The following is a 144,179-nucleotide window of genomic DNA, read 5'->3' as shown; positions in this document are numbered from 1 at the left end:
AATGAACACCTCCAACATTTGCTTTTAAGGAATCATTTTTAAAAGAAGAGGGGAAGTTGCTCTTCTAAAAACTGTATATGCCAAGCAGATATATACCATAGAATTGGTGGCTACTAGGTATATTTGTAGTATGCAGATAGGCAAGGCGTTCTGATCTTTGGGATGAACCACACTTGATGGTAAACAAAATGGTGGATTTAGATGTTCACTCCAGAGGTGGGTTTCAGCAGGTTCTGACCAGTTCCAGAGAACCGGTAGCAGAAATTTTGAGTAGTTCGGAGAACCGGTAGTAAAAATTCTGACTGGCCCCACCCCCATCTATTCTCTGTCTCCCAAGTCCCAGCTGATTGGGAGGAAATGGGGGTTTTGCAGTAACCTTCCCTGGAGTGGGGTGGGAATGGGGATTTTACAGTATCCTTCCCTTGCCACGCCCACCAAGCCACACCCACAGAACCGGTAGTAAAAAAAATTGAAACCCACCGCTGGTTCACTCATTTTTATCTCCTAATTCAGAAGTGGCCAGTATTGCCATTATGGACTGATTTAACCAGGTTTTGCACCAGAGCTGGCTTTTGGCCCTTTCCATTTCCCTCACGGCTTGGGCCTTAAGCTGGCAAAGTTCCCTGCAGATTCAGTCTTCGCTTTTCACTGCCCTTGTCTCTCTTGTTTTAATGAGTGTCCCAGCATGTGCACCCTGTAGTTGTGAACAGCCCTGTCTCTTGTTACTCCTCTCCACCTGCTTAACCAGAATGGCTACGCAGCCTTGTTCATGCTGAGGATTATAGGACAGAGATGGCTCCTCCTTGAGACTTCCTTCCTCAGGGTGGACTTGGTGGCCCAGAAAACACGGACTGACTTGTTGTTCCATCACATCAAGGAAAGCAAGCTGGGTTGGGGGCATTTGTCCAGGTTTTGCAGAACATTTCTGGGGAGCTGCCCCTCACCATTCTGTCCTGTTGTTTCTATCCTCATCCTTATCAGGAAAAGACAGGGGACAGCATGCATGTTTTTCCTCCCCTGGGTGAAGCACAGATAGTCCTCGACTTCCAACCATTCATTTAGTGACCATTCAAAGTTACAATGGCACTGAAAAAAGCGACTTATGAACATTTTTCTGGGGTGGCGCAGGGGTTATGAATACAGTATTGCAGGCTACTTCTGCTAACTGCCAGCTGCCTGCAATTTGGCAGTTCAAGTCTCACTGGCTCAAGGTTAACTCAGCCTTCCACCCTGTTCTGACCCAGCTCCTCAAACACGACAAACCCCCTGAAGTGAACTCAAATATTCCTTTATTAGGAGTCCCAGCAGCCCCAGCAAAAAGTTTCTCTCTCACCGCAGGCTAACAAGTCCGTCTGGCCAGAAGATGAACAGTTGTCTGCCACATCTATTCATCTCCGCCCCCTGCTTTTTATCCCCAGAGCTAGGGTAGGGCTTTGATAGCAGCGGTGGCTCTTCCTTCCCAAGGATCAGCCCATGGATTTCCACTGCTCTCCTCTCCTCTGCCTTCTGTGCATCTGCACGTCAGACACTGGACCCAGCTGTTCCTCCTCTTCCTCATAAGCCACCTCCAGACCTGGGGGCTATTGACTCTCCATCTGATAGCTGATGGATGGCCCAGGCTCTGCCTCTGTCTCTGTCTCTCTCTCTCTGCCAGCTCAATTCCCTCTTCCCCCTCAGAGCTCTCAGGTTGCCTTGATGCTGACCCTGACTCCCAGGCCGATTCCTCCTCTGATTCAGCTGTTGGAGAGGCTGGCGGCCGGCAGGCCACAACACACCCTTCTGAGGTTGGTAAAATGAAGACCCAGATTGTTGGGGGAAATAGGCTGACTCCGTAAGCCCCTTAGAGAGGGCTGTAAAGCATTGTGAAGGGGTATATAAGTCTAAATGCTATTGCTATTTTTCACACTCATGACCGTTGCAGCATCCCCATGGTCACGTGATTTACATTCAGATGCTTGACAACTGATTCACATTTACAACTGTTGCAATGTCTCCCAGGGTCATGTGATCAACTTTTGCAAACTTCTGACAATCAAAGTCAATGGGGAAACCAGATTCACTTGACCCCCCTTGTTACTAGTTTAACAACTGCAGTGATTCACTTAACAAATGTGGCAAGAAAAGTCGTAAAATGGAACAAACTCACTTAACAAATGTTTCACTTAGCAACATAAATTTTGGCCTTAGTTGTGGTCGTAGCTCGAGGACTACCTGTATTAGGCAATAATGGTCTCCTTAATCTCCCAGAGGAGGCAGAGCAAGAACTGGCAGTGGGAAGGCGGGAGGGCTTTCAGGTTATCATTTCAGGACATTATGGGTAGTCCTCGACTTATAACAGTTCATTTACCGACCGTTCAAAATTACAGTGGCACTGAAAAAATTAACTTTTGACCATTTTTCACAGTTACAACCGTTGCAACATCCCCATGATCATGGGATCAAAATTCAGATGCTGGTTCATACTTATGACTGTTGCTGTGTCCCAGGGTCATGTGATCCCCTTTCATGACCTTCTGACAAGCAAAGTCAACAGGGAAGCCAGATTCACTGAACAACCGGATTACTAACTTATCAACCGCAGCGGTTCACTTAACAACAGAAATGTTGGGCTCAATTGTGGTTGTAAGTCCAGGACTCCCTCTACATCCTCCCAGCCATTAAGGATTGCCAGGACTCCCTCTACATCCTCCCAGCCATTAATGACATAGAGATAGAATGACAATTGTTAGCTGTCCCACCCTCTATAACTTTGCCACATCAAGAGTGGGTTTTCTACCAAGACTGAGCTGAACTGGGCATTTGGGACATAGTCTGAGTCTTGGCTCTAATCTCAGGAAAGTTCTGGAAAATAAATAAAATCTGTGTCCCAGGCTTGAATCACTTTCTGTTTCTCCTAGGTCCATGATGGCGAACCTATGGCACGCGTTGCCAAAGTGGCACATGAAGCCATGTCGCCTGGCACACGCAGCCTTGCCATTTTGTGTTCCAGGTTTCTGGCGTGCATGCGCATGCAACAGTCAGCTGTCCACAGGCGCAGCAGTGCCGAAAACTGGTGTATGCATACACACCATCCAGCTGATTGTTGGGTGCGCATGTGTGCCAGAACCAGGAAGTTTGACTTTTCTGGAGTGTGATCCCTTCGCATGCGCGGCAATGCCAAAAATCAGACTGCGCATGCATGCCGGCCAGCAGATTGTCAGGCACGCATGTGCCCTAGAACCTGGAAGTTTGGCTTTTCCGGAGCATGGCTCTGATGAGTGTGCACACGCGGATGTGACATTTTTGTGCGACCTTTTCAGCACTCGGTACCAAAAAGGTTCACCATCTTTGTCCTAGGTTTTGATCGTGAGTTCTTGAGATGTATAGTTGGTCCTAGGAAGTCTCTCTCTGTACTATCATTCAGGACTCGCTATATCTCCTTCATTGTTATTTTCAGGTTTCTTTTCAGCTGGAGGAAGGTTCCATTAAAAAACAACAACAAAGCAGTATTGCAATCCCAGCTTTACCTACCCTACCCGTGAGCCTTTGGTTGCCAGCTGTGTTTGAAAGTCTAGATCCCTACCACCACCACCATGGGTCATCTCACCAGACTTTCCACTTGGAAGGAATCATTCGCCTCTCCATGCCAGCAAAAGCTGCTGCTGTTGTGGTGGCGCCATGCCTGCAAATCAAATAATTCTGCTGTTGGGCAAAGGAATACCATTCATCCATCATGGGATGTCAGCCAGCTGTTGTGTTGGCAAAAAAATGGGGTGGGGGAGAGAAGGAGATGACAGATTCTATGAAACAAACTGAGCTGGAATGCAAATGAAAAAGGCAGGGGGAGTTGGAAAAAGAGAAGAAGATGCCCCCGAAAATGCAAAAAGCCACTGTACTATAAGAATTGATTGCAACAAATCTAAGCTGCTGGGCTTAGCCAGCCTGCTGGTTCATTTAGCTTGGACTCCAGAATTGTGGCAGAATCGGGTGCTTCTGAGAAATGATTAGGAGAAACAGAAGCTGTTTACCATTAGTGGCTTGTTCCCAGTGTCCTACATGTTGGTGTCCATCTAGCCTAATGGCCACTCACATACGACAGTATTCTGTTATTCTTTTGAATTTAACTTAATTTAATTTTGAATTTATGGCGCCATGGTGGCACAGTGGTTAGAATATAGTATTGCAGGCTAATTCTGCCGATTTCCAGCCGTTTGATTCTGATCGGCTCAAGGTTGACTCAACCCTCCATCCTTCCAAGGTCAGTAAAATGAGGACCCAGATTGTTGGGGGCAATAGGCTGACCCTGTAAACTGCTTAGAGGGCCTGTAAAGCACTGCGAAGCGGTATATAAGTCTAAGTGCTATTGCTGTTGCTATTAACTGCTGTATTGTAGTGGGTATGAGTGCCATGAAATTTACTCAGCAGCCTTAAGCATATTGGTATTTTATCTAATGGAGGTCAAATTAAAACATTGATCTCATGGACCTTATTTATCACCATGGTTTTGGCAGCCGTTCTCTGATGGGCCAAAAGCATGCAGTGTGGATAAATATATGCACACATTTGTTGTTGTGAAATTTGATCCAGTTTTTAATTTGCGGTTGTGGGGGTGTTTGTGGAGTTTTGGAATCTTTGTAACCAAATTTCAGAGTCAATATTTTCTGATAGTGTATTCTTTTTTCCTAATCCACACCCTTCTAAGTTTATTGAACTGTTTGAAAAATCAAGGTTGGATCGCAACACAACTGAGGAACATTACTTTGGGAAAACTAGCCTGGAATGAGTCAGAGCATTGCAACCTCCCATTGAGATACTAATATAATATGTCACATACTTTAAATCAGATTTCTCCAATTTGATGTCCTTCAGGTGTATTAGACTTCCTATAACCCTCATTCCACATACCTGTTGGCCACAAGGTTATGGATGATGGTTGATTATATTCTATGCATTTGGAAAGGGCCATGATGGAAGGCAGCTCTTCCATAGATTTCTATATGACTTGCACTCAGCATGATTCAGGCAGGGTGTATCATATAGATAACTGAAGAATCACATAGTGCGCATGAACTAATATAACCTCCTTTGTTTACTTTTTGATAGGTTGTATGCGCCGAGGGCCATGTAACCAAGACTTTGAACTATCTTGAGATGAGTCCTTCAAGTGTCTTGAAGACTGGACCATACGGTAGCTCTTTTAAACCCCACTCACTCAGCCCTGGCCGGATATTTTCCAATGAGCCATCCAAAGCCAAGCTGGACCCTTTTGGTGGTGCAATGAGCCCGTGGGACTGGACCAAGAATCAGACAGCCATGGAACACTTCAATCAGCGAGCCAAAAGGAAGCCCTCAATGAAGGCCGGTCGTACCAAGAAGATCTTTGGATGGGGGGACTTTTATTTCAACATCAAGACCTTGAAGTTTAGCCTCCTTGTGACAGGCAAGATTGTGGATCACATTAATGGTACCTTCAGTGTCTATTTCCGACACAACTCCTCCAGCCTGGGCAACGTCTCCGTGAGCATTGTGCCACCCACCAAAGTTGTAGAATTTGACGTGTTGGTGCCTCCTATCCCCACCCAACATCTCCATCCCCAGCAGTCCACCTTAGCTGAACCGAAGGAATCCAAGACCTTCAATTGTCACGTGGAGTATGAGAAGACCAACCGGGCACGCAAGAATAAGCCCTGCCTGTATGATCCATCCAAGATCTGTTTCACTGAGCATACACAGAGCCACGCAGCCTGGCTCTGTGCTAAACCGTTCAAGGTCATCTGCATTTTCATCTCATTCTTCAGCATTGATTACAAGCTGGTTCAGAAAGTGTGTCCGGACTATAACTTCCAGAATGAGAATCCCTATTTTGGCTGATGGGTGGACTGGGCCTTTGAGGGATGGGGATGTGGGGATGAAATAAGTTGTGATTTTTATCAAGCAGAGAGTCAGAACTTTGGATGACTGGGGAAGAAAAATACGAACTCCCTACCATGCTTGACAGGACAAAAACAGCTGGTTTGGTTTAGGAACTGGATGTTGTTCCATCAGACATTCCACTTCCAGTAGCCAGTGAATTTCCCAGGATATTAGGAAGATGAAGAGTGACCAGAAGGACAATATTGTTTTCACAACTCATTCATCCCCTTTCTGATGCCATTTGTGAGCATCTCATGGGGATTCCCTGCAAGATGAAGAAATAGCTTGCTGTGGCTGTATCTCTTTTGTGCATACATAACCCCTGCTGCTTTGGTAGGGTTCTTACACTGACTACACATCCCTCAGGATCATACCTCCCAGATGGAATGTGAAGATTCGGGTAGCAGTGACAGATATCTCTCTTCCTCAGGCTAAGTCAGACATCATCCAGCTGAGTTCTCCTTGGAATTCCCATATGGCCTAATTGAGGGTGGGGAAATATAATATTAACCAAGTGCGCTCATTCAGGTCTCATCGGATAACATAGAAGAGCAAATGTCAGCAGGGTTGAGGGACACTTGTCCAGGGTGGGAAATCCAGCTGCATGAGCTTTCCTGTTCCAATAAGAAGAGATGAAACGTGGAGGTAGCATCATATGAAATATGGGAATCTCTATCAAGTGGAATTAAAGAGGATACTTGAGATGTGAGTGAGATCATAGCATATGGCATATGCCTGAGCAGAGCAGGAAAAATAGGAAATATGTAAGATAGTATGTTGATGCAGTCAGGACAGTATTGATTGTGTATGTATGTGAGAGAGAGACAGACAGAGGGGGGTGGAGAGGGAGAAAGAGAGAAAGTAGAATCATGACATCCAAGTCGTGTGTAAGACAGTGATTGAAATTAATCAAAAATAAGTATATCTGTGCAAAACCTAGAGCATGTATGTATAGAAATTTGTGTCCCATTAGGCACCTACTTGTCACCTTAGCGACATGTTACCCACAAGATCATCTTGTATGAGTAGATAAGGAGAAACATACAGTATGGGTTGAATTAGGTCTGCACATTTGCAGTGATTGATTCACTTCACTAGATCCTTGATCACAGATTAAAAATTGATTGGCAGGCCCAAGATTGAAAGGCACCCCATGGTGTAACCGGGACAAGTGTAGCAAGTTTTTTCTTCCACTGGATTGGTCGTCTCTCCAATTTTCCTCCTAAATGAACTGGCTTTGGATTTAATTTAGCCGAATAACAGAGTTGGAAGGGACCTTGGAGGTCTTCTAGTCCAACCCCCTGCTCAGGCAGGAAACCCTATAACATTTTAGTCAAATGGTTGTCCTATCTCACAACTTTTGGAGTTTAATTGTTCCACTATGGAACAATTGGATTTTCCTTATGGCAGGCAGAGTCCAGTGCAGGTAGGATTGGAAATGCTTACCTTTAAGTGACAGCTGTCTTTTAAATGTAGATTCTCCACCACGTAAGAGATTGGAGCTTGCTCAGGCTCAAAGGCATTTTGGCTCTGGTGGGCTGCTATATAGTTAGAGGTGCTCTGTGTATTACGGAGGCAATAAAGAGGCTTTTCAGAGCAACAAATAATTATATTTGCTTGTTAAATTGCAACCGTCCTCTTGTTTAATAGAAACCCAGGACATCCCTTCAGCCATTTTCAATAAGCGCAAATAATATTTTTTACAATTGGAGCAATGTTTCACTCAGCAATTTAGTAATTCCCAAGATGGAGGTTGGTACTGACTATATCCTTAGTACCAATGTTCCTGATTCCAGTTTTCACTTGGTCTTAAGGGATGGAAAGGCTATTTTCTTAGAAAACATTCAACAGGTTTGGGTGGTTGTGTTATATAAAGCAGGTCATTGGGTTAAGCCAGAATATGATTTATTTTGTTTGGACATACCATATTCTGTAAACTTACAGACTAAGCTTCGTTAATTTAGGTTTAGTTTATGCTTAGTTTATCATGCAAGCCTTACCAGAAAGTGATTGCTCTCCCCAATTCTTGACAAAAAAGACCAAAAGAAATAAAAAATAAAACCATTAGTTAGCCCCCTTCTGTTTCTTCCCTTGCTCAACACCCGACTGAAAGGAGCTTTATTTTTCTTGGAAGAGGTATTGTAAAAGCAATTTATTATATTTCTGCTCTGTTACTTTGTGGCATAGAATGTTACAGAGGCTTTAAAAAAATATATGGGAGACTTTTTTGGATTATCTGGTATTCGAGCAGCTGGATGACTAGATGATATTCTGGCTATTCCAGTTCTTTGATGTTGAATTTTCTTTGTATTTCATATTGCTTATCAGCTGCTTTTCTTGCAACGATTACAAAAACCAGTTCTGGAGGTGTGTAAAGGCCAGATTTGTAAATCAACAGAGAAAGGATAAGTTTGTGTTCTGACAACATTATCTTCTGCTCTACTAAAAAAACATACCATTATTTTTAAAAGAATAAATACGGAACATCACATGTTTTCTGAACAGGAAGAGTAGGTGAGAAATCACATGCTTGATTTCTCACCTACTGCGCTGCTACATCAAATATTTCTTGCCTTTATAAATCTAGCTCATCAAAGAGAAGAGATATACTTAGCCTTTTCCTGACATCTAATCTGAATGCAGAATTTGGATTGGTTCATTTAGTTAGAAGTAGAATAATATCCAAGCATTGAATTATTTCCCCAAATTCAAAAATAAGTGCAGTCCCAGGACTACATGATATTCCTAAATGTGTAGTTCAGCTATAGGAGTTCAAACACTAGAAATTACTTGCTGTTCAAATGTCCAGATCAAACCTAGGAGTCTGACCTGGTTTCTTGGAGGTTGACTTGAGTTTTAACTTGCACCTTTAGCAAAGGCAGTTTTGGCCTAGAAAAAATTACCTTGCCTTCACCTAAACCAGGTGTCAGCAACCCGTGGCTCCGGAGCCACATGCGGTTCTTTGGCCCCTCTGCTGTGGCTCCCTGTCCCATCACTGGCTGGCCCCACCCCTCACCCTCCCCTTCCAGTCACTCCTGGCTTAGCCTTGGAAATCTGAGAGATACAGAGAAAGGGGAGATGGGGGGAGAGAGATACAGAGAGAGGGGGGAGACGGGAAGATAGAGGGGGGGGGGAGAGAGAGACATAGAGAGATGGGGGGGGAGAGAAAGAGAGAAAACGGTTTTGTGGTTCCCGCTGTTTTTTAACAACCGGTTCTTTGCCCTAATGACTGATTGAGTAGGCGTGGCTAGGGGAGTCATGTGACTGGGTGGGAGTGAGTGACATGGAGTTGTCCACACCCACCCAGGTTTTGTGGCTCCCGGTATTTTTTTTTTTCCATGGGAAACGGGTCCAAATGGCTCTGAGTGTTTAAGGTTGCAGACCCCTGACCTAAACATACATATTTATTTCCACAAATGAAGCATTTGTGATACAACAGTGGTTAGGCAAGTTTTATCTATCATGTCAGGTTCAGAAATGAGGAATTACAAACTCATGACAGGTGTCTAATCTGCAGACGATGTAACGTCCCGTTTAGGACTGATATCTTGGAAAGCTTTGTGAGTGATGTTTACAAATAAAGATGCAAAGAAAATGCATACATTAGAAATCATGGAATCAAATGTTTATCCCAAATGTTTATCTCAGTGGTGAATCATCAAACCTACATTGGTTTTAGTGCACAATTATACTGCTAGCGATATCAAAGTTAAAACAAAATTGCAAACAGCCAAAACTGTGAAAGATTGTCTCTCAGCTATTATATGTGGTGTGTCATACACACTGCCATGAAAGGCAACTACCCTTATCTGAGAGAATCGTGCAGGTGGTTGTGTCCATCACTGACTGCAATAGCGTTTGACATTAAACAAGCAGGATTAGGCAATTTTATGGATGAATCTGCCTAATTCCACCTAAGGTTTCCCAGTCATTTTATATAAAGGACACAATTTCCTTTTACTGTATCTGAATTCCAAATGCAGGCATAGTTCATTCGCTGAATGTATTCCAAGAATGCAGATACATCTTTTAGATTTCAGACTTTATGGGGTAACCATTGCAAATCATTCAAAATAGTCCTGTTATTTTTATTTCTCAAAGTTGTATGCCACCCATCTTGCCAAGGGCAACTCTAGGCCGGTTACAGACTGAATAAAATGTACTATAAAACAGTAAAACAATAAAATCATAAGTTTAAAATTAAGTTAAAAGAGTCCTGTTATGTTAGGTTAGAATGCTGATTAGATTAGCAGGCTAATTCTGCCGACTTGCCAGCAGTTCGATCCTGTCCTTCTGAGGTTGGTAAAATGAACACCCAGATGTCGAAAGCAATATGCTGATCTGTAAACCTCTAGGAGAGGGCTGTAAAGCATTGTGGGGCAGTATATAAGTCTAAGTGCTATTGCTATTAGGCAATCCATGATATTGGGTACTAAGAAACTATAAATGATGACTCTCCAATGCAGATTGGACCTAAGCAGCCATCTGGCTACACTAGAACGTGTCATATCATCATATAACCTCACCAAGGGGAGCAGACAAAATTGATATTGGTTCTCTAAAGGGCCCTGTTAAGGCTCCTAAGTCCAGAAAGATGCTCAGTGATGAGGAATGCTGATGGTGCACCAAGAATATAGCTATGACCCCTTTAAACAAAGACAAGAACTGGATCTAGGACTGCATGAATACATCTCTCTCATTGAGCTATGGCACAAACTGTGGCTCCTAACGCTGTTTTCACCTTGAAAGAACCATAAGCCCTTAGTCGGCAAGGTAGCCAAACTTGGAAACAGGTCAGCAGTGACTAATACAGCATATATCACTGACCTACAAATAAAATCAAATATACTTGAGCTGAGGTGGCGCAGTGGTTAGAGTGCAGCACTGCAGGCTACTTTAGCTGACTGCTAGCTGCAGTTCGGCAGTTCAAATGTAGAATTTTATTTTTTTTTGGCCAAATGTGATTGACACGCAAGGAATTTGTCTTGGTGCATATGCTCTCAGTGTACACAAAAGAAAAGATCATCCAGAATTCTAACACTTAATGATAGTCATAGGGTACAAATAAGCAATCAGGAACCAATCAGTATCAATATTGATTGGTTCCTGATTGGCTGAGTCGTTCCTGATTGGCTGATGGAAGGCTGAGTCGACCGGCTCAGGGTCGACTCAGCATTCCATCCTTCCGAGGTCGGTAAAATGAGGACCCAGATTGTTGCGGGCCATAGGCCGACTCTTAAACCGCTTAGAGAGGGTTGTAAAAGCACTATGAAGCGGTATATAAGTCTAAGTGCTATTGTTATTGCTACTTGCAAACACTTTAAGGAAGGAAACACAAGACAGAGGAAAGAGCTAAACTGACAGTTGGTGGTCAAATCAGAACAGCAGCGATGCAATATTGTCTGTGCACTGGGACATGTACAGAAACAAAACCTTTTCTTGGTTGGCCTGCTCCATTCTTGCCTTATTTCTACATCTGGTCTCTTCCTGTCTGCCTCAGCTGATGGCATAAGAAGCATCATTACATAAGCTTTTGCTCTTGAGCTCCCATTACATTGCCTTTAACATCCATTTCATGCCTCAGATCATACCGAGCATCGTATGGTGTGCTGCGAGTCTAAATCCTCTTAAGTGATTATTCCAATTGCATCTGTCTGGTTGCTACAACACTCATTTGCGAGACTATTGTGAGCGTGTATTGACGGGTATACACAGGGGCAAGGATGCTTAGTTAAATGGAACTGCTGGGTGAAGTGCACCAGAGAATGTTAAGGATGCCTCAAACAAAACAAAAAACCTTTTTGTGACAGATTTGGCACCCGTCTTAGGGAAGTTGCAAGAGGCTTGTCCATGGGTAGAGAATATGGGTCTTTTTGCTGGGAGGACAAATCAAGAACTGGATATGGAAACAAGCCACAACCTCTTCTGCCTGGGATTAGCAGGAATTCTGTGCCTATAGTACAAATGAGATCAGATTATGAGGAAGCAAGAGGGAACTGTCATTGACTCTTCTGGATTCCCTTCCCATTCCATCTTTTGGGACTGTCAGTCGTTTTTCGTTGTCATTCTATCTATAAGAGTGTCTGCAGTCCGCAGGCAAGGAACTGGATGGAAGTTGCTGAACCGGGAAAGCTACCAAGGGGCCAAGTTTAAGCTTTACCAAGGATGGTCACACACCTTCTGCAAAGTATCTCTCATTCCCTTGCCTTGACTGTGCCCTTTGCCTGGTTGGGGGACTTCCTCATATTTTTATATATTTAAGTTAAATAAAAAGAGAATAAATGGAAGCTACGGTGTACTGTTTTTATGGGCGTACAAAAGAGGCAAGCTGGAGTACAGCTAAGCTGGAAGCGGGAAGCTACCTCACATCAGTTTAGAGGATGAGTCTCTCAAGCTTAAGATGGCTGTCCCTGCCTGAGATAGAACCAGTGGTGGGTTGGTCCCGGTTCGGTCCGGTTCTATAGAACCGGTAGTAAAACCGGCCGGAGGCTCTGCCCACCTGCCAAAACGTCATCACGGGTGATTTGCGCAGAAGTGCACGAGCAAAGCAAGCGTGCACGCGCTCCCGTTGTGAACCGGTAGTAAAGATAAGTAGAACCCACCCCTGGATAGAACCACAGGGCCTTCTGTGGACAAGTGATATGCTTTGGCTCTGAGTTCTTTACCCTTTAATAAAGCTCACATTTCAGATATTAACATGCCGTATTGTACCGCCTCAGGCAGGAGTGAGCTGACTACTCTCACATGCTTTTTACTAGCACTTTAGTGATTTACCTTGAAACACTTCAAAGTAACATTTTGTGTGCATAAAGCGGGGTGTGTGTGGAATTTAAGATCTTTCAGTAGTCCAGATGTATGCAGTTAATGGATCAGAAGTGTTTATACAGGGTAGTCCTTGACTTACGACGGTTCACTTAGTGACAATTCAAAGTTACAGCGGCACTGAAAAAAAGTGGCGTATGACCGTTTTTCCACAGTTACAACCTTTGAATCATCCCCATGATCATGTGATCAAAATTCAGACGCTTAGCAACTGATTGGTTCTTAGGACCGTTGCTGTGTCCCAAAGTCATATGATCCTCTTTTGTGACCTTCTAACAAAGTCAAGGGGGGAAGCCAGATTCTTTTAATAACTGGATTACTAACTTATCAACTTCAGTGATTAACAACTGTGGCAAGAAAGGTGGTAACACGGGGCAAAACTCACTTATCGAATGTCTTGCTTAGCAACAGAAATGTTGGGCTCAATTGCGCTCGTAGGTTGAGGACTACCTGTTATTAATGGTTTTCCTGCCTTAAAAGTAGTCCTTTTACTTGAAATCTTTAATTACTCCTTTTTATTATTATTTGAAATATACTACACGTTAAAGTCTTTACAACATTACAGTAAGGCATTCAGATCAAATTAGCAAAGGTAAAAACACAACTTTTTTTTTAAAAAAAGCCTACAAATCAATTAAGTATCAGGCTGACTAATTGGATTACAAAGTGACTTATGTTTTGAACAAGAAGTGCAAGAGACGGGTTCCCAAACCTTCACATAAGCTCTAGCTTTGCCATTCATATAATTTATCAAAAGTGTCCCAAATTTCTTTAAATAGGTCCTTATTTCCATTCGTACTTCAACAATTAATTGCATATGTTAATTTTTTTTTCCAAGAAGAGATATGAACCAGATTTTATTATACCAGATTGCTAATGCAACTCTTTGAACTTTTCCCTCCAGAATCTAGCTATAGATAACAAGCATCTAATCAGTTTTGTGTTCCAAGGGTGGCATTAAAGCTTTTTTTATTGTTATTGGGGAGACCTTTTCATAGATCATGAGGTAATGACTTACCATCTTCAGTATATGAATGAAGGGAAACTTGATTTCAAACAGTAATGGTGGCGCAGTGGTTAAAATGCAGTATTGCAGGCAAACTGCCTACCGCCTGGAGTTCAATCCTGATGGCCTGACAGGGTTCAAGCCTGACAGGGATATGGTTGACTCAGCTTTCCATCCTTCCGAGGTCGCTAAAATGAGCACTCAGATTGTTGGGGAAAATATGAAAATAAGGCTGACATTGTAAACCACCCAGAGTGTGCTATAAAATGCTATGGGGTGCTACATAAGTCTTGAGTGCTATTGCTTTTTAACTACTGTTAAAGATATTCTTCAAGGCTTAAGCATATCAGAGACTTTGCGTCCATTGCTCTCTCTCACTACAAACTACCTCACTAGATTGTGCTTCCTTGGGTTCCTGAAGGAAAAATTGCATATCAATCAAACAGATTTGAAGGTTAAAAGTATATTGAGACATTCCCCTGGTCTAAGTAATTCAAAGGGGACTTCTGCCAATTCTCATTTCCTCACCAGCCATATTCAGAAAAGCTTCTCTTCTATCTCTCAAATACCCTGATGCTTCCTTCTCCCTCAATTTCCTGAGATAAGCAGTGGTGACTATCCTGTCAGTGGCAGAAGGCAGAGAATAACAACAGGGTCTTCTCACTTACACACCCGTGCCTGAAATGACACGCTTGAAAGGAGTCGAAAGCACAGAGAACCAATCTGTTTCCATGAACCAGGACTTTATCAAAACCCTCAGATGCTGGCTTCAAGGTGCATCACAAAGAGCTCTTTCCATCCTGCTCTTCAAGGAAAAAAAGGCAGGACTTTAGCTGGGAGATATGGGCAAAAGCTTCTAAGTCGCTCTCTTCAAAGGGCTGTCAGCACCTGGCTGCCAAAAACAGGGCAAAGGTCTCATGGCCTTCAAGATGAAAGCAGTGAGCTCCAGAGTGGGACCTGTGAAGCTTTGGATAGATTGTTGCTATTTAGTGAGCTTTACAGAGCCGAGTTTCACAGCTTGTGCAAAAAAAACCATTCCAAATCTTAAGAGGTAAGAGGACGGTAGAGCCAGTTTGATGTGATGGTTAAAGGGCTAGAGATTGAGAGTTCTAGTCCCACTTTAGGCATGAAGTCATCACCCACAACTTCCGGAGGCAAGTCATTCCAGAGAGAGAGAGAGAGAGAGAGAGAGAGTATATCTCTATTGTAAATATATCTATATCTATCTATACTAGTCTCTCTCTCTCTCTCTCTCTCTCTCTCTCTCTCTCTCTCTCTCTCTCTCTCTCTCCATCCGTCCATCCATCCTATCTCTCTCTCTCTCTCTTTGGAACGGCTTGCCTCCAGATGCTGTGGGTGCTCCAACACTGGAAGTTTTTAATGAGAGATTGGACAACTATTTGTCTGAAATAGGGTTTCCGGCCAGTGGTGGGATTCAAGTAATTTAACAACTGGTTCTCTGCCCTAATGATTTCTTCCAACAATCAGTTTGCCAAACTGCCCAGAAAGTTAACAACCGGTTCTCCCGAAGTGGTGCGAACTGGCTGAATCCCATCACTGCTTTCGGCCTGAGCACAGGTTGTACTAGAAGATCTCCAAGGTCCCCTTCAATTCTGTTAATCCACTTCCAAAATCTTGCCAAGAAAACTGCAGGGACTAACCCAGGCAGTTGCCAGACGTATGACTTAACGGGACACACAGACCCAGACACACAAAAAGGATATCTGGAAGTTTCAGTTATATTGCTCCTTGCCCTATATCCATGATGGCGAACCTATCGCACGCATGCCACAGGTGGCACACGGAGCCATATCTGTGGGCACGCGACCGTTGCCCTAGCTCAGCTCTAGCGCGCATGCGTGCACCAGCCAATTGATTTTCGGGCCTTCTGGGTCCACCGGAAGTCAAGAAACGGGCTGTTTCTGCCTCCAGAGGGCCTTTTGGAGCCTGGGGAGGGCAAAAAACAGGCCTACCGGGCCCACTAGGCCATCACATGCCAAAAGCAAGGAGAGCATGGGTGTGTGTGTCATATGCACATTGAATTATGGGTATGGGCATGCGTGTGTGCGACCCCCCCCATGCTCCTCACGCTTTTGGCACGCAACGGCAAAATGGTTAGCCATCACTGCCCTACATTATAGATCTGGTGAGTGACATGGGTTTCCTATTCATCCACACAGCAATTGACACACTACTTCAGTATAGAACTATGTATTTTGGGTGCTCTGGGAGAGACAAGAGGGAGAATTGACTGAGGAGATTTCTGAAATATATTTGTGGAGAACGAATACGTCCCATCCACTCCTGCCCCCAGTTTAATATTTGTAGTACATGGATTATCTCCTAAAAGCTAGATATTTAAATCATAGGGTGAATACAGCAAAACCAATAAGCAAGGTCGCTGCTTATTGCTCTGAAATCTTTCAGTGTGGTGAAAAGTTTGCATTCATGGGATGTCATCACAGAGTAACTCAGATATTTCTGTCTGTTCCAAGAACCGCACCATTGTCCAGCTTTCCCATCCCACCCCTGTCAAACCAATTTCGTTAGTCCAATCTTCTGTTCCCCCTCTAGGCAGCAGAACAAAGCAAGCCGCTGTTGTTAAAAAAAATGTTTCTATCTATGGTAGCTTCTCTTTATATTAAACAGAGTTTATCTATTGCCAGAAAAGAATTTGCATACATTCTGGTTACAGGTCACTGATGTATTTGTTGCAGGTCTAAATAAAAGAAGATACAAATATGTATGCAGAATCTGCAACGTTACTTTGAATCCATGATTCTAGATTTCTGTCTCTTGATGGCTAGAAACCAGGAGACCATGAGTTCTAGTTCTACCTTAGGCATGAAGCTAGCTGGGTGACCTTGGAAAAATTCCTTTCTCTCAGCTCCAGAAAGGAAGCAATGGCAAAACAGTTTTCAAATCATGCCAAGACAATTGACTCAAAGGGAAGAGAGAGAGGAGGAGGGAGGGAGAGGGAGAGAGGGAGGGAGGGAGAAAGAAAGAGATCTAGTTCTTTCTTAGGCATGGGATAACTTTAGCGCTCACAATCTCTCTCTCTCTCTCTCTCTCTCTCTCTCTCCACCCTCCTAGACTGGGAAGTTAAAAAATTGTCTGCCTACCAAAATGCATTGGACCAGCATCATAGATCATCCCATATAACCTTCAAGGAAAGTGCCTTCGTTCTGCAGTGGATTGATTCATACTGATAACAACAACTTTATGGTTGCTGTCATTGTTGTTATTGTTATTATCTTAATTTTGAGTCCAGCCTGGAAACTTCCCGATGTATTGCACTTCAATCCTCACAATTCCCATCTCTGTTGACTGAAAAATCATTATGAATGAATGGTTAGGAAAAGTTAGGCTACTTTCCTTAACTCAACATAGTCCGACAGATGTCACTATATAAACCTGGCCCTTTTGGATTACAGCTTGGTATCACTGACCATATTTGTCTGTGTTTCCTATCCATAAATGTGGAACCAATTGGGTATCATTTCCAAATTAGATTGTTTCATTTTGCTTTAAAATGCAGTTTAGATCAGGGGTCTCCAACCTTGGCAACTTTAAGCCAGGCTGACTTCAACTCCCAGAAAGAAAATTCTGAGAGTTGAAGTCCTCCAGGCTTAAAGTTGCCAAGGCTGGAGACCCGTGATTAAGATTATTAGAGCTACACCAATCTTACCACGTCTTCTGGGCTTATGAATTACTTTTGAGGGAGCAAATGTCATGTAGTCCATCTTCTGCAGCTCTAAGTAGAGGCATTAAATTCAAACAAAACCACATGGTGGTTTTTGTGATGGTCATGGTTATTCTTGTTCTTACCATTATCAGTGCAACTTTTCCTTACTCTTTCCATGGAGGCGCATGAAATTACAATTTGAGAAATTTACTGAATACATTGTAGAGCAGGAGTGTCAAACTCAAGGCCCGGGGGCCAGATTTGGCCTGTGGGGTGCTTAGAGCTGGCCCACAGGGTCACCCTGGAAACAGCAAAGGACCAGTCTGCAGTGCCTCTGCCAGTGAAAACGGAGCTCGGGAGGGCCATGTGCTGCCCTCCCAAGTTCCATTTTTGTTCGCAGAGGGTTGCAGGAGGCCGTCGCAGCTGAAAACGGAGCCGCAAGCCCGTTTTCGCTGGCAGAGCGCTCTGGCCACCACAGGCACCTCTGACATGAGTGACATCAAGCCAGCCACGCCCACCCTGGCCACGCCCATCCCAGTCCCCTGAGGTCAAACAACCTTGATGCGGCCCTCGGTGAAATTGAGTTTGACACCCTGTTGTAGCGGTTCACCCAATAACTGAGCTGGGAGGGACCCTATTGAAGGGAAGATAACTCTCCGTCTTGGAGTATTGGCAATTAAAGAGGGATATTCTCTACTCAGAAAGGGGATTGTGTTAAAATATTCCCAACAGGAGCAGAGGGCCTTGCCTTGCCTTTGCTTTTTTACTACTTCGAGTGTTTCAGTAGAAAAAGTTTATGCATCCATAAATAAAAATAAAATTCCATGGGCTCTACTGTTGTTCTTTGACACTGAATTAACTTGTGTTTTAAATAGTAACCTTGAACAGCCTGCTAGATCGACCTGCTACCTTGCTGAGACTGCAGGAAGTCCCTCTCTCGGCTTAAGATATCCAGCTACACTTCACACTGAGGAACAAAGCTCTGCTCAGCACACCTCAAGGCATTAATTCCTCAAATCATTTACACTTTTTTCTTCTTAATGGAAAAGAAAATGGAAAGGAAAAAAATGGTTAGTGGAAAAGTACCTTCTGCAGACACCTTGGTGGAAAGGCCCACAGGAAAAGGAGGTTATATAAAGCACACTTTCATGGAATGGATACTGCATCGTGTGAATGAATACAGTAGAGAAACCTATGAATGAGATCTCATGCCAGCAGTCAGGTGACCCATGTAGATTAAATTGTAGTTCCACTCGTGTAAAGACAGGTTCGATTCAACAGCATCCTCAGTAGAGGGAGGATTCACATAATTTACCTATCGGTTCATCCAGCACCAAAAAAATGTGAGAGCATGTGCGCTCACTTCACTCGCACCCGGCCTTCCATGCCTAAATAGGACAGCATAGAGCCAGATTTCCACTACCAGTTCTCCCGAACCGATCCCAACTGGCTGAATACCACCCTCTGATCCTCAGACCACACAGATAATCCTTGAGATGGAATTAACCTTCTTTCGGAACCACCACTTAATGTGAGAACTGAACCACTGCCAAATAGTATCCCCGTATCTCTCTCTGCATCGAATCTCAGTCAGTTAGCCCTCATTTAGCTCATTACCCTGTCCAGTGTCCTGGTTTAATATCCAGACTGTCTCATCTGAGTAGAGATCAAAAGGGGAGATATATCTGGATGTGATTTGCTCAGTGGTGAGTTTTGGGCCCTACTGCTGCTAATCGGGATAATCAGATATTTCATTTTGGAGGTTAATAAGTATGATGGAGGAAATATAACTCTGAGGAGTCTCATAGCACAATTGCCATGGGTCAGAGCAATAAGACCACTAACAACATCTTCTCCATTTGGCTAGCAGAGAAGAAAAATCTCTCATGAGGTGACAGAAATATGTGAAAGGCCCAGCAGATCAGTCACAATATACTTGTAAGGGTACCATGATCTTTCTCTCTGGGCCAGATTGAAAGATATTCTTTACCACCTGGAAAAGTTCCACAGGATACCTCAGAGGTAGATTTAAAAAAAAAACACCCTTCTTTGCTGCCCTTGCTGCCACAGAAAAAGCTTACCAATGAGTTTTTACTTCTATTGAATCAGATTCCACATGTTTTTAATCCAGTGTTCTGGTATCACCCCATTTGCTTCCTTGTCCACAACTCGGAATACAGATAGTCCTTGATTTACAATGGTTCATTTAGTGACCATTCAAAGTTACAACAAAAAAAGTGACTTATGACCGTTTTTCACAGTTACGAACTTTGTAGCATCCCTATGACCATGTGATCATAATTCAGATGCTTGGAAACAGGCTCATATTTATGACCACTGCTGTGTCCCAAGGTCATGTGATCCCCTTTTTTGTGACCTTCTGACAAGCACAGTCAATGGGGAAGCCGGATTCACTGAACAACAGGGTAACTAATTTATCAACTGCAATGATTCACTTAACAACTGTAGCAAAAAAAGTGGTAAAGTGGGGCAAAAGTCGTTTAGCAGATGTCTCACTTAACAGAAATTTTATTTATTATTATTTATTTATTTGATCATATTTATATACCGCCCTATCTCCCGAAGGACTCAGGGCAGTTTACAGGCACGTTAAAAACACATAAATACAATATAAAAGCAATTAAAAAACTTATTCTAAAAGCCCAATAATTAAAAATATAGAAATAAAACCCAATTTAAAACCCATAAATTTAAAATCTAACTCAGTCCTGCGCAATTAAATAAGTATGTTTTAAGCCCGCGGCGGAAGGTCCGAAGGTCCGGAAGCTGACGAAGTCCGGGGGGGTAGTTCGTTCCAGAGGGTGGGAGCCCCCACAGAGAAGGCCCTTCCCCTGGGCGTCGCCAGACGACACTGTCTGGCCGACGGTACCCTGAGGAGTCCCTCTCTGTGAGAGCGCACAGGTCGGTGAGAGGTATTCGGTAGCAGTAGGCGGTCCCGTAAATAACCCGGCCCTATGCCATGGAGCGCTTTAAAGGTGGTCACCAGAACCTTGAAGCGCACCCGGAAGGCCACAGGTAGCCAGGGCACAATTATGGTCATAATCAAGATACAGGGGCTCGGCAAGAAAGGAAAGGAAGCTTAAGGCATAATTATATTCTATGGGTGGTAGAGAAGGGTAATGAGTGGTTCTCTATCTATCCCAAATGGCCAATACAAAATATGACCATATTCGATTGGTGCAGGGATGAACAGGAAGCCTGGAGAGGGAAATGGATTATGGGTATCTGTGAGTTATGGTGACATTTCCTTCCTGCCTATTAAGTCTTTATGGATGCTGCAACTAATTCTCTAAACGATATTATTGGGTCAGGCTAACCTTTCCCCACCACGATTTAGCTCCACATGCCAGATCAGCCTCATCATCAGCAATGAAATCATAGAGAAGATTTAATTTTGAATTGACCTGCCATTCAGTCTCAGCAAAAACCACACTTGATAGCAAACTGGCCAATGCGGCCAGGAATTAGTTACATAGTGATGGGCAATCTGTGGGTCTGTATGTGACTTGTAGTAAACTAAGGGTATGTTGCTGAAATGTTCTTTGGTTTTCTTCAAAATTATGGGTGGAAATGAGAGTGGGAGACCTCAAGGAGGCAAATCAGGGTGAAATGCTCCCGGATCGGATCAGATTGCGTGATCTGGTAGTGATTGTGGCCACCTGCCCGGATGTCATTACTTCCTGGTAATGTGTTTTTGACCTTCTGTGCATGCACAAAAGGTTTTGCGCAAGCAAAGAAGGTCTGTGCGTGCGTGTGATGCGCGAGTGAGCAAAGCGAGCACACACACATAGTGCGTACACTTCCGAACCGGTAAGGAAGGTAAGTAGATTTCACCCCTGAGGCAAAACAACAATTCTACACTTTTACAAGGTCCCCCAAAGAGCACAAAACCATGGCACCAAAATTTCAGCTACTTTTAAAAGATGGACTTGCGAGCCTAGAGATTCTTTATTTCAAACCCTGTTCAAACCCCTCACAACAGGCCAAATCAATGCTCTGCCCCTTCTTATGATGTTAACAAAATTCCACCCATGTCTCTTGAAGCCCTTGAACTGATCGGAGGAGTCAATTGCTGCTCAGTTATAGGGAAGATGCAAGAGGGATGAGGTGAAAATGCTTCTGGGAGCAAAAAGGACGAAGCTAGTAGCTATAGGAAACTACCATCAGATTTCATGATCAGTCGGGAGGGAATGCTGCCAGGTGAAGCTTCCCAGCTCCTCAGTATGGGGGACAGCGAGCTCTGATCAGAGAGGTGACCTTGAAAGGCGGTTCCTGGTACTGGTACTGAAGGGAAATGCTTCCCTTCCCCCACTGTTTGACAAGATTTTTCTCCCCTGCAATTAAGGTGGGAGGATGAATAACAGACTCGGCTCATTTAGCAATAACACAAGCAATGAACAACAGCAGTGCTGAAAAGCAGCCACACACCACGGGCGGGTTTCAAAACCCGTCGCTACTGGTTCACTCGTGGGCGTGCACATGCTCGTGCGCACGCGTGATGCTTCTGCACATGCACAGAAGCGTCCAGGTGGGTGGGCGGAGCCTCCTGCTGCCGCTACCGGTTCTCCCAATCTGGGGCGAACCAGTAGCAATCCACCACTGTCGCACACACAAGGTCCTGCTTCTGGAAACACCTGTTTGGTTGTCCCAAAGGTGCTTTTTCAAGAGGCAACTGGACTTTCTGGTTGTTTTTTTTTGAAGACATTTCACTTCTCAACCAAAGAACGTTCTTCAGTTCTGCCTGCATGGTGGGGAATGGAAGGATTTATATTCCTTTCAGACAGTTGGTCATTTGCATTGTTTTCAGAGTTGTTGAGGCCACTCAGGGTCACCTGAGTAGTGCAAATGGGTGTGGGGCCTTCTTGGAACTGTTGAAAGGGCTGAGAATCTCCATAGACACCTGTTTGATTCCATGAATGTGAAGCAGCCTGGCCATGTCCTTTGAAGAGAGAGGGAAGAGAATGGGTGAATCTTCACATGCTCCTGAACAACTGTTGACAATTAAAGATCAGCAACATCTGGAAGGATCCATATATTTCCCCCCCCCCAAAAAAAGTACTTCCTGATTCAAAACACAAGAATTACATGTTCTAAATAAGCACTATTTTCTCTGGAATCTACTTGTATATATACATTTTTATTTGGAATGGGTTGCTTGGATGCAATTTGCATACAACTCACAGAGTTGCCATCTCCTGTCTTCCAACTTTGCTTATTCCTCAGATGGAAGAATTAAGTTTCTAAGTGGTTCTTAACCACACAGGATGTTGGGAATGCCAGGTTGTGTACATAAAGGTCCACAAAGGAGGTGGGGGTGGGTGGGAAATGCCACCGTATGTACCCTGATGACATTTGCGCAATGACAGTGGAATGCATAGGACATCTCAAACGCATGTGGCATTATGTGGGGTTTATTACAGACATCTGTGGCTCATAGCACACAATGTGAAATTAACTTGCATGTGCCAATATTTTGAGCTGGGAGAGAACCCTAGGAACACAAAAGTGGATTGTTATTTATTTTTCTGAAAATGTGTTGACAAAGCTCCTGAGTGCCGGGCAGAGTCTGACTTTAATTGAGGACAGCTTGCCCATTATAGCATGAAACTGTATGCTGACTCTCATTCTGTGAGCAAGCCCTAAGCATTTTTTCCCCAGCTTTCCCTTAAAAAAGAAGAAAGAAAGAAAGAATTGGCTACTGCTGCTGTTGCTGCTTCAGCAGCCACAGTTTTCCACCCAAACTAACCTGAATCCTCTTGTTTTTCTCTGTCAAATCAGTGAATCAGCATTAAATCAAATTATGAGTTTCCAAGAGCTATTACTGATGGGAAGCATAACTGTGCAGCAAATTAACTATACATGGAATGCACTGGGAGGCGAAGGGGACACCGCTGGAAACCTCTCCTGGTATGCCCATCAGCCTGGAACAAACAAACCACTCACATTCAAATTCTCACTAGTGACAAATAGAATTTACTACCCCCGCCCCTGTGGACTCCCCTTCCTTTCCTCTTCCTTCTCTCTCTCTCTCTCTTTCTATGCTCATCTGCTCCTATATAGTGTGATTCTTGCCAGATGACACGTCACGTGCAATTTATCTCCCTGCTTCCCACTGCGAAATCTTTATTTCCCGAGCCCAGATGTTTGGTTTTTCTTCTGTTATTTTAATTAGATTCTGTTCGGCTACTGCTTTCACAAAGTATCATTATTGCTTCGAGAACACAGTAAAAAAGAGTGCCAGACATTAGCAGGAGAAAAGGAAGAGGGTCCTAGCGAATAGAAAAAAAGGATATTGGAGAAAAAGAAAGGCAATTAGAGTTTTTAGTGATTGATAATGGCCAAATGGGGAAAAGATAAAATGAACCTTGTGGCCAGAGCCATGTGTTGCTAAACAGGAGATGCAAGATCTTAACTGTTTCGCTAAGGGCTCCCAGTGGCATTGACATCAACCTGCCTCAACATGGTGCCCCCAGATGTGCTGGGATTGTGGCTTCTCATATTTCTCCTGGCAATTTCCTAGATAGGTGACTGATCTATATGGAAAAAGGGCAGAGGAGAGAGAATTGTGGTTTACTGGACGAGGCAAATCTTAACCATCAGACCATCATGAAGCAATTTCACTGTTATGAAGAAACAGCCCCATTCCTCTTTCTTGAAAGACTGAGTTGTATATAAAAACCCGAATGCCAGTCAAGGAGGCAACCTCCATAATGTTTCCTGTCCAGCATTCTGAATTGTACTAAGTAGCTACATCTAGCCAACGTTTAAATGTCCATGATGTTTCTGGACAAGCATCATTCTGGGAAATGTGAAGCTTGGCTCAAGCCAACTGTTGGGTTAGATAATTGTACCAAAATCACCTCTCCTTCTAGCATCCATTGCATGTGACTTCTTCAAGCCTAAACTCAAGAGAAAAGTTAATTCTACTTTTGCTAGAATTTTCTATCTGGTCTAGAGCAGGGCCCCCCCAGTCTGTGGACCAGCACCAGTCTATGGTATGCCAGCAACCAGCCCTGTGATGACCCGGGGCAAGTCATAGAGGCAACACAGTCAGCTGATAGGTCAGATCGCCCCTTTATTGCTCCAACTTTCCCCCAGGGGGCCTCTGGTGGCTCAATAGACTAATGCAGTCTGTTATTAACACAGCTGCTTGCAATTACTGCAAGTTCAAATCCCACCAGGCCCAAGGTTGACTCAGCCTTCCATCCTTTATAAGGTAGGTAAAATGAGGACCCAGATTGTTGGGGGCAATAAAAGTTGATTTTGTATATAATATACAAATGGATGAAGACTACTGCTTAACACAGTGTAAGCCGCCCTGAGTCTTCGGAGAAGGGCGGGATATAAATTCAAATAAATAAATAAATAAAAAATGCTCCCATATTATGGCAAGTCCCAGAGCAAAGTGATCACACATACACCTTCAGCAGCCTCTGGCTGCAAGTAGTCCAGCAAAATGCTGTGAGCACAATGGCTGCAAAGTAAGAAATCCAGCAGGGCAAGGGAATACGTCAATAAGTCCAGGAAGCAAAGGAACAAGGCAATGGTTTCAGGAAGCAAAGGAACAAGGCAATTTATCCAGGAAGCAAGAAATAAAGCAAGAAATCCAGGAAACTCCAAACGTCGGCAATGGTACACAAACCTCCATGAATTCCCCACAGCGTCTCCTTAAGTCTCAGGTGTGCCTTGTGAAGAGAGGCAGAGCGCTCTCTTCCCAAGTCATCAGGTTGACCTGCGCTGTTCCTGCCTCCTCTCCACTCTCCGTGCTCGGGGATCAGAAGAGGGCGGTTCTTGCTCATTGCCTGAGCTCCTTTGCTCCTCATTTCCACTGCCTGCCCTCTGTTGGCCGTCCTGGCCCCGTTCCTCCCTGCTAGCAAGCCGTCCCACTCCTGAGGGGCTCTGGCCTGCCTTGTCCCCACATTCCTCCAAAACCAATGAAGCCGCTCCCTTGGTCTCCTTCAGCTCCAGCTCATCTTCCTCCACAGATTCAGGCTCTGACAGGGACATGACAGGCCCGTGCAAGCAAGTGACGCCCCATCCGCAGGATACAGCCAGCACACAAAACCATGTCCTCTCTGGTCTGTGAAAAAAACTTTCTCCAAAGAACCGGTCCCTGGTGCCCAAAAGGTTGGGGACCACTGGTCTAGAGTACTTTTGCACAGAAACAGAGTATCAAGAATGGACAATGCTGCCAAATCTAACTGCTCCAAAATGCAAACCATGGATGGGCACCAATAGTTGCAACCCATCAGTCTCAAAGGCCAGACTGCAGTAATGTTTCTGAGGGCTCAAGGAAATAAATAGAAAGAATCTTTTTCACCATAACCCGAGTTTCAACTTCCTGAACTGTTGTTGGCCTTGTCTCACTCTGGGCCTTGGATTGAAATGCAGCCATTTCAGGATAGGGCAAGCATAATTAGTTATTGATAATCTCCATTAAGTGTAGGCATGTCCATTGGAAAGCAGAGAAGATGAGTACAAAGGAGAAAGCGATAGCCCGAGTTTGGGCACAAGCCAGAGGGCTGTTGGAATTAAAGCCACAATTCTTGCAAGGAATGATCTTTAGTGGCTGGGATATGCTTGTGCAGTAACTACATCATAAAGCACCTTTCATCCTGAACAAGAGGCCCCAGGGCACCTTAGCGTGGATCAAGCAGTGCAGGAACATAAGAGCTGCCAGACAGCGTAAGGCCAATGATCCATCTAGCCAGGCATTTGGTCTCTGCAAAGTGAAACAAAGGAGGCTGGGAAGAAAAAGTCTGAGCTGCAGCAAGATGACCAACCACACTGGTTTTACGCCAAATCCAGATGCATTTGAAAATGTAATGGGTACACCTGTAAGGGTTTCAGGCCAGGGGGAAAGTACCTAGCTTTGAGGCCAAGAGAGGTACAGCCAGGGGTGAAATGCTACCAGTTCGCTCCAGTTCAGGAGAAACGATAGTGATAAAAACTATTGGTTTGGGCGAAACGGTAGTAAAAAACAGCTACCTGTTCAGTCAAAATGGTAGTTAGATACCGGTTTAGTTGAACCCACAGTTTAAAAAGCTACCGGTTCGGGCAAAAAAAAAAAAGCTAAACAAAAAAGTTTTAAAAAGCTACTGGTTCCTCTGAACCGGTATTTCTGATGATCAGCTGTGCTGTGGGGTTTAGCTTTGCTAGAAAGCAGGAAATCCTGCTTTCTAGTGAAGCTAAATCGGGCGGCAGAGCTGATCCCCCTCCTCACTGTTCTACTTACCTTTCCAAGCCTCCTTTTGGCCCGTACTGTGCATGTACACGCGCATGCAGCGTGCATTTGATGTGCACTGTGCATGCGCACACAGCATGCATTTGGCATGCAGCGCATTTGGTGCGCATGCATAGCCAGCAAACAGGTAGCAAACCGCTTCGGATTTCACCACTGGGTACAGCTTCAGACTGCAAGATCACATTCATCCTTCAAAAGTCTGGTCTATGGCTCTCACAGACCGCTAAGTATCCGTTTACTAAACTGTAACTTTTCATATGACAGAAAGAGACAATGATTAGATACATGGGTGGAAGTAATCAGGTTATGTATATTTCATTTTCATTCAATTTTAACAGAAATGAAATTAAATCAGTTTTAGCCATCATCTGGCTCCAGCCACTACTTTGAAGAGTTTAGTCTTCAGCTTCTTCAAAAAGCAACTCTAACCATATGAAATGAATGATCTGTGACAGGGCTTCAGCAAAGCTGCCTGGGGAATTCTGGGAGTTGAAGTCCGTCAGGCTTAAAGTTGCCAAGGTTGGAGACCCCCTTGATCTTTGATGCTTCACTGATGATGCTCGTGATAACACTGTCAGAGGCTAGAATAAATTCCTATTGGTTGCTGTGGGCCACCGCCCACCCAATTTACAAACTGGCTATCCATTGGCTTGGCCTTGGGGAATAATTTCCTTGCTAGCTCCTCAGCAATTTGAAAGGTAGCTAAAACTTCTATTCAGGGCATCTGCCCACATTCACTGATATCAGCACCATCACATGTTGGGGATTGATGCTTACTTCCTTGCCAGTACATAATACAGAGTGGGAAGAAAAAATGCAGCCAGAGGGAATCCATTAACTTTATAGACAGCCCCATTGACCAATCCCATCAATGAAGCAAAATAGAATTTGTCTATTGGGTAACACAAATACTTTTCTATCCTCTTAAGGGCTGCAGGAATATAGCCATGAAAAAGAGCACAGTAGAAGACTTCCAGCTAGCCTAAGATTAAAGAGGCCAATATCTATTGATCACAGATGAGATGATGGTAGTATCCTAGGGTTGCAAAGCAATCAACACCCCCCTCCCCTTTCTTTATGAGCAGCTTGATCTAGCAAAATCAACAGGTGAAGCTTTCCACAGCAGAAAAAGACAATATTATCGCTGCCTAAGATCTGCAGGGCAAGCTGTGCTCTTAAAGGCACAACCACCCGAGAGCTTTCACTATGTCTTCATTTTTATAGTGCCTGATTGTGCCCATTCCCTTCTTTTATGATGAAGTTCCTATTGGGCTTTCCCAGTAGCAAGAAGTGCCACATGTGGCATTTAATTACCTCTCTGCTGAGTGTTGCTGTGCTCTTGCCACAGGATTAAGCATACAACATAGTCGCCACTTAACAGCAATAATTAATGCATAATGCAGATGTATTACAGGGCAGCAGGAAACCTCATCCTCCTGTATGCTGCTTGCCTATTGGCCTTAGCCTTGCAGAAACAGATAAATAATGGCTTGGGAGGCAGGCTATATCAGGAGGAGAATAAATGTACACCTAAGATGCCCTGTCATCTAATTCTCTGGTTTTAGTTGATTAAAAACATTTGATTTTTAGGTAGCCTGCAACCCATTCATCTGTTAGTGACCAAAATGCAGCTGAATCTTGCTGCTAACCCTGGAATAATGTTCTTAATTTTAATTGCGAGCAAATAAATTTGCTTTATTCAGTCTGTTTTTATCTGCAAGCGGTGCTTTGTTCAGTGAATGTTTGCAGCTGTAATGATAAGCCTACCTTATTTATCATCATGATGGTTCTATAGTAGAGATGCAAGCACAAAGAGAAGAGCTTATATGGTATCCAGTCCCGCTTACCTTTCTCCCCCCAGGATTTGCTTTAAAAAAGAGACATGGTTAACTTGGGGCTGGCTAGATATTATATTCTTAACCCCTTTTTTGTTCTCAGGCAAGTATTTGTGGAAGTTCCTTGTAGTCACTTCGAATCGCCTTGGTCTACGCTGCCCTCATGGCAAAGGTCACCCATTGAGTAAGATATAGCAGCTTTACCCCTGTTTCTTGAGTACTGGAGTCACACAATACACAAGAAAGAAAAAAAACACCATATCATGGCTTATTGTGCTGGGTGAACTAGGGCTCTGAAGGAAAGCCATAACTATTATTAGGATCAAGAATCCTTTGAAAATGATTCAGAAAACATGCTTCAGACCGCTGTAATTTGTCAAGGCAACCATCTTTGTTCAGGTCTCCAACCCAAGCCGTTGTTTTTTTAATCAGCTGCTACAAAAAGCCAGTTCTTTAAAATCAAAGAACTCTTCAACCAGCCACACCTTTCTGCACAATGGCCATATTTTTTTTTTTTAAAAAGCGGGGAGCGTGTTGTGGGGAAAAAGACAGGCTGCAGTAATGTAAGGTGAAGCATTTTACTTCTAATCGTTTTCGAAATATATCTCACGGAAGTTTTGCTGAATTTTCTCTCTTGTCTTGATGCTTTGATTGGTCCGATTCTTCCCACCTACCCCCAGTTTGGCATAAAAGCAATACCTTCTTTTTTAACATTTAGTTAAATGGATGCCCTGGGCTGTGCCCATCTTTTCTGTTTACCCACAATGCCTTTGGACTGCTTTGAGGCCTTATAGGAGTATTGAGGAAAAATGATGTCCGAGACCAAAAATAATGTAGAAGGCACTCGGTGTACACTGTGCCAGTCTAATTTTATTTTTATATGAAGTCATGCAATACCATCAACTTCTAGAGATCTTCCAATACATAAAATATTAGACTCTCTACCTCTTACCAGGCTCAAATCTAGGAAACCAATTTGGAATAACCTACCACAGTCTTACAAACTAAATGAAGAATGGAGATTAAGATGGGCAAACTACTTCCATGAATGCAGCTGCGCAAACATGGAGCTACCTGAATAGAATCAGGACAGGACATGCCAGAATTAAGGCAAAGCTCTTTATGTGGGGAATGGCCGAGAGCCTTCAGTGTAGGGGTGAAATCCAGCAGGTTCTGACAGGCTCTGAAGAACCAGCAACAGAAATTTTGAGTCGTTTGGCGAACCAGCAAATAACACCTCTGGCTGGCCCCAGAGTGGGGTGGGAATGGGGATTTTGCAATATCCTTCCCTCAGGAGTGGGGTACGAATGGAGATTTTGCAGTATCCTTCCCCTGCCCCGCCCACAGAACCGGTAGTAAAAAAATTTGGATTTCACCACTGCTTCAGTGTAAGTATCTCACCACAGCCACAGCAGAAGCAGTTTGATAGTTAGAGTCTTTAGATATCAAAATATAACATCTCATCATCGTTTTAGCCATTGTCAATCCCCTGCAGGATGAAGGTGTCTTCTGCATGCTTCTAACCCATATGGTCCTGAGCTTTCTTTTGTCAATTAGGCCTGTAATACTTTCTGATGTTGTCGATCCGTCTTGTTTTAGGTCTCTTTCATGGACACTTTTTGTCAAGTGGGATCCATTCTGTAACTGCCTTGGTCCACCTGCCATCAGTTCTTTCTTGTTATGGGACCAGCCCATTTCCATTTCAATTCTTTTACTCTCTTGATGATATCGTATATCATCCTCCATTCATTGTTCTCTAATCCATGTGCAGGTCCTTTTATCTTGTCTTTTAATGCCAGGCATGTATCTTTCCATGACTCTTTGCGCCACTCGTAGCTTTTGTATCGATTGTGAGCTTAGTGTCCATATTTCACTGGCCTATGTTAAGCAGGTAGCACACACTGATCGAAAACTTTTCACGCATAGGGGGAGGTTGTTCTCGAAAATTATGCTTAGCTTGCCAAATATGTGTATGTGTGTGTGTGTGTGCGTGTGTGCTGATGCTTTATTTAAACTAAATTTGTATACCAATGATTCCATGACCTCTGTAGAAGCCATACCCTAAAGAATGAATGAATGAATGAATAAATGCAAATCCGCCAGATAAGCAAATGTTAGTTAGATTCCACAATCCCTTTTATTCCATCTATCAGTTACACTTTATATTCATCACTTGTTTTTCCCCCCCTTTAATCTTTGTTTACCTATCAATCTAGTAATCTATAATTAATTTTTGAAACCACATCAAGAGTTGCTGGGATAAATTCAAGGGAAGAAGAAATCAAGTCAAAATATGGAATTGAGCATGCGACCTACCTGCAGACAGCGATAGATTTATAGTGAACATGCTAACCAATCCATCTTATCATAAATTTTCCCCTCCTTGGATTTTCTCCAAAATCAAAGCAAACATCTGAACAATTCAAGGGAATAGCTCTGATTCAATCAAAACCCACCCCTCTAAGGGAAGCAAAACAATCATTATAGCTCATGAAATCAGAGCAGCAGCATTACTGGTACCCTCTATCTCAAACAGGAGTCACCCTGTGTGACTTGGGGGAGCCATATATATTTGTTTCATAAATAAAAATAAAATAAAATCACCACATGGTAAGAAAACACCAGGATAAGAAAAGAGAAAAATTGTTTCCAGGGTTGTTGCTTGGGTTTGGCTTGGCTCAGTAGGGCACAATATTAAAACTGAGGAATGAGCCAGTTCAGCAACTTATCAGCATGCTTTATTGGGCAGCTGAGTGATTTCAAATATGCCACAAACTAACGTGTGACAGAAATGTTGCAGCGCTCCAGAATTATTTTGACTTTGCAAAATTTCTTAGCTATTGCTCAGTGGGGGACTTAAAACTTGCTTGGATCCAGGGGTGAAATGCTACTGGTTCGCTCCAGTTCGGTTGAACCCGTAGCAGCGGCAGCACGAGGCTCCACCCACCCACCTGGATGTTGTTACTTTCGTTATTTCCTGGTTTTAATAGGAGGTAATCTGTTTTTGACCCTCTGCGCATGTACAGAAGGCTTTGCACATGCGCGGAGGATCTAAAATCTGACACAAAGATGGCATGTGCACTTCTGAACTGGTAGGGAAGGTAAGTAGATTTCACCCCTGCTCTGGTCCATAGACAAAACACAAAAAGACTGAGCAAAGGACACAATTGGGGGAGGGAGGGGCTGCTTCACTTTAAGGAGGAGAGTCACAGCAAGGGTCAAAGATCTGTTTTTGAATTTGCATTCTAGTAAGGAACTGCTCAGCTTGGTAGTAAATTATGCAAAAGTAGGATAGGGTAGAAGATCGAGATGATCAAACTATGTAAGATGGGGAAGACAATTTGAATTATGAAAGGTTCTGAAAAAAAGCCTTCTGGACAAATGAGATTCCATTGAGGGTATACTGTATACTGTACGAATCAAAAAGAGGGCTGTGAAAACATCTACAGACCCCTCACATCCTGGACATAAATTGTTTCAACTTCTACCCTCAAAACGATGCTATAGGGCATTGCACACCGAACAACCAGACACAAGGACAGTTTTTCCCCGAACGCCATCACTCTGCTAAACAACTAATTTCCACAACACTGTCAAATTATTACTAAGACTGTATTATTATTATTATTCTCATCTTTGTATCTCTACGGTTTATATTGTTTTATTTGTTCCTAGTATGATTTGATTGCTTATTTAATAACATATGTCTATCACTAACCTATTCTATTCTATTCTATTCTGAGCTGAGATGGCACAGTGGTTAGAGTGCAGTACTGCAGGCTACTTCAGCTGACTGCTAGTTGCAGTTCAGCAGTTCTATTCTATTCTATTCTATTCTATTCTATTCTATTCTATTCTATTCTATTCTATTCTATTCTGAGGCAGCAAAGGAAGGACTTCTTCAAGCAATGTTTAGGATAAAGTGTGATGATAGGAATTTCTATTGTAGATGGTTTTAAAATGGGATTGCAGAAGTTCACATAGACTCAGATGGCACTAAATTTACATGATATAATTTTGTCATGATCAATTTTGTTTGATTTTGCTTACCTTGATGTATAAACCCAATCATTGTAGCTTGTAAACCATGCTTTATGGTTTAGTGTACTGTATGAATCCAGATACTTATAGCTTATTCCATGACCCAAAAGGTAGCAGAAAACACGAATGAGATGTCGGTGGATAATGCTCCTGTACGCTGTTTGCTTTCTGCCTCCAGAAACAATTCAAAAAGGCAGTTGTCCTAATCTCCTGTTGTAAAGACATAGCAAGTGGCAACTTGACTGACTTCAGAAACTAAGTGGGGTTGGACCTAGTGAATATGTGGATGGGGCCATCTAGGATGGCCAGGTGGTTGATTAGATGGGGACTTCAGAAAAACATTCTAAAAGAAGGCAATGGCAAGTTACTTCTGGAACATGGAGGAAAGCATAACTACAGTTACCAGGAGCTGGGCCCAACACAAGGGCACCTTTCCTTTTCCCTTTCTTTTTGTGGGCTACACTAGAACGTTTTAGTTGTTCACTATAAGATGTAGGATGTCTAAGTGGATCCTTGAATGATCTAGCTAGCTATCTGGCCATTCTGTACAGGACCATATACATTTTGCAGTATATCATCATCTTTCAGCAAAGCCAAACTGACTTGGAATATCTTGGGAGTTAATAACATTGATTGCCCATTCTTGGTGTACAGTAGTAGAACTTTCCCCTTTTTGGTTGTTGCTATCCTTATTTTTATTTATTTTTCATCTTTTTGAACTGCCCATCTCCATCGAGAGCATCATCTTCATCAGGAAATAGGCAATGTTGAATCCTGTGTTGTATGGCTCTCACTTCACTCTTTTCTGTTGGTTCCTTGGTACTCCTGGCCTTTGTTTTATCCAGGTGCCAAGCAAGAATATTCTTCCTACAGAATATTTTTTCCTATTCAGGTAGAATGACACCACCTGGTTTAATAAGGGAGTTTCCCTCCCCACTGAGCAGGACAGAATTCCCTTTATATATTCCTCTCTTTTATGGGGCTACAATGAGCAGTATCCTAACTTACAACTCTTTTGTTTACATGAGCATTGTAGCTGGATATTCTTAGATAGAAAAAGCTTATTAATACATTCTGTTTTGAAAACTGGAATAAATAATATGGAAGTGAGCCTATTCATGCAATGAATTTTTTTTCTTATTTAATTGCTTTACATATGCACACACACACACACACAAACAGAAGTAATGAAATCTAAGGAAATCCTTATGATGTGATTCTGTAAAGTGTTAGCGGTCAACTATTGCCCATTTTACAGGTGGCAATATCCAGAGGACCACTAGATGGTAGCAAGAGGATACAACCCATATTTCTTTGCAGCCCATGCCTGTAGTTCGGGATTATCAACATTGGGCAGGAAAGCCCTTTCCACATTTTATGGAATCTCAGTATGATGGCTTCCAATTGATCTTCAATATTCCACATAGAAACCCCCAAAGCATGTCATAAAGTTTAGCGAGAGAGAGAGGTCCAATAGTTTGGTCTTTCCCTTCATTAGACAATCTTCATTGGTTAGACAATTTTAAAGAAAGCAATGGTTTTTCAAGCCTGTCTCATATTTCCACTCTGGTAATTAATGATCATTGTCTCCTCTTTTCCATCTACCTTTAACAGAAAGATACTGTATTCGTTTTTTTAAAAATGAAGGCTGCACTTTTTTTTGTTGGTAATGGGCAACATTTGGTTATATCTTCTAGGTTTCCCAGTATGCTATCTAAAAATGTGTGTAAGCGATTTAAACACCACTGTTGTACCACTTCCCACTTTTTTTAACCAGGATTTTTAATCCTCTCACTCATAGAGAAATTCTTAGAAATTCAAAAGAGCACATGCTTTTTTGTAAGCCAGCATCTATTACAGATATTGTTTCTAATACAGATTCTAATTTTTTGGTTGCCTAATCGCCCATGAAGTTGGCGGAGATGCAACAGTGGAACTGCGCCTGTTGAAGTTTGACTTATTTTGCAGCTGTATAAAGTGCAGGAGAAAATTTTCATTTTTCAAATTTTCACATTTTCAAATGCTCAGTCTTACATATTGGAAAAAAGAACCTAAACACTAAGTACAAGCTTGATGGACATTACCTTACTGGTGACCCCCACCCTGTTAAAGATCTTGGAGTTTTCATATCAAATGATCTAAGTGCCAAAGCCCACTGTAACTACATCACAAAAAAGGCCTTAAGAGTTGTAAACCTAATCTTGCATAGCTTCTTCTCCAAAAACACTACACTACTAACCAGAGCATATAAAACATTTGCTAGACCAATTCTTGAATACAGCTCGACTGTTTGGAACCCATACCACATTTCTGACATCAATACAATTGAACGTATCCAAAAATATTTTACAAGAAGAGTACTCCACTCATCCGAATACAACAAAATATCTTATGCCAGCAGACTTGAAATCCTGGGTTTATAAAATTTAGAACTACGCCGCCTTTGACATGACCTGAGTTTAACTCATAGAATCATCTATTACAATTATTATTAATAATTAATAATTATTAAGGGGCGTGCATAAGTGCACAAAAGTGCCTACCATTCCTGTCCTATTGTTCCCTTCATCATATCAAATTGATATAGTTGATGCATATTTTTATATATATATGTATATTTTCTTCAAAATATGTTGTTTTATCTATGACAATTGTTTGTGTATACTGTTGTGACAAAAATAAATAAATAAAAAACAATAACAATGTCCTTCCTGTCAAAGACTACTTCAGCTTCAATTGATTATTTTCTTATTTATTTATTTATTTGATTATTTACTTATGATTTATATTGATATATTGACCATCAATTGTGTTGTAAATGTTGTACCTTGATGAACGTATCTTTTCTTTTATGTACACTGAGAGCATATGCACCAAGACAAATTCCTTGTGTGTCCAATCACACTTGGCCAATAAAAATTCTATTCTATTCTATTCTAAAATTGCAACAATACACGAGCACACAATAGATTTAAGCTTAATGTTAACCGCTCCAATCTTGATTGCAGAAAATAAGACTTCAGTAACAGAGTTGATAATGCTTGGAATACACTACCTGACTCTGTGGTCTCTTCCCAAAATCCCCAAAGCTTCAACCAAAAACTATCTACCATTGACCTCACCCCATTTCTAAGAGGTCTGTAAGGGGCGTGCATAAGAGCACAAACGTGCCTACCGTTCCTGCCCTATTGTTTTCCTTCGTTATATTAAATTACTATAATTATTTCATACTCATATATATGCTTATATATTGTATAATTATTTCATGCTTATGCTTATATATACTGTGTGACAAAAATAAATAAATAAAAATAAATAAGAACACTATACAGCTTGTGTGGTGGAGTGGGAATACATTAATGAATTAAACAGGCAATCATACAATGTCGTGGAAAAGCAGCCATCTTTCTAATTTTCTCTCTGGATAAACGGGAGGTGTTTTCACCCAAATTCAACCATGAAAGTCGAATGCAACAACCCCATTACGGGTCTTAAGGTTATATTAAGAACAGGTCCTTCGGTATTACGTCACCGACACTTGCTTTCGCTTTCAAAGAGACAGGTTGAAAGAAAATTCCTTCCTTCCACACCAGCGATTGCCGCAGATGCCCATCCTGAAGTCACCGCTTGCCAGACGTCAGATAATAAGTGCAAGCAGAAGGCGCATCGAAAGTAAAAACTACATCTCCCATAGTGCCTTTTGCACCCGGTAGTAGCTGGCAGTGGCGAAGGAAGAGCCACGCGTTTCCCTTTTTTTTCTTCCTTTTTTTCTTTTCACCAGCTCAGCGATTTTCTTTGGTCTTTGGACTCACTTAAACGTTAGCAACAGCTTGTACAGCAGTTTGCACTTTCCTCGTCTTAGGCTGTCATGCTGTCTTTTCCTTTTAGACACTTTGCCAAGGTAAGATGCGGTTCGAATGAGATGGGGGGGCTCTTGCGGAGGACAAGAGACCAAGTTGCTTTGCCCACTTGAAGTGGGAGCAGAGATGCGGAGAAAGAGGGGCAGTTGCTTCATTGGTAACTTCTGAGAAGCGCTTTTGAGCCGGCGGTCTTTGATGTTTGGGGCCTCTTGGGATGGAGAGCGGATGACTTGAATTGCAAAGAATCGGGGATCTGACCTCAATGATCATTTTCCCGCCCCCCGAGCCGCATGTAGGGTGGTGGGTTATTTAAAAAGGCCTAAGCTGTTTTCTCCACGCTCGGTTCAGTTTTTCTACTTCTCTGAACAGCAAAAAGTTTCGCTGCTCCAGGAAAAATCCATCTCCTCCTCCTTCCCCCTCCCGCCCGACTTCATTTTATATCTTTTGTTTTGAACGGGACTGTTAAGTGTGCAAGTTTAGAAATCGGAGTTTCTTGGGTAAGGAGTTTATATGCCCGCCTGGGGCTTATAGCAGGGATCTGATAGCGGCACAGATCGTTGCCATTCTGCTACTCAATTATTATTTAATTCTGGCTAATAGCTCTTGGAAGCGGCACAGAGCAAAGCGAAGAGTTATCTTGACGTTCAGGACTGAGACACTATTATCAGCCGAAACCTCTCCAAGCAGTCACGCTTTGCTGGTTTTTATGGGCTAATTTTTTGTAACATCTCTTTTCTTTCACATACTGTCCTATCTGACATTGCAGCTTTGAAGAGAGGAATTACAGAATGGGTTAGAGCCTCCGGCCGGCAGGAAGAAAAGAACAGGGATAGATCAGAGACAAAACTTAACTTTTTGCAGCTATTCTGTGACCTGGCTAAAGGTCTCTTGGCAGTAACTCTGTTGTACCCTGGAACCGTCAATAAAATGACCCGCCCCTGGAAAATTGTTCTCTGATTTGTAGACTGTTGATTAGATAATGTCATTAAAAGTCTCTTTTTAAAAAAAAAAAAACCCACCACAACAAAAAAAGATTAAAGGTTGTGTGGCAAATCTATCCTTGCAACCTGTCAAATATTTCCTTCCTTTAAAAAGAAATTTTATTTTTTCCCCCCTGGCAAACAGTGTTGGAATATTTCACCCTTAAAGCCAAACTTGGTGCATTCTTAAGTTTTGCAACTTTGCTGATGCAACTTATACAATGCCGTTGCATCATCTGGAGAGGAGATGAGGGTTGGTTGATAATCCCTTTAATAAAGAAAATGAAAGCCATTTCCTGCCCCTCCCTCAAGGTGCCTGTCATTTGTGGTAACAGCCTTACTTTGAAATGAAGTTTAGTGGCGGGGATAAGGGAACCAGTCCAGCTTCCTAGGCACATATGCATCTAGCAGTTCTTCTCTGTCTGGATTTACCAGCTCAGCAGCATAAACAGAGGCCTCTGCTGTTCTACTTAGAAGAGGCCTACTTGCCCATCTGCAGCACAGAGCCATCTCCATCTTACCAGACCTTGAAATTGACTGTCCCGCTCGCCCCTCTAGCTTTGTCCTTTGAGTTCTCACTTCGTTGCTCATTCATTGAGTCAAGTGGCTCCAAATATCATTCCTTTTCTGAGTTCCATTTGGGTAAGATGCTCTAAGGAATGTAAATGCCATTCTGCAAATTCACTGAGACAACTTGGAGGGAAGCTGACTAGCTTCAGCAATTTTGGGTTGCATGCTTGCCAGTATATGGCACCATGTTCCTTAATGTTAGCAAAAGTAATATTTTGCCTGCATTGGCCCCCTTTCCCCCCAATCTTCAAAAACTACCATTGGCTCAATAGGTGTCTGATGACAGAAACTTGCAATTTAAATTTCTTGCTATCCATGTGACTTGTGTGATGATCGTCTAGTTCTGACATGAACATAATTGCTACTGGTCACTGCTGCAAGAGCCAGCATGGCAGAAAAGAGAGTTGGTTTGAAGATCTATGCTGGGTCATTGTAATTTACTGGGTAATCTAGTCTTTACACCATTTTCCTCCAACCTCACAGCCTCCAGAAGCAATGGGCTCTTAATAAAGGAGAATATTTGTAGCTCAGGGTTGAAATGAGGGGTCAGTAGTACTTGGTACTCTCTGAGCTTGTTTTCTTGCAGATGTTTCAATATCCAAATTAGGGTAATAGGCAGTGGTGAAATCCAATTTTTTACTACTGGTTCTGTGGCCATGGCTTGGTGGGCATGGCATGGTAGGCATGGCAGGGAAAGGATACTGCAAAATCTCCATTCCCACCCCACTCTGGGGCCTGCCAGAGGTAGTATTTGCCAGTTCTCCAAACTACTCAAAATTTCCAGTACTGGTTCTCCAGAACCAGTCAGAACCTGCTGGATTTCATTCCTGGTAATAGGGTAATACCTAGTTTGGATAATGAAACATCTGCAAGAAAACAAGCAAGCTCAGAGAGCATCAAGGATCCCGCAATGGGCTCTGTTGACAATGCTCTTTGTGTTATTGGGAGTTGCGATATTAATATACTGTATCTGGAGAATTCCAAGCAGTAGAAATCCATGTAGGCAGTAATTCCCATACTTGAATGCCCTAGATGCTTTTGGAATATAATTCCCATCATTCTTTGCCATTGCTTATGCTGATAGTAGAGCAGGAACATCTGAGGACCCAAGAGTGGAGATTACTGCCAAGTCTGGTTTGGCAGTAACTTTCATGTGATCTTAATTACATGAAGGAAGAATTGAACTGTACCCTAAACCTTGCAAAGACATCTTTGAGGGATGTGGCCCTTCCCTCACTGGTCTCGAAAAAGGGAAATTGCTTTAAACATATGGGGTTTCTTCAGGGATAGAGGAATTTTTATATAGGAGCAGTCTTTCCCCCAATAGAAGGACAAGCATTGGCTCTTAAGATTGCAATCAATCATCTGGAGATACTTCACTGAACTTAAAACTAGCCCTATTGATCAGACCTGGGCCCATTTTAGTCCAGCGTTTTGTTTCTCACAGTTGTCAGTCAGATGTCTCTGAGAGGCTCACATGCAGGATATTCCCCTCTTTTGTCATAATTCCCTTGCAACTCTCTTTGAAGGCACAGCATCAGGCATATAATTATGAGTGATGATTTGGGAAACAGAATTCTCTGTTTCCAGAATGCTCTTCTCCTGGCTATGAAGCAATATTTTACTGCTTTGGAAGACTTATCTCTCTGCTGAGTTGTTCCCTGTCCACAATGATTCTGTTTCTTCTGTCAGATAATAGGCTCAAGGTCCCATTCTGAGATGAACTAAGAAGAATGGGACCAGTAGGAAGTACTGGTAGGCCTTCCACTGTGGAATCTGATGTCCTTGGAAATATGCTTGGGTCCCTCAATCCTGGTTTATAGGAAGTCTCCAAAAATTTCTTTTTTAAATAAGACTTTTTTTGTCTTGGTGCCTGGTGAGGGGAGAGGAAAATCATCTTATTTAAGCCAGACATTTTTCCTCAGACTTTTCCTAATTTCATGCTTTCTTTCCTTATTCAGATTGTTGACCTCAGTACCTTCCAAGTTTGGACTCCCAAATGAAATTTAACTATCATTTAAATTATACCGTAATTGGTGGCGCAGTGGTTAGAATGCAGTACTGCGGCTACTGCTGCTGACTGCTGGCTGCCAGCAGTTTGGCAGTTTCAATCTCACCAGGCTCAAGGTTGACTCAGCCTTCCATCCTTCCGAGGTTGGTAAAACGAGGACCCAGATTGTTGGGGACAATAGGTTGACTCTGTAAGCCGCTTAGAGAAGGCTGTAAAGCACTGTGAAGCAGTATATGTCTAAGTGCTATTGCTATGGATATAAACATTGGTCCTATGGGATGGAACTATTTGGCATTCTTATCCCACAACACCTGGAGCTGTAAAGTTCTCCGTCCTAGGTGGCTATTTTGAATATGTATTAATGGGGTTTCCAGTAAAGGATTTTGCCTCCTGTAGATAACAATTGAAGAATCAATTGTTTTTTTGACTGGGATGGCTTATGCTGGCTCTTTTGTGATCCTGTCTGCTCTTTTACCTTTTCAGCCCCTACAAAGATGCTGCCAGGCAAGGGGGAGTCTGCGAGCCCAACACAGCAAGGCAGCTGCAGCTTCTTCCAAGGAGGCCTCAGGCTGGACTGGGCAGGAGAGCTTGGCAGAGAGTGACCCTGAGATGTGGGATTTGGTACAGCAGGAAAAAGATCGCCAGTGCCGGGGTCTAGAACTCATTGCCTCAGAGGTGAGTGAGAGAAGGATCTTCTTCCTCAGCCTTGGGTTGAAGATGAATTAGATGCATTTTACTTTGGATCTTTCCAATGAGGGAATGTTGTCATCTTCCTTAATACCTAAAAACATAGTACAGGTAATCCTCGACTTACAGCAGTTCATTAAGTGACCATTGGAAGTTACAACGGCACTGAAAAAGTGAGTTAGGACCGTTTTTCACACTTAGGACCATTGCGGCATCCCCATGGTCACGTGATTTACATTCGGTTGCTTGACCACTGACTCACATTTATGACGGTTGCAGTGTCCCAGAGTCATGCGATCCGCTTTTTGCGACCTTCTGACCAGCAAAGTCAATGGGGAAACCAGATTCACTTAACAACCCGGTTACTAATTTTAAGAACTGCAGTGATTCACTTAACAGCTGTGGCAAGAAAAGTCTTAAAATGGGGCAGAACTCTGTTATCAAATTTCTCACTTAGCAAGCTAAATTTTGGGCTCAATTGTGGTCGTAAGATGAGGACTACCTGTATTCAGCAGAGGCTTAGTCACTTTACTTCATAATGACAAATGCACCCAGATCTTTTAAGAGTACAAATTAAGAAGTTTCAGTTGCATTTTTATTGTGTCCCTCACACTTCCTGGTACAGTAGCAAATCAGATCTTTCTTGAAAACCAACAATCTGCAAAGGTGATAGATTTCCATCCTTTCATGGAAGTGTTATTCCCTCTGCAATGGATGTATTATCGCAGAGCACGGCTAATACTCATCAGTAGACTGGCCTGATGTCTGTTCATTTGTCTCAATCCAGTACATTTTTTTAGAATATGGATTGAAAGTCTCTAGTTCAACTCTTTGCAGCTCCCTAGATAAACTTATTGGGATTGCTGTTCTGTTGTTGACTTAGGTTCTCTATTTGCAAAATAGTGTATCTTAAAAAATTGTTGCAAGAATTATACAGTCTGTAATGTCTTTCGTATCTTTTCTTGTAATATTAATGGACGGAGAAAGGATTATAATTACCTTTAACCAAAAACCAGCAATATATTTTTCATACTGCCTAACCAAAATTTAAGAACTCCAAAATATTATTTCTCTCCCGATTTGGAGTTCTCCTCTTTTACTATAGGGTTTCCTGCCTAAGCAGAAAATTGGACTAGAACAGAGGTCTCCAACCTTGGCAACTTTAAGACTTGTGGACTTCAACTCCCAGAATTCCTCAACCAGCAAAGCTGGCTGAGGAATTCTGGGAGTTGAAGTCCACAAGTCTTAAAGTTGCCAAGGTTGGAGACCCCTGGACTAGAAGACCTTCAGCTTCCCTTCCAACTCTGTTATTCCAACTCTGTTACTCTATTCTATTCTACTAGATATTCACCCTCACCTGCTATTGCTTGCTTCCAAAGTGGCCATTACAGCACTGGCTCCACTTGGAAGAGTCAAAGAAGGAGCAGCTTGATCTTCCCATTGTGTTTATCTAAATTAATCTGTCACTCCATAAAATATGGCATTTTTCGTCTTTAGCATAAGAGAGTCAGAAATGTCATTGAGGTTCATTTTCTTTTTTTCCCTATCTAGCATTTCCTTTTTTCTCTTTCCTCAATTTCAGAATTTCTGTAGCCGGGCTGCCTTGGAGGCTCTGGGATCGTGTCTCAACAACAAGTATTCAGAGGGCTATCCAGGCAAGAGGTAGTGTACTTTATTATGGGACAAAAAAAGACTGGGCAGGCATGTGAGTAGATTAAAAAAGAGATTGCCTGAGTTTATCCTCAGCAGTTTGCCTTAGAATAGGAAAATAGGGTAGTCTTTGACTTACAACAGTTTTAGTGACTGCTCGAAGTTACAACAGCACTGAAAAAACAGCACTGACTTACGATTATTTTTCACATGACCGTTGCAGCATCCCCATGATCACATGATCAAAATTCAGATGCTTGGCAACTGACTCATTTTTATGCCAGTGGCAGTAACCTGGGGTCATGTGATCCCTTTTTGCGACTTCTGACAAGCACAGTCAATGGAGAAGCCGGATTTATTTAACAGTCATGTCACTAATTTAACAACTGCAGTGATTCACTTAACAATGATGGTAAGAAAGGTTTAAAATAGGGCAAAACTCACTTAACAAATATCTTTGTTTAGCAACAGAAATTTTGGGCTCAATTGCAGTTGTAAGTCAAGGACTACCTATATGGCCTTAAAAAAATTGTTAGGTTCCAATATGTCCACCAGTCCTAATCACTAGTCCAGTGATGGTGATCCTTTTCGGCACTGAGGGCCGAAAAGGTCGCGTGGAAATGTTGTGTGTGCAGCCACACAACTCGTCGGAGCTGCGGTCTGGGAAAGCCAGACTTCCAGATTCTAGCGCGCATGCGGCCCAAGATCAGTTAGCCGGCGTGCATGCGCAGGCCAGTTTTTGGCACTGCTGTGCCCATGAAGGTATCATGCTCCAGAAAAGCCAAACTTCCTGATTCTGATGCACATGCACACCCAACAATCAGCTGGCTGGCATGCATGCGCACAACGGTTTCCGGCACTGCCGCGCATGCGAAGGACAGCTGATTATTGCGCTTGCGTGTGCACCAGAAACCTGGAAGACAAACGGGCAAGGCCATGCGTGCCAGGCGATATGGCTTTGTGTATCACTTTGGGCACGTGTGCCATAGGTTCGCCATCATGGCACTAGTCAAACAACATTTGAAGGAGCATGATCCCTCCATTCCAGGCCTACAGCATCTTAAGCACTACACCAGTCTGCCTGCCACAAAGTGATATGTATTTACTATATACACCGATACAGATATATGTACTGAGATATCCATTACTCTGTCAGGAGGAGGAAGCCCTATTTTCTATTCTCTTGGATTATCTGGGAGTGAAGGCTAAGGGAGAATGTAGATCCTATTGAATCCTTCCCACATGCCTGGTGTTTGCCAGCCACATGAAATGACTTGCCTTCAGAAGAGGCCTCAGACATTTTAGTAAGGTCCATTTTGGGCCAGAAACAGTTATATTTTGGCTCTGAGACTGACATCTGATCCCAATGGTGGAGATAAGAAACATGTTATAGCTATATTTTGGAAACTGGGGTGGTGGGGAAATTGTTGTATGGACATTTATTATGGACAAGGTGCAGAGACTTACATGGAGAGAAGGGGTGGCCAGAATGCTTCGATAGGGAATGGTTGCCAAGGTAATGTTCTTCATACACTGTGGTGGCATGAAGGAGACAGATAAAATTTTCTTCTAGTTTTTCTCTCTTTCAGAAATTAGAGTGGCATTATGGGTTTTTCTGTTACTAACATTTCCTTTGTGGCTATTGATATCCTGATGCAGGTATTATGGTGGTTCTGAGGTGGTGGACCGCATTGAATTACTCTGTGAACGCCGGGCTCTTGAAGCTTTTGACCTGGATCCTGAACGCTGGGGGGTGAACGTCCAGCCTTATTCCGGATCCCCGGCCAATTTTGCTACCTACACAGCCTTGCTGCAGCCGCACGAACGTCTTATGGGCCTGGATTTACCCGACGGGGGCCAGTATGTGTGTGGATTGGGGAATAAAACTTGGGGAGGAAAGCCTTGTGAGATGTCCCAGTCTAGTAGCATATCAGAAGGGGTGAAAAGGGAGGATTGGGCTGCCACAGTTGGGATAGCTGAGGGGAAAGAGAGGAGGATGGTGCACAAGAATAACTGGGAGGATCTGAAGGGTTTGCTGATCCACAAGAAGAAGGAGCTGAAGAAGCTGGAAGAGGCAGGGAGAAGACCCAGAATGACTCATAAGTGGAATTTTTAAAGTACCCTATTTTGACCAGCAATATATAAAACTCATAGAATAAGGCTTACCTCCGTATTATCTGATTTAGACATAACCATGTTTTCTTTAGTTTTGACCTACAGAAGTTTCTGTCATCTCTGGATGACAACATGGATGATGTCTGTGTTGGATGATGTTGAAGAGCATCTGCCTCTTCGCTTTCTGGGAACTGCTATCCCTTGTGTCTCCCCATAATCTACACCTCTCTCCCCATGCTGCCAGTCTCCCCCATGGTGGCCTTGCGGGGGAAGTGCCTGGCTAATTTGTAATCCCTTTAGACATAAATATTTGTTCCCTTAGCTTCTTGGCTTGAGTTGGGCGATGATTGAGGCTTAAGCTTTGTCTTGACAGAATGTCTTCCTTCTTCTTGACAGCCTGACTCATGGGTACATGTCTGATGTCAAGCGTATCTCAGCCACGTCCATCTTCTTTGAATCCATGCCTTACAAACTCAATGTGAGTAAATTGGAGTTCAAAATATTTGCACAGCCCTGATTTCCTTCACTGCTTCTGACAGTAGGAAAGAAAGTGCAGATTTAGAATGGTGTGCTAAAGAGTTCCTGATCAAAACTTAGTGAATGCATGCAGAAGATGGGAATGATGATCAAACTGTAAAAATCTGGATTTTTATGCTAATCTCAGTGACAACCAAACAGAGCAGTCTAGCTTCTGTGCTGCCAGTAAGTGTGTGAGCCGTGTTTTCTGAAATCAGAATTATGACTGAATAGGTTTTCCAGTAGTTCAGAGGATGGTGGGAAAAGTTTAATCTACACATGGACTGGCTGTCCCTGCAGCTGACAGAAATTAGAATAAATTACACCCATTAGTAAAGTATGCAGATTCAGTTGTGAAGGAAGGAAAAAGTGGACACATACCCTTAAGTTACAGAAATCGGATTTCATGAGCACCAACTTTATTCATTCATATATGCCCACAATTCAGTATTGTATCACCCCTTCACCAGTGGTGAAATTAAAATTGTTACCACCGGTTCTATGGGCATGGCTTGGTGGTGGTGGTGGTGGTTTAATGTGACTGGGTGGGTTTGGCCAACTTTTTTTTTTTTTTTTACTTTTAAAAGCATTTTTTCTACAACCTCTTCGGCCGAAGAGGTTGTAAAAAAATGCTTTTAAAAGGCTCCTCTGACGATCCCATCTGAGTTGTTTGATCGTCAGAAGCTTTTCTTTTCTTTTAAAAGCATTTTTTTTGCCTTTAAAATAATAATAATAATAATAATAATAATAATAATAATAATAATAATAATAATAATAATAATAATAATAATAATAATAATAATAATAATAATAATATTTTAATTTGTATACCGCCCTTCTCCCGAAGGACTCAGGGTGGTGAACAGGCAGATAAAATACAAATACACACAATAATTAAAAAACATCCCTTAAAAAACTAATTTAATAATTTAATATGCCTCCGACAATCAGGCAACTCAGCTGGGATCGTCAGAGGAGCCTTTTAAAAGCATTTTTTAACAACCTCTTCCACCAAAGAGGTTGTAGAAAAAAATGCTTTTAAAAGCCTCCTCTGACGATCCCAGCTGAGTTGCCTGATCGTCAGAGGCTTTTTTTTAAACTTTTAAAAGCATTTTTTCGGCCAAAGAAAAAATGCTTTTAAAAGTAAAAAAAACAACAACCCTCTGATGATCGTGCAGCTCAGCTGGGCATGGGGGGCAGGCAGGGATTTTTGCTACTGGTTCTCCGAACCACCTGCCACCATCACTACCGGATTGGGCGATCCGGTCCGAATCAGGAGCATTTCACCCCTGCCGTTCACCCTTAGTAGCTTTGATGTCTCTCTCTTCTGGTTATGCTGTGCCCAAAGATCATTCTTCTGAATAAAGCAGATCTTTTTACACTTGGATGGCTTCATCCAACTTTGAGTGGTTCTTAACTTTTGCAAAAACGCAGAATAACCTTCCCAACTTAGAGCCCTGGGTTGAATTATATTTTGTTTTAAGTTTTTAAGTTTATGTTTTAAATTTCTATTCTGTCTGAAGTAATCATTGTTATGCTTGGGGTGGTTGAATCTAACCTTGATGCCTACTGTCAGCTTTTATTTTGTTTTTAATTAAAATGTAGAATCACTTTCTCTCCTAGCGCCCTTTATTACATCTTCATGTGTGTGCTAAATGTTAAATGTATGACCTTGCAACTTTCAAGGTGGTTTATAGAATTTTGACCCTGTTGACTGGAATCTGCCAGACTTTGGGACTTGCAGTCCTATGTGTCTGGATGATGTCTGGTTGAGGAAGGCTAATTCACAGGATCTGTTGTGGTCTGCCAGCAGCCTGCAAAGCTGGCAACGGACTCGGACAGTGATGAGGCCGAGGAAGAGCGTGGGCCAGACCTGGAGGCTGGGGAAGGCCTGGATGAGGGCTCTGCGTCGGAGGCTGAGGTGGGGCTAGAGCCATCAGGGAGTGAGGCACGGACTCCAGAGCCTCCAGAGACTGAGAGTAGTGAGGCAGAGGAACAGGAGGAGCCTGTTCTTAATGCACGCATGAGAAGAGCTGCCAGAAGGCAAGAGCAGCTCAAGCAAAAAGGACGACTCGGGAATAGGGCCAAGAGATGATTGGCCCCTCCCATAAGGCTTAAAAGAGACCAGTGACGGTGTTTGGACTCTTTGCCAGAAAACAATGTTAATAGCTTTGTCTTGTTGCCTTTGTTTCATATCGATGTCTTCTGAATTTTTGCCAAGAAAGGCCTTTGGCAGTTTGCCTGATTGGACCAAGGTTGGTGATAGGACTGAGGAATTGTGTTGGGAGGAATTTGCTTTAATTTAGTTGGACTACACTGAGAATGAAGTAATTCTCAGCTGTTCGAATAAAGTTTGTTTGTTTTTACACTGAGTTTCCTACTACCTACTTGGGCCTGGGTCACAACAGTTTCCGATCTGTCATTCCCACACTCTGTTGCTTGTTTTCTACCATCAAGGTATACAAACAGGCTTAAGGCTGAGAATCCTTACTGCCAGCACTGAATGAGAAAGGAGAACGTTAGGATATATTTATGTAAATCTGCTACAGGAGTCCAATAAAATTATTTGTTTAAAAGGGATTTCTTTCCCTTTTTGTTCCAGCCTGATTCTCTGTGGATGACCTTGTTTGGATTCTCTTGCAGTTTTTTTTTAAAAAACATTTTTAGAAAATCAGGAAACTGATCGTTGGTGGTGTCAACCAGCTATGAATATAGTGACTGGGAAGTGATGGCTAATAACATCTCTACTTCAATATCCTGGCTGGATTTAATGCAAGCTTAGATGATGATGAGATGCTGTATTTCCTGTAGGTTGATCTGCACAAGTATTTGTACTAATTTTGCCAACTTTTGGAGGAGGACAATACAGGTAGTCCTTGATTTACAACAGTTCATTTAGTGACTGTCCAAAGTTACAACAGCAGTGGGAAAAAACCGTCCCAAAGGTGTTTTTTTCAAGAGGCAACTAGACTTTCTGAAAATCCAGTTGCCACTTGAAAGAAACACCTTTGGGACAACTATGACGTGGATGACTGAGAATCTTCATAGACATTTAGCAGTGAAAAAAGTGATGTATGACTGTTTTTCACACTTCTGACGGTTGCAGCATCCCCATGGTCATGTGGTCAAAATTCAGATGCTTGGAAATTGGTCATATTTATGTTGGTTGCAGTGTCCTGGGGTCACGTGATCACCTTTTGTGACCTTTTGACTAGCAAAGAATAGAATAGAATTTTATTGGCCAAGTGTGATTGGACACACAAGGAATTTGTCTTGGTGCATATGCTCTCAGTGTACATAAAAGAAAAGATACGTTCATCAAGGTACAACATTTACAACACAATTGATGATCAATATATCAATATAAATCATAAGGATTGCCAGCAACAAGTTATAGTCATACAGTCATAAGTGGAAAGAGATTGGTGATGGGAACTATGAAACGATTAATAGTAGTGCAGATTCAGTAAATAGTCTGACAGTGTTGAGGGAATTATTTGTTTAGCAGAGTGATGGCCTTCGGGAAAAAACTGTTCTTGTGTCTAGTTGTTCTGGTGTGCAGTGCTCTATAGCGTCGTTTGAGGTAGGAGTTGAAACAGTTTATGTCCAGGATGCGAGGGATCTGCAAATATTTTCACGGCCCTCTTCTTGATTAGTGCAGTATACAGGTCCTCAATGGAAGGCAGGTTGGTAGCAATTATTTTTTCTGCAGTTCTAATTATCCTCTGAAGTCTGTGTTTTTCTTGTTGGGTTGCAGAACCGAACCAGACAGTTATAGAGGTGCAAATGACAGACTCAATAATTCCTCTGTAGAATTGGATCAGCAGCTCCTTGGGCAGTTTGAGCTTACTGAGTTGGCGCAGAAAGAACATTCTTTGTTGTCCTTTTTTAATGATGTTTTTGATGTTAGCTGTCCATTTGAGATCTTGCGATATGATAGAACCCAGAAATTTGAAGGTTTCTGACTAGCAAAGTCAATGGGGAAGCCAGGTTTATTAACAACCACGTTACTAACTTGACAACTGCAATGATTCATTTAACAAGCGTGGCAAGAAAACTCATGGAGCAAAACTCACTTAACAAATGTTTCACTTACCAACATAAATTTTGGGCTGAATTTTGGTTGTAAATTGAGGACCACCTGTATTGATTTGTTTCTCTGTCCACTGTTCAGCCCAAAACAGGACTCATTGATTATGACCAGCTTGAGTTAACTGCCCGACTGTTCCGCCCACGTCTCATCATCGCTGGCACCAGCGCTTATTCCCGTCTCATTGACTATGCCCGCATCAAGAAGGTATGTCTTAGTGGATTGGGAGGACAAAGGTTAAACTGAATGAACGGCAAAGTGGCGTCAGCTTACCTGTTCTCATCTATCCCTTTTTGTCAGGTGTGTGAAGAGGTGAAGGCCTACCTGCTTGCTGACATGGCCCATATCAGTGGTTTGGTGGCAGCCAAAGTCATCCCGTCACCCTTTGACTTTGCTGATGTGGTGACTAGCACCACTCACAAGACTCTGCGAGGGGCAAGGTAAAAGCGTGATGTAGACGGGCATGTGCCATTCTTGGGCAGCAAATATATGTCCTTCAGCCAGAGATGAAGGATTTGGGGAACTATACAGTAATCTAACAATATGTAAGGAGCCATGGTATCCCCCTTTTTTTGCAGTCGTACCAAGGACTATGGCTTCAAGACAGGTTATATATTTTATATTCAAAAATCCTGTGTCAGAAACATTTCTAGATAATATTGGGCTATTGTTGTCAGAATCTGTAGAGAACAGCTGACATCTATATATATATAGTGTTGACCTATAGTAGAGAATATTTGTAGCTCAGGGTCAAATTGTGGGGTACTTGGTGCTCTCTGTGTTTGGTTGTTTTCTTGCAGATGTTTCATTATCCAAACTAGCTAACATCAGTGCTAGTATCCTAGGACCCCTGGGTGCTCCCTGCAGTGTTGGGGCAGATATATCAAAAGTCTTGATGCAATACGCAATACATTTTTCTTCATTTGATCTACTTTGTTTCTTCTAGGTTAATCGATTCTGTGGTTTCTCTGTCATTCCCAATACAGAAAATATGAGTTACTCGGGAGTAATAGGAAGCAGGGTGTTGCCTGCACATAATCTGTTGAGGAAGCAGACTAAGTTTTATCAGATTCAAGTCATTAGCATTGCAGGAGTAGCCAGCTGGGGCTTCTGGTAAACTTAGTCCAAAGTTAATTAGCAGAGATTATCTTTGGAGTTCAATACAAAGTCAGAAAAGGATGGTGCATTGCTGATTAGCCAATAAGTGAAATTGCAAGTCGAAAAAAGTACAACTTTTTTTTTAATATTGCCTGTCTCTGTCACTTTTTGGATGTGTATATGAAATTTTGGAATGGTAACAATACAGAATTTTTGCTTTATTTATTTATTAAATTTGTTTGCTGCCCATCTCGCCGCGAGGTGATTCTGAACCCATAGCTCTTGAGATTTCTGTTTAGCTTCTTTACGTCCATTAACATTTTTTAATTGATTTTTATTTATAAAAAAAGTGTAAAATACCAAGTAAATAGGAAAGCAGTAGGGAGGAAAAGGGGAAGGAGAGGTGAGGAGAGGAAAGAAAAAAAAAGAAAAATAAGTATTGACTTCTGACTCTCTCAGTTATAGTAAAATAAGGCTTTTTTTTAAATTTGCATTTATATCCCGCCCTTCTCCGAAGACTCAGGGCGGCTTACACTATGTCAAGCAATAGTCTTCATCCATTTGTATATTATATACAAAGTCAACTTATTGCCCCCAACAATCTGGGTCCTCATTTTACCTACCTTATAAAGGATGGAAGGCTGAGTCAACCTTGGGCCTGGTGGGACTAGAACCTGCAGTAATTGCAAGCAGCTGTGTTAATAACAGACTGTCTTAGCAGTCTGAGCCACCAGATTTACATCAAATCACAACTTTTTCCTTTTCCTAATAATATGAACAAGCCATTGGGGCCGGAATAGCTCAGGCTGTAAGGAGCCTGTTATTAGAACACAGTAGCCTGCAATTACTGCAGGTTCAAGCCCGGCCCAAGGTTGACTCAGCCTTCCATCCTTTATAAGGTAGGTAAAATGAGGACCCAGATTGTGGGGGGGGCAATAAGTTGACTTTGTAAATATACAAATAGAATGAGACTATTGCCTTATACACTGTAAGCCGCCCTGAGTCTTCAGAGAAGGGCGGGATATAAATGTAAAAAAAAAAAAAAATTTCTATAAAGATCTATCAGTGTAATCGGTAAAACCCAAAGTCAGAGTTTCATTCTTCTCCACATCAAGCACGAAGTTCAGAAGCGGTCTCCATGTGGAAACAAAAGATATTATGTTCTTTTCTTTAATCAAAATGGTCATTTAGGCCAATTACATCCATTTCTGCAACCATTTGTCCATAGTGGGAATTGAAGTGTCCTTCCATTTTTCTGCATACAATAGCCTTGCTGCTGTCAACATATAGTAACAAAGTTCCAAATTTTTTCTCTAGTTCTTTTTCAATTGAACCCAAGAGGAAAAGTTCTGGTTTGATTTCTGTTTAGCTTCTTTGATGACTTCTGAGATTTCACTTGTTACAAAAACAAAAAAATTACTGTACATTTTTATTTACCGACGGAATCAAATGGAGGTGAATTTGCTTCCTGTTGCTATAATCACCGCTGTTGTCTTTGCTTCTGTAGAATTACTGCAAACACGGTCTTGATGAAGAACATTATATGGATGGAGAATTTTTTTTATGACTGCAAAAGGGAATATGTTCAGCCTTGCACCTTGTGGGGCAATATTTGAGGGGCTTTGCAATAAGCATCTAGCCAAGAGACTTCTGTTTTGATGCTTCCGTCTTCGTATTGCACACAGGTCAGGGCTGATTTTCTATCGTAAGGGTGTCCGTTCTGTGGACAAGAAGAGTGGCCAGGAGACCCTTTACAATCTGGAGGACAAAATCAACTTTGCAGTCTTCCCCTCTTTGCAAGGCGGCCCCCACAACCATGCCATTGCTGCAGTGGCAGTGGCACTGAAACAGGTAGGAAAGAAGGGGGTCTGTTTTCTTTGGGGTTTGGGTGATCTTGAGTGGATTTTAGCACAGTTACTGGTACTGACATGAAATATTGATGTTCAAACCAGTTTTAAGATTGGTAGTCAAGGCTTTGGTTTATGGATTCTTCTCAAGTGGGCAGTAGCATCATCTTATCTCTCTTCAGTTCTGTTTCTGAAATTTAATCACCTCAGCCAAGTTCAGTGGTGAAATCTGAACCGGTTTACTACCGGTTCGCTGGCTGCTAATGCACGTGCACGTGCAGTGCGCACCATGCACCAAACGTGAGGTGCATGCGTGCACAGTGCACGCCAAAAGGAGGCATGGGGTAAGTAGAACAGCTTAATAGGTTGTATAAAAATGCTTTTAAAAGTGAAAAAAAAAAGGCTCTGACAATTGCACGGCTCAGCTGTGATCATCAGAGCCTTTTTTTTACCTTTTAAAAGCATTTTTTTACAACCTATTCTTACCATTCAGGCAGGAAAAGCGAGTGAGCTAGAAAGAAGTGGCAAGTGGGTGACTGGGCGATTGGGTGGGCATGGGCGGGGGGCGGGCGGGGCAAGGATTTTTGCTACCAGTTCTCCAAATCACTCTCTGCCAACACTACAGGATTGGGCGATACGGTCCGAACCGGGAGCATTTCACCCCTGGCCAAATTGGATGTTCTACCCTCTGCACATCCCTTTCCAACAGTGTTATGACCCTGTGAAGATGGCTCTGTAGAGTTATGTGCTCCTTTGTTACTCTTGCTATAGCAGAGGGCCAGATCAGGGTTGTGTTTGCCATGGGGGCCCGTGGCCTGGGGGGGCATGGCCTGCTCAATGTCACTCGTGTCAGGGACGCCTACAGAGGCCCAAGTGCTCTGCCAGTGAAAACAGGGCCTCTGCCATTTTTGCTGGGAGAGGTACCTCAGGCCAGTCCTTCGCTGTTTCCAAGGCAGCCCTGCAGGCCGGATCCAGCCTACGGGCCTTGAGTTTGACATCCCTGCTCTATAGGGAATTAAGGACAATATATATTTATCCCATATAAAAAAACCCTAACCTGGCAAACAGCACAATGTGTATCTGTCACTGTTTTTATCTGAGCAAGACCCTGACGTTTCTTTCCAGGTTGCCCAATTTTGCGCTCCCATTCATTGCATCCATCCTACCTGTGGTTGAAATTCAGCAGATATGTTGTGATTGCCACTGCTATTTATGCTACAATTACTATTACAACAGTGTGTTTTATGTACTTTTGTTGCAATATTTTTCAAAGTCTTATTAAGAATTACAGGTCGATGTATTTATGTTGTGCTTTCTGGCCCATAGGCCACAATAAAAGATTTTGATTTGATTTGACATGGAATGAGCAGTACTTCTAAAGCAGGGGTGTCCAAACTTGGCAACTTTAAGACTTGTGGACTTCAACTCCCAGAATTCCTCAGCCAGCTTTGCTGGTTCAGGAATTCTGGGAGTTGAAGTCCACAAGTCTTAAAGTTGCCAAGTTTGGACACCCCTGTTCTAAAGCTTTGGACATCTATCAGCCTTTAGAAAAGGGAAGCTTCCAACAAGCAACTGAGAATAATTTTGCTGAGAGCAGCTAACCTGCCTTGGCCCTTTGTGTTTACAGTCTGATCTGCTGAGATGCCAGAACAACATTTGTTCTTCAACCATTCCAAAATATGGCCAACTAGGTTGTTTCTATGCCACATTCTCTATTTTGCTTGTATCACCCAATCTAGTTGTAAATCCAGAGTTAATCTTAAGGACAATACTAGAGGATTTATGTTGGCAAATGAAGGCAAATATGCGTGCCCCAAGATAATGTTGCAGCATCCAATCTGAGTTGGTCACAAAGGTTTATTCTTCAGGCTCGGGTTGGAGCCCATCCTCAGGAAACTTCTCTCTCTCTCTCTCTCCAAAATGGGTCATTCTAAGGATGGGCTCCAGCAGGAGTCTGAAAGCTTGGAAGAATGAACTTTTAGTCCCAGGGACTGACTTAGATTGGATTTATGTTGGAGCCAACAAACATGAAGTCGTCATGGTGGATTAAATCCCGGAGAGTCAATTTAGAACTGAGTTTATCGCATTTTTGCTGTCAAGAAGATCGCCTTCCTTATTTGATTCAGCATGGTGGCTCTAATACTTCTGGGGGAAACTAAGATTTACATTCCGCAACTTGGTGTCCTCCAAGTTCATTGGATTAGAGTTCCATGCTGGGTGGAAATTCTGGGAACTAGGGAAGCCTGGACCAAACTTTGAGTAATCCAGAGGATGGGAGTCTATGGAGATTCTCAGTCATCCAGGTCATGGTTGTCCCAAAGGTGCTTTTTCAAGAGGCAACTGGACTTTCTGGGTCTTCTCATCCAAGAAGCTTCTTCAGCTTTGAAGAAGGATGGGAGGTTTTGGAATTAACATAGCAATGCATTTGAGCTGTGCAATATTTTGGATTTAAAAGAAAAAAAGTTGCTTAAGAACGAAGAATGCAGAGACATTCAGGTAGCATCTGTTGGCCACTCCTTAAAGCATCATCACCTTTTCCCAGGATTGTGCAGCTGTTCTCTGCAGCTGCAGAACAATTCTGGGAAAAGATGCATTTGATTCAAGGAGTTGCTGACAGATGCTACATGCATGCCTACATGCACTGTGAGATTGGGAAATTGCCTACATGCACTGTGATCTTGCATTACGCATATAACATCCGAGTAATTTAACGTTTACCAGTAATACATTTGTTGACTTTTTTAAAAAAAACAACACAGTTCAATGCAGTTTAAGAGATTCTGTGCAACACAGCCTTAGTTATTTGGATATATTAGTTTGGCTGGGTAGATAAATAGGTTCTATTAATACATCACACTAAGCCATGCTTGTTTTAAGCATGCTCAATTGAACAAGCTGTAAACGGGGCAGAATTAGTCTTGCAGACAGGCAAAATAATCCCGGCTTCTTGGTCTAACTTTTAAAGCTGCTCTTGTCTTAAAACTTTGAATTGCTGAGGGAGAGTATTCACCAGATACGCTTAAAAACCATGTGTCCCTATTTTCACATAATAGTATAGTTTTAATAGCAATAGCAATAGATTTACAATATATACTGCTTCATAGTGCTTTATAGCCCTCTCTGAGCGGTTTACAACATATTGCCCCCAACAATCTGGGATCTCATTTTACCGACCTTGGAAGGATGGAAGGTTGAATCAACCTTGAACCAGTCAGGTTCAAACTCCAGACTGTGGGCAGAGTTAGCCTGCCATACTCTAACCACTGTGCCACCACAGCAGGGGTGGGTTCTACTTACCTTTACGTTCGCAATGGGAGTGCGGGCACTTCTGCGCATGCGTAGATCGACCATAGTGACATCCGGGTGGTTGGGCAGAGCCTCCCGCTGGTTTTATTACCGGTTTGCAAGAACCGGACCGAACTGGGGGCAACCCACCACTGCACCATGACCCCTCTTTTAATCAGTAAGCCATGAACAAATCATGGTTTCTAACAAAGATTTATTGCCCTAAAAGGTGATTGATTCTGAACGGCCTTAGCATAATGTGGGAACCCAACTATAAAGTTGTCCTTTAAATCTTTATGATGGGACATCAAGAGTCCTATGATGTCCTATAATGTTGTAAGTTACATTGTAGAAAAAGTAATGCTGATTCTTCCCAATCATGCATCCCTTTCCACTTTAGGCCAGTTCACCCATGTTCCAAGAGTATTGTCAGCAAGTACTGAAGAACTCTAAGGCCATGGCAGAGGCGTTGCTACAACGAGGATACAACCTTGTTTCAGGTATAGTGAAGATGTGACACATAGGAGCAGCTTTTTCTGAGCTGAGCTGTTGGCCACACTAGGTGAAAATGGTGTACAGGTAGTGCTCGACTTACAGCAGTTCACTCAGTGACTGTTCGAAGTTACAACAGACCCTTTTTCAGACTTAGGACCATTGCAGCATCCCCATGATCACGTGATTTACATTCAGATGCTTGACAACTGGTTCACATCTCTGACAGTTGCAGTGTCCCCCAGGGTCATGTGATTATCTTTTGCCATGTTCCGACAAGCCAAGTCAATGGGGAAGCCAGATTCACTTAACATCCAGGTTACTCATTTAACAATTGCAATGATTCACTTTAACAACTGCGGCAAGAAAGGTCGTACAATGGGGCAAAACTCACTTAGCAAATGTCTTGATAGCAACGTAAATTTTGGGCTCAATTGTGGTCATAAGTCGAGAACTACCTGTATATAGTGCAGATGTGAAGGTCTGTAGGTATTGCCCGACAGATGCTTGGTAACGTAGTAAGTCCTTTGAAAGAATGTGAACAATATTGCGATAGGAGGGAGAGCACATTCAGGTGGTCGACTCAGCCAAGAACTATATAATATTTTCAAACAAGATAAAATCCCTATTATGTTGAGGTAAACAACATAACATGAAATTTGTTGTGCCAGGGGAGGCATTTGCTTAATATCGCTGTATATGTAGTTTTCAGGGCTATGTGCCTTGTAATGGGGTAATTCTTAGTGGGTACAATGGAGGTCACTATTGTCCCCAGGTGAATCAGAGATGTAGCAAAAATATTGCCCATTAAAGTAAAAAAAAAATGCTTTTCTAAGAGTTTTTTGTCTCATCTTTTCCTGGTAAAAATTGCTTTCTCTTATGCCATAATAATCTCAGAAAAATCAGATTAGAGATATATATATTGTTTAGCAGTTTGGTCTATTGCTTATAAAAAGGAATAAAAGTAGGTTCAAGAGAGAGATGAAAATGAACTTCTCAAAGTAGTCATGTAAACCCGTACACGGGGGCATGACCTCTTATATTATCTATATCTCTGCTCTGAGAGCTCAAGGGAAGGTGGATTCTATATCCTGTTCTGAGACCTTGAAGGAGATTATAGTTACCCCATGGAAATCATTGACACAGGATTTGTTGGCTTGGAGTTTGGGTTAGTAATGTGAAAGAGTTCATTTACTTCATGAAGGAGATATCTGCCATATCTTAGCTGGGATCAGGAGATTCTGACTTGGACAGAAAAAGCTGAACAAGAGGCACTTTTGCATTGAAAATCAGCAGGGCCATTGTATTTGGAGGTTAATCAAAATAACTTTTAAATGGACCTCTAATTATAGAGGTGTAGAGCAGTCTGCACTTGCTGATAAGAATTATGGGAGTTATCCATTACATCCAGAGCAGCGTTCCCCAACCTTTCTGGGTTGGCGGCCTGGCCTGGCCTGGCGGGAGGAGAAAGAGGGGATGGTTCTGTGTGAGGGACAGATGCGCACGCACACACCTAGCTTCATTTGTATCATTGGTGAGTGGGGCTGTGAACACTAGTATTGGCGGTCATGCCGGCCTGCCACTCATGCGGCCTGGTTGCAAATAGGCCACAGCCTCTGATCTAGAGGCTACCCTACCAGATTGGGCAAAACTAGAAGAGAAGAGAAGAGAAGAGAAGAGAAGAGAAGAGAAGAGAAGAGAAGAGAAGAGAAGAGAAGAGAAGAGAAGAGAAGAGAAGAGAAGAGAAGAGAATTTTATTGGCCAAGTGTGAAGGGACAGAAAAGGAATTTGTTTTGGTGCATATGCTCTCAGTGTACATAAAAGAAAAGATACATTCAAGAACTATAAGGTAGAACACTTAATGATAGTCATTGGGAACAAATAAGCAATCAAATCATATTAGGAAACAGTCAATATAAACCGTAAGGATACCAGCAACAAGGTTACAGTCATACAGTCATAAGTGGGAGGAGATGGGTGATAGGAACGATGAGAAGATTAATAGTATTGCAGACTTAGTAAATAGCTTGACAGTATTGAGGGAATTATTTGTTTAGCAGAGTGATGGCGTTCAGGAAAAAACTGTTCTTGTGTCTAGTTGTTCTGGTGTGCAGTGCTCTATAGCGTCGTTTTGAGGGGAGGAGTTGAAACCATTTATGTACAGAATGTGAGAGCCTGTAAATATTTTCACAGCCCTCTTTTTGACCTGTGCAATGGGAGGCAGGTTGGTAGTAATAGTTTTTTTTGCAGTTCTAATTATCCTCTGAAGTCTGTGTCTGTCTTGTTGGGTTGCAGAACCAAACTAGACAGTTATGGAGGATTGCTGGGGATTGGTTAAATTGCCTGGAGAAAACTTAACTCTTCTCACTCTTTCGGACTAGGTGGGACAGATAACCACCTAGTACTAGTGGATCTGCGCCCAAAAGGTATTGATGGAGCCCGGGCTGAAAGAGTACTGGAGCTAGTGTCCATCACTGCTAACAAGAACACCTGTCCCGGAGACAAGAGTGCTTTGACACCTGGAGGCTTGCGACTTGGTAAGAGCAAGGAATTTTTTAAAAAATAGATTATGTGTGGTTTCAGAGCTGTGGATGATGAGTCTTAAAATGATGATTATGCACCATGGCAACCCTAATTTCAGATGCATTAAAAAAATGCTTTTCCCTATGGTCAACTAGTTTAGAAAATCAGGAATGGGTGCATATTTCATTAATACAGAATGGACTACATCCAAGGTTACAGAAACATTGTTCAGCAAATACAGTGACATTTTTTGGGGGGGTGTCTTATTTTGGGCATCCTCAATCTACTCTTTAGCACTTTAAGCTATTTTGGGAAGATCCATGGGGTTGGAAGAAGAATCCATTCAACACTTACTATTCCTTCAGCGGCTGAACGTATTTAAATGCAATCCTTGCAAACACCGATGTTGCAGGATTCAGAATTACCTGCTGCTGAGCATTTCTTAGACATATTTTACATTAATCTCCATCCCTTACCTTGCTTTAGAAGAGCTTGTATATACAGATGGGAAGGGGAATTTGTAAACTGAAATTACACCCCTGTATATATGGGAACTTTTCTTGTCTTCTTTATACAGTACAGCACGGGTGTCAAACTCGCGACGTCACATTGTTGTCACGTGACATTTTGCAACATTTTTCCCCATTCGCGGAGCTGGGGTGGGCGTGGCCTGCTCCTGATGCATCTGGCCCGTGGGACGCCAGTTTGATACCCTTGCACCACACTAAAGCCTTATCCGCTCAGGGTTTCACAGCAAAGGTGGGTTTCAGCAGGTTCTGACCAGTTCTGGAGAACCTGTAGTGGAAATTTTAAGTAGTTCGGAGAACCAGTAGTAAAAATTCTAACTGGCTCCGCCCCCATCTATTCTCTGCCTCCCGAGTCCCAGCTGATTGGGAGGAAATGGGGATTTTGCAGTATCCTTCCCCTGCCACACCCACCAAGCCACACCCACAGAACCAGTAATAAAAAAATTTGAAACCCACCACTGTTTCACATTTATTCATTCATTTGTTTGTTTGTTTGTTTGTTTGTTTATATGTGTGTTTGTTTGTAAATTTGGTCTTTAGATGTTAAAAGCAACACTTCTTGAAATTATTTTGACTCTTTCCACAGGAGCACCTGCGCTTACTTCCCGACGGTTCCAGGAAGCTGATTTCCAAAAGGTGGTCGAGTTTATTGACCAAGGAATCCAGATTGGATTGGATGTCAAGCAGAAGACCTGTAAGTCAGTGTGTTATGAAAAGCCAGAATCTGCTGGTACTTATTGGCCAGGGTTTTTTTTTCCAGTCAGCAAGTTGAAGTAGAAGTTGCATTGGCTGAAAATGTGGATGAACTGCTTGGTTATGTTTGATGGATTTGTTACATTCTTTGCTATATTTTAATTGTGGTTCAACTGAGACTCGCGTGGTAACAAGCGTCCTCTGAATGCTGCCTACCATCTTGTTATTGATTTTGCTATGTAATTTCAACGTACATTCAAATTTTCCCAGCTAAAAATGAAAGTGGATTAATGTGCTAACACCTAGTAGTCTAGATTTCTTTAGTTTGCTCTCTGGTCTGGAAGAGAGGGAAAGCAAATACATCATACCAGAGGGGATATGAAAACCCAGTAAGCTATAAGGCAACCTTCGTCAACATGATGTCCTCCAGATGTGCTGGATAAACTCCCATATTCACCAGTCAGGGCAGGGGAAAACTGCCTTAGGGATTAATTACAATTATAAAAGAGAAATAGGAAGTATTTGGGAGCGTTTGTGGACCAGAGGGTTTTCTCCTGTGGCTCGTATTTTTCCATGTGTTGACAACCTCCAGTTTATTTACCCTCTTCTCTTTGTTCTTCCCAACCATAGCCAAACTGCAAGACTTCAAATCCTTTTTGCTTTCTGATCCAGAAACAAAGCAGAGGTTGTCAGATCTTCGGCAGCGTGTTGAAACCTTTGCCCGTGCCTTCCCCATGCCTGGCTTTGACAAACGTTGAGATCTGGTTCAACTGAAGACTGGCTAACCATTTACACCTAGATGGCCAACAAGCTAGACATGAAGAGTCCCCGAAGCCTTGTCTCTCAGAGCTTTATCTAGTAGAGCCCCTCTTCAGAGCGGTGATCTCCTTGGCCATTTTTTCCTCTCTATTCCTTATCCCCGTTTGATAATGACTCGGAACAACTTACTTTGTGTAAAGGAACTTGGCTCTGATTCACAATACATATATTACGTTATGCAGAATGACTTGTAAGAATTAAAGTGATCCACCTCTTTCTATGAATGAAGACATTTGAACCCTTTGTGAACACTGCTGCTGCTTTGGTCATCTCTGCCCGCAGGTGCCTTCTGTATGTAATGTGTATCATGCAAATATTTTCGTGCATGTAAATGCACAGCCAAAGATGTGAATGTGGATGTTACCCTTGTTCATCATAATAATGTTTCTATAGAGCAACAGAAGTAGGCAGCATCAGGCCTTTGTAACAATAGATCACCTCATACATATCGCATCACATCAAAGGCCTTTGCAAGCATATTGATTTAGATCCGGCATATGAACATGTAAGAAACCAGACCATTTGAATGACCAATCAACAAGAGAACCAGTCAACTGCTCAGAATTTAAATATAGCTCCAAACGAACAACCCATCATGCGACCAACTGACCACACCTGCACACAAGACTAAACTAAATATATAAACTAAATAGGAATAGGACCAAAAAATCCCACTGATGATGTTTCCTAGTTTGGTAATGAAACATTCGGGAACTAAATGGAAACAAACCTGGAGAGCAAACCACTGCCAAAATCTAAAACCCTAGCAACAAGTATTTTCTATTATTTCGTATCAAAGGCCTTTCTAATTAAATATCCTGATTCCCCATAGTTTCCAATTAGATCCTGCTGACTTTCCACAAGGAAGAGGTAAAGGGCAAACACCCTCTCCATTGTTGTCTTCCAGCCACAGGCATCACAAATGTGTGACTTCTGATTTTGGTAACAGTGTGGAGCCATTGTGACTAGTAAACACTAAGAGGAAACACTCTATGCAAACACCTTTGCACTTCTCTGGCTTAGTAAAAGCAGGTGGCCGCCTATGGTAACCTATTTCTATTGTGGTTTTTTAAAATAGATGTATCATGATTTAATAGTAAAAGTTTATCACAGAACAAGCTGATAGTCTGCACTATCTGTTTAAATGGGGACAATCATCTTGCTACTATTCCCTACATTCCGGCAAGTTTGGCCTGCATTATTCACAGGGGCTCTTTTCCAGTGTAAAACTTCAGCTAACAAAACCCCAAATAAGTGGATCTATGGGACTCAGGAGTTAGGTTTGGAGCCTTTGATCATCACCTTCCTCCCCTAGACCTCATCAGGTCAATGCATCTATACTTCCTCCTCCTCCTCCCTCCCCCCCATCTCCTCTCATGATAGATTGTGCGGTAGCATCAAAAGGAGGTCCCAAGCGCCATGTGGATGAGAAGCCAATTTGAGCCACAAGTTGAGAAGCAGCGTTACTCAGCAGAGGAGTTCCTCAGAAAAAGACAGCTAGCTACCATGAGGAAGTCTTGTGGAGCTTTGGAAGTGGACTAATCTGCTCAGCATTTTCACAACCAGGCAAAAAGGATGATTAAAAACAAAGAGATCCATAACCTAAACAAATGCAAATGTGCAGTTGTGGGCAGTGATGAAATGTAAAATTTGTTACTACCGGTTCTGTGGGCATGGCTTGGTGGTGGATAATGTGACTGGGTGGGTGTGGCCAACTTTTTTTTTTTTACTTTTAAAAGCATTTTTTCTACAACCTCTTCGGCTGAAGATGCTTTTAAAAGGCTCTGGCGATCCCAGCTGTTACCTGATCGTCAAGAAACTTTTGTTTTCTTTTAAAAGCATTTTTTTTGCCTTTAAAGGAAAAAAAAGCCTCTGACTATCAGGCAACTCAGCAGAGGCTTTTTTTTTTAACTTTTAAAAGCATTTTTTCGGCGGAAGAAAAAGTAAAAAAAAAAAACCTCTGATGATGGTGCGGCTCAGCTGGGTATGAGGGGGGCTAGGGATTTTTGCTACTGGTTCTCCAAACCACCCGCCGCCATCAGCGATCCGGTCCAAACTGGGAGCATTTCACCCCTGGTTGTGGGGTAGGCTTTTGCTGACTCAGACAGTGCTAAGCATCAGCTTGCAAGTGGCTATGAGGACACTGTCAAGTTGTTACCTAATCAATCAGCTGTCATAAATCTGGTGTTTTCCCCCTAGGTGTTTATTGCATTTTTCAGAATTGCTATTCAACAGGGAGCTGGCTAGCATCAGCTTGGCAAGGCTGTGGTACAGTAAAGTGGCCCATTGGTGTAGACATCTTGTAGGCAGCATACTACTAAATAATAACACTCAAAAAGGAGAACTGTAGGAGTTCCTCAAATGCTAATGCATTAGTTGAGACATGAGACATTACGTGACTCTAATCCCAAATACTTTAGTAGGTCAGCCTGACCTCCTCTTCACCGCAAAAGAAGATATATGCATGGAATAATCCATCTACTGCAAGTTGAGGTTGAGGCTGATGTGACCAACTTGGGAAGAAGACAGTGGCTGCGGCAGAACTCAGTGAGAAAGTCTGATTTTGTCCTTGAGGATCCATCATAGGATGAAAGGGTCGAGATGATGCTACTGCTACTACCCCAAGGGGACCATTTGAGATACTATGTGCTACAAGGCACAGCTTCAAGGAGAATATTTCTGTGTCTTCCTCCATGCCCCCACCCATGGACACAAATATTTGTATATTCTATGCATAATATTTGTAATAACACATAAAATGGGTGCTTTGCGCCACATGGCTGGGAGAATGTGCTGCCCCATCTATTCTTCAACTGCTCGATTAATAGTTTTGAAGGGTAAATAATCTCTTCAATATTATCCATTTTCCCCTTGTTTTGGGAGCAGACTGTTTCCCTCTTATTAATAAATCAGACAACTTCATTTAAATCTAGCTTTATGGGGGAAGTTCCTAAATCACTGGAAAGCTGCACGTTACAGTAAATTATATTCCCTCCTCCTCCTCTGCGTATCCTGGAAGCTTATCCTGAAGATTAATTACTATTGATGGTGACAACTGATGCCTTAGTTAAATTGCTCCGGTTTCAACTTCCAGATGTTCTGTTTCTTCTACCACAGCTGGCTTTGATTATGTATTTTGATACTAAGCTTTTGTGTGTGTGTGTGCAATGCTTGTAATCACATAATGTTGCTTGCATCTGAAGATTTGTCTTGCTTGAATGGCCATGCTGGCAATTATAATCCAACACTTCTGGAGGGCACCAGGTTGGGGAAGACTGTCATAAGTCAATGACCCCTATGAGATTTTACAGGCTAGCAGAATATCCCTGTAATGCTAATGCAATGATTATGATCATTGCCTTCCAAAGAGTTCTTATTTGCTCATTCTATAAGGTCATCACATGAATCAAAAGTGGGTTTTTTTATTTTGTAAAAGCATCTAGACTGATCTTTGAGGCAAAAACCTCATTTTGCTTCCTACCCTGGACACTTCATCAGTTATGAAGCTAGATGCTGTGGGAGATGGAAGGACAGATACTTAGATATTAGGTCATCACATGGAATATTTTCAAACAATACATTGTTTGAATACATGATTAATTGAACCATGACTTAATCAATCAAGCTGACAAACCAGATATGTTTTTGCACACATGCAAAAATGGTTAGCTAGTTTGCAGTTCAGTATCCTGTAAATCATTTGTTACTTTAGATTCCTTTCACTGTTTTTCCCCTGGGGGGAAAAAGGCCAAATAATAGTATAGTATAGTATAGTATAGTATAGTATAGTATAGTATAGTATAGTATAGTATAGTATAGTATAGTATAGTATAGTATAGTATAGTATAGTATAGTATAGTATAGTATAGTATAGTATAGTATAGTATAGTAACAGCAGTTAGACTTATATACTGGTTCACAATGCTTTATAGACCTCTCTAAGCGGTTTACAGAGTCAGCATATTGCCCCACACCACCAAGAATCTGGGTCCTCGTTTTATCAACCTTGGAAGGATGGAAGGCTGAGTCAACCTTGAGCCAGTCAGGATCAAACTGCTGGCAGTAAGCAGAATTAGCTTGCAATACTGCATTCTAATCACTGAACCACCACGGCTCATTTTATAATATTACTGATCATTCCTCATCTGTAACCTTAGAGTGGAGTGTCTGCTTCTAGAGGTGAAATATATTCGTCCTGATATACAAATAAATGCCAGTGGATTTATAATTAGTTTTAATCATTACCAGCTGATGTATGTTACAGTACATCATGATATTTGCAGCTGGATTCTGTGGCTGGCTTGATCAGTGGTCACACAATACCTTGAATGTATTGCGGCTATCTGCCTTCTCTTGCAGAAAAGTGGGCAACCCATTTTGTAATGCAGATGCAGGTCACTTCAAATTCACAATACAGGTGATCCTCAACTTACGACCACAATTGAGCCCAAAACTTCTGTTGCTAAGTGAAACAGTTGTTAAGTGAAGCACTGCAGGTGTTAAGTTAGTAACATGGTTGTTAAGTGGCTTTGGCTTCCCAGTTGACATTGCTTGTCAAAAGGTTGCAATGGTAGTCACATGACCCCAACATACTGCAAACACCATAAATATAAAGCAGTTGCCAAGCATTTGAATTATGATCACATGGTCCACGGGGATGCTGCAATGGTCATAAGTGTGAAAAATGGTCATAAGTCACCTTTTTCAGTGACATCCTAACTTCAGCTGGTCACTAAATGAACTGTTTTAAGTCGAGGACTACCTTGTGTCAGACTCTTCTTCAGACCCATATGGTATGATAGCTATCACTGGTTGAGCGTAAATTAGCAATGGTGGTTGAAAATGAAGAAATGGAAACGTTTATTTCCCTGTATTCCAACTCGGATTAAATGACAACAACCTTTCCAAGTTTGCCATAGCAGCTTGGGGCTCACAGCTAGTAAAGATTGAGTTTCAAGCCATTAGGGCTGAAGGTACATATGAAGATCTTGCTTTCTCAGCAATTCAGTATCAAAATTGCTAAAGAAATGGGAGAGTTGTAGTAGGCTGATATATCTGTAACATCAACCTGACCTCCATCATACCATCTCTGACCCAATCCTCGATGACATTAGGGCAGGGTCCCCCCCCCCATCTCAGAAATTCATTATCTGTGTAATGGTCAATTTGGCACTGCAAGAGCTCATCATGACAGCCTCCATCCATATTCAAGCCCCCAGGAAATTGAAAACGCATGTACACTCCGAAGCACAAAAACAAAGAAGGAATATCGATCCCTTATTCAACACAGCTACCCAAAACAAACAACCGCTGATTCCGTCTCTTTGAACTCTGTGCAGCGCTTACTTTTGATTTCCTAGGTTTAACCTGCAAATCCCACTGAGCTTTAACAAAAGAGCTTCATCCTGTTGAAATGCAACCTTTAGTTTTTAATTAGAAATGCAAACAACCTTACGAAGAAGTGTTAACATTTAAACGGCTAGCGCAGTGTAAGAAACCCCGTTTAAAGAAAAATCAGTTTCAGATTTATTATTTTTCTCATTCTTTGACTTCTCCTGTGTTAACCAGTCAGACACGGAAGTAAAATTTGAAAGCCTTGTTATCACCTTTTTCACCTGTCAGAACAAGGCTGTCAAGCAGCTTGGCAGGTTGACAGATGACATAATCACTCCCTCTCTGAAAAATACCCCCCAGCTGCAGAACATAAGATCCCCATTCTGCTCCATCACTGCTTACCATCGGTACCAATAAGATCCATTTCCATTAAAGGAATAAAGTAAACAAAAATATGTTTAACATTGCTTATACCTCGAGGGAGAAGATCCATTTTTTTTTTGCCAACTCAGTAAAAGTTAAACTATTTTTATTTTTTTGAGGAGGGGCAGGTTGCGTAGCTAAGCAAACTCAATGTGTTGCAAAGAACTAAGTGGGTTATGGTACTTTCTAAAAATATTAGCAAGCCAGAATTGTTGGTCAGGATATCCTGGGGATGGATGTATTGCATAAAATGTAGCAACAGCCACGGAACTAATAGTAGACTCTACTAAAGTACTGCAAGTTCTTTGCTCTATCATAACAGCTAATAGGGGTTGCAAGCAATGGTGGAATTCAATAGTTTTTACTACTGGTTCTGTGGTTATTGCTTGGTGGGCACGGCAGGGTAAGGATACTACAAAATCCCCATTCCCTCCCCACTCCTGGGAGAAGGATACTGCAAAATCTCCATTCCCACCCCACACTGGGGCCAGCCAGAGGTGCTATTTGCCGGTTCTCTAAACTATTCAAAATTTCTGTTACCGGTTCTCCAGAACCTGCTGAATTTCACCCCGGTTGCAAAGCTTGCTTTTAAAGCTGGTCACAGTGGTGGCATTTATATTTTATTTTTTGCATCTATTGATCCAGGAAACATAGCTCTTAACTATGCTTATCTTAATTGGCCGTATAGAATGGGTTAGGAAATTTAGCAAATATCTTGGTTCTTGGGCAAAATTGACCACATGAAACACCAATGGGGAAGCAGAGTTTTGGATTTAGAAGATCCCTGTCCACCTGGTGATGCTGAACTGCATTTTCTAAGGTTACTAGGCTGCCATCTTGGGAACTTTGTATTAGTATTGCATTAATTGTTTGATAACTGTAAAAGAGAATTCAGGTCTTCTTTTGTCTTTCCTCTTGACTCAGTAGTTTTTGTTTTGCAAAGCAGTTGAGAAGTCTAGAGTAGAGGTGTATTTCAGCAGGTTCTGACCAGTTCTGGAAAACCGGTAGTGGAAATTTTGAGTAGTTCAGAGAATCGGTAGTAAAAATTCTGACTGGCCACACCCCATCTATTCTCTGTCTCTCAAGTCCCAGTTGATCGGGAGGAAATGGGGATTTTGCAGTAACCTTCCCTGGGTTGGGGAGGGAATGGAGATTTTACAGTATCCTTCCCCTGGAGTGGGGTGGGAATGGAGATTTTACAGTATCCTTCCCCTGCTACACCCACCAAGCCATGCCATGCCCACCAAGCCACACCCACAGAACTGGTAGTAAAAAAATTTGAAACCCACCACTGATCTAGAGCAATAGATAGGTTTAGAAATGCAGTGACTGAAGACCCCTGTGGTCTAATATATCCTTTTCTTAATGGAAACCAAAACAACCAAACCTAAACAGACTTCAACAAAAAGTTGCAAGGCAGAGTTGTCTGTTGTTCAGGGCTCTGGCAATCCAGCCAGACCTAAACTCTAAACACTGCACTTCATTCCACCTCCTCTTGTATAATTTTTCATATTATCTCCCAGCAATATTCTGCAGCTATTGTATACGTTTCATTCCCACTGAGCAACTTTCAGGGATCGTTTTAAATTAAGATTAGGTTGACATTCTTTTGCAGATTTCTCCAAACCTGCCGTTGAAATCTTTCTGCTATTCCTGGACAGGATGAGCAGCAGTGCCTAAAGATTAGCACCTGGAGAACATGTATACAGTACTGCTATTAGTATTTAACAGCCTTAAAGAAGATAAGAGAATCTTCAGAGTTGTTTAACTATATCTTTTTTTACATGCCTGGTCATTGTGGCTGGGTGTGATGGGAACTGCTGTAGGGGAGGATGGTGTCCTAAATGGCTTATTTTCTTAATGTGTATTTCCCTTTGCTCTGGAAATAGCCAATTTCCTTGTGGACCTGCTATTTCCCCCGATGAGGACCAGTGTTTGTGATGCTGGAATGCAAGTCCATTCCAATTTCCCCCATTCTGTAAATAGCACAAAAGATGACTGGGTAAATCTGCTCTCTTCCTACAACTGACCTTTACTCTGCTTCATTAAGGAAGGAACAAGTGGTACTTTTCCTGGCAATTTAATGCAGAACAAGATTTTAAAAAGAGAAGAAACAGTGATTGGTGGCTGCAAACATTTTCTCTCCTACTCCTGTTCCCAGTCTTGCCTGGTAGGGTGGAGTGGGGAGCTAGTTGCTCTCCCTAATGGCCTTGAGCTAGAAGGAGCAAGTTTGGACAGATGGCCAGAACCATCAGAATCTGTTCCTTTGAATGAGGTGTGTGTGTGTGTGTTTCTGCTTCACTTGCTCTCACCAGCCTGCCTCTCTCAGGTTCTCCCTCCCTCATCATCCTTTGCCTCTCATACTGTTATTTGCTTAGAGAAATCCCCATCCTGCTTTGCTGTCAGAACTAAAATGGTCAAGGAGGGAAGTTGACAGCAACACATGGGGAAGGATGGGCTAAAAGTAGCCAATGTGAGTTGGCCATCTCCCAGTGGGTCTAGGAGGGTTTGCCCTGGCTGACTCACCCTGGCTAACTTATCCCGGCCAACTTGCCCGGGACAACTCACTGTGCCCAATTCACTGCAGGATAACTCGCTATAGGACAATTCAAGTGAGATAACTCAAGACAGGGACAAGTGAATTACAGTGCAGGTCTTGTCTTACTGTAGGTTGGAACCTTCTCAAGCTAGTAGTCCTGGAATGAGCTCCAATTCATCTCTTGAATTATTCCACATTGAATCGTCCATGGTGAGTTGGTTGTGGCAAGTTGTCCTGTGGTGAGTTAGTCATGGTAGGTGGATTGTGGTGAATTATCCCATTCCATCTCCCAGGCCCTATTGCGTTAATGCCACACTCTCTACTAAAACCTCACTAGTCACTTAGGTCATTTCCTCACTTCTAGCGCCTTCATAACATCACCTAGCTACTGAAATGATATAAAACCTGCCCTCATTAAGTTGAAGCAATAATAGTTGGATGACTCTAAAAGATTTTATACATTACTGTGTGCAGGTAGTCCTCACATAGCAACCACAATTGGGATCAGAAACTCAGTTGCTAAGCAACATGGTGACTAGGTGGAATATCATGTGACCCTGACTGGACGTACAGTGCATGCAGAAAGTATTTAGACCCCCTTGTCGATTTTGTTATGCTGCAGGCTGATTCTACAGTTGCTGTCATTCATTTTCTTTTCTCATTAATCCACACTCGGTACCCCATAATCGCAAAGTGAAAATAGAATTTTAGAAATTTAGGTTGAATTCAACAAGTGTAGAATCAGGCTGCAGCACAACAAAATTGACAAAAGTGAAGGAGGGTCTGAATAGTTTCTGAATGCACTGTGTAATCTTACTTCCCCTTTGGTTATTAAGTGAAGACATAGGGTCACTAAGCAAAAAATTATGTGGACATGACATAATTTTACTTCCTCCTTCCATATTGTACAGTATTAATTCTGCTTGACTCAAGCGAAAATACATGCAAACAACAAAGTAAGCAAACGACAATCATGTGACTGCAGGATGCTGTGAGGATTGTAAACGTGAGGGTGGGTCGCAAAGTTATTTTTTTCGAAGCATCGTGAGTTTGAACTGTTGCTGCATGAGGCGGTCAGTAAGTGAGGACTAACTGTACTGAAATGAATCTTATCACACCTGTGTTGGGAAAAGTACAAGGCACCAGCTTAATGTGGTATCAGATGACTGACCTTGACTATGAATTGAAGATGAGCAGAAGTGTAGAACCGTCCTTCAAGAATGATGCATTTTCTGGCTGTTGTTAAGGGGACTTAAGTGAAATTGCTTTGCCTGTGGCTCGGTATGGTGACTTAATGATTGGGTATATTGTGCACGTCTAAGCAATCGGGTTAATTCAGTAACATGGTTCAGTTAACCATGAATTCATATTTGGTATGAAGATAGCTGTTTGCTAGAGCAGATGCAGAAGAAATAATTCTATTCCACACCTTTATTTATACTGAAGTGCAGGACATTCCTTTATTGCAGACTATTATGTTTCCCTTCTAGGCGCAAATACGTACCTACAGATACATGTACCTAAAAACGAGTTCTTTTTGCCATTATAGATTGATATACTCAGCAGCAAATCAACATCTTACTGTTCTAGACATACAGAAACTGACTCAGTGTCTGGCTCTGAACCCGTCACCTTTCCCCTCTAAGAAGTGCAGAGGTGTCCCATCATATGGTTGAAGAGTGGGCCAGTAAGGAAGGGCTCTATGAAAGAGATTAGGCTGCATTTATGACCCACAACTGAGTTGTTGCTTTTAGGAAGGAAGAGGGAAGCTAATGAGAGAAACATAGATTGAGGGCTGCCCTCAGGAGTTTGATCCCAGTGGCACTTGAGTTTTCCTCTTCACCTTCGCCTAATCTTAATCCAAACAGGAGAATATATAGAGATGTAATGGTATCATTCTCCTGGTAAATTTCATTTTTTCTGGAGCCCAGTCAAAGGTTGAGGGGATTTATTTATTTATTTATTTAAAAAAAAGCTTGCCTGGCCCCATATGTGTGGATGGTTCAGTAGCCAACTTCATTCTTTCTCTACTTGGCCTGAGGCCTAGATGCTTTTCAGAGCCTTTCTGACGCGGCCATCGCTTAAACCAGCAACAAACTCTATTAGCTGCTACTGCAAATTGGATTTGTTCAACGCGATTGGATTTTGCTTTCGGCGTGTGTGGCTTAGGTGGCGGGGGCGGGGGGGGGGGCGAGGAGGGGGGGAGAGAGGAAGGGAGTGGGAGGGCAATCACGAATAATAGTGAATGTTGCATTTCTCTCCCGAGTCCAAGCAGAAGTATCATCTGTTCCTACAGGGTGGCAGGAAACCAAAGATTTAAGGGAGCAGCAGGAGACAACACTTGCCACTTTTTCACTGCAGCCTTGTTAGATGGTGGGTCATCCACCCCCCCACCCCTCTTCTTGCTTTTAGAGCTAAAAGACAACAGCTATAGGAAATGTGACCTATCTTGGGAAGGAGGGCCATCAATTGTAATAACTGTAAAACTGGAGTACAAAACAAGCTTACACTCTAATGTTACAGTTGTGTAGCTGATTATTTGCGCTATATTTACATATACAGTTAAATCCCAGTCTTGCAAGACTGCTGGGTGGAAGTCATGTCTTTTTCTATTGCAGTTTTAAAAAATTGCTTATACAGCCATGGCAATTTAGAATAGAATAGAATAGAATTTATTGGCCAAGTGTGATTGGACACACAAGGAATTTGTTTTGGTGCATATGCTCTCAGTGTACATAAAAGAAAAAAAAACCTTCATCAAAGGTACAACATTTACAACACAAATGATAGTCATAGGTTGCAATTTAACCCTTAATGAAAGCAACAAAAGGTTACAGTCATACAGTCATAAGTGGAAAGAGATTGGTGATGAAAACGATGAGCAGATTAATAGTAGTGTAGATTTAGTAAATAGGTTGACAGTGTAGGTTATTTGTTTAGCAGAGTGATGGCCTTCGGGAAAAAGCTGTTCTTGTGTCTAGTTGTTCTGATGTGCAATGCTCTATAGCGTCGTTTTGATGGTAGGAGTTGAAACAGTTTATGTCCAGGATGTGAGGGATCTGTAAATATTTTCACGGCACTCTTCTTGATTCGTGCAGTATACAGGTCCTCAGTGGAAGGCAGGTTGGTAGCAATTATTTTTTCTGCAGTTCTAATTATCCTCTGAAGTCTGTGTCTGTCTTGTTGGGTTGCAGAACCAAACCAGACAGTAATAGAGGTGCAAATGACAGACTCAATAATTCCTCTGTAGAACTGGATCAGTAGCTCCTTGGGCAGTTTGAGCTTTCTGATTTATTTATTCACTGGTCCTTTTTGTATGTGTGTGTGTGTGCATTTGTGCACCTTTGTGCACATTGTTGACTCCTGACAACGGATGAATTAGTCCCTGCAGTTTTCTTGGCAAAATTTTGGAAATGGTTTGCCATTGTGTACTTCTCAGGATGGTAAGAAAGTGACTGGCCTAAGATTCCCCCAGCTGGTTTTGTACCAAAGGTGAGACTAGAACTCACTGTCTGCCAGTCTCAACTGCTGGGCCAAACTGGGTTTCTTCTTCCTCTCTATTAAGGGTCAAAGTTTGTTCTAAAAGGCAGGGACAAGAATGAATATTGGTTTGGAGAATTGTAGGGCTGTTAAACAGAAAGGCCCGATTTACATTACCTGGCAGACTTCAGCATGAAAATAGCACCTCAAGGCACTTGGTGCATTACAGATTTGCAGAATAATCATGAAGAGATTATGGGAAGTTGTAATAAACTATGTATATGGTTTAGACATCAACCATGGCTTGTTGCACTAACTGTGGCTAGACAAAATGCAACTGAGCCTCAGGTCTGGATTCAGATCACCACTTAGGTTGAGTTGGGATGTCAGTTCTGAGTCTCAGCAGATTTAAATAATTTATTCTGTGTAGGAGCAGAGGTATCATTTTTTTTCCCTCTGCAAGGAAATTATCTTAGTGTGAGGTATGACAGAAGGCATGTAAGGCTTAGGTGAAGCAGAGGATAAAAACAACTGCAGTTTTATCTTGCTGTACTGTAATTCCTAATCACTTCATGTCCTGTAATAGTATAAAATTAAAGGAAATCTGTGAAAGAAAGCCTGAGTTGAACTGAGGGCTGACAGGATAGGAGGAAAGTAAATGTAGTCTCCTTCAGTGGAGCTCAGCTTCACAGATTTTCTTGGGCAGGATATTCTTCCAAGATGTTTTGTCTTCTTAGAAAGATTTCCTGGTGGTCTCTTATCCAAGTACAAATCCAGTCTGACCCTACTTAACTTTGGGAAACCAACCACCCCCACTAAATAACTGCAGGATGCCAGAATGCATCTTGACTATGGCCTGAAGATAGTGGACGAACAGATGATAGCTACCATGGGTTCCCCAGCAGTGGTGCTATTCAGCAGGTTCTGACAGGTTCTGGAGAACCGGTAGCGGAAATTTTGAGTAGTTTGGAGAACCAGTAAATACCACCTCTGGCTGGCCCCAGAGTGGGGTGGGAATGGAGATTTTGCAGTATCCTTCCCCTGCCACGCCCACCAAGCTAGGCCCACCAAGCCACGCCCACAGAACCAGTAGTAAAAAAATTTAAATTCCACCATTGCTCCACAGGCAAGGAGACTTCCAGCTAGCCCTTCAGTCTTTAAAAAGAAATGTATGCCACAGAAGAATTTAAGAGATGGGCCTAGAGAGTTCCAACATATAGAAGTGAAGCCACAGGTGAAGAAAGCTATGGATAAATGGGGCAACCTTTCCCTGCAACTATCAGATGGGTGGTATTATTCATGCCATCATCTTCTTTCTTTCAGTCTAAAAAGACCACAGGTAAGAGCACATTCTTTGCTGCTGATTTTTGCAGGCCAGATCTGGCAGCTTTCCTGCTGCTGATGCAACATGCTGGCATTATTGTGTCCCCCAAACAGTGCCTGGTGCTGTTTCACTGCTGCTGCTGTTTCCCCAAATCGCAGGTTAAGTCTTCAAGCCCCAGTGTAGATGCTGGTGCTTTAATTGAAGACTGAAGTTGAAATTTTGGAGTGAATTTGAAAGATTTGCTTTGTGGCTACCGAGCTATGCTTATGACCCTAGATCTCAAAGTGGAAGATGCTAAAAGAATAGAATAGAATAGAATAGAATAGAATAGAATAGAATAGAATAGAATAGAATAGAATAGAATAGAATAGAATAGAATTTTATTGGCCAAGTGTGATTGGACACACAAGGAATTTGTCTTGGTGCATATGCTCTCAGTGTACATAAAAGAAAAGATACGATAAAAGCTCCAGAGAGCTTAGAAACCTAAGTAAAATAATGTAGAAAGTTGGGGATGGAATTCTTTGATGCTAATTATTTATTTTTATTTTAAAAGAGCTGCAACAAGGATGAAATCCCATTGGGACTGAAGCAGCAGTGCTAGAAGCAGGTTTCTGACAAAAATTTCCTGTTGTATTTTTCTAATCCAAGTTAACCTTTCTCATAACTGTGGTTAGTTTTGTACACGTGGACAGAGGGAAAAGGCTTTGGGCCTATGTTTCTGACACCCCCAATAGGCAAAGAACAGCTCTGAAAGAATTATTCTGATAATTGTTTCAGAGCTGATAATTTCCATCAGAAAACTGTGGGGCAAAGGAAGTGTGCAATGTTCCTCCCAAAGTGAGAATGAAAATGGGGAATCTTCCCCACTGCTATTTTAAAAGGAGCAATCTAATAGCAGGTGCTCTTTTATCTGGTCCTGTAGCAAGAGACCACATCAGCTGAATGGCAGAGGGGTAAGTGACCATGTTCCCTACTGCTGCAGGTCCCAGAGGAAAAAAAAAAGAGGAAGGAATGAGTGGGGGAGGATGCAGGGTCTACCCTTGAGACTAAATTTTGAGTAGCTTTTGGGATCTGCACAGTACAGATTGTCTTAGAGTTATGATCACAATTGAGATCAAAATGTCTGTTGTTAAATTAGATGAATCATGTCTGATTTTACATCCTTTTGGCCAAAGCTGCAAATCACTATTAACTGAATGGTGTGGTCGTTAAGCAAATCTAGCTTCTTCCATTGATTTTGCTTGTTGGAAGCTGCCTGGGAAGGTCACAAATAGTGATCACCACTACTCTGGGATGCTGCAACTGTTGTACCTACATGCCGGTTGCCAAGCACCTGGATTTCAGTCACGTGACTGTGGGGACGATGCGGTGGTTGTAAGAGTGAGGATCGGGTTGTAAGTCACTTTTTCCAGTGAATGGTCACAAGACCTACTTGTGGCCTGTTTGTTGGTCTATCTCTGGCCTGTATTTATATTTTGTGGTTGGAGCCAAAGAACTCAAATAGGGAAGACACAATTTCCCCAAAGTGTCGTGTCCCACTCCTCCGCTGACGGCTGGGTCCGGGAAATCCGAATCAGGCGTGCCTCTGCAGCTCTGCCCAAAGTCCTAGCAAAGTCCTCAGAGCAGGCAGGAGACCAGTAAGTGACTTCAGCAAGATAAGTTTGACTTTTGCCTGACTCAGAGACTGCCAGAAAGCAGATCCTTTATATAGGCCATGGGGTGTGGCTCCATGACTCAGCACTCATTAAGGCCTGCCCCTCCCTTCCCTCTGTTGCCTCCGCCTCTCCAATCTTCTGATGCGAGGGTCACACCAATCAGCTGTTGGTAATAAACCCTCCTCAGGCTCACCTGCTGTGGAGGAGGGGGAGGGGTCTAGCTGCTCCATTTGCCTGGGCATGGAGTCAGGGCTGGGGCAGGGAGATTCTCCTTCTGCAGTTTGTGTGGGCATGGAGCCAGGACTGGGACCGGGAGGCATACATTCCCCAGTGTGCGGGAGCAGGTAAGAAGGCCCCGGCTGCTCTGAGGGCGGGCAAGACACAACACAAAGGTAAAGATAGTTTGAAAGAGAATCATGCAATTATTTTTATGACTCCCAGTCCCAACTCTGGGTAGTTATGGTCTGCATATCCGTACCTCGTGTTGCTTCTGAGAAAATGGTCTTACAGGTTTTTCTATTATTAAATTCTTCCCAGAGAGCCTGTGAGACAAGAGTGTGAGGCAAAAGTGAGCTAGCTGGCGTATATGTCTGTTAACAGACGTAATACCTCTCTCAAACCACTTTCAACTCTTTTTGAAACAGCTTAGCAGTTGCACAATTTTTCTTACCACATTTGGTAAGTGAATCAGTGCAGTTGTTAAATTAGTCACACGGTTGTTAAGTGAATTTGGCTTCCCCACTGACTTTGCTTGTCAGAAGGTTGAAAAAGATGATCACATGACCCCGGGCCATTGCAACCGTCATAAATATGAACCGGTTTTCAAGCATGACCTGGATGACTGAGAATCTCCATAGACATCTGAATGAAAATCACATGACCATGGGGATGCTGCAACAGTATGAATTTTTAAGTATGAAAAATGGTCATAAGTCACTTTTTTCAGTGCTGTTGTAACTTTGAATGGTCACTAAATGAACTGTTGTAAGTCAAGGACTACCTGTACTCCTAACGAAGCCCAGATAGATTCTGTGAAAATGTAATACATTTGCAGACTAATCTGGATCACTTGGGACTCCTTTCAGAATTGATGATAGGCAGTGTCGTCTAAAAGAATTCAACTAGCATTATTAATTCTAATACCTAGGTCAGTGATGGTGAACCTATGACATAAAGTCTAGAGTGACACACCATGTTTTGGGTGATACACCGACATTCACCAACACCTGACAATATTCTTGAAAGGACACCCTGTTTTTGCACAAATCTTGGAGGCCACATGAAAATAGGGTGTGTTCTCATGTGACCTCCAGACCCTCCAGAAGTCACGTGTGAAGGCTGTGGACGTCTGCAGCCTGCAGAACCTCTGAAAATCATACAAGAATGGGATGTGCTTTTGTGGTTTTCGGAGGCTGCAGAGGCCATGGAAGAGCCTTCTCCCAAGCCGGTTCAAGAATGAAGGCCTTGGGTGACCCAGAGCTGCTGCAGGGGCCTGTCAACAGAAAGAAACCACCACCTGAGGGAAGTGTGCAGCAGATTCTGGGAATCATACACGTATGATGTTTTTTTAAACAAATGAAGATGTAAATAATTGTTTCTTTTTTGTTTGAGGGGGAGGGTAGTGAGTCAAATTAGCCATTTTTCAAATTTTGGACACACCAAGCCGAAAAGGTTCTCCATCACTGCTCTAGGTGCTGGGACTATCCTGTCTCTGTGGGAATAATAAAACAGAGCGTGGGAGGCAGGAAATGCCACACATCAAGGTCAAGGATTTTTGTAGGAAGGGAAGGAAAATACTGAACCAAAAAGTTTGCACAAATGGGACCAAAAAGAATGCGCTTTGTGTCACTTTGTCTCTCCCTCTCTTCCCCCCACCCTCCTGATTTTTTTTTTTGGATAAACAAGTTGTTTGTCCAACTCAATATTTAAGGGTATTTCCCAGAGGTAGAATGGGTCACTGCGCACTTTTGATTCTGTCGGATGGGCTGTAGAAGTTGATTGGTGATCTTTGCGGTTGACACCAGCAAACTGCAGAGCCAGGGAAGAACAGCTGCAAAGTTACCTTGGCTGAGGCAGAAGCTTAATGGAGAACTTTCGAAAGGCTGATATGTTCTGCCTGGTATGACGGCAGAAGATGCGGCTGTGCCAATGACAAGTCCAGCAACTTTCCTTCAACATGGCAGGAGTAGGAAACTGACTCGATGTGACACTTTCAGCAGTCTGGACGATCCTTCTTCAGGTCTTTGGAGTCCACAGACATGGCAAATAACTAGGGAAGAAGGCATTATGGATGAACACCACTTCCTTTTGTGCACCTTGATCAGATTCATACGGTATGAGGCAATGAGTTGTCCCCCCTAAAAATGCACTCCCTAAATTAGTGTTTACCAACATCGGCACCTTGAAGTTCACATATGTTCAAGATGCAGGCTTGAAAAACACAGCCTTAAATCCTCACACTCTCAGCTCTTCCTTTCTATACCTGCCAAAGTTTCTCCAGGATTAATTATTGGACTATATTTTTCATTCGTTCTATGCTGGAGTGCTCACTGGTAGTCCTGCACCTACCTTGTACTGGTCACTGGGATCCAGATTATTCCACGATTCTTGGTTTTTCTCCCAGCTGGAAAACAAACAAAATAAAATTATACATAATGAGTATGTCATCTGGAATTTGCAATTGAGCTGCTCCTTGCTCTGCTGTTTGTAATGTGCACTAGGACAGCTTTTATCCCCAGCCTGTTTTTGGGAATTTTCTTGCAATGAAGATATCTTGATCAGAAAGACCATTAGGGGACCTGGACTCACCAGCCCACCCACATGTTATAGTTTGAATTCATGTTGGTACTTTTAAGCATTAATAAAAAGGGATACTAGTGTGGACAAAATGTGTGTCATATAGCTACAAGCTGTGGACTGGGACCAAGGAGACAATTATAATCGTCACTCAGTCACCATTTCTTACTGCAATCTACATCATAGGCTTGTGAGGATAAAACATCACTCTTTGTTTTGTGAGCTGCTGTTTTGTGAGGGGGGGGAGTATAAATATATTAATACATTATAAAAAAGGCTAATCACCATAAGCTCCTGTAGTTCAAATCTTCTACTCTTAAAGGAAAAGAATAGTTTAGGTAAAACCCACAAAAATTCTTTTGCCATTTTAAACTGAGCAAATTTGAAATTTTTAAAGACAATGGTCTGCTTTATTAGTTTCATGGATTATTATCCTGAGACAAGAGATATACTATACTGCCCATTCTTACAGAGACTGGGACATAAATTGGATTTTAGGGGGAAATTATGTTGTTTTTATTGTAAGGTTTTAAAAGCTTCCTGCTATTTTAATTCTGTTGGGTTGGGGTTGTTTTTTTTTGGATTTGAACTGTTTTATAAAAAAAAACCAGTTTATATAAGCCATCCCAGAATGATAGAAAACGGGTAATAATGAAATAAGTACATTTTTAAAACCTTGTACAATAATTAAGCCAAAACAATTATGGAAGTTACATCCGCTGCTGGCACTGTTCATTTTTATGCAAAGCTGGGTTGTCTGGTTGCTCTTCCAAGATTGCTCCCTTTGTTTCTAAAACTAGTAGTGGACAAATATAAGAGGTAAGATGACAGCCATCAATGGAAAGATAAAATAGCCTTTTTTCTTTGACCCATGCTGGCTGAGCATTATGGGAGTTGAATCCAATGAATCGGGATGTTGGGTTAAAGCTTGATAGGCTCCAAGAATAAACCTTAGGCCCATACAATTTCGCACACCTTAATTATTTTTTCCCTCCAGAATAGCCCTGAGAAATGGGATATAATAACTTAAACTGATAAACATTCATTTTATCTCTGAACCTATACGAAGTTCACTTAACTATGTCTTATTCTAGCCACCCAATTTCAAATCATGGATTCTGAATCTAGCTGGCTGGCTTGAATAAAATGCAATTAGGATTAACTAGTGCCTCTAGGCAAGATGATAAACGGCGGTTAATTGAAAACAGACAGGGGAAGTTAGAGTCTCTCTGAATTGGTTTGTGGTAAAAAATATATGACCTTGTTTCTGCATATTCACAGAATATGACTGTGTGTGTCTGTGTGTAAATGGAGCGTATATACTGGATAACATTGTGTATGTATTTGCAGCTTTCTTCTCTAGCCAGCTTGCCACATGGAGCCCACAATCATAAAAAGTTGAGTTTGGACACATCTTTGTAGTTTTCTGGGCAAGAATATATTAAATTGGTTTGCTGTTGTCTTGTTGTAGGATGTTTTTAGGACCTTCCAGTCTAGGTTACAGTCCTGGGATTGTCTGGTCACCCTTCATTAAGGACTCACCAGGTCCAAGCCTGCTTAGCACTTTGAGATCATCTAGCAGATGAACTAGCAGTATTTAATTCAGCTATTTTGAGATAAAAGGGCATGAATGTGTCCGCATCCTCGTTTGGCCCAAGGAGTCTCACGAAAAACTTCTCAATTCCAGATTGCAAAATAGCTGCTGTTAAGATGAGTTGCTATATATAAATGCTGCTTGTATGGACCCTGAGTTTTCCTCAGCTTGCCTGCTACTCTGCTTTGTTAAGTCCCCAAGCGAAAAGAGAGGCAGGACGATCGTAGTAAAGTAAAACAATACTTTATTGCAGGCAACAGAGAACAACAACAAAATAACTACAAACTGAGGACTGCTGGAGGCTACAGCTCCTTTTATCTGTCAGCCGCTGACCCTTGCTCATCGGGGGGAAATGAACCAATGAGTGAAGACTGATGTAAGACTCACTCCTACTTACATATTTGACATACTTGGTATAAAACCAAATTTAATTTAGGGTCCTGAGTAGATTTTGAATCAGTTACTTCATTTCTAAGACCAAAGGGCAGAACCTCAGCTCTACCTGAAATCCAGCGGTTTCCTGGAAGATCTTCCTTCCAGGCCAGTCATGTTTCCAGATAGTCAAGAATGAGACAAAGGCACTTTATACCAGGGGTGAAATCCAGCAGGTTCTGGCCCCAGAGTGGGGAGGGAATGGAGATTTTGCAGTATCCTTCCCCTGGATTGGAGAGGGAAAGGAGATTTTGCAGTATCCTTCCCCTGGAGCAGGGTGGGAATGGAGATTTTGCAGTATCCTTCCCCTGCCATGCCCACCAAGCTACGCCCAGCAAGCCACACCACACCCACCAAGCCACGCCCACAGAACCGGTAATAAAAAAAATTGCATTTCACCACTACTTTATACCCATTCAGAAGTGTGATTTTTCCTGTGAGGGGAAAGCGTGGACTGACAAGCCTCCTGATTGTGTTCACATACCTCAGCATATGTTGCTGTTGTTTTTAATTTGGCTGCATGTCAGACCATCTCCCAAGTGTCATTGTAGATGGCATAAGATCATCCCTGGTTGGGCCCAAGCCCTGTTACCTTCCGCTAGCTAACCTTCCTTCCTTTGCACCCGCTTTCTTGACAAGCACAGAAACATGAGGCACTTGCACTGGTTTCCTCCATGCCTTTCAGTGGATGACAAAGGATACACTGGGGACCTTGGTAGGAAGGCTTATAGTCACATTCTTCATCCCAGTTTGAAAGCACGATGCATAATAAGTCACTGTATAGATTATTGCAGTGCTCGTCTGTGAGAGCCAAAAATCAGGAGCAGCGTGGTAGCACCTTTTCAGACTAACAAATGTCATTAAAATGCATGAAGCTTGTATATTTTAACAAAGTTTGTTTGTCTGAAAAGGTCCTACCCCACTCCTGCATAGGTTATAGCTGTGCAGTCAGGTTGCCGTAGATTAGAGTGGGTTGTACATGAAATTGTGGGAATATTTTATTCCTCGCCAAATTTGTTTCTGAGCTGGGATCAAGGAAACTCTAAGATTTCTAAGGACAATTATCTAAAGTCAATCCTTAAATTGTATACTTTAGAATGTATACTTTATCTCATTTCTCTGAGTAAATGTCTTTCAAGGTTTGTGAACAATGAAGTGCAAGACAACCTACAAATTTTAAAGCAAAAAGAAATGTAGTTTCTGAGCCTTGGTAAAAGTATACATGCTCAGATAAAACGTTCTAATGTTATGCAGGTAGTCCTTGACTTAAAACAACAGTTCATTCAGCACTGAAAAATGTGACTTATGACTATTTCCCACACTTGTGACTGTTGAGCATCCCCATGGTCATGTGATCAAAATTCAGACAGTTGGCAACTGACTCACACTTATAACTGTAGCTGTGTCCCAAAGTCATGTGTTTCCCTTTTGCGACCTTCTGACAAGCAAAGTCAAAAGGGAAGCCAGATTCACTTAACAACTGGGTTATTAATTTATGAACTGAGACAAGGAAGGTTGTAAAATGGGGCAAAACTTACTTAACAAATCTCTCACTTAACGACAGAAATTTTGGGCTCAGTTGTGGTCTTAAGTCCAGGACTACCTGTATAACAAAAATACAGTAATAAAAGAAGAAAACTAGAGCAAAGCTAGGCCAGAACCAAGTTTACACTAGTGTATATCTTTTGCTCTCTACATGGGGCTGCCCTTGAAGTGCACCCGGAGGCTGCAGTTAGTCCAGAATGCAGCTGCGCGGGTAATAGTGGGAGCAACTCGTTGCTCCCATGTAACACCACTCCTGCGCAGTCTGCACTGGCTTCCTGTGGTCTTCCGGGTGCGCTTTAAGATTTTGGTCACCACCTTTAAAGCGCTCCATGGCTTAGGACCCGGGTACTTACGGGACCGCCTGCTGTTACCGTTTGCCTCCCACCGACCCGTACGCTCTCACAGAGAGGGCCTTCTCAGGGTGCCGTCCGCCAAACAATGTCGGCTGGCGGCCCCCAGGAGTAGGGCCTTCTCTGTGGGAGCTCCCACGCTCTGGAATGAGCTTCCCCCTGGTTTACGTCAAGTACCTGATCTTCGGACCTTTCGCCGTGAGCTGAAAACGCACTTATTTATTCAAGCGGGACTGGCTTAAAATTTTATTGGGTTAAAATTTTATTGGGTTATTTATATTTTAATATTTTAATTTGTTTTAAATTTGGCCATTTTATAATATGCTTGTTTTAATTTCTTTTAATATTGATATTGTGATTTTTTACTTGGCTGTACACCGCCCTGAGTCCTTCGGGAGAAGGGCGGTATAGAAATTGAATAAAATAAATAAATAAAAATAAACCTCTTCCCACAATTTGTTTTTCTTTTAACCAAGATGCATTGTTTCAAACAAAACTCATAGAGCAGGGGTGTCAAACTCAAGGCCCGGGGGCTGGATCCGTCCCTCAGGGTGCTTAGATCTGGCTCGTGGGGCCGCCCTGGAAACAGCAAAGGACCGGCCCACGGTGTCTCTGCCAGTGAAAATGGAGCTCGGGAGGGCTGCGCACAGCCCTCCAGAGCTCCATTTTCACTGGCAGTGGGTTGCAAGAGGCCGTCGCAGCCAAAAACGGAGCTCAAGAGCCACCACAGGTGCTCTCCCCACAGACACCAATGATGTCATGCTGTCCACGCCCAACCCAGCCATGCCCACCCGGCTCCCTAAGTCAAACCAACCCTGATGCGGCCCTCCAACGAAATCAAGTTTGATACCCCTAGCATAGAGTAACTGAAAGGCACTCAAGGCTCTCTGCTCCCTGGACCTATCTTGCTGTTTCTTTTAGACAAAGGGTTTTGGTGAAGCCGTCCTGCCTCCCCTTCCCACTAGCAATCTCAGAGACGTCAGTGTGTGTTGCAGCTTTGCTGCTGACACTGGTTCTGTAGTAAGTAATGCAATGAGCTAACAAGATTATGGTTGTAAGCCACAATCTGCCAAGTCTTGTTACAATCCTTTTCCGTCAACTATACTAACCATATAAGTAATGTAGAGAGAGATTTTATTTTATTTTATTTTTTGCCCCAAATTGCCTTTTGAAGTGTAAAAGTATTAGAAGTGAACAAGAAAACAATTGGAAAATCACTGTCTCGAATCACAGAAAAAAAACAAAACAAGTTGTTTTTGCACAGAAGCATTTGTAAAATGGTTCAAAAGACCCTGGCAATTATCACCTCAGTCCTACCAGATGTTTAATGTCACTTAAATTGAGTTTATTGCATAGTAAGCATGATGGGCAACTTTGCCAAAACTTCCTTTTTTAAAAATACAAAATCATCTTGGATGCTCTTTATTGAACTCTAATTTTTTTAGTAAATCCTGAGCTAGAAAGAACCACCATGCTGCTTCATTTTTTAAAATAATTTTTAAAAGCCTAACAGCATTCTTAACTGAAAATATATTTTTGAGTAATAGCCCATATTTCAAAGTTGCAAACAAAGATTATGAAATAGATACTTAAAAAGGAAAATTTAGTTAAAGAATATTTATATTTTTATGTCTATATTTAAATTCTTAACACTTGTCCTACCAATGCTATGGGTATGATCCAGTGGTGGGTTCCTACCAGTTCGGTCTGGATCTTGCAAACCACCCACCCAGCCAGACGTCATCACGGACGCTCTGCGCATGCTCCCGTTGGGTATGATCCAGTGGCGGGTTCCTACCGGTTCGGTCTGGATCTTGCAAACCGCCCACCCAGCCAGACATCATATGGACGCTCTGCGCATGCTCCCGTTGGGTATGATCCAGTGGCGGGTTCCTACCGATTCGGTCCGGATCTTGCAAACCGCCTACCCAGCCGGACGTCATCACAGACGCTCTGCGCATGCTCCCGTTGCAAACCGGTAGCAAAGGTAAGTGGAACCCACCCCTGGTACGATCCCTGCCATTTCTAAAATTCTCTTAAAGCAGGGGTCATGAAAGTGTTCTGCTTGATAGATGGAATATTTTATTCAAATTTAAAATGGTTTAAAATTGCAGATTTAAATGTAATTAATAGTCTTTTCATTTCCACAATGAACTATTTTGTGAGAAAAAAAAATTGGGATATTGAATTTAATTTTATGTTTAGGATTATTGTAGATTACATAGTATAAGGATGCTAGGCAAGAAAGTATTTGTGTGTGTGCTTTCCGTAGAGTAGTCCTGAAAATTGTATTTTGAAAGAAACCTTTCTCCCTAAGCCCTTATAGACCTTCTGTAAAGTGTATTATTTGACAGTTCAGGTAGTCCTCATTTAGCTACTGCCTTGGACGGTGACCTTTTGCAGTAACAACAGTAATGAAAAAGTAAGTTTCCAATGAATGCTTTCATTTAGAATAGAATAGAATAGGATAGGATAGGATAGGATAGGATAGGATAGGATAGGATAGAATAGAATAGAATTTTATTAATGGCCAAGTGTGATTAGACACACAAGGAATTTGTCTTATGCTCTCTGTGTACATAAAAGAAAACATACTTTCATCAAGAATCATAAGATACAACACTTAATGATAGTCATTTACCACCTTTGCAGTCCTGTAAAACAACGGAAAGCCAAAGGAAGATCATAAGCCCAGCTGATGGTTTATTTAGCAGCTGTTTCACTTAATGACTTAGTTGCTTTCCCAATTACGGTTGCTAAACAAGAACTGTCAGTACTGTATTGAATCAGGTGAGGCAATGGATTATCTTGTCTTGAAGGCAGCTTTACATGATAGATCTCCCCAGGGGAAGCTCAGCATCTTAACTACTACACCACTGGCACCTTTATGGATTGACTCTGTCCTAGGATGTAATCATTGCTACTGAACTTTGTGATAAGATTCTAGAAAAGGTAAGGTTTTAGAACCTCAAAAGAAACAGCCAATTGTGAGATAGCAAGAATGGGAGAGATTGTAGAGAAATGATTTGGTATTTTGTAAAATGATAGAAATTCTGCGGAAACTAGATTGGTTGAGCCCATTGAGAATACTCTGTTGAAGAATGAATAACTGAGACAGGGAGAGTTAAGTGGAGCCCAGAAGGAGATTTCTACTGTACTTGTGTGAAATTACCTACTTCGCTGAAGAAACTAATGAAAAGCAAGAAACAGATTTATTTCTTGCCTGATACTGAAAGATGTAGCTTAGTTTCTGTTGGCAGTATAAGGTCACTCTTCTTTCTAATAAATTTCTACTCCTTTCTTGTGTGATCTCATTAACCTTGTGGGGGATCTGTGAATAATCTACCTAAGTGAATATCTTTCTAGATCCAGTATGCAACTTATGTAGTTGGTCCTAAATATATGCATTAGGAAAAATATTTGAAGTCACAGGAGAAGGGAGAATCTCACCTATTTACTTTTTTAAAAAATGTATTGTATTACTGGCCTTGGTATATTACGGCAACTATTAAATGGGTTTGTAAGGTTTTCCTTTGACATAAGGATAGGGGGAACATTGCTTAGAGATCTGTACAACAAATGCCTTCTTTGTTCCTTTAAAATGTAAATGTTTTTGCTCTTAACTTTGCTGTATATGAAACATCATAAAATTCAACTCTCCAACCCTCTCTTTTCATCCTATGGAAATCACTAAATATCCATAATTGATAATAAGCTACTTCGCATTTAGGGTTTCTTTTTTTGTAAGACTTATATCCCACTTTTATTATATAAGGTCAAGGTATTTCCCACCTTCCATTTCTCCCCACAACAACAACAACATTGTGAGCTAAGTCAGCCTGGGAGAGAATGTCTGGTTCAAAGTTGTTCAGCGTAATGATATGATCAGAGCCCTGAGAAGGATTCCCATCCTGGACTTCTGGACATTCCTATTTTATTAGTCAAAAGAATGGTCTTTCTGCCAATTCATAAGTAGGTTGTGGTTAAGAAGCTGGAAAAAATCCCACTTAGCAGGATAAGAGAGAAAGGGGTTAAAGGTTTTTTTGAAAGTTAAAATCCTCTAGGGGCTGAGATTGCCGTAACCTTTCAGCAAATCTGATCAGAAACCCCTTGCAAAAGTTTTGCAGTTAAGAGGCAGACACCAACTAAACTCCTGCAACTGAGAATGGATTTGAACCTAGGTCTCTCAATGACAATCTAAACCCTTAACTATTACACCATGCTACCCCTCAATATATTTCTATTCTTGTAAATGCCAGATCATATATTACTAACTCTTTATACTTTCAGATTCTCATCAATTTTGTCTGAATATGTTTTTAATTGCCCTGCACCTCTGATTCATGTTATGAAATCAGCTCTATATTGTTCAGCTATCTCCTTCCTTTTCACAAAAGTTGATGAACTTTATAAGCAACCAACATATGGTTACGTGTTTATTTTTGCTTTCTTTTAGCTTTTTTTATTTCAGAGAGAGGAAATATAAAACGGAACATTTTTAACTCTGAGACATAATTTACTAGGTTTTTCTGTTCTTGATTTCTGCTGGCTGGCTTCTCCTGAATCAGATTTGTCTCTGCCTCATACTTGAGCAGGTAGCAACAAACGCAGTCCTTAGTAAAAATATATTTTATTCACTGGGTAACTAAAACAAAACAAAGGCTTCATAAACTAACATTCCTCAGTTATCACAAACCTGAGTTCAGTTTGGATAACTGCCAAGATCCTTCCAGAGCAGAGAACAGAGCAAAAAACGCAGCTTGCAACGTTGCTTTCCGGCAAACTGAGACACCGGTGCTGGTCTCCTTTTAAACCTTATGGCAGGGGCCAATTATCTCTTGGCCCTACTCCCGAGGTGACCTCTCTGCTTGAGCTGCTTCTGCCTTCTGGCAGCTAACCTCATGCAGGCATTAGGAACAGGCTCATCGCAGTCCGATTCCGCCGACAGCTCCCCAGGCTGCTGACGGATCACAACATGATGGTAGTTAAGTGTGTTTCCTTGAATTCCAGAATTTCTTGTATTCGGCCTTGAATTTTCTCACTTCTTTTCAACCATAAAACCATCTCAGGTTCAGAGGTGGGTTTCAGCAGGTTCTGACCAGTTCTGGAGAACTGGCAGCGGAAATTTTGAGTAGTTCGGAGAACCGATAGTAAAAATTCTGACTGGCCCCACCCCCATCTATTCTCCGCCTCCTGAGTCCTAGCTGATTGGGAGGAAATGGGGATTTTGCAGTAACCTTCCCTTGGATTGGGGAGGGAATGGTGATTTTACAGTATCCTTCCCCTGCCACGCCCACCAAGCCACGCCACACCCACCAAGGCACACCCACAGAACCGATAATAATTTTTTTTTAAACCCACCACTGCTCAGGTTGTGTATGGGCAAGGGAGCATGAGGGAAACCTGAGAAAACATCTGACCTGCCCCAGATTTATTTTGAATTACAGTGAAGATAGAGTCTATGCACATCCATGAAATTAATACAGTGGTTAGTTGGAATCATGATTAAGCAGGACTCATAGTAGCAGAGTCAGTTTGGTGTAGTGATTAAGGCATCAGGCTAGAAAACAGGAAACTGTGAGTTTTAGTCTGTTTTAGGCACAGCGCTGGCTGGGTGACCTTGGGCCAGCCATTCTCTCTCAGCCCTGGAAGAAAGGCAAGGGCAAACCACTTCCAAAATCCTATCAAGAAAACTGCAGGGACTACTCCAGGCAGTTGTAAAATGTCAAAAATTGACAACACAACAACAACAACAATAATAATACTTCAGACTTAACAAAATAAGAAAGACAAAAAAGTCTGAATAGTGCACTTTGTGATACCTGAAGATAGCAGAAAGAGAAGAGAAACTAGAATCACAAAATGTAAAGAAAAACCTGCATACAAAGCAACTGTGGCAAAAGAAAGCAAAGATAATACCAATAGAAATAGTACCAATCCCAAAACGTCTGGAGCATCACTTGAACACCAGTGGCATTGACAAATTAACATCATGTCAGGGTTCCAAGTAACAGACCCAAAACAATCAAAACTCTGAGGCTTAGGTGCTCCTCAAAGTCCAAATTTATTAGGCATGTCATATTGGCACATCTGGTGAAAACCCGACTCCGAAAGTCCTGCGGTTTTCCCCACCCAAATTAAAATTCAAAGTTCTTTCCTCCAGTCCACATGTCTGTCACATGGTCCAATCCGGTCACCATCCAAACTCCAGTTGATTTCAGTCCATGCCTCTCCAGCACCTGGTGAGAACATCCTTGGTTCCCAGGAGAAAGAATTTTATTTTGTGCTACAGATCCCCAGATATCTCTATCTCTCCCCCCTTCCATTCCCACAGCTCTAGCTAGCCCTAGTGTGGCAGCCCTGAAAATGCCCCCAGATGGCTTCAGGGTTGACACAACAGTTGATTGCAAAAGACAGCTTTACTTGGGACAGCTTACACTCTGCGGGATGTGGTGGCTCAAGGGGCTAGGATGCTGAGCTTGTTGATCGAAAGGTCAGCAGTTCAGCGGTTTGAATCCCTGGTGCTGCCGTGTAACGGGGTGAGCTCCTGTTACTTGTCCCAGCTTCTGCCAACCTAACAGTTCAAAAGCACGTAAAAAATGCAAATAGAAAAAACAGGGACCACCTATTCCGTGCGCCTTTGTTGTTTAGTCATGCCGGCCACATGACCACGGAGACGTCTTCGGACAGCGCTGGCTCTTCAGCTTTGAAACGGAGATGAGCACCGCCCCCTAGAATTGGGAACGACTAGCACGTATCTGTGAGGGGAACTTTTATCTTTATCTTTACACACTGCAATCAAACAACTTCATCTGCCTATCCTAGGTTCTTGGGAAGGACTCAATAGCCAGATAAAAAATGGCAAGTCCAGTCTAAACAGTTGATTGTGCAGCCAACCAGAATCACAATAGAGGTTCGTAGATACCAAATGTATCAGTGAAATAGACCTGTTCTTTCCTTCACCATATATGAATGTTGATTACGGTACTTATACGGTGATAACAAACACAAGGGGATGAAAAGAGAGGATGAAAGAATATGATTCTGCTTCTTGTTCCATACCTGTGCTACACTTGTGAGAATTTTGTAACTCCATGAAACATTATCTTTTCAAACACTATAAATCTGACCTTCCTTTTCTGTATCTTCTCAAATACAATGGTAAACACAATGAACACATGTATTCTGTGAACAAAAGCAGTGCATGGAGATAAGGAATTGACTATATGTGCATATATGCTTTGGAATAAATGTGCAAAAATGTATTAAAGAATGCTCAGTTTTTTTGGTTACCGGCTGTTTTAGCCAAGTAAAGTACAGACTTGACAAATGCGTTTTAACGCATATTTATCTGTCAGGCAATAATCAGAGATTGTGGTAAGGCGCCCAGGGGGAAATAACCTGCATCTTTCCATTTAAATTAATATCCAGGACATTGGCAGACATGATACCAAGGCCTGACAAGGGATGGAAATCTCACTGTCAGATGCAGCCCTCTTTTCTTCGAATGAGGCTGAATTCTTCTCAGGTCGGGGCTGAAACTATTCCACCTTTCCAAATGTAATACAATTGTAAAGAAGAACAATGGGGAAAATTGAAGCTACTGAGTGCGAAGAAGCAGCTGAATTTCCACCAGAATTTAGACTCGGAAGCCCTGAGCCATGATGATAAAGATGGAAGTTGTTTCTATCCACTTGTTACTCACTTATTATTAGCAGGCATCTCTCTTTTTCCCCCCTAAAGAGCATAGCGAGATTAAAAGGTAAGAATATCTCTGCTCAAAGAAAAAAATAAATGGGAATGGATCCTCCCCCGCCCCTGCCCGCAATAATCATTGCACCAGTGAGGTAAAATCAGAGTGAGAATACAGGCACATTGAGGTTTATCAAGTGAGCTTCTTGCAAGAGCAGGGGCCCATTCACCTAATTATCCACTCATCTGATTTAAGTCTCATCATTCATGTCAGGGTAATGATTTAAGAGCTGACCAGCTGCTATGATGATGTAATAGTGAGAATGAGTCAGGAAGATGTTTGGGCTGATACCACTTTAAGAGACAGTAATAAGAAGAGGCCCTGTTGGGATGTATATTTCTCTCTCTCCCTCCATGTGTGCTTCCATGCTATAATTGCTGATTGCTGTTTGTTTGAGGTCTGACTAAAGTATGTGTATATATTTTTATTTTATTTATTTATTTTATTTGTCACAACAGTATATATAAGCATAAGCATGAAAATAACTATATAATATATAAGCATATATATGAGCATAAGTATGTGATAACTATATTAATTGGATATAATGAAAGGAAACAATAGGACACGAACGGTAGGCACGTTTGTGCTCTTATGCACACCCCTTATAGACCTCTTAGGAATGGGGTGAGGTCAATAGTAGACAGTTTTTGGTTAAAGCTTTGGGGATTTTGAGAAGAGACCACAGAGTCAGGTAGTGTGTTCCAAGCACTAATAACTCTGTTACAGAAGTCATATTTTCTGCAATCAAGATTGAAACGGTTAACATTGAGTTTAAATCTATTGTTTGCTCTTGTATTGTTATGATTGAAGCTGAAGTAGTCTTCAACAGGAAGGACATTGCAATAGATGATTCTATGAGTTAAACACAGGTCCTGTCGAAGGCGGCGGAGTTCTAAGTTTTCTAAATTCAAGATTTCAAGTCTGGTGGCATAAGGTATTTTGTTGTATTCAGAGGAGTGGAGAACTCTTCTTGTAAAATATTTCTGGACACGTTCAATTGTATTGATGTCTGAAATGTGGTATGGGTTCCAGACAGGTGAGCTGTATTCAAGAATTGGTCTAGCAAATGTTTTATAAGCTCTGGTTAGCAGTGTAGTGTTTCTGGAGAAGAAGCTACGTAAGATTAGGTTTACAACTCTTAAAGCCTTTTTTGCGATGTAGTTGCAGTGGGCTTTGGCACTTAGATCATTGGATATGAAAACTCCAAGGTCTTTAATAGGGTTGGGGTCATCTGTAAGGTAATGTCCATCGAGTTTGTATTTAGTGTTTAGATTCTTTTTTCCGATGTGTAAGACAGAGGATTTGCTGGTTGAGATTTGGAGTTGCCAAGTTTTTGACCATTCTGACACAAAGTCAAGGTCTTTTTGAAGGGTAGCTGTATTGTTGGTAGTGTTAAATATTTTGACATCGTTGGCGAAGAGAACACAATTACTTTGAATATGGTCACAGAGATCATTAATGTATAATATAAAAAGTGTTGGTCCAAGAACACTGCCTTAGGGAACACCGCTATTGACAGGAATAGGATTTGATAGGGTACTGCCTATTTTGACTACTTGTTGTCTGTTTAACAGGAACGCTGTTATCCAGTTGTGGAGGGGTCTGGAGATGCCGTAGGATTTTAGTTTTAGATTTTAGTTTTATTCTTTGTAGATAAAACCACTATTTAAATACAAACCTCTGTTTACTGTATTTGCTCCTGGGTTGTCTCACATAGTCACACTGTGCGCACTCTGAGAATTTATTTAGGAGTTCAAGACATTCCTTTGAGGCTATTTTGATGGCATAGCCCATCCTTCTTTCATTCAAGATGCTGCTATCTCCTATTTTTCCCTAAAACAATCTTAAAGATTAGGTTAGGAGAGACTGACTGGTCTAGAATCAGCCAGTAACCTTGTGTGGCAGAGGGCCAAATTAGTTTCTATTTACTGAGCCTTTTTTTTACAAGTCAGCTTGTATTTCTTCTCCTGTCTTTAAATTTTGCTGCTTCTTTACGATTACCTAAAAATGAGTATTGGAACAATTGTCTCTACAGCTCAGTCCCTACAAAATGGAATCCATGCGGCCATTTTTACTATTCACTACAGAAACCTTAGAACAGGTGGAAGCCATCATGAACCAATTATTGTTTTCTCCAGCCAACCACAAGGGGAATGCAAAAATCTTCAGGCAGTCAAAACCTCATCTCATTGGCCTCCTTTGTTAGCTCTTAGAATATGAATAGCCCCCTTTTTTTCCTTCTCTACACAGAAGAAAATGTCCTTCATGTTTCAATACATGGTTTATGTATTGTTAGACTGTTTAATAATAATAATAATAATAATAATAATAATAATAATAATAATAATAATAATAATAATAATAATAATAATAATATAATAACAACTACAACAACAAAGTTGGAAGGGACCTTAGTCCAACCCCCATGCCCAGGCACCACTTCAGACAAATGGTTATCCAACATCTTAAAAATTTCCAGTGTTGGAGCATTCACAACTTCTGCAGGCAAGTTGTTCCACTTATTAATTGTTCTGTCAGGAAATTTCTCCTTAGTTCTGAGTTGTTTTGCAAAACAACTTCAATAAAACCAAGAAAGCTGTCTAGTCTTCAAGTTATCACTCTTTCTACATGTCAGTTCCCATCAAAAGGTGGGATAACAGCATGAAACCTCGCCTCAGTCACCTACAGCTTCAGAGCTCAAAGAAGGCTCTCTTCTCATGTTCTATATTGCAACCTACAGCTCTGAAGCTGTGGGTGACTGAGGCAAGGTGTAACCTGTTGTGTAAGTAGCAAAAATCAGGACCCACAAGACTCACCTTGAATTGCAAGATGAATAGCATATAAATATACTAAATAACTAAATCACAACTAAATAACTAAACAGGCGGGCAGGCGGGCGGGCAGGCATTGGCAACATGACTAAAACAATAAGTTACACTTGTAAAGTTACCTGTAAGCATTGTTAGAAGAGGCTGGGTGAGATGAATGTTCTCAAGAATCTTCCCAGGATTTTTGGACAGAGCTCCAGAAATAATAAAATTGTGGATTTGTGGCAAGTTAAACCACAGCTGAATTAAGTTTGACTGCCAAGGAAGATCAGGTAGGAATGCTATCCAGTGGTGGATCAATGCAAAAACTAAATGTAGAAAAGCCCACAATGACTTCAGATAACTCACTGGGGACTTTTCTTCTGAAGGCATACAATCTCCAGTACTGGCAGGTCCAAGTACTCACAGCTACTGCATCTTATAAGATTTAGCCTGATGCTATTCCTTCCCATCCAGACCCACAGCTTCATACTGAGACTCAACCACATCATTTTGTTGGCCTGGGGTCAAAATAAACAGCTGGATATTTTTACCATACCGGTAATAATTTACCTCAAACTACCTGTGAACTTCTCCAGTAGCTTCATGTTAAATAAGAGTGGGAAAAGAGGCTTGATTCTCACCACTACTGCCAACTGAAACTAGCCACAGAGAAAGAAGGAAACCTATTGCAACACAGTGCCAGTTACTCCTAATCTCTGGAGACAGCCCAGAAGGATACCACAGTTAATGAATTTGAAAGTTGCTGAGAAATCAAACTAAGTCAGGACAGTTGCACTTGCCCCATCCCAGCTCCAACAGAGATCATCAATAAGGATGACCAATACCACCTCAATATCATGTCTTAGTTTGAAGCCCAACTGAAAAAGGTCAAGATAATATGTGGTTTTTTTTGGGGGGGGGACTCTGAAGCCACAGCCTGACCACCTCCTCAACAACCTTTCCTAGAAAGAGAAGGTTGAAGATTGAATGAAAGTTATCCAGAACTATTGGGTTCAGAAATGGCTTTTTAAGGAAGCTGTATATGAAGTTAATACAACCTGACTAGTGGTATCCCTCTGTGTTCATTTTGAATCAGAAACCACCAGGCTCTCTTGCCTAAGGATGATGATAGGGGCTTATGATTTAAAATAGTCCAGGCAAGTCTATATATGAAACTTTTACTTGAGAATTTTGGGCATCCAGTTTTTTGGCATTTCTTGCCTGCTTTAATTTTGGCAGGTGTCAGAAATGAAACCTCATCAAAATCAACTGTCAAATGGTAAAACTGTGGCATATCTTCTGTCAAACACTGACAAAATACCTAGAATATGTCAATGATAATCGCTTATAAATAGCATTGTATTGTTTTTTTTATCCTGGCCTTCCCATAACAAGCTCATGGTGGCTGAGATGATCCTCTCTTTTCTTTACAGGAGCACTAACAGAAGAGCTTACAAAAATGTACACATCTGGTGGAAAAATAGGAGGAAGTGCTATACACTGTCCCAAGCTCCAGAAAGATGGGATATAAAACTAATCAATCAATCTGACAGCGTGTGAACTGAGTCCCTCACGTCTCCCTTCTCTAGGTTGGTTGGAAAATTGGCATTAGCCCAAGATTTTAGAGCAATGTTTCTCAACCTTATCAGTTTGGACTTCAACTTTCAGAATTCCTAAGCCAATATGGCTGGCTGGGGAGTTTGGAGAGTTGAAGTCCATTCATCTTAAAGTTGCTGAGGTTGAGAAACATTGTTTAAGAGTCTTCTATTCCGATGAGAACTTTGTGGGCCAAACTTGGTTTGTAACAAAAGTTCTAATCCTTTTTTAGACATGGATGTTAGCGGAGTGACTCCTGATAATTAGCTAAGAGATACTATTATACCAAGCCTAGCTTCTTTCTTCTATGAGGGACAGAATTTATGCCAAAAGAAATTCTCTGCACTATGGTCACGAAGACTGCTGGAGAACAAAGATATTTATATGTGTAAAACCGAAAAGATAGAATTAAGATTTCAAAAGCAACACTAAAAACTAACAAGAAAGACTTGTGAATCCAGTAGCCGTGACAATGATCTGTTGGGGAGATCATGAGGGTCCATGCTACAGAGAGCTTCAACTGTTTGCAAAGTAGCTTTAAAGGGAGAAAATAAGCCAAGTTTATACAATCCCTTGGAGAAGCAGCCATATCTGCCCTCAGCCATGTAGGCATATGCCCTCTATTCAAGATTATTTGATCCCATGCAGATATATGTATCTGCCTGTCAGATATATTTTATTCTCCCATCTTAGTGTACCAGGCAATTAAAAAATCTCTTTAGTCCCTGCAGTGCGTTAGGCTACTAATCTTATAGGACAGCATTGTCCTAGCTTCAAAACAAATATAAAATTAGCGAGCTAAAACTTGCTCTCAAAGCTCTGAATTCCTCTGGGATTATCTTTTATGCTCAGGTTCAAAGGTTTTTTTTTTAAAAAAAAGCTGCTTACATCAGGTCTACATATTGGTTCACATATACAGGGTGCACCTACAGTCAAGCCATATAGATAATTTATCATATGAATTACATCAAATGTTGAAATTGGTCGCTATTTATTTTTTATATCCTGCTTTATTATTTTTATAAATAACTCAAGGTGGTGAACACACTAAATACTCCTATTCTTCCTATTTTCCCCACAACAATGTCCCTGTAAAGTGAATCGGTCTGAGAGACAGTAACTGGTCCAAAGTCACCCAGAACCAGCTTTCATGCATAAGGTAGGATTTGAACTCACAGTCTCCTGGCTTCTAGCCTGGGGCCTTAAGCACTTTTTCTTCTTAACACTTCCTTATTCATTTGATACATGACTTTCGAACATTTCTAAGTATACTAACTTTTTATGAGAAAAAAAAAAACCCTAATAAAACATATTGTGATTATTGGGGCCTGATTTTTGGTCCACTCTGTATATGTCTTAGACGAACAAGTGTCTCTTTAATTTCTCTTCAGTTGTCAAAAATCTCATCCATATGCTTTAAATTCTCATGATGTATGACATTAGAATCTAATTAAAGAATGTATGCCATTGGCTTTTAATTTATCAGGTGCCAAGGTCTCTTATACAGGTAGTCCTTAGTTAACAACTGCAATTGGGACAGTAATTTCCATTGCTAAGATGGTTGTAAAGCAAAATGTCGCGTGACTATCCCAATTCGCAAGGGCAGTTCTGGCACTTCCAGCTGCCATTGTTAAGCAAATCCTAATGTAATATCAAGTGTTCACCATTTGTGACCTCCTGCTGGCTTCCCTAGTGACTTTGCTTGTAGGAAGCCAGTGAGAAGATTGGAAATGGTGATCACGTTACAGTATGAGAAACGAATGAATCAATTAGAATTAAGATACTAACTACTAATATTAATTTTAAGTATCCAAGTATTTTATGGTCTGGTCATTGGCTAAAATAATGATTCTGTTCTATTCCATAAAGGTTTTCACAATTCATTGTGTGTTTCTTTGGATTTGAGTCAGAATCTTTCATTTCTAATAAGGACAATTAGTCCCATATAATAAAGCCTATATAAATCTACAGAAATGTGTAGGGTTTACTGGGCTTGAACTTCCTTTAACTATTTCAGAATAATTACTTCAAAGGAAAAAAATCTTTAAGGATGTCAATATTCCAAATGGATATTATTTCACATTAATGCTGATATAAATTGTGGGTTAAAAATCAGAAAGAGTTTATGGGAAAGACAATTTTTGTGAAATTGAAAAAGACTGATATATGCATTTAGACTCCTATGTTAATAGCTTTAACGTATTTTAAGCAGGTTGATAAATAATTAACATTCTTATGGGATGGATAAACACAAACTAAATTACAATTCACATACGATAACAGGGCTTTTAACTTTATGTTTATTACTGGGCATATATTTCAAATTCTATTTCTCAAAGGAATTCAAGTGATCAACTTGAGAAAACATTATATGCCCAATTAAGTGATTATATGTTCTTTCTGATATCTTGGCAGTGGCTTGATTCCTTGTTTAGTCAGAACTCAGTTGCATTTCCAACTTTAAAGACTAAAATATATTTGAATAATGTTGGGCTGCAGCTGACTCTTATTATCATAATAAATTTACACTGGGGGAATAATCCCAGTTTGAAAATAGCATGTACATTTTTTTTTCATTTTGGGAGTTCGTGGTCTAGCAGGGGTATTAATGTGCATCTGCTTATTACCTATAAATTTTTAAACTATTCAAGGTATTATTAGGGGAATAAGGATTGTCCAAAACTGTGGAATCGCTAGGTGTTCAATTAAATGTCTTTTTGAGGATTCAAAATCTGTTGTATTTTTATAGTCATTAAAGAGTATTACTAAGGCAGATTAATATCTGGTAGGACATCTCTGAGGGCCTTGGAAAAGATATTCAAATACGATGCGTCTATAATTACAAGAATCAAACTTGCGCAATTTTGTATTCCTATGACACTCTATGGAAGTGAAAGTTGGACTTTGAAGTAGCAGGATGGGAAGACAATTGATGCCTTTGAACTTTGGTGTTGCAGAAGTCTCCTGATAATAAGGTGGACAGCCAGGAAACAAGCGGATGGATCCTGAAACAAATCAACCTTGAATTCTCACTCAAGTGACTAGGTTGAAATTATCCTCCTCAGACACCTTATGCAAAAACCCAGCTCTCTGGAAATGGCTCTAATGCTGGGGAAAAGTGGAAGGAAAGAGAAAAAGACAACAACTAGCAGCAAAGTGGGCAAAGTCAATTATTGTGGCAATCAGTGCCCTGTTGGGAGACTTGAAAGAACAGATTAGGAAAGGGGGTCATGGAGAATATCTATACGGTCACTAGAAGTTAAAAATGACTGGATGATACATCATCAATCCATCCACCAATCCATCCATCCATCCATTAAGGTGGATATCAGTTATTTACATGCAAGAGTTGGGATATCCCTTATTAATAAATCAATGGTTAAAGAGTCCTAAAGAATTTGTCATCAGCTTCATACTGAATGTATAATACGACACATATAAACTATAGGCTTGCCCCATAATTGTTCAATTTGGTTCAATATCCATATGTTTGTTTATATATTTTTGGGAAGATGGGTTAAAATATATTAGGGTGAATTATGATTTTGAATTATTTAGCAGATATGGAATTTGTCAATATATGAAGAATATGGATTTAATGAGAATGGAGTATAGCAGATGGAATGGTTACGATATGAAGAAAAGGCAGTGTCATATTGGGTTTGCAACCTTGGATTTTTTTATGTGTTTGCTCTCTGCTTATGAATTTGTTTTCTACTGATCTAATGAAATATTGCTGCGTGCCAAGATTTAATGCTGTAAAAATATTTTTATCCTATTGTCTGATAACATTTTTGGTTTTAAGTTTTCTCTTTTTATTATTTTTCTTTATATCTCTTTCTGTATATTAAAGCAAATAAAAATCTTAGGAGAAAAAGGGACAACATTATCAACTTTAATATTGGTTGTCTGAACTGCCACTTATGCTACTTCTGCTGAGATGGGAATACTGAGCTCTCCAATTATTCTAGAAGTTATTCACAAGACTTTGTGCCTATTTTTAATCACTGCTGGAGGTTACTTATAGTTTGTGTGTGGTGGAACTAGTTCTGAATGTCCATTCTAAGGCATGGTTTCCATAAAGATGTCCAAATGCTGTCTCATGTTCATGCGGCAGTGCAGAAATGCAAATTGTAAGAAGAGTTCTTTTGACTTGAAGCTGACAACTAAATGCCCAAAATGGAAGCGAAGCCAGGTAGAACCATGTTTAGAGAATTACTTATTGATTGTCTTGAGTTGTGAGTTGGAGTGCCTAAACGTAAACCCAATATGCTCAAGTAGAGGTTCTTAGCAGATAACAACATGCTATGTGAATGTGGAGAGACACAGAGTCTGACCCATCTGCTTGTACGTCAGCTACTACCAGAAACATTACTGATAATGATTTATTTTGGGCCAATGACAAAGCCAAAAAGCCAATGGCTTCATTGTGGCACTTTAAAGTTTGATCTAGACATGAAAGAAGACGTTTTGAGGAACCCTTTTATCTTCTATTGAAGGGCTAGTTTGTTATCATCTTTTGTGGTCTGGAATACTGCATAGTCTAGATATATCCCAACCTATTCCAGGCATATGTTCCTGAGGTGGTAGGAGGAGGCTAAGCAGTACATTTTTTTATTCCTTGTATCCAAATTTCTTTCTGTCAATATAGCAAAGAGTGCACAGCCTGAAGTAGTTTGTTGCCAGTTTTTTTTTTAACACAAGTCATGTTGTATTTATTGACTCAGGCACAAACATCTCTTGCTATCACCCATCCAAGATCAAACCTTTGAGCTTATGGAGCGCTATAGATGAAGTTTTCATTGTTAATGAACTTTGTGCTCCTTTTATTTCCTACTAAACAGTAAGGTTCAGGCTTCAAGATATAGACATCATAATTCAAAAGTGACTAACTGTGGACAAGTCTCATTTTCAGCATTTAGTGACGAATCTCACCCCAACGGATTGCAATTTTTATGCATTCTATGAGAGTAGATACTTTCAACTGCTACTGTTTCTTATTGTTGTCTCTGTCACTTCCACCGAGGTGTTCAATGTGTTTAGAAAATCCTCCTCATGGATATCAAATAAGACAAAGAATTATATTCTTCTGAACATCCATACTTCTTCAACATATCAGACTACTTCATGCATTACATTCTTACTAGTAGATTTTGAAACCAGAACTACTATTTCGTCTTTCACCACAATGTGTTGTAAGACACAGAAGAATCTGGATGTAGTATTTGATTTCTTACTGCCCCAATTAGCATATTTGATTATTGTTTTGTAATCATTAAAGAGATCTGTAAGGATGGATGGAAAACAGTTGAAGCATTTTCTTATGTCACTGTCTGCATTCTTCTGCAGGTTTTTCCCTCAGTTCCCCCTGGTACTTCCTTAGAAAATAGGGTTGATTTAATCAACTTGATTATCAAAGAATCTTATCTGTCCATAATGCTTCTCTTTCTGTTTGGTTCAGGTTTGACAAAATATATAGGCATAGTTAATAAAATAATAAATTGAACTATAATAAAACTATAAAGATACAATTAACGTTATGCAGAAATTTGTGAGCCCTTATATTATCATATCCTTTGTGGTTATCATCTCAAATATGAAGCTTAGATCTTTGACTTGTCTTGACTAGGTCATGGATGAACTTTAAAATGAATCAGGAGAGACAACTTGTTCTTTGTTGTTCTTCTTTCATGAAGTCCATGAAATAATTTTTTTTTATTACAGAGTTTACTCCAAAAACTGTTTCTAAGTAACAGAGATATGAAAACACAGGTCAGTCTTGTACATCATCAAGTTCTCTTACCTCATAATAGCAATAGCATTTAGACCTACAGTATATACCACTTTACAGTGCTTTACAGCCCTCTCTAAGTGGTTTTACAGAGTCAGCGTATTGCCCCAATCAATCTGGGTCCTCATTTTACCGACTTCGGAAGGCTGGAAGGCTGAGTCAACCTTGAGCAGGTCAGGATAATATCTTTCTTAAAGTTCTTAGAACAACTATTTTCTATGTATGTTCTATATTTTCTGGGCTGGTATTAGCATTTCCCCAATTTTTTTCAAGCTATTTTTATTTATTGTTTAGGGTTATTTATAATTCAGTGATCTAATCACAGAATATAATATTATAAAGACACATTCTCCACCTTTTTGGTCAACTAGTCCACTTTCTCATTTGCACCAGTATTTAAGCGTTTGACTACATTTTTAAATGTGAAACTCCAGGCTCTATTGTTCTTGAGATGGTCATTAAATTCAGTGAGGCATGTGCCAACAAGCTCATGGCTAATTAGATCTTTTGCTAGATATGATGTAACTGTAGCCTGGGTATCCTAGAAGGCTTGTAAAATGCTTAGGAAGTGTTGAGTTTTACAACAGAGAGCCATCTTTGCAGTTTTGGATAACATAAAAGATAGAAACCAGTCTTTGGGTGCATGTGCTGAAGGCACTCTTAAAATCACATATCACTCTGGGTTTAGACACACTAAACTGGAATGGTGAATTGTCTGAATATGAATCCTGTAGTAGGCTGTGGTGCAGAGGTGGGTTTCAGCAGGTTCTGACCAGTTCTGGAGAACCGGTAGCAGAAATTTTGAGTAGTTTGAAGAACCGGTAGTAAATTTTTTGACTGGCCCCACCCCCATCTATTCTCCGCCTCCCAAATTCCAGCTGATTGGGAGGAAATGGGGATTTTGCAGTAACCTTCCCCTGGATTGGGGAGGGAATGGAGTTTTTACAGTATCCTTCCCCTGCCACGCCCACCAAGCCATGCCCAATAAGCCATGCCACGCCCACCAAACCACACCCACAGAACTGGTAGTAAAAAAATTTGAAGACCAGCACTGCTATGGTGACAGAACCTACAGAGAAGCATGAATCATTTTGTTTTTCATCAGGCTTGATGGATTCTTGAAGAGATCACATTTGTTTAGTAAACAATCCATTTTCACTTCACAATAAAGAAATTGGATTATGAGGCAGTATTGGGTGAAATCCAGCAGGTTCTGACAGGTTCTGGAGAACCGGTAGCGGAAATCATGAGCAGTTCAGAGAACCGGTAGCGGAAATTTTGAGTAGTTTGGAGAACCGGCAAATACCATCTCGGGCTGGCCCCAAAGTGGGGTAGGAATGGGGATTTTGTAATATCCTTCCCCTGCCATGCCCACCAAGCCACGCCCACAGAACCGGTAGTAAAAAAAATGGATTCACCACTGGGCAGTATATTCTAGGTGCACTGAAGAGCATACTAGATAACTACTAGTGTCACACTCCTTGCTGTCTTGCACTACATTTGCTTCCAAGATGTTGGTACAAGCAAGTTCAACGACTTCTTTATCTCACTATAGCATATTGAGAAAGCCAGTCTGGTTAGTGATTAATGACACTTGACTAGACCCTGGGAGAATATGAGCTTTTGTTCTGCCTTCAGCATGGAGGCCAATTGGGTGGCTTTGAGCCAGTCACTCTCTCTCAGCCTAGGGAAGAAGGTAATTTACTTCCAAAAGGATTTCCAAGGAAGCTACATAGAATATCTTTTGTATGACTCATGGGAAGCAGGATCATGTTAAAGCAGAAGTACCATGGACTAGGAGAGAAATTTCAGGAGTCAGTGAATCAGAATGGATAAGAATGTGTCATTTTCAATCAGGCAAATTCATAATTTTCTATCCTAGAAATGAAACTCAAAGGAAAAACAGTGTAACAGTTATCATTCCAAAACAAATGACTGCATCTGTCATGGGCTACAACTCCATCAGCGACAGAATAATTTTCATCAAAATTCAGGGCAACTGCGCACCAACAATGGATGCTGAAGAAGTAGTTGATGAATTCTATGGAAAGGACAAGTAATAGCTCAAACACCAAAGACGGATGTGCTAATAATTATTGGCAACTTTAATGCAAGCTTTGGAGAGGAACTTTCATTAAAAACAGATGGAATATTTGGACTAGGAACTCACAGTGATGCAAAAGGCTGATAATTTATTTATTTATTATTTATTTTATTAATCAAACTTATATACCGCACCATCTCCCATAGGACTCAGGGCGGTTCACAGGCATATTAAAACAATATAATAAATAAACATTAAAACCCAGCTAAAACTAAATATTATCATGGCCTGGTCACTAAAACAGTAAAAACCAATAAAAACCCCATTAAAATATGCTAAAACCTTTTATCTTAGGCTAGTCCTGCACGCTGAAACAATAGAGTCTTCAGTTCACGTCTGAAGGTCCGGAGGTCGGGTAGTTGTCGTAATCCTGGAGGAAGCTCGTTCCACAGGGCTGGTGCCGCCACAGAGAAGGCCCTCCTGGGGCCGCCAACCTACATTGTTTGGTCGACGGCACCCTGAGGAGGCCCACTCTGTGGGAGCGCACAGGTCGTTGGGAGGCAATCGGCGGCAGAAGGCGGTCTCGAAGGTATCCCGGTCCTAAGCCATGGAGCGCTTTAAAGGTGGTAACCAAGACCTTGAATTGCACCCGAAAGACTACCGGTAGCCAGTGCAGGCCGCGCAGGATAGGTGTTATATGGGAGCAACGCGGTAGCCTCTGTATAGTGAATGCTGTTGGTCTCACCAGTTATTTTTTTCATCAGGATCCACAATCCTGAAGTCTACAGGAAGATGGTTCTCTACACCCTGATTTCTCCAAACACGCAACACTATAGATTGCATCTTATGTATAACAATGGATGGAAAAGCTCTATGCTGAATTTCAAAATGCTAATGGTGCTGTCTGTGGCTACTGATTAGTCAATCACTGGTTAGAGAAATACACATCAGACTCACAAAGATCAGAAAAGATCCAGTCCCTATGAGATATAACCAGGGATGAAATGGTCCCGGTTCAGACCGGATCGGGCGATCTGATAGTGATGAGGGTGGGTAGTTTTGAGAACCGGCAGCAAAAATCCCTGCCCCCCCCCTCGCCCATGCCCACCCAATCGCCCGGTCCTCACTTGCCTGCTTGGCAGCTTGCTGCTTCTTTCAGGCTCGCTTGCTGCCTTGTTTTGCTTCAGCTGCTGCAATCAATTACATCAGCTAGTAACTCAATCTGCCTGCCTTGTTCCTTGAATTCGGTAAGTAACTGGGGCGGGGGAGGGGTGGAGCTTTAAAAAAGTAGTTAATTGGGGTTTTTTAAAGGAGTTTTATTTTTTTTAGACATAGCAATTAACTTTAAATTGCTATATCTAAATTTAAAAGGAAGTTTTAAATTTAACTGCTTTTATCTAAAAATATAAATAAAATTAAATAAAATAATAAAATAAAATATTTGTGCAGCTTTCTGAGATTTGGTGTGTTTCTGTAGTGTTTCACTCTAACTACACAAACACACAAAATCTCACAAAGCTGTATGTGGCATTTTGTGTGTGTGAGAGAGTCAGTTGTGTTGTGTTGTGTTGTGTGTGTGTAAAGTGTGAAAGTTGGTTTTTGAGCTTTTTGTGGCTGTGTGAGGTTCCTGCTTGTTGCAGGGGCCATTTCTGCATTTACATTGCATGTGAGTCAGTTGTGTTGTGTGTGTGTGAAGTGTGAAAGTTGGTTTTTAGTACCTCTTATTGTTTTGTGTATTTTGTTTATTATTTGTAATATTTATTGTTATTGGCCACGCCCACCCAGTCACCTGACCACCAAGCCACGCCCACCAATTAAGCCATTCCCACAGAACTGGTAGGGAAAATTTTTAGATTTCACCACTGGATATAACCCAGAATCCATTGCAGAAGAGCATAAAGTCACAAATAAATTTAAGAAATCCAGAGAAACCACAGCAACATTCAACTTTGTATCAATGTCATAAGATAGTATTTCTCGACCTTGGCAGCTTTAAGATATGTGGACTTCGACTCCCAGCATGCTGGCTGGGTGTCCGGGGGTGGGGTGGGGACAGTGTAGAAGCTCACATATCTTAAAGTTGCTAAGGTTTGAGAAACATTGTCATAAAGAACAAACATGAAAGGAGATAATGATGGAGCATAACATAAAAAAAAAAGGAAAAGGAATACATGGAAAAAACTGTTCAAGAAGATCAACTCAGATGACACCATATTCAAGAGAGAAAAGTATGAGAAGGAGCCAGTGATGCTTGAGGAAGAAAGTCAGGTAGGCTTAACAGGCGAAAGGGAAAGCCCAGAATGGGGGAATAAAATCCCCACGGAGCTTTTAAAAGAGGCTGATGTGGTCATGTTAGTCCTCTCTCAACAAATGTAGAAAATATGACTAGTAAAGAAATATCTATATCCCAAATCGTTGGAAAGAAAGATTTAAAATGTTCTAATTGCAGGCCACTAGGCCCTCTCCCCACAATATCATATGCCATCAAGATACAGCTGAAAATTCTGCAGACGAAGTCAGAGTCCTACATGCAGATAAAAGTGGCAATTGAAACAAGAACAGAGGAATGTGAGACCAAACAGCCAATATTAAGTGGATGAAGGAAACGACAAGAGAATATTTTTAAAAAAGAGCTCTACATCTGTTTTATAGCCACTCCAAAGACCACGGATCATTCGAGACTGGAATGCAATAGGTATAGCCTGGCATCTAATTCAGATGGTAAGAAATATCTACAACAGGGGATGTCCAAACTTGGCCCCTTGAAGAGTGATGGACTTCAACTCCCAGAATTCCCCAGCCAGCAACTTGCTCATATTTGTAGCTCATGCTGGCTGGGGAATTCTGGGAGTTGAAGTCCACCACTCTTCAAGAGGCCAAGTTTGGACAACCCCTGATCTACAACAATCAAAAAGCCACAGTCAGAATTCTAGATGGTTTACTGTGAAAAAGGAGATAAAAAGGGCTGTACTCTGTCATCATACCTGTTCAAGCTATACTAATATGCACCAAGACAAATTCCTTGTGTGTCCAATCACACTTGGCCAATAAAATTCTATTCTATTCTATTCTATTCTATTCTATTCTATTCTATTCTATTCTATTCTATTCTATTCTATTCTATTCTATTCTAATGAATACATCATATAGATTGCAGATTTCTAAAGGTTGAAGTCCAACTAGAAGGAAGGAATATCAGCATGCTGAAGTATGAAGACCACACACTTGCAAGTATTGCATAAAGTGGTGATAGATAGGACAGCTTGAAGAGCTTTTATCCATAGAGTAACCAGGAATCAGCTGTGACTGGTCCTTTGCTAGGGGACCAGAGGACAGCAGTTTTCTGCAGGTTTGATTACTGGGAGATGACAATATCAGTCATCTTACAACTGCCAATCACTTTTGGAAATTGCCTATTAACCATCTTAAAGCTATTAGAGATCTTTGGAATGACAAGTTTGAAAGATAAGTTTAGCCTCAACTCTGAACAAATGAAAAATTATGTACAAACTTAAGAAATGAATACCATAAAAACAGTGGTGGGTTTCAAATTTTTTTACTACCGGTTCTGTGGGTGTGGCTTGGTGGGTGTGGCATGGCTTGGTGGGTGTGGCTTGGTGGGTGTGGCTTGGTGGGCATGGCAGGGGAAGGATACTGTAAAATCTCCATTCCCTCCCCAGTCCAGGGAAGGATACTGCAAAATCTCCATTTCCTCTTGATCAGCTGGGACTTGGGAGGCAAAGAATAGATGGGGGCGGAGCCAGTCAGAATTTTTACTACCGGTTCTCCGAACTACTCAAAATTTCCACTACAGGTTCTCCAAAACTGGTCAGAACCTGCTGAAACCCACCTCTGCATAAAAAGCTAAATAAGATTTTTTAAAAATCTAATAAAGTTACAGATAGCTTAAGGGTCAAGTTAAATTGGAATGTTGATTTTTACTAGAAGATTTTAAAATTAAGTATAAAAATAAATAGCTTCTCATGGGAACCGGAATTATCTTGGCTATCTATTACATAAATAAGTCACTATGACATTAGAAACAGACACTAGAAGGGACTCTAAGTAGGAAAAGAAAGACAAGACTTTTTTGTGTCTGTTAACTAAGACATACAAAATGTTACAGAAGGTCATAACACTGGAGATAGTAAAAGAGATCTTTAAAGAACGTAGTCAGAAATTTATAGTTACAATATCAGTATATGATGCTAATTCTATATATAGATTATCTCAAAAAGATGTTAATCAGCGAATGACTGATGTAAAGCAAATCTTGTCTGACAAGACAGAGAAAATACTGAAAGTGACACTACAAATGAACACCTAAGAGAATGATTTGGAAAAGGACACATTGATTATACAAAAGAAATTGGGTAAAGTTTTAAAAATTAAAGGGGAAATATACCTGATGAACCAAAAGAATGACCTGGAAAACATTTTCTCATTGGATCCATCTAAGTGGCTTGCTAAAACCTTGAATAAATCTGTGCAAGGGAATAAAGAGAAATTGAAGAAAAGTCAAATGCTACTACAATTTTTAATTGAATTAAAGATTAAGACTGTAAGAAGGGAGGAATATAAAGTTGGTTTATTTGTTCAAGGTTAAAACAATACCTTTTCTGTTTTGCAAAGTTCTGATAATCCTTTTTGCTGACACGACAATTGAAAAGTTGATATTTCATGGTTTTATTATAAATTAGAGATGAGATATTAAACTCTTCAACATCTTCATAAAAGATTTAGATGAGGGGATAGAAGAGGAACTTATCAAATTTGCAGACAACACCAAGTTGGGGGAAATAGCCAACAGAAGATAGGCTCAAGATTGAGAAAGCTCTTTTTTTTTTAATTGAAAAAGTTTTACAAGATTTTCCCCCCCATACATCCCCCTCCCCCAACCCTAACCCTTCCCTTCCCTCCTCCCTCCTTCCCCCATCCCCTCCCCCCCCCTTCCCAGAGCAATTACAGGGTATCGTATCTAACAATCATAAACTAAAATATGCTAATTAACATAAACTCCCCTCCCTCTTCTTGAACCTCAACTCCCCTTTTCCATAAAAAAAGAAGAAAAAGGAAAATATTAATACTAATACAATTACCTTCTATTCATTTAAAAGCTATTTTGTATTTTGTTATTTCAATCTCCATTATATATCTTTCAAAAATAATCTTTCAAATATAGTGAAAATTCTACCTTCTCATCTAAGTCCATTAAATTTAAAGTCCAATCTTCTGTAATAAACAATATCCCATCTTCCAACGTTGTAATATCAAAAATTATTCCTCAGTATACCTTATAATCCATCATATTTATATATCCATCGTACATAATAATAAACATCATCTTTCCTTATATAAATTTAACATTTACCTCATATTCTTCCCCATATTCCCCATACCATAAATTTCTAAACAATTTACACCCCATTTATCACACAATCCATAACTTCTTTCTACTTTTTATATTCAGAAATATCGCTTAAAATTTACCCTATCCCATGAAAGAAAAATCTTTTCATTTGAAAATATTACTTCTTTACTCCTTGCTGTTTACGTTTAGTAGTTACAATCAAACTTTGATCCTTCCCTACGGCTTTCTGTGTGTTTCTTCTTTCAAATTTACAGCCCCACTTTTAGGTTGTATTTGCTTTGCTTCCTTTCCCCCTTTTTTAAGCATTCCCACCTCTCCTTTCATCTTAACTTCTAACAGTGGCAAACTTCCAGCCTTCTAGATTGAGAAAGCTCTTGACAGACTTCAACACTGAGCCCTATCCAATAAAATGCAATTCAATAGTAGAAATGTAAGGTTTTACACTTAGGCAAGAAAAACCAAATGCACCAGTATAGATTAGGTGCACCTGGCTTGACAGCAGTAACTATAAGAGGGATCTAGGAGTCCTAGTGGACAACCACTTAAGTATGAGCCAGCAGTGTACTATAGCTACCAAAAAAGCAATCCTATGCTACATCAACAGAGGCATAGAATTAAGATCACATGAAGTGTGATAAAGACTACACTTGGAATACTACATCCAGTTTTGGTCACCATGACACAAAAAAGACGTTGAAATTCTAGAAAAAGTACAGAGAAGAGCAACAAGAATGATTAGGGATTGGAAGATAAAACATACAACAAACAGTTGCAAAAATTAGGTATGTCTAGGCTAGTGAAGAGAAGGACTAAGGGTAACTTGATAGAGAAACCAAACCTAGAACTAAGAGAAATTTCCTGTTACTGAGAACAATTAACCAGTGGAATGGCTTGTCTCCAGAAGCTGTGGATGCTCCAACATTGGAGGTTTTTAAGAAGAGATTGGACAGCCATTTGTCTGGAATCTAATAGGGTCTCCTGGTTCAGTAGTGGGTTGGACTAGAAGACTTCAAATGTTCCTTCCAACTTTGTTATTCTGACATTCTGTTATTATTCTGTTAAATATTATCTGAAAGAGTTTGGATTTTTTTCCACACTCACATGCTAGGTCATATGATAATGAATACAGCATTATTATATCTGCTGGGTTTATAAGGTGATCAAGTGTCATTGCACCCACAAACAACATTGTAATTGCAAGGGAAAGAATTTTGAAAAGACTTGTGTACTTTGTGCTTATAGCAAGTCTGCATGACACAAGTGTGTGGTTGCACCTGTAAAGGAAGGGGAAGGTCATCAGCCAGTTCAGATTCTCTCTAAATAAAACAAATAAAAAGTTAGGGTGTTTAGCACAACTTTAAAATGTTCTGGTTAATCTTAGGTGTGCAGTTGTATTAGTGTTGAAAATCAGCTCCCTCCGTGTTTATTTATTTGGCAGCCTGTGGCAAATTTTTCTTCTTTGATTTCAACCTTTAGTAAAACCAGTGGGGAGTGGAATTAAGTCCACAAGCTCTATAGGGGGAAGCAATTCTAGTTGGTGTCATCCTGATGTAAAGCTATAATAAAATTGTATTTTATTATGGCATTAGTTAGTATTTTATTAGTATTGCTAATAAAATATTGTAACACCGTATTTTAGGTATGTTAATGGGAAAGAGAGCCATGGTGGTGCAGATTGAAATGCAGAAGGCAATTGGACTGTAATGGGAAGGCTTTGGTAACCAACACCTGGGGTTTTTTCATTCTGAAGATGAGTTTTCAAAGAGCAGGATGGCTGGAGAAAATATCTACCAAATCTCTTGCTTTTGCTGTTGGAACATCAAGTATTTCTAAACCCTTGCTTTTTGTTTGCTTTTGTTTTCTTTAATTCTTTTCTTCCCCTTTCGAGGTGTCTGTGGGGAAACAATCTGTAATCAGGCAAGGAACAGGATAGGGCGAAGTTGAGCCAGAAAAACAACCCTGGAGTCAAGGCTGGGAAAGTTCCCACGAGAAACTCCTTCTCACAGACACATGCACTCTTTCCTGCTCCTCTAACACTTTGGCCCCTGACAGGAAGCAAACTTTCCATTTGGGAATCAAATTCTGATAAAAGAAGAGATTAGTTGTTGCCTAGGCAGAAGAAGAGATTTGGAATGTACTTATTCCACTCTAGCGCCGGATTTTACTCCACTACTCTGACCAGCTATAGCTGTTGCCAAATCGTGAATTTGCTGGGACTCATAGATGGATCTCATCTGGGGGCTGTATGTCCCCTGAGTTTGCTAGTACTGCTGGGCTTAGTTGGTCACTTTGAAACAGATTTCAAAAACAGGCACATAGTCTGCAGTCCAAAACCACATCTGGCCCATTAGGAAGTCACGTTCCCCAGTCTGCTACTCTCCACATCATTGCTCTGCTTCCCCTTATATCCCATCACTTCTCTTGTAGATGAGATTTGTGTGTGTTTGTGTGTGTGTATGGGAAACTAAGAGTTTGTTTGTTTGGGAGGTGGTGTTTTTTGGCCCCGCACTCCATCAATTTCAAATGTAGAATTCAACAGATGCAGCACGTCCTAACTTTGTGCAGGTCCTTCCTAAAAACTGAATGGTTTTATAATTAATTTTAAACAACAATAACAATTTTTAATCCGTTTAATTTGTAGCTCTATGCCTGTTTAAATGCTTCCTTGACCAAATAAAAGTTATGCATCCCCCCCCAACCCAAGAGACAGAAGTAACAGACTCAGGGGGAATAACTCTTCCCTTACTTTCTGATGTTCTGGGACTGACCGTGAATACTCCAGGGAGAAGAGAAAAAACTTCTCAATATTCTCAAGGATTCTCACTTGGATGGAAGAGTTCTAAGGAAATTATAAATTGGATTATTAATCTGACTAAATTGGAATTAGGAAATGTAAATTATTGGATTGGTAAATAGAATAATAGAATGTAAATATAAGTATGTATAGGATTGAGTAAAAAAGAACATATACCATTGCCGGTACAACGAGCTGTAAAATACGTAATGCTATGTTCGTGATGTGTTTTTAATGTGTTTTTGTTGTTGTTGTGTTTTTTCTTCGTTTTGTTTTTAAGGGTGAAAAGCTTAATAATTTTTTTTTTTTAAAAAGGAAGAGTTCTAAGGAGAACAACCTCTTCCCCCAAAGCCTGGAGCTAATTTTGCCTGTATCTCTTTGAAAGGTTGATGAAGATATGTCTATTCCACTTTTATCTGCAATTCAATCAAAGACAAAGGAAATCTACAACGGATAATTTTTTTGTGCTAAGAGCCTTGGGCAGCTGGTGCCAAATTGAATCAATGATCACTTTAGCAAGTAAACAGATATTATTATAAAAGCATTAGACATCTTCAAAGGGTGACTCACGGTACACTTGCCAGAGGCCCATAGCATGATGCTTATCAGGCAGGTATCAGTGCCCAAGAGTTCAGTAGTCATCCATCTTTTTTTTCTTTTCTTTCGTCTTCCATGTTTTCATGGAACTTCTGCATTTTGGAGGAGGTGTTGACATACCTGAGTTTGTAGATGTCACTAAAGGTTTCCCCCCCACTCCTTTCCTGGAAAAATATTGCTCAGACATTCTACACATGCTCTTATGGGAACAGATAGCCAAGAATGAAAACATCATCTTTTTGGCATCATCTCCACTGGGCCAAGATTGATCATAGTGAAAATGTAAAAACATTGAGATTTTATTCTAGTTAAAAATGAGACAAAAATATCCTTGAGCAAGTATGGAGTGGCTTTCAAAATTAAGGAGCAAATCTTCTTTTGCCAAGAAGGCAGTACAGAAAAATGTACGTATCAAAGTAATCCTGGCAGAGTTTAAGGACCGTTAAAACCCTCCTTGACATAACAATTGAATTAATTGTAAACTTTAAAACTTACAGAATTATTTCAATACCATTATTGTATTTTATGTTTAATGCTTCCATCTACGCAATAGATGTGGTGGCTCAGTGGCTAAGATTTTGAGCTTATCGATCAAAAGGTCAGCAGTTCAGCGGTTTGAATCCCTAGCCCCGCGTAATGTAGTAAGCTCCTGTTACTTGTCCCAGCTTCTGCCAACCTAGCAGTTCGAAAGCATGTAAAAAATGCAAGTAGAAAAAATAGGGACCATCTTTGTTGGGAAGGTAACAGCGTTCCATGCGCCTTTGGCATTGAGTCATGCCGGCCACATGACCACGGAGACGTTTTCGGACAGCGCTGGCTCTTCGGCTTTGAAATGGAGATGAGCATCGCCCGCTAGAGTCAGGAACGACTAGCACATATGTGTGAGGGGAACCTTTACCTTTACCTTATGCAATAGATATTGTCAACAATTTTTATGTTGCATTTTTAGAGTTTTTCTCTGATTTAGTAGCAATTTTTAAAACAATATTGGCTTTTTTCTTCCTTTATATTTATGAAAGCATCAATCATCTTACGATTACCAGGAGTAATATTTAATCCAAATTTGTATTTTTTTCCTGAAAAATGTTAGCTGTTTTCTTCATCTACTTTAGTGCTTAACCATCTTAGTATTATTTGGTGAACAACTGTGGCACATGGGTACTATTATTGGGAAGGGAAATATCACCATGAATAGTTTCAGTTTTAACTGGCAGTTCTAGATTGATATTGTAAAGAAGTTATATACTGCATTGTGTTGTTGTTTTTTTGTTCATATGGACACTGAATGTCTGGGGGCTTGGGGCCAGTGTCATCTTAAATTCAGATTTCCTTCCTTGGGTAATACATATGCAGTGCTACAAAGAATGAAATTCACAGGGGCCTCTGTGGCTCAGACTGGTAAGACAGTCTGTTATTAACAGCAGCTGCCTGCAATTACTGCAGGTTCAAGCCCCACCAGGCCCAAGGTTGACTCAGCCTTCCATCCTTTACAAGGTAGGTAAAATGAGGACCCAGATTGTTGGGGGCAATACGTTGACTTTGTATATAATATACAAATGGATGAAGACTATTGCTTGACATAGTGTAAGCCGCCCTGAGTCTTCGGAGAAGGGCGGGATATAAATGCAAATAAAAAAAAATCTCAAAAACATGTACCTTATGATTCTTGATGGACGTATCTTTTCTTTTATGTACACTGAGAGCATATGCACCAAGACAAATTCCTTGTGTGTCCAATCACACTTGGCCAATAAAAATTCTATTCTATTCTATCCAAAACTGTACTAAAGCTATGGCTTTGTCAGACAAGGAGTGTATGATGCATTCACTAGTATGAGCAGAAGAGTTTTCATTAACATTTTGAAATAAGGTGTTCTAACCCTAAATCTGAAAATGCCCACATGCACAGGGGTGGCCTGCTGGCAGTTTGCAGGGGTTTGGGAGAATCTCTAGCTAAGATTCTGTGCAATTTGGAGAACCCCCAAATCCCACTCTTGGCTCCTCCCACCCACCCCTTCCCTCCCCTCCCAGGAGTCTCCACACGGCCTGTTTTGAATGCAGATAAGTGCAGGGCGCGCATAGAAGCTCGGGAGGGTGAAAAACAGGCCTACTGGAAGTTTGGGAAGGCTGGAAACAGGCTCGTTTTTGGCCTCCAGAGGGCCTCCGGAACCCGGGGAGGTCGTTTTTGCCCTCCTGGAGGAAAAGGAAAACCTCCAGAGCCCAGGGAAGGCAAAAAGCACCCCCACCCTGCTGTGGTGCAGGAGGCCGACTAGGCCACACCCACCATGGCTACACCTACCTAGCAATCGGGCAGAGAACCCCTTGCTAAAATTTTTGAAGCCCACCCCTGCATATGCATTAAGGTTCTACATTGATCCCTGATTCTTAGAAACATGAGCAAGAATATGTCACTCTTTGAGTGAGATGGGTGGTTTCTAAATTTGATAAATAATTAGATGTTCAAGTTCTAACCCTATAAACAACAGCAATCAGTTTTTCCTTCACTTTTCTTTCTCCTCTCCAGGCTAGCATAAATCCTAGGATAATCAGGGCCAGTGGCAGGGAGCATTTGACACGTCAGTAAAATCTGACCTGACAGGTTGGCCTGACAACTGGTCTATTGCTCTTAAGTAATATTGCTTTTCTCAGGTCATTTAACAGATTTAACAGGTTAACAGAGTTGGAAGGGACCTTGTAGGTCATCTAGTCCAACTCCCCATCCCACCCAAGCATTTACATTAGGGATCCCCAAACTTGGCAGCTTTAAGACTTGTGGACTTCAATTCCCAGAATTCTCCAGCCAGCAAAGCTTAAAGCTGCAAAATTTGAAGACTTCTGATTTACATGGTCCTTAACATTCAAATTGACCAGCTTTGAGCCGAGATGGCACAATGGTTAGAATGCAGTACTGCAAGCTACTTCAGCTGACTGCTAGCTGCACTTCATCAGTTCAAATCTCACCAGGCTCAGGGTTGACTCAGCCTTCCAGCCTTCTGAGGTGGGTAAAATGAGGAGCCAGATTGTTGGGGGCAATAGGCTGACTCTGTAAACCGCTTAGAGAGGGCTGTAAAAGCACTATGAAGCTGTATATAAGTCCAAGTGCTATTGCTATTTGCTGATTCTGCTGATACTCTTGTACTACTGCTGGCAGGATTTGGTTTGCTTCAACTGACAAAGCAGATCATGAGGATTCTACAGTGCTAGCTTAGATCAAATAATGGATCCCTTATAAATACTGCAGAAACTCTTGTCCCAATCTAAACGTAATTGCTGTCCAGAAACATACCTCACTTCAGGAACAAAGAAGGTCTTCCTTGCAAGGATATAAAGACCACCTGCAACTCCAAATCCGGTGATGAGAATTAAGGAGAGCTAAAAAAAAAAAAAAGAGAGAGAGAGAGATGAAAAATACTTATATAAAATGAATATTTATCAGGGGGATTGGGGAGTGAAAGGGAGCTCTTGACACATCAGGAGATTTACAGAAAAAATATGGCACAGCAATCGTGTAGCCCGGTTCTTGTACATAGTGTAGCTGTCAGTTTGAGTGACTGGATTAAAATGGGGGTGGGGAAATAGCCATGTCTTCGTGGGGAAGTATGTCTTGGGAAGAGGAATTGCTTTGTGCTGCTGGTATCTTGAAGGAGAGAAGGGAGCAGGACTTTTCAGCCAGGGGGACTAAAGACAAAAGTCTATGGGGTTGTCAAACACTTTCTTGTCTTCTGTCTGCTGAAAATTGTTACTAGGATAGTTTATTTCATTATGGACGATGTCATTTACTTTATCAGCGAGGATGTAATCTCGGACTGATTTTCTCTATCCACTAACCTGCCCTTGACTCCGCTTGTTCAATTTCCAATCCCTTCTACCTCTTTAACCTTTCCAATCCTGTCACTTATCGTCCTCTGAGTAGCATTTCTTTCTTAACCAGCTTTCACCCAAATTGTTGTTCCCAAATCAACGGCACCCAGAGTGGTGATTCAGTGGATGCACCGTATATGACTGAAACAGGAATTTCTATAGAGGCCTTAAAATCTCACCCATCATCGAATTACTTCTACATCTGTCAACCCCCCAAAGGTAGACCAGAGCAGGAAATCAACTCCACAGGAACACCAAAACCGCTTTCATTAAATCTGGCTGTAATAATAGGATCTGCCAGGTCTGGTTCTGCTGTTCTTATAGCTAATGAATTGGGGAGCCCTTTGCGTAACCCATTTCCAAATGTTATCTTGTTCTAGCCTTTAAAAAATGCTTCAGCCCCTAGACCCGTGATGCCTATGGCATTTGTGCCGGAAGTGGCACACAGAACTATTTCTCCGGGCATCACCTGTTGCTCTTCCTGGTTCCGGTGCACATATGTGTGCTGGCCAGCTGGTCTTCACGTGTATGGCAGTGCTGGAAACCAGAAGAGCAGCTCCCTGGTGCACATGTGCCTGCCGGGAAGTTGGGCTTCTGGTTTCTTGTGCATGTATGCGCGCCCGCCAGTTGGTCTTCGCACACACATGCACGCAAGAAACCAGAAGACCAGGTGACAGGTGCGCATGCACACATTGGAAACCAGAAGCTCAGCTTCCCGGTGTGCACATGCGTGCCAGGGAGCTGCTTTTCCAGTTTCTGGTGCTGCCCCCCGCACGCCCGTGTGCTCCCGTTTCAGCACTTGGTGCTGAAAAGGTTCGCCAACATTGCCCTAGACAATGGCTTTCCATATACATTCATCAAAGTAATCTTTACTCTCTACCCCAGTGATGGCTAATCTTTTTGCCATCATGTGCCAAAAGTGGGGGGAGGGCATGCGCGTGCCCACACCCATATTTCTATGCGCCCTGCCCCCCCGCATATGCGCGCAACCCCCCTGCACTCTCCCTGCTTTTGGCACGCGATCGCACACGGTCCCGGTAAGCCCGTTTTTCGCCCTCCCCAGGCTCCAGAGGCTTTCTAGGAGCCTGGGGGCAAAAATGACCTCCCCCCCCCAAGCCCCTCTGGAGGCTGGAAACAGCCTGTTTCCCCGACTTCCAGGTGGCCCAGAAAATCAGCTGGAACTGAGTTCGCGTGCCCACCGATATGGCTCTGCGTGCCACTTGTGACACACTTGTCATACGTTTGCCACCACCGCTCTACCCTATCTAAGTATGATTTTCAAAAGTGTTAAAAAAAGTCCTTTTGTGCAGCTCCCAACATATGACATTCCTTGAGAATTTTGTCTATTCTCCTAGCAATCTATGTTTTGGATCTGTCTACATTGATTGGTGATTTTGAAAGTTCTAGTCCCTATTCTTCCAAAACACCAAAGTTAAGGAGATAATTTAAACTGCAATTCTGCTTGCTCTTGAAACTATTAATCAGCTGTTGCTTCTTCTTAGCATTTAAATTGTTTTATTTAGGGATTCCCTTTTTCAAAAAATTAAGTCAGTTTGCAGGATATCCTCTGCAATGAAAAATAAGAGAAAATTTCACCATTTACAATAATAAAATATTCTAAAGATTATACTGGATACAGGTAGTTCTCAACCTTCAACAGTTTGTTTAGTAACCATTCAAAGTTACTGGAAAAAAATGACTTATGACCATTTTTCACAGTTATGACCTTTGCAGAATCCCCGTGATTATGTGATTAAAATTCAGATGCTTGGCAACTGATTCATATTCATGACCAAATGTCCCAAGAGCATGTGATCATCTTTTATGACCTTCTGATGAGCAAAGTCAATGGGGAAGCCAGTTTCACTTAATCACTGGGTTACTAACTAATCAACCACAGTGATTCACTTAACAGCGGTAGCGAGAAAGGTCATATAATGGGACAAAACTCAATTAACAAATGCCTTACTGAACGACAGAAATTTTGGCCTCCATTGTGGTTATAAGTCGAGGACTACCTGTATTATAAAAAAGGAACCAAATATAATGAAGGGTTAAATAGTAACAATTCTGAAACTTTGCACACAAGAAATCTCTTTTGGTAGCTTTTGTTAAAATGTTATATGCTCTGGAGTTTTTTGAGGTACAGAATTGTATAGCAAGACAATTCACTTTTCTGATTATTTCAAGTGTCAAAAGTTTATGCTTGCAAAGGCTGGCTAGAAGGAAAATTGGCAACACATGGTAAAATCTCAGCTGCTGACGTGGAGACAGCAATTGAAATAGTTAAGAAGAATAGATGGGATCAGCAGACATAAATACAGAGTTCCTTGTGTTTCACATGCTGTTACCATGTGAAATAAAGTATTTCTACTTGGTCCCGAATTTGCTATCAATCTATTCCTAGGCTCATTTTCTAATATTATGAGAGAAACAAACAATCTATAGCCACCTTGCACATCAGGATTGTAAGTATATGTTGAGTATGGATTTTTGCTAGGAATATTCACAAATAATTTGAAAGAGTACTCTAAAGCTACTTTTTCCTTAACATCTCCTCCCCCTTTTCATAGCTGTCGATGAGGGTAGAGTTGATGGAAAGGACGAGTATTCTGGATGAGAGAAGGTTGGAACACCTGGGTGTAAGCAAACTTTCTTTCCCGCCCGGCCCCGGGAATGTTTTATCCAGTGGTGGGATTCAGCCGATTCAGGCCGGTTCGGGCGAATTGGTAGTTAAATTGCTGGATGGTCCCTCCCCTCCCTGTCCCTTCCAGGAGTCCCCACGCACCCCATTTTGGCTCCCAGCTAAGTGCAGGGAGGCCTACTAGCCCCAAAATGGCGCAGGGGTGCGGTGCGCCCCCCCACAGCCCATTTTCACTCCCATGAGATTGCCAGGGGGGGCCTCCTACAGTGGTGGGTTGACCCTGGTTCAGATCGGTTCTTGCGAACCAGTAGTAAAACTGGGGAGGAGCCTCCGCCCACCGACCCTGATGTCATCAGGAAGCTTCTGCGCATGCAGGTGATCCCGCTGCAAACCGGTAGTAAAGGTAAGTAGAACCCACCCCTGGCCTCCTAGGTCCAAAACAGGCCACAGGAGTGGGTGGCGTGTTGCCCTGAGACCTGTTTTTGCTCCCAGGGGTGTGGAGGAGGCCGAGTCCTGCCTGTCACACCCCTGGCTACACCCACCATGGCCATGCCCACTCAGCCAGTCATTAGGGCAGAGAACCGGTTGTTAAATTATTTGAATCCCACCACTGGGTTTATCCCTTTCTTCTAAAAGGAAAATGGATCCTGGGGGTTGCAGGAAGCATAGCTGATCATGCAGTGAGTTAGATGAAGTGGCAAGGCTGAACTTTTCACCTTTTTTTTGTCTGGGTGGGGGAGGGGGCGCTGAAATAGACAGTTACAGTTTAATGCATCTATTCTCATTCTTCTCTTCCTCGCTGTATGACAAAAGATGCTGAAATTGGTGTTTAGCTGCTAAGATTCAACAACATAATATTAGAAGGGTGCCAGAGGTTGTAAAAATGGACCTGCCTGGGGACTGACATGGAGTTGCGGGCTGCATATCCAGCTTTATATTCTCAGCCCTATAGTCAGTGCCATTGTTTTGCTTCAAAGAATACAGGCAAAATTTTCAGAGAAATGTTTTAAAGTCTGAATCCGGCCTTAAGTCATCAGATTGGCCTGTGGCGGACCATCCACTATTTATTAAGATTTATATCAATTCTTGATCACAGTCTTCTTCTCTATTCCAGCCTCAGAAACAATAACTGTATTCTAGGCCGCAGTCTATTTTCTGTTCTTTTCTTTTCTTGATCTCTCCAAACCTTTAAAGTGGCAAGATCCATTGCTTTCCAGAATGGCAGGGGGACGTTGCCTGTGGCACTATTCAGTGGTCCAAACAAGCAGTCTAGCTTCATCCATTCCATTTAAGTCTGCCCGAAGGTAGGACTTTTGATCTGCAATACAGAATACTCCTCTCAAGCCTGGAAGCCATCTTTTGCTTTGGATCTTCAGGCTTGCCACATTTACCACTGTGGGACTGCTACAGCTACACTACTACTCAGGTGTGTGAAAGAAAGGATCAGTTCCTGCTATATATAGTAGCTCATTCTTCTGCTATTTTTAATGCCTAGGTTTTGCTGGTTTGGGTAGCATTTCCAAAACTTGGACAACGTGATCTGAATAGAAATGCTAATGAAACTGAAGGAAGAAAGGATCTGGTAAAGCTTTTTGTAATGTATTTTAAACTTTAGGAGGGAAATTTGGGCGGGAACAAGCACGTTGCTGATTGGTTGAAGCCTCAACCAAAATAGTATTTAAAGAGGGGTTTTTGCCTGTTGTCTTTTGCTGGGTTCACTATAAACTAAAGAGCTGTTGTCACTCACTGGTCTCCTGCCTCTTTATTGCCCGAATTTAACACTTTTCCCAGAGAATCAATCGGTTTGGGATCTTCTCTTCAGAATTCCTAGCCAGCGCTGGTTGCAATGCCAGGTGTTGAGATGCCAACATAGCAATACCATTTAGACTCATACAGGTAAGTTCTCCAGCTACAACCATAATTGAGCCCAAAAATGATGTTGCTAAGTCAAACATTTGTTAAGTGAGTTTGCCCCATCTAACGACTTTTCTTGCCGCGGTTGTTAAGTGAATCATTGCATTTGTTAAGTTAGTAACAGGGTTGTTAAGTGAATCTGGATTCCCCATTGGTTTTGCCTGTCAGAAGGTTGCAAAAGCTGATCAGTGATACGCCATAAATACGAACCATTTGCCAGGCATCTGAATTTTGATCATATGAGTATGAGGATGCTGCCATGGTCATAATTTTGGAAAAACGATCATAAGTCACTTTTTTCCAGTGCCGTTGTAACTTTGAACGGTCACTAAATGAACTGTTGTAAGTTGAGGACTACCTGTATACTGCTTCACAGTGATTCACAGCCTTCTCTAAGCACTTTACAGAGTCAGCCTACTGCCCCCAGCAATCTGGGTCCTCATTTTACCAACCTCAGAAGGGTGGAAGGCCGAGTCAACCTTAAGCTGGTAAGAATCGAACCGCTGGCAGTCGGCAGTCAGCAGAAGTAGCCTGCAGTACTGCATTCTAATCGCTGCGCCACCATGGCTCTTAACCATACATACCTGGAGAGTGCTCTTTCTTGAAAAAATGTGATTTGTTATCCAACCATATAATAACCCTCTTGCTGTACTGTATGGATTCAACATCTCAGTTGGCCAACAGAGTTGTTTCCTGCATCTCTTTTCTCCAGTGGTGGGATTCAAATAATTTAACAACCGGTTCTCTGCCCTAATGATTTCTTCCAACAACCAGTTCACCAAACTGCTCAGAAAGTTAACAACCGGTTCTCCCGAAGTGGTGCGAACTGGCTGAATCCCACCACTGCTTTTCTGCCACTTTCTGCAATCAATGCATACAGCTCAAAAACTTCCCCATCCACAAAGACCTACCAGAATGCTAATGTTTGCTTGACTCTTGGTCCCTGGCTCTGTCCCTGTTTAACGAAATAACCCTGAATGCCAACAGCTTTTTGTATCCAATTCCAAGGTAATTTCCTTCCCAGCCTACTCTGTGAATCCTCAAGAGGCTGGAGGTGGAAAGCCTCAATCCGAACAGATACAGCAGCTACTTGACCTTTACTAAATTGCACTGGCCCTTCATGCCCAAGTAGGTGTTTGGAGTATAATGAACTTTCTGGCACCACCCCTGCCCTCTAGCCAGATGTATATAATCCTAACAGTTGCCATAAGAACAAAGCAAATCATTGGCTAGCCCAGAAAATCAGGATGGACCCCCGAATAAGGCAACGGGCAAACAGAGGAGAAATTAATAGAATAGAATAGAATAGAATTTTATTGGCCAAGTGTGATTGGACACACAAGGAATTTGTCTTGGTGCATATGCTCTCAGTGTACATAAAAGAAAAGATACGTTCATCAAGGTAATGGGCTTACTTATTGGAGAAGATGATTACAGACTGCTTGCAAGCAGGATGGAGACTGAAAACTCTCTTGGCGTCCTTAGGGGGAAAGAAATTGAACGGTTTGAATAGTTCCTGGAAACAATTAAGAGTTTGCCCCATAAAGAAAAGGAGGGAAAGAAAATAAACACCTCCAAGGCATAGCTACTTATTTAGAACTCAAATAATCTGCACGTTACCAAAGCTCACTCTGCAAATACTGTAAACAGCGGGTAGGTGGCTGTACATCGTATCGATTACCCAGATGTCTGTGTGATGGCACCCAGAATTATTTCTCATTTGCAAAAAGAACACTTGTAATTTGGAAGCCACTTCGTAGCCCTCCCTTGGGGGAGGTGTGGTTTTTTTATCCTTGGTTGCAGAAATGGGTGCAGAATACAGTACAGTGGGCTTTTGTTACAAAGTGGTTTTGCTCCCCCTCCCTCCCTCTCTTTTTCTCCTCTCCTCCCTTTATTTCTCTATCTTTCCCACTCCCTCCCTCTCCCTCTCCCCCTCCCCCTCCCTGCCTCTTTCTCTCACCTCTTCCCTGCCTCCCTCGCTTTCTCTCACCTCCTCCCTCTCCCTCCCTCTCTCCCTCTCTCCTCTCCCCCTCACTTTCTCTTTCTCCCTTCCCCTTCCCCAGTGGTGGGATTCAGCCAGTTCGCACCACTTCGGGAGAACTGGTTGTTAACTTTCTGAGCAGTTTGGTGAACTGGTTGTTGGATGAAATCATTAGGGAAGAGAACCGGTTGTTAAATTATTTGAATCCCACCACTGCCCCTCCCCCTCCCTTTCTTTCTCTCCTCTTCCTCTTCCTCTCTTTCTACCCCTCCCTCCCTCTCTATCCCCCTCCCTCCCTCTTTTTCTGTCTCCCCTCCTCTCTCCTTCCTTTTCTCTTTCTCTCTCCCTCTCCCTCTCCCTCCCTCCGACTCTCCCTCCCACTTTTTCTCTCTCTTCCTCCCTCCCTCTTTCTTTCTCTTTCTCCTCCTCCCTCCCTCTCTCCCCCCCTCTCTCTCCACCCCCACCCCCAAATGTGCTTTTAAAAATATGCCATGCAATTCATTACATGAACCGAAATACTTAACCAGTAGTCACTGGAAAGATGTGGTAAGCAAGTGGCAAAACTCACAGATTAATCACTGATCGATTGGCAACTACGTACCTAAAAAGAAATTGAGCTTGTATTTAATCCTCTTCAAAAAAGTATAAACAGAAAAACACAGGGGGGAAAAAAAGTATGCAATGTCCAGCTTCTCAACTTGTGGGCTTAGATTAAAATCAGTCCTAGAAATTTCTCCCTTTGCAATAAATATGCAAAAGTATGCGGTCTCTAAAAAACACATTACAGAAAAGGACAAAACGGCTCCCCTCCTGCCCAATTACATTAATTACTGATTAAAATTAGTTGTCTGCACATCGTTACCGTTTGTATAATTGAGTCCACACCTGAATATACTAACCATTTTTCTTCCCTTATACCAAACACACAAGCCTAGGTGCAGGTGCACAAACATACATACACCCCTCTCCTTCCAACAAGAATTACAAGCAGATGTGGAAAAATATAGAATGGAGATGGGGCCTGAATATTTTGCTCAGAAAAATGGAGGGGAAGTGTAATTTTACAAAAACGCTAAGATTGTTTTCTTCCCTATTTCCCATTCAGAGGATCTTCAAAAAATTAGAATTCCCATATTTTGTAAGATGGGAGCAAATATCGTCAGGTTTCAAACACAAGTAAGGTGGACAATGTAGGTATGTCCCGAGGGATTTGGGAAGATTATGGATATTCCAAATAACAGTATAGTAGAAACTATGAATCAGCAAGAACATTAAGGAGAGACCCAAAGGTCCTCTTCCAAAAGACAGCTGGATTTTCTTGTTTTCTTCTTTGAAAACATTTTGTTTCTCATCCACGAAGCTTCTGAAGAACTGAAGAATGTGTGTGTGTGTGTGTGTGTGTGTGTGTAGCATGTGTATATGTATGTTATATATGTGTACACTTTTGAGAGCAGGCAACAGAATTTCGTTTTTAATGTGTGCCAGTGTGCCCACAGTAAAAAAATGACAATAAAGGTTCTCTCCCTCCCTCCCTCCACGCACCGTCCATCCATCCATCCATCCATCCATCCATCCATCCATCCATCCATCCATCCATCCATCCATCCATCCATCCATCTATCTATCTATCTATCTATCTATCTATCTATCTATCTATCTATCTATCTCTGATATAGTTAAAAACACAATAGAAAAATGTGGATCTCATTTTTCCACAGTGGACAAATGAACTAGAAAATCCAGAATAAGCAGTCTACCCTTGAACCAGTGAGTTTTTAGTGTACAGCATCCCCATCCATTTCTCGTTCTTTTTAAATACTTACATGCCCACTTTCAGGCACCATCTTCCTGAATTAACAAGGTTTGGCATACCCCAGTTTCAGCAGATGTTGAGTGCATTCAGAAGGTTAAAGTTATTGGGAGATGCTCATTTTTCTTTTTTGCACTGTGTGTCGGCCCCGTGCCAGGTAGACCTGGCAGTGGCCGCTAGCCGCAATACACCGGATAATCAAGAATGACGCCACAGTCCCAGGAACTGCTGGCACCTCTGTGGAGCATCAGGGTTTATAGACGTATTTCACCATCTGCTGCTGGCATCTTCTGGGTTATTAATACTGGGGAAACATCTGAGGATGGGTGAGTCACTGGGAATAAACGTATGAATTAACTAACTAAAGCTGTTACCTGAAAGGAGGCTCTCATGGCTTTATGGCAGCAGCAGTGGAAACCATACAGAGCAAAGAAGGAGCTTTTGTTTTGTTTTGTTTTGTTTTTGGCATCTCTCCCACAAACATTTTCTTGTTCTCTAGGACTGATATCCCCTCCCTCTTCATCACAATTCCCTTGAACTGCAGTTCTGGAGAGTATCTTGAAACAAAGAGCGTAAGCTAGTGAAACATGAAGGCTGCTTAATTAATACTGTATTTATATTAATAGACTGATTTGCTGCTCTAAAGGAACCTAAAAGACAGGTTCCATGTTTGCTTCCGGGACACTAAAGGAAACCAGCCACCGATTTGCCGATTGGCCATTTATACCAAAAATTATTATTTAGGGCATGGTGTGGGATGATACTTTAGACCCGTGATGATGAACCTTTGACGTGCCCATGTGCCTGTCTGCATGCCGGAAGTGGCACATGAAACCATCCCACGAGGTATGCATGGCCCTGCTGGCCTTCGCGCCCAGGGGAGTACTAATACCTGGAAGAGCGGTGGTCCATCGCGCATTTTATTTATTTATTTATTTATTTATTGATCATATTTATATACCGCCCTATCTCCCGAAGGACTCAGGGCGGTTTACAGGCACTTAAAAAACACATAAATACAATATAAAAAACAATTAAAAAACTTATTCTAAAAGCCCAATAATTAAAAAATATAAAAAATAAAACCCCAATTAAAACCCCATAAATTTAAAATTTAGCTCAGTCCTGCGCAATTAAATAAGTATGTTTTAAGCTCGCGGCGGAAGGTCCGAAGGTCCGGAAGCTGACGGAGTCCGGGGGGTAGTTCGTTCCAGAGGGTGGGAGCCCCCACAGAGAAGGCCCTTCCCCTGGGCGTCGCCAGACGACATTGCCTCGCTGACGGCACCCTGAGGAGTCCCTCTCTATGAGAGCGCACGGGTCGGTGAGAGGTATTCAGTAGCAGTAGGCGGTCCCGTAAATAACCCGGCCCTATGCCATGGAGCGCTTTAAAGATGGTCACCAAAACCTTGAAGCGCACCCGGAAGGCCACAGGTAGCCAGTGCAGTCTGCGCAGGATAGGTGTTATGCGGGAGCCACGAGGGGCTCCGTCTATCACCCGCGCAGCCGCATTCTGGACTAACTGTAGCCTCCGGATGCCCTTCAAGGGGAGCCCCATGTAGAGAGCATTGCAGTAATCCAGGCGAGACGTCACGAGTGCGTGAGTGACCATGCACAGGGCATCCCGGTCCAGAAAGGGGCGCAACTGGCGCACCAGGCAAACCTGGTAGAACGCTCTCCTGGAGACGGCCGTCAAATGATCTTCTAAGGACAGCCGTTCATCCAGGAGGACGCCTAAGTTGCGCACCCTCTCCATCGGGGCCAATGACTCGCCACCGATGGTCAGCCGCGGATTTAGCTGACTGTACCGGGATGCCGGCATCCACAGCCACTCTGTCTTGGAGGGATTGAGCTTGAGCCTGTTTCTCCCCATCCAGACCCGTCGGCCTCCAGACACCGGGACAGCACTTGATAGCTTCGTTGGGGTGGTCCGGTGTAGAAAAGTACAGCTGGGTGTCATCCGATACAGCTGGTACTTCACACGAAACCACTGATGATCTCACCCAGCGGCTTCATGTAGATGTTAAACAGAAGGCGAGAGGATCGACCCTGCGGCACCCCACAAGTGAGGCACCTCGGGCCGACCTCTGCCCCTGTCAACACCGACTGCGACGGTCGGAGAGATAGGAGGAGAACCACCGATGAACGGTGCCTCCCACTCCCAATCCCTCCAACCGCGCAGCAGGATACCATGGTCGATGGTATCGAAGCCGCTGAGAGGTCTAATAGGACCAGGGCAGAGGAACAACCCCTATCCCTGGCCCTCCAGAGATCATCCACCAACGCGACCAAAGCCGTCTCCGTGCTGTGACCGGGCCGGAAACCGGACTGGAACGGGTCTAGATAGACAGTTTCATCCAGGTGTAAGGGAAACTGATATGCCACCATATTTCTACAACCTTCGCCGCGAAGGTTGGAGACCGGACGATAATTACCTAAAACAGCCGGGTCCAGGAAGGCTTTAAGGAGGGTCTCACCACCGCCTCTTTCAAGGCGGCCGGAAAGACACCCTCCACCAAAGAAGCGGTCGTAATCGCCTGGAGCCAGCCTCGTGTCACCTCCTGAGTGGCCAGCACCAGCCAGGAGGGGCACGGGTCCAGTAAACACGTGGTGGCATTCAGTCTACCCAACAACCTGTCCATGTCCTCGGGAGCTACAGGGTCAAACTCATCCCAAACAATGTCACCAAGACCACTCTCGAGCGTCTCACCTGAGTCACCGCAATTTTGGTCCAACCCGTCCCGAAGCTGAACGATTTTATCGTATAGATAACCGTTAAACTCCTCAGCACGTCCCTGCAGCGGGTCATCCCGCTCCCCCTGGTGAAGGAATGAGCGAGTGCATGAGCGAGTCAGCACCCAAACACCCAGATACCGTCATGGAAGCATGCCCGACGAACAGCTGGCCATCGCACATGCACATAACATCAACCCAGAAGGTCAGGTGCCAGCCTGCGCAGCTCTTCCGGGTTCTGCCGCTCCCACGCGTGCGATGGCCAGCTGACCGGTGCATGTGTGATCATAGGAATGCAGAATAGGAGCCAGCAAGGCTGCGCATTCTTGGCGGGATGTTTTGCATGTGTGCCATAGGTTCGCCGACATTGCCTTAGACAATGTCATCAGTGGGGTCCTTGGTGCTATCTGAGCTCGGGTTAGTTTTGTTTTGTTTTTTGCAGATGTTTTATAACCCAACTAGGTAACATCATCAGTACTAGAAAGGAGTGGGGCTTGCTTTGGTTTAGATGCAAGTGTCTTGCCCTGTCAGTGTTGATGGGAGTGTTCTTGGTGGTTCCTTGATTAGGCTGATGTTTACTGCTAACTTGTTTGTCTGGGTTAGTAGTTCCTTAATTGAGGTATTGTCATCAGGTTGGGGGGTAGTGGTGGGAGCACCAGCTCAGGGCATTAGCATTGCTGATAATGGAAAAACTGTGCCATTGTATTGAATCAGAATAGAGCCAGAAGGGACCTTGGAGGTCCTCTAGTCCAGTTCCCTGCTTAGATAGGAAACCCTAAATCATTTCAGGCAAAAACCTCCAGTGATGAAGCACCCACAGTGTCTGAAGGCAAGCTGTTCCTCTGGTTAATTGTTCTCACTGTTAGGAAGTTTCTCCTTCATTCCAGATTGTTTCTCTCCTCGATTACTTTCCATCCATTGTTTCTTGTCCTGCCCTTTGGTGCTTTGGAAAATAAATTGACTCCCTCCTCTTTGTGCCAGCCTCTCAACTACTGGAATACTGCTATCATGTCCCCCTTAGTTCTTCTTTTCTCTAGACTAGCCAAACCCAAATCCTGCAACCCAGAGGTGGTATTCAGCAAGTTCTGACCAGTTCTGGAGAACCAGTAGTGGAAATTTTGAGTAGTTTGGAGAACCGGTAAATACCACCTCTGAGTGGCCCCACCTCATCTATCCTCTGCCTCCCAAGTCTCAGCTGATTGGGAGGAAGTGGGGATTTTGCAGTAACCTTCCCTTGGAGTGGGGAGGAAATGGAGATTTTACAATATTGTATTGGCACTCTTGATATACTGTAGCTCCAGAAGGAGGCATGGAAGATACTTGGAGAAATGTGAGATTTTTCCTGACCCTTCTCATTTCCATTATTGTATATGCCAGAAGTTACAATGACACCCATTAGGATGATGATCAAAGACAAATCATTGATGAGAAAAAGAAACTGTGCCTGTAACTAATCACAGTCACTGCTTATCATCACAAAACAACAACAACAACAACAACCCAATGACCCTGGGGTATGTGGACAGTGGTATAGCTTGGAATAAAGCAGTTACTCTTATCCTATTAAGAGAATGGGGACAGCTTCATTGTGAAATGATCCAAGCAATGATGGATACAAAGGATGGGTGGTAAACCACAACTCTGACTTCCATCTAGGCTAGTCTAGATGGTGAGACTTTTCTCTCCTGCTGGATACAATGTCGGAAGCCCTCAAAATTCACAGCCACCAAATTATATAGCAGACACTCTTTTTCTAGCTTTGTTTTATCGAGATGGCCATTTTCTACTCTATTTCTGTTCCACCAGCAGAATTCTGAGGTTGTAAATTGGTGGGATTTTAAGGGGGGGGGCTTGGCTTGGTGGGGATTTGATGTGGAGTTGGCATTAATCGCAGGCTGAGGCAGTTGGGCACCCTAGGAAGTGCGACCACACAACAGCAGGAGAAGCTGTTGCAAGGTGAAAATGCTGAACTGCGCGGATGGTGCAAACAACAGCTGATGATGGATAATGGATGGTGTGTCAGGAAACTCTTCAGCAGCCTACATTGTCCCATTTGCCTCAATTAAAAAGAAGAAAGATGCTTGCAATTAACTGTTTGTGTGATTTCCTAGCACCCCTCTTTTTCAGGATGAAAACCCCTTATTTTCTGGTACCTGTTTCAGGTAAACCTGACCCCTCCCAATTTTTTAGTTTCTTGTGGGTAGGAATTCAAGAATGTCTTTTTAAAACTTTGCTAGTGCTGTGTAGAATGGCAGAACTCACTAGTTTCTCTTCCACAGTATTGCCAAAATTGACTGCATGTTAAACAGATGTTCTGTAATTAAACCATGGAATTTAAAAGATCTCAAGTGAGAACTTTTGGCATAAAATTATGTGGAAATTTGGGGTACCTTGGAGATAGGGATGGGCCTATCTGATGAAATGTGCATGGATCATTATTGGATGTGAAAAAAATAGCAGTCCTTTTTCTTTCTTTTTCCCCCCCATTAGCTTATTTTCCACTTTTTGTTCTTGACCTGTCCTCAGATACAAGTACCTGCTACTCCTTCCAAAATGCTGCATGCAAAATTTTGCTTTAGGTTATTCTAGAGACAAAATGATGGGCGTCGCTTAGTAATATAAAGCACCATCCCTTGAATCTTCTGAAGCCCTTTTGCTTACTGAATCCAGAATGGTGCAAACAATGCCTCGAACTACAAATAAAAGCATTCTGAATTTCACTCACTCTTGTTGGACTAAATGGTTGAAGAGATGGGGGTTTATGATTTTTTTTTTACAATTAATACAATAGGCTCAGGAATCAATGCAAAATTGGTTAGTAGTTGCTGTGTCTGGATTCTCAATGGCTATTTCATAAAGAGTACATTGCAATAACTCAATTTTTTTAAGCTATTGACACACGGATCCCCACATTTCTCAAATATCTGTTATCTGGAATCCAAACTCAGCTTGTCCTCCTATGAATCTTCTACAGTAGGGGGTCCCCGACCCCTAAGGCATGAACCAGTACCAGTCCATGGCCTGTTCGGAACTGGGTCACACAAGTGGCAGGTGAGTCGCTTGTACAGCCCAGCAAAGCTTTACCTGGCTACGCACAGGATGTAGGTTGTACATGAAACCATCCACTCCCAATCCTTGGAAGACAATTTTTCTTCCAAAACCAGTCCTTAGTGCCACAAAGGTTGGGGACCATTGTTCTTAAAGCACACTGCTTCCCAACCCTTCTTCCATGCTCTTGAAATACGTCTATGTTTTGAACATTGCCAAGATCAAAGTTTTGGTACCACCTAAAAGGCTCTGAATCAATTTAGCCAAGATGACCCTAGGCAACAGAGCAGCTGGTATACAAAAAGAATCTCTGCCTTTATCCTAACCTTTCACAAAAAGCTTTACGCCCTTACGGGCAAAATCCTGAAAAGGATGCTGAAAAAAAGACACGAAACCCTTGGAAACAAGGACGCTACCCCTTCTAGATCATTAGGTCTGCATTACTAACACTTATTTGGCTAACATTAGATAGGACTACACAAGGTTCCTTGTCCCATTCTGCATAGTCTCCGTGATGTACGGTATAACCTTTGAACCAGAAGATAATACATTGGCTTAAACAAGCAAGCAAAAAGACCCAGCTGGTATTCAGAAGGAGCAGTTATCAAGACCTGCCATTACTTAAACTGATTCCTTGGATTATATCTGTCAGGTGGGATGCCACATTATTTAAATAAAAGCATCATTAGAAGAGACTGGACAGTTTTCTAGGCCAGGGGTCTCCAACCTTGGTCCCTTTAAGACTTGTAGACTTCAACTTCCAGAGTGGCTGAGGAACTCTGGGAGTTGAAGTCCACAAGTCTTAAAGGGACCAAGGTTGGAGACCCCTGTTCTAGGCTACACCACACTATAGTGACCCCCCAGAAAAGAAAACAGTAAGGCTATGGGTCCTAGAGCAAGAGGTGCAAAGAATTAAATAGGAGAGGAGTCCCATTGGGGAAAGAGAGAGGAAGAGCGGGGGGGGGGGGACTCTATCCAAGGTCCTGAAAATAATATGAAGTTGCAACCAAAACAAATGTTTTAGCAGGTCTACCCTCCATTCAAAACCCCAATTTATTGTAATCCTTCCTTCCTTCCTTCCTTCCTTCCTTCCTTCCTTCCTTCCTTCCTTCCTTCCTTCCTTCCTTCCTTCCTTCCTTCCTTCCTTTCTCACAGCCATTCCAAGGAACTCCTACACCACCTCCCTTGGCAAACCATTGGGTGGTTAAATTATATTGTTCCCTCTGTTATGCTGATGTTGGGCCAAATTAAAGAGGGAAAGTCACAGTGCCTTATTGTTGTTGGGAAGTTCAACCAAGCCTTTATCGGCTTCCTACATCCTATGCTTCCTATCACTTCCATTCCTGCTGCTTTAAGCCCTTACAGCTGGGCTAAGTCTTGAACAGGATGCTTTAATGGTAGGATGTCAGAACCTCTTGCTTTTCTTCTGTTGGTGTGTTAGCAAATGACAAAACCCTCCCTCTTTGAAACTCTGCTCAGGGTGTTTTACAGAAACACACAGACAAGTTTTCTTCGGTACCTGCACGACTGCTTCTCATAAAGGGAAGAAGTCCTTCTTCAACAGAGAAAATTAATGTTTCAGGGAGAACTTGAATTCTTCTCTCAACATGTTGGTTCTCTATATGCACAGGGTCTTGAAAATAAAATAGGCTGTTCTCTGCAGCAGCGATATAATGGTCTTACCAGTGCTGAGTTCTGACATTGTAATTTAATTGCAATTTAATTTGTGGAAAAGGATAGTCTGTTTTGGAGGCAGGGGTTTCAAAGTCTAGGACCAATGTTTGAACAAAGATTTCTCCTCAGATAGGCTGAAGTAAAAATCTTTGATGGGGTGGGTGGGAAAGGATCCTTGAAAAAAATCTTGCTATTCATGTAGCACTTCGCAGGGAATGAAAAAAAAAGCAGTTTGTGTTATGTGTTTGTGCATATTTGCACCTATTAAATAAGGCCATCTTCTTTCTTTTTTCTTTAGCCCATGAGAAGAGAAATTGTATTTATATCAAGGCCTCAAGAGGCATATATAATTTATTAGGGTTTATTCATTTTTATAAACAAAATCCCTGTCATGAATTTTTGATGGAAAAGGAGACAATCGTTTTGAGGGGTGGAAAAATGGGGGGGGGGAGTGACTTGTACGTTTTCCGTTCTGTCACTGAAATCCTGAAAATGAGGTAGGGTTGTGGATCAGTTAGATGACAAAACATTAGGAACATATTAAAAATAATAATCCCAAAACCTTAAGCTGGTTTTTAAAGTGGGACGGCTGATGTGTGTGAGCGGGAGGCTAAAAACCTGCTGTGTGTTGATTTATTTCTGGAGTGTAGTAAAACCCCTTAGAGGCATCAGATATAACAAGGTAAATAACACATCAAATCTCCCCTCTTGCCAATTGTGTTTGTGCACCGCCAGCTGCAGATGTCTAGGGTTAAGGAACAAAGTACGCAGCATTAAATATACACAAGCTTCTATCCAGGTGGAGGCAGGCAGCAAAGAGTTCTAAGATTTGGGCCATCAAATAAGTAAATAAATAAATAGTCTTTGGAAAGACACAGAGAGAATTAGCAGCTGTTCTGAATCCTTCCAGGTTATACTTAAGGAATGGGATGTTCTTTGTATCAACATGAAATCCAGTAGCAAAAGGAAGTTCTTTCTCACAAAATCCTACAGTAGAAAAGTGTCCAGTTGAAGGTTTCAGATACAGAAACTAGGGATGCCAATGTTTTTACCCCTCTCTGTCTTTTTACAGATCTGTCACTTGAAAAATCAGGAAAGGAAAAAGAACCAAATGTTACTTGCAGCCTCTTTTCCTTCCTGGTAGCACCTCTTGGAGCAATACACAGGCTATTCTCCCAGGGAGGTTGCTTAGACTAGGAAGTCAATCTCAGAAGATGACAAAGGCAGGCCACTTCCTTTTTATATTTTTATTTTTATTTACATGGACCCGGACCAAGAACTGAGAAGAGAGTAGGAAGTTTTAGCAAGGAGAATTAGAATTTAGGGCAAAGTGCATGATGTTTGAGGCCAGAGGGCCATGGAGTCCTAAGCTTTGGTTGCAGATCCCAGAGCCTCTTAAAATAGCCCTGTAGCTTTGAACATGTCAGAAGAGGATCAGTAGATACACAATAATCTATTTATTAAATACTTAATTGTCTCGGTTTAAGTTAGTTTTTGCCCTAAACTGGTTAACTTTCAGAGCACCCCTCCCCTCCCAAAAAATCATTGAATTAGCCACAATTGCTGGTTTCATATATTATACTATTGCTATGAAAAAGGAAACACACTGTGTTATGACTGTAACAGCATAGGTAAGGTAAAGGTAAAGGTTTCCCTCACACATATGTGCTAGTCATTCCCGACTCTAGGGGGCAGTGCTCATCTCCGTTTCAAAGCTGAAGAGCCAGCGCTGTCCGAAGACGTCTCCGTGGTCATGTGGCCAGCATGACTAAATGCCAAAGGCGCACAGAACGCTGTTACCTTCCCACCAAAGGTGGTCCCTATTTTTCTACTTACATTTTTTATGTGCTTTCGAACTGCCAGGTTGGCAGAAGCTGGGACAAGTAACGAGAGCTCACCCTGTTACGCAGCACTAGGGATTCGCACCACTGAACTGCCAACCTTTCAACTGACAAGCTCAGCGTCTTAGCCACTGAGCCATTGCGTCCCTAACAGCATAAAGGACATTAAATGAGAAAGAATTCCTAGACCACAATATTCAACCTGCAAGTTCACGTTGCCCTAATTACATTTTCAGTCATCTGAGATTATTGGAGTTGTAGTCCAACAGCATTTGGAGAGCCTCAAGCTCCCCACCCCTCTGCAAAGGAGTTAGAAAATGGACACTGTATTAGAAAAATATGCGAAAGGTCTAGATTTGGTTTAGGTGTTTCTATATGGCCAGCTTGCCTTTGTATAATTATTCCACTGGAACTCGTGTACTTTATTTCATGCTACCTCACTGATTCTATACACTTTGTTCCAAACAATTACCCACATCTATAGTTTAGCCACATGTGACAGATGCACACATTCTTTCTGTTTACCGTCTTTTTGAGAATGTTGATTCCAAATTCCTTGTGTGTCCAATCACACTTGGCCAATAAAGAGAATTCTATTCTATTCTATTCTATTCTATTCTATTCTGTTCTGTTCTGTTCTGTTCTGTTCTGTTCTATTCTATTCTATTCTATTCTATTCTATACTGTTCTGTTCTGTTCTATTCTATTCTATTCTATTCTATTCTATTCTATTCTATTCTATTCTATTCTATTCTACTCTTTCAGTATTATTAAATATATTTTAAAGGAAAAATGTAACTATTTATTTTCTCAGAATAATTGCTTGTTGCATTATCTTGAATTTAGGGAAAGTCAGGAAGGTTAGATTTTAGCCTTAAGCGTTCTTTCATGCTGCTTCTTTTGCACCAGTCACTCACTCTCGCATTCAATCTCCTACCATTCATCACCCATTCATTTTTGGCCCCATTTCCCTTGTTGCATAGCACAAGCAGGTCTTAAATATCTCATTCCCATTAGATTCAACTTCTGTGTTTTTCCTGACACACCAAGCTTTCACTTCCATATAATAAAATGGGCAGAACTGCATTCATATACACACTAATTTTAACTTCCACAACAAAAATATTATGTTGTCATAAAGTTTGTGATATTTTTTTTTTGTTTACATTTATACCCCGCCCTTCTCCGAAGACTCAGGGCGGCTTACAATGTATATGGCAAATAAATGAATAAAGAAGAATGGCCGTTGTTATTATTACATGTTGTCTACCCTAATATCATTTGTATGTATAGTCAAATTGTCAAAATCATGTGCGAGAATGTTCCCACCAAGAAAAATTTGGGTAAAGTAAAAGTATAGGCAAGAAGTGGAACTATCCTGCTTTGGGATTCTTTTTAAGGATGAAAATATGACTTACAATATTAAAAAGCAATAAGAAAAAGCCATGTAGTTTCCTACCACGTATTCAGTGCTCCCAGAAAAAGTGACTAATTGTGCCCCTAATTAATAGATTAACAGTGTTGGAAGGGACCTTATAGGCCACCTAGCCCACCCCCCCCCCCCCCCGCTAAAGCAGGAGACCCTACACAATTTCTGACAAATGGCAGTCCAACCTTTTCTTGAAAATCTCAAGTGATAATTATAAGACATTATGGAGCAATTCCACCTTTGCTTCCTTATAAATTTTTTACATACATACATACATACATACATACATACATACATACATACATACATATATATATATATATATATATATATATATAGAGCAAGCAAAGACAAAACTTGTCAAAAACGACAGAAAAAATACAAGAGAACCTTTCTTTATACAGTTATTCAAAAGTAACAATTGGGGAAGGAATATTATGTTCGTGATGTATTAGTTAGCTTTATATTCCATTTTTGCTCCTATTACATGGAGGGGGGGCGAAATAGGATTAAGGTTTTTAAGATTCTTTGACTTTCCTATGAATGGGGCTGCTTCCTTTGAAAAGAGAAGCAGTGAAGCCAATGAAGCACAGCCAGGATCCTTAACCAAAGAGTTTGACATCTCCCTTGAATTTGTGTGGAGAATTGGGGAGGATGGAAATGTGGGTGGGACACCTGCCTGCTAAGATGGGTGAAATTTCACCGTTTTTCCTTCTGCTTGAGCACCTATACACCCTTCTCCTCAACTGGGTTCTTTCCCTCCCCTCTCTCATCCTCCCAGAAGAAAGAACCACCTGTTAAACTTCGTGTCTGCAGCAAGTCACGGAAACGTCCCAGCCGGGAGAAGGAAGAGAAGTTCTTTGATGGAACGAGAGGAAAAAGGAAGCTTTGGAACAGAACTAAGAATCTAGGGATTTAGGAACGAGAAATAGGACTCAGGGACTCTTCTAAGTTACAGGATGGGGACTCCAGGGCCGGACAAGGCAGACAGGAGAGAGAAAGGACTCACTGTTGGAAACCGCGTGAGCTGTCGCAGTCGAAGGGACATGTTCCTCAACGGTGCGTCCGTCCTTCTTAAGGGCCGCGCTTGCGAGGCTTTGGGGAGTCCCTTCGGCTCGACGGCTTTTGAGGCTTGCCACAGTTTGCCCCGCCGGCCCAGCGCATCCCAGACAGCGCCTGCCCCCGCCTCCTCCAGGACGGGAAGGAAGGAGGGGTGGTCCCCCTGTTACTCCTCCGCCTATTTTTGGGGGGGCGGGGGCGGGGGGGCGGCGGGAAGAAGGTTGGTGGGACGTGAACGAGAGAAAGAGACGGAGGGAGTCGTAGGATCGAGGCTGGCGTCCCGAGTAAATACGAAAGGGAGTTAAAAGTCACGCGAACTAGCCAGAGAGAAAAGTAATCGCGGATTTGAGCTTGTGCGCGGTTGCCTGCGGGGGAATAGGGGTGCCGGGTCTATTGGGGCGGGGGGGGGGGCTTTATAGGATTGTAGGAGAAAGGAGGCGAGGGAGGGGGGTCCGTTCTTGTGAGCCAAAAGTGCTGGGGATTTGAATCCTTCAGACGAGGATGAGTTATAGAGCAAATCCCTTGGGCTTCATTGATCGTACCCCGCTTCCCCGACACCCCTCTTCCTGTTCCCATGATCTGGAGCAGCCAAAACTGGGACCCTGGCTTGCTTGGCTATCGATGGTTCAGATCAGTGGTGGGTTTCAAATTTTTTTACTAACGGTTCTGTAGGTGTGGCTTGGTGGGCGTGGCAGGATACTGTAAAATCTCCATTCTCTCCCCAATCCAGGGGATGGTTACTGCAAAATCCCCATTTCCTCCCAATCAGCTGGGACCTGGGAGGCAGAGAATAGATGGGGGTGGGGCCAGTCAGATTTTTTTACTACCGGTTCTCCGAACTACTCAAAATTTCCGCTACCGGTTCTCCAGAACTGGTCAGAACCTGCTGAAACCCACCTCTGGTTCAGATGTGCTGAGGAAGGCCAGAAGGGGGCTGAGCATCTCCTTGTGTTCAAGGGAAAGAAGGGCATATATTGTCGCTGAAGAGGAAGGCCAGTTGAGAAGGAATTAGGATAATGCTTTGTGAGATTCAAATCTCGCAGATGCTTCTTTGGGGGGGGTCAGTGTTTTTGCCCCATGACTCTGAAGAGAGGAAATGAGAGGACTGGTAAAATGTCTCTGGAGATATCTCTAGTACCTTCTTCCAGCCTTTCCAATAGAGGTAGTCCTCAACTTGCAACAGTTCATTTAGTGACTGTTCGCAGTTACAACAGGATTGACAAAAGTGTTTTATGATCATTTTTCACACTTACGACCGTTGCAGTATCCCTGTGGTCACGTGATCAAAATTCAGAAGCTTGGCAACTGGTTGATATTTATGACGGCTGCAGTGTCCTGGGTTCACGTGACCACCTTCTGTGACCTTCTGACAAGCAACGTCAATGGGGAAGCTTAAGACGCACTTAACAACCGTGTTACTAACTTAAGTACAGTGATTCACTTAAGAACTGTGGCAAGAAAAGTCGTACAATGGGGGAAAAGTCACTTAACAAATGTTTCACTTAACAACATTGGACTGATTTCTTAAATTCTAAATTTTAAAGTTTTAATTCTTTGTAATTTTATATGGGGTATTTTAGGTTAGGTCAATTTGACGGTTTTAATTCAGCCATTGTGGAATAGGTATTTTAAATTGATATTTTAACTTTGTATACTTGCTGTTTTTATCTTTGGCTGTACACCGCCCTGAGTCCTTCGGGAGAAGGGCGGTATAAAAATTTAAATAAAATAAAATAAAATAAAATAAAAACAAAATGCTGGACCCAATTATGGCTGTAAGTCAAGGAGCAGCCTGAGTTCTCATTTTATTGACCTTAGAAGGATGGAAGGTTGAGTCAACCTTGAGCCGGTGAGAATCGAACCCCTGGCAGTCGGCAGATCTAACCCGTAATACTGCATTCTAATCACTGCACCACCACAGCTGTGGCTCAGAACAACACGATTACTCCTAACTAAGAATGGTGTTCTTCTTACCACACCTTTGAAAGTTCCTTTTGTGCATTGGGGGCCCAGCCTATCAAAGCTTATCTGAGTGGCTGGCAGGGTTTTTCAAAACGCCATTGCCTTGCAATTAATTTTCTTATTTGTTTTTCCGGTGGGTGGGGGAGAGGAAAAGATAGGAAGATCAGTAGTTTTCCTGGGAGACCCATATACATCTTTCGATCTAAGTAGCTAAGCTGCCTATTATGATAAAATCCCAGGCTTGCGTTCTGAGGAATTGAATGTGAAGGGGAGAACCTCGTCCTATCTTCCTTGCACTGGAGAGCCCCATTATAAGATCAGGTTCTGCTGCTAGCCTTTCAGATATGTACAATTTTCACGACTACACTTCTTCATACCCCTTGCAGGGCTGAACTGCAGCTATTTGCCAAGACTGACAAAATGCATGTCTCTTCACCATATGCCAGTCGGCAATCAATTTTATTTTTCATACAAACAAAACACAGGTATGTTTGCTTCTGGGCCCCTAAATTTCACGCCAGACGGAGGTGACATTTATAACTGATGGGGCCATCAACCTGCACGGTTTATATATATGATAGGTTCGTGCATATGTGTGTGTTTTCCCCTTTCTGTTTGATTGCTTGGATAGAAACAAACCTTTCCTTAGTTAATGGTAGGCTAGCAGTTGCTAGTAGAGACTGCAGAATCTAATGCCATTTTTCTCAACTCACAATCTACAGATGTGCTAAATTTCTAAGCAGCTTCCATCTTGGTCAGCTGAAGAGCTAGTTTGGCTAACTGGGAATGATGGGAGTTGCGATCCCACACAACTAGAAGCCTAAAGTTGAGTGAGGCTGTCATAATTCTAGCAAAATTTTGTTTTGACTTTGAAAAGGAATGGAGCTGTGATGCAAGGGAATATGAATATGAACTAAAACAATCTGTAGTTTTACAGCATTTCTAGCTCTTATAGAGATTGAAACATTGAGTGTATTTCATTGCAGTTGCAGCACTTAATAAAATAGAATAGAATAGAATTTTATTGGCCAAGTGTGATTGGACACACAAGGAATTTGTCTTGGTGCATATGCTCTCAGTGTACATAAAAGAAAAGATACTTTCATCAAGGTACAACATTTACAACACAATTGATGATCAATATATCAATATAAATCATAAGGATTGCCAGCAACAAGTTATAGTCATACAGTCATAAGTGGAAAGAGATTGGTGATGGGAACTATGAAACGATTAATAGTAGTGCAGATTCAGTAAATAGTCTGACAGTGTTGAGGGAATTATTTGTTTAGCAGAGTGATGGCCTTCGGGAAAAAACTGTTCTTGTGTCTAGTTGTTCTGGTGTGCAGTGCTCTATAGCGTCGTTTTGAGGGTAGGAGTTGAAACAGTTTATGTCCAGGATGCGAGGGATCTGCAAATATTTTCACGGCCCTCTTCTTGATTCGTGCAGTATACAGGTCCTCAATGGAAGGCAAGTTGGTAGCAATTATTTTTTCTGCAGTTCTAATTATCCTCTGAAGTCTGTGTTTTTCTTGTTGGGTTGCAGAACCGAACCAGACAGTTATAGAGGTGCAAATGACAGACTCAATAATTCCTCTGTAGAATTGGATCAGCAGCTCCTTGGGCAGTTTGAGCTTACTGAGTTGGCGCAGAAAGAACTAACTAGTTAATACTCTCAAATTAAATCTAGGGACCTGACTGTACTCAGATGGAAAATTTCAGGATTATGGGTAAGACTGGAAAGTTGAAAAAGCACTCTAAATAAAAGATAGAAAGAGCCCATTATTTCTGTATTGCTCCCAAGAAAATAACACAGAGGTCCCTTGAACTCAACAGAACTAAGCTTCATTCAAGACATATTTGACTTTACTTCTGGATCTGCTGGGTCTTTAGAAAAAAATGGGCCAAAATATCTTTGAATTTTCTTCTTACTTGAATAAAGGATTTTGAGATGATAACATCTCCTCCGCTTGCTACTGTTAGTAAATTCAGTGTAATCAAATGGAAGATGTAAGCTTGGATGAAACAGGAGGATGTTGTATTCAATAGGTCCCCTTGCTAAGATGGATTTCCATTGGCTTTATGGTTTGATAGTGGCCCTAAGAGTTTTATTGGCTTGTGAAGGCCTAATCTAATTACCTTTTATATTACCCCTAGTGCAAGGGTCTGTAAACTTGGCTCATTTAAGACTTGTGGACTGGCTGCTGGCTGAGGAACTCTGGGAGTTGAAGTCCACAAGTCTTAAAAGAGCCAAGTTTGCAGACCCCTACACTAGGGGTACTCAAATGATGCTAGGGCAGAATCATTTTGGGGGTTTTAAAAAGTAAAGATCACGTTGTCACTAGCCACAGAGCAAAATCAAGATTTATTGGATTCCCTAGGCTGTGGCAATTGGATAGATTTAGATTAGAGAGACCTTGGAAATGTTCAAGTCCAATCCCTTGCCTGGGGCAGGAATCCCCAGACCATCCTAGACAAATGGCTATCTAATCTTGCGATAAAAACTTCCCACAATTAAGCACTGGCAACTCCACAAAGCGAATTGTTCCTCTGCTTTATAAGTCTCAAAGTCAGGAAATTCTTCCTTATTTTGAGGATCTCTCTCTTTGTAAAACATTCACTCATGGTTTCTAGTTCTACTTTTGAGAGTTTGGAGAATAAATTAATGCTCTTGTTCCCTGTGAAAAAAGCCAGTGCAATCCCAGGCTGCATTGATAGAAGAATAGAGAATCAAGATCACGTGAAGTGTTAATGCCATTTTTATAATGCCTTCGTAAGACCACACTTGGAACATTGCAATTTTGGTTACCACAATATATATATATAAAAAGACACTGAGACTCTAGAAAGAGTGCAAAGAAGAGCAATGAAGATGATTAGGGGACTAGAGGATAAAACAAAGAACAGTCGCAGGAATTGGGTAAATCTAGCTTAATGAAAGTAGGGACGCGGTGGCTTAGGGGCTAGGACATTGAGCTTGTTGATCGAAAGGTCGGCAGCTCAGCAGTTCGAATCCCTAGTGCTGCCATGCAACGGGGTGAGCTCCCGTTACTTGTCCCAGCTTCTGCCAACCTAGCAGTTTCAAAAGCACGTAAAAATGCAAGTAGAAAAAATAGGGACCACCTTTGGTGGGAAGGTAACAGCGTTCCGTGCACCTTTGGCATTGAGTCATGCCGGCCACATGACCACGGAGATGTCTTTGGACAGCACTAGCTCTTCGGCTTTGAAATGGAGATGAGCACCACCCCCTAGAGTCGGGAATGACTAGCACGTATGTGCGAGGGGAACCTTTACCTTTAGCTTAATGAAAAGCACTAGGGCTGATATAATAGCAGGGTTCTAATATCTAAGGGGCTGCCACCAAGAAGAGGGGGGGGTCACCTATTTTCCAAATCACCTGAAGGCAGGGCAAGAAGCAAAGGATGGAAACTAATTGAGGAGAGAAGCAACCTGGAACTAAGGAGAAATTTCCTGACAGAATAATTAATAATAAACTTGCCTCCAGAAGTTGTGGGTGTTCTAACAATGGAGGTTTTTAAGAAGAGATTGGACAACCATTTGTCTGAAATGGTATAATGTTTCCTGCTTGAGCAGAGGGTTGTGTTGTGGTCCATCAGCAGCCTACGGAGCTGGCAATGGAGTCGGACAGTGATGAGGCTGAGGTGAGGCCAGGGCCATTGGGAAGTGAGGTGTGGACCAGAGCCTTGAGAGACTGATAGTAGTGAGGCAGAGGAACAGGAGGAGCCTGTTCCTAATGCACGCATGAGAAGAGCTGCCAGAAGGCAAGAGCAGCTCAAGCAAAAAGGACAACTCGGGAGTAGGGCCAAGAGATGATTGGCCCCTCCCATAAGGTTTAAAACAGACCAGCACCGGCGTTTGAGCTTTAGCAGAAAACAACGTTGGTAGCTTCGTCTTCTGCTTCGTCTATGTCTTGCATTTATTTTTGTGACTTCTGAACGTTTGCCAAGAAAGGCCTTTGGCAGTTTGCCTAATTGGACAAAGGTTTGCGAGAGAACTGAGGAATTTGTGTTGGGAGGCATTTGTTTTAATTTGAGTTGAACGATGCTGGGAATGAAGTAATTCTCAGCTGTTCGAATAAAGTTTGTTTTTTCATGGACTGAGTTCCCTACTACCTACTTGGGCCTGGGTCACAACAGGTTGGATTAGAAGACCTCCAAGGTCCTTCCAACTCTGTTATCCTGTTATTCCTCTGACAGATCTTCAAGAATTTGAAAACTGCTATTCTGCCTCCCCTCAGTCTTCTTTAGGCTAAACATTCACAGTTCCTTTATAACCTTCAAGCCTTCAGAATCTTCACTGCTCTTCTCTTTTTATTGCCCCCCTCAGCAAAATGTCTTGCGCTGGAATGACCAGAACTGTATTCCAGGTATGATGTGACCACAACAACATTAGATTAGCACTGTTTTGAAAACAGGATCCTTTTCAAACCTTATGTTCTCTGATTCTATGACTGGAGCAGATAAAAGAGAAAATTAGATTCACTAGAATGACTTTAGGGTAGATAGTAGAGTGATGCAGCCCGTGATCCATCAGCTTGTCAACCTTTTGTTTATTTCCAAACTATGAGAAGTACCATTAGATATTTTACTTCAGGAGAGCAACTAATTATCCCAGGCTCTCCCTGAACACTTGAATTATGCTGTCAGTTCAGTGATGGAATTAGTGAATAGAAGGGAACAGAATTAGAAATAAATGCAGCCAAACCAGTGAAATAGCCATTTCGATTTAGATATCAAAATGGCTCATATCATATTTCCATTTTCCATTCAATAAAGCTCACAGGTGTCCTTGAGCAAGTCATTACTTCCTCTTCACCTAACTTAGCTTGTGAATGGATTGGGAAGCGAGATCATAAAGCCATTTGTAATGCATGCTGGAAAAGGCTATGATTTTTCTGTATTATGTTTTCATGGCAAAACTACCCATACTGTCTGAGCTACTGTGATGTTTCATCAAGTGAAACACGAAACAAAGGAATTTGTGGGTAGCTTCTCTAAGCAAAGAAAATCTGGCAATTTGGCCAGGATTTAAGAAAAAAAATTAACATAAAACAATGCAATTAATGTTAGGGAAGAGATACCAGATACAGAGCACAGCTAGTAATCTTTGTCCTTTCAGATGCCGCCAGGGGTGGGTTCTACTTACCTCTACTACAGCTTCACATTGTGCCCGCACTCTTCCGCGCATGCGCAGATCACTTTGGATAATGTTTGGGTCAGTGGGCGGAGCCTCCCGACGGTTTTACTATCGGTTCTATAGAACTGGTCCAAACCAGGGGCAACCCACCACGGGATACCGCTGAACCAAAGTTCTAAACATCCTTCACCATTGGCCATGTTGGTTGAATTGTGCTAGAAATTATAGTCAGGGGAACATTAGATTTCCCTACCTTGATATGGAGACATGAAAAGACAGGGGAACTAAAGGAAAGACAATGGAAATCAAAGAGGTAAGAAAATGAGATAATCAAAGGGGATTGGGAAATGCTTCAATACTTGAGAGGAGGAGGGGCCATATGTTATAAGGGTTGCAGGGAATCTGTAGGTCTATAAGGGTTGCAGGGATATGTTGCTGAAAGCCACTTCCAGTATCTCTCACCATTGATTCACTATTGGGAATTGTAATTCACAATTTCTGAAGGGCCATAGCTTCATTATACTATAGAACGGTGGTTCTCAACCTGTGGTCTACAGATTCTGGGATGCCATGATATTGTGACAGTGGGTCCCTGAAGTCTTGAAGAAACATTATGATTTAAATCTTGGAGGTTCGTGGCCATGGTCTATGGCCACAAAATATATTTAAAGGGGGTCCATGGTGAAAAAAAAAATCGAGAGCCACTGCTATGGAGCATTGCCAAGGACTATTTTTTTCTATGTTGCTTTGGCTGTACACATAGACATAGCTTGCATGATGTCTGCAAATCACTATTGATGCATGGCAAACCTCCACATTTCAGGATTTCACTATCTTTGCAAATCCCTTTGCATTTTCTCTTCCTCACTCCAGAGACCAATGAAATTCATTTTCCAACAAGTTCACCTTGTATTTGGGGCTCCTTGTTTTCCAGGCCCTCCATCTAGCTAGTGTTTCATTCAGTCCAGCTAGGAGAAAAATGTAATTTTGCCATTCTCATAGGATTTGGTGCTATAAAACACTCTCAAGATTTTCTGGGATAACGCATTTCACAGAACATTAGTTTGTCACCTAAACACCTTCTTTCTATAAGACCGATACAGCACCATGGTGAACAGAAAACTATTGAGGGTTCTCAGCGCTTTTGTTAAAATTCTCTTCCAACCTCCCAGATATCAACAAGAATATTTTGTAAATCACTATGTAGACACTAACACCTGAGATCAAATGAGTTGAGGAACAGGGTACAGAAACACATTTATCTTTTTATGAGTGAGGGGGAAATGGTTTGTTAATTCATTAACCACCAGAATTTCTGAGGGTGGCATACTTAGCAACTAAAACTGATAAAGGAAGCACTGGTTATTTTATTTACTTATATTCCGCCTTTCTTATTTTTTTTATAAAGAACGCAAGAAGGCAAACATACCTAATACACCTTCCTTCCTTCTATTTTCTATTTGTTCCTATTTATGTCCAATTTGCTAGTGTTCACTCTTATTGGCTACCTCAGACTGAGCAATGACTGACTGAAATTGTTTTTGAGAGTCTTGACTTGCAAGCATATAGACAAATAACTATATAAGTATTGAATGAAAAATATAATTCCTCCATCTCTATGTAACTTGCATGGACTTCTCTACATTTTGCCTATCACTTTTTGTACCCCTTCTGCCAATGATGGGCAAGCTTTTTCAAGCCATTGGAAAAAAACTTCATACTCTGCCCCTTCAACCAGATAACGTCAGTTCTTTCAGTATTAATTTATTTTATTACTTTTTATTTATTAAATTTGTTCATTGCCCATCTCACCGCAAGGTGACTCTAGCTGACAACATTAACTCAGTTGTAGTGAGACAGATTCCACAAAAGTACGCATGAAAAAAATGTAGAAATCACATGGAACAAAATTCGGATGGAGTAAGATGGCGACGTTCAACTTTGCAGTGGCTCCTTGAATGGCACAGTGCTGTGAGGCCTAGCGCTGTCATGTGGCATCAAAATGTTTTCCTTTTGCTTCCAGACACTGCTTAATTGTTGCTTTGAGTGTTGTATTATAGTGCTCTGAGTTGATAGAGGTGCCAGGCTCAAGGAGATAAATAGAATAACCCATCTATACCTCAAAAATCTGTAACCATGAACATTTCTGTAAAGCCTGGGTTTTGATTATTTTGTCCCCTGCAGGTAAAGCTTTATGATAATGTTCCATGGACTGACACTTCATTTCTGAGTCACAATGATGAGTCCATGTTTCGTCAGGTGTCACGATGCTTTGAAGAAATTTCTCCCCTACATTTTTGTGGTGTGAAAACAATTGTGGGCAAATTTCAACTCTTGAAGCTTTTATCTCTGCTGTCAGCAGCATAAAGCTTCCAATATTGAAGAACATCAGTAGTGTGATCCCATGTGAGAAATGCCAAGAATTGTTGACAACAATTTCTTTTTGAGTGATCCACCAGTTGTCCTTAATCAGTTCATCAACCTTTTTCCTGTGACTGCTGTCCCAGGTCATCTACTTCATTCTTG

General features: G+C 41.8%; 3 protein-coding genes across 3 annotated transcripts in view; 2 read left to right on the top strand and 1 right to left on the bottom strand.

Moving 5' to 3' along the window:
• NXPH4 (neurexophilin 4) overlaps positions 1–5,850 on the top strand; it is a 6,400-nt gene extending 550 nt beyond the window's left edge. The window contains exon 2 of the mRNA XM_058167944.1: positions 5,083–5,850. Coding sequence (XP_058023927.1) covers positions 5,083–5,850 — 768 coding nt within the window. The remainder of the gene's footprint in view (positions 1–5,082) is intronic.
• Positions 5,851–36,272: 30,422 nt separating this feature from the next.
• SHMT2 (serine hydroxymethyltransferase 2) lies at positions 36,273–60,537 on the top strand. Its single transcript, XM_058171418.1, has 12 exons — positions 36,273–36,447; positions 40,451–40,642; positions 42,237–42,316; positions 43,964–44,164; positions 44,816–44,897; positions 49,110–49,232; positions 49,326–49,465; positions 51,809–51,974; positions 55,656–55,755; positions 58,129–58,284; positions 59,384–59,491; positions 60,121–60,537. The coding sequence occupies exons 1-12, from the start codon at positions 36,415–36,417 to the stop codon at positions 60,246–60,248; spliced, it is 1,509 nt and encodes a 502-aa protein (XP_058027401.1). The 5' UTR covers positions 36,273–36,414; the 3' UTR covers positions 60,249–60,537.
• Positions 60,538–71,331: 10,794 nt separating this feature from the next.
• On the bottom strand, positions 71,332–134,584 carry NDUFA4L2 (NDUFA4 mitochondrial complex associated like 2). The gene is made up of 4 exons (XM_058173473.1): positions 134,485–134,584; positions 113,830–113,915; positions 77,636–77,690; positions 71,332–77,336 (listed from the first exon to the last, which is right to left on the bottom strand). Exons 1-4 carry the CDS (start codon positions 134,521–134,523, stop codon positions 77,280–77,282), a joined length of 237 nt encoding a protein of 78 aa, XP_058029456.1. The 5' UTR covers positions 134,524–134,584; the 3' UTR covers positions 71,332–77,279.
• Between the last annotated feature and the right edge of the window lie 9,595 nt (positions 134,585–144,179).

Source organism: Ahaetulla prasina, chromosome 2, assembly GCF_028640845.1.
Source record: "Ahaetulla prasina isolate Xishuangbanna chromosome 2, ASM2864084v1, whole genome shotgun sequence".
Taxonomy (NCBI): domain Eukaryota; kingdom Metazoa; phylum Chordata; class Lepidosauria; order Squamata; family Colubridae; genus Ahaetulla; species Ahaetulla prasina.
Note: the sequence above shows the minus strand (reverse complement) of the source record. Positions and strands in the feature narration are given on the sequence as shown.

What these genes read in the sequence shown, in the direction of transcription:
- SHMT2 (XM_058171418.1), top strand. Translation starts at nt 36,415, where the DNA reads ATGCTGTCTTTTCCTTTTAGACACTTTGCCAAG. An exon ending in TAGAACTCATTGCCTCAGAG is followed by an intron (nt 40,643 to 42,236) that starts GTGAGTGAGAGA and finishes CCTCAATTTCAG; the next exon opens with AATTTCTGTAGCCGGGCTGC. An exon ending in GAGGGCTATCCAGGCAAGAG is followed by an intron (nt 42,317 to 43,963) that starts GTAGTGTACTTT and finishes ATCCTGATGCAG; the next exon opens with GTATTATGGTGGTTCTGAGG.
- NDUFA4L2 (XM_058173473.1), bottom strand. Translation starts at nt 134,523, where the DNA reads ATGTCCCTTCGACTGCGACAGCTCACGCGGTTTCCAACA. An exon ending in TTCTTTGTTCCTGAAGTGAG is followed by an intron (nt 77,691 to 113,829) that starts GTATGTTTCTGG and finishes TTTGTTTTCCAG; the next exon opens with CTGGGAGAAAAACCAAGAAT. An exon ending in ATCCCAGTGACCAGTACAAG is followed by an intron (nt 77,337 to 77,635) that starts GTAGGTGCAGGA and finishes CTTCTTCCCTAG; the next exon opens with TTATTTGCCATGTCTGTGGA.